The sequence below is a fragment of the Polyodon spathula genome, chromosome 14, assembly GCF_017654505.1.
Source record: "Polyodon spathula isolate WHYD16114869_AA chromosome 14, ASM1765450v1, whole genome shotgun sequence".
NCBI lineage: Eukaryota > Metazoa > Chordata > Actinopteri > Acipenseriformes > Polyodontidae > Polyodon > Polyodon spathula.
The window spans coordinates 2,848,026-2,989,877 of record NC_054547.1 but is presented as its reverse complement, the minus strand read 5'-3'; the positions used below and the strand labels follow the sequence as shown (position 1 = coordinate 2,989,877).

Here is a 141,852-nt window from a genome sequence, read left to right as displayed (position 1 = left end):
GCATGCACACGCTTGTGCTCAGCCCCAGCGTTAATGCATAGTTAAATATTCTGTTTAACACGTTTATTTCTCTCATTATTTGTGAGATGTGCACGGCACGATTATTTAAGTGATAAATGCAGGCTGCAGCGAGTGTATGCCGGACACAGAGTTTCAGTACAGTTATGTCCTCTAGTTATAGTTACTGTATGGCAATAGCTTTGACCTTTCCTTGTTTTAAGGTCTAGTTTTCAATAAAATTAAGCAAGATTAGATTTTTTTTTATGTGTAAGATCATTCAGATAGAGTGTTCTGGTTATAAGGGTTTCTGTTACAGTAAAGTTAAAACAAGGTTTACCATACTGTATATAATGTTAATGCCAAAAACAGACTCAATTTAGACATAGTCCTGATTCAGGGAGGTATGGTTGGTTATATTATCGAAAATACAAAACAAGAATATACATTGCCCATCATATTCTTTAACAGAGTGTAAAGCTGCAGTTTCTTTCTTTAAGTAACCAAGTCCCGAGATTGTTACTGGCAGCTATCGCCCTTTGTTTTTTACATACTAAGAATGGAATTTCATTATTGTTTTTAAGACCGTGTTTTTGTAATTTTACCTGATCATGGAAACAACCCGTCACTTTCTACTCTCATTGAAAGGTGTGTTTTCGCTTCCATCTCCAATCCATGCTTTTGTTTTGACAGGTGTTTGTCTTGAAAAGAGATCATTTGACATGAGGATTAGTTCCTGAGTTGTGGGGCAGAATGCATGGGACTGAAGGAGGTGTGCAATACTGAAAATGACTCACTGGGCACAATGCACAATGTTTTTGTCTAATAAAATTCACCAAAATACACCACACAACAATTAAACATGATTTTTAATTGTCATTGAATTTCTAGTGCATGCTGCAATACGCACTGGCCTTAACACAGATATAACATGAATATTCCCTTAGGTCACGATTTTAATTTTTTTTTTTAATTTTACAGTTTTTGTGAACTTCGAGAAGTTGTTCTGTTAAAACTTTGAAAAAACATCTACGTGTTATAAAATAGATACACAGACACTGTAGGAAGCTTAACATGGTACAATTATGCACAAAGTGACTGAAGGGGTTACATTAAAGACATCTACTGTACAGATATGTCATTCTGATATGACCATTAAAAGCTAAATAATTTAGTCGAATAGTTAATGCAGCACATCAAGTGTGATGATTTGTCTGTTTTTATGAGATTTCTATAATGATTTTCTATAATCATGAAAAAAGGAAAGTAGCTGTAAAATTAATAATAATTATGGAAAATGACCTCTTGTCAGAGATTATTACATGTTCAGTTACAGTTTAAGCCAATACAAAAGGCCTATTCATATACATTCACAGTGCCCAATAAAGGCCGCCCGAAGACTGAATCACGATGAAAGAAATAAAGCTACCTGGAGCCAACTGTTTAATAAAATGGACACGCGATAGCCCCTTATAAAACGCACCACTGAACAGTCCTGGTAGTGTATTCAAAATTAATCATCTGGGTGCATTTCATGAAGATGTGGTCTGGGGGGAAATCTATTTTGGAGCATTTATTTGCTTTTTCTAAGCAGTGCATTTAAAGCGGTGGCTTTCTATCAACAAGGTAGAACCAATTAAATGGCTGTTAAATGTGAAGGGGTTACACAACTATTAATCGTACACATTTCTTTGTTAACCTGGTGCCATTCCAATGGTGCTATTGGGGCTGTGTTCGAGTAAAGCAGGTAACTGGAGAGATTGCCGGTACAGCCGGTATTTGCAGATACTGTAAAACAGGAAATATCGGCGGCAACTTCCTTTTATATTTTGTATATTTTGAAGTTTTAATAAAAGCAAAATTTGTGAATATTTCTTGCCATCAAACATTTCATGTTTAGTGGGCTCCCGAGTGGCGCATCCAGTAAAGGCGCTCTGCACAAGTGCAGGATGCACCCCATAACCTGGATGTCACCAGTTCAAGTCTGGGCTATTCCACAGCTGACCATGGACAGGAGTTCCCAGGAGGTGATGCTCAATTGGCTGTTCTGCAAGGCTTTAACAGAATAGGACATGCAGTCATATCTTGAAGGGGTATAACTCACTGGAAGGGTAATGAAGTGGCAGAATGGTTTGTAAACAAGCAGTGAAATGGATCTATGAAGAAATGAGAATTGGTGTGAAGTACATTGTTAATGCGGGACATTAAAACAGTTTGATTGACAGGGCAACATCTTTGTGAGGATACCAATGTCTTTGTGAGTTAACAAGAAATGCTGTGGTTTTATTCCCTTCCACAGTCATGCTATGATTAATGTAGCTCAACAGAAAAGAGCATCTGGGAAACTGAATAACTAATAAACAGGCTTTTACAGATAGTAAAAACTGCTGAAAATGGGTCCCTTCTCAATATATTTTATGTTCTTTTGGCATTCCAAATAAAGACTGCTGTATCCAATACCATACTTTTATTTCCTGTAAAAACAGCCAAGTACTGCTGCCAAAAGGTGAAACCCTTGTGAAGCGTGGCATTTGAAATTGCTTACAGGCAGTGCTTTCCCAAGGTCAGATGCCTATAGCTGTGCGGTTCCCGTTGGATCGTCCAAGTTTCTACGGATTCCACGTCTTTGCCGAAGTCAACGTAGTGCTTTTAAAAAATATATACATGTCAAAAGCCACCATGGGGGGGCCATAAAAAGACTTTTCAAAGCAATCACCTAAAAAGTATCATAGGAATCGTACATCCAAGCTACAAACCCATTAAGAAATCATTGATCCTTAGCTAAAAGCAAAACTGAATGCAGGTGCAGGGTTGGTGGGACCTCTCAGAGCTGCTAATGCATCAAGCTGCACCTCCTGAACAGAAGGACAGGTTTGGACAAAGCAGGGACAGCTCATTAATCACTTTTACTTCAGACCAGCCCGATGTCAAAGGTCCAGGAGGAAAAGGAAGCGTGTTCCCATATGAAACAGATAACACATTGTAACAGCACCTTGTAATGGAAGGTAAAGCATTCGAGGGGCCCCAAAAACTGGAGGGGAAATAGGACTTGGATGACACTCTGTTTTTAAGGAGTAACTGTGTTGTGTTAACACAGATTTTACAAAGGGAATGTCCTGCACCAAAACCCTTAACCTTACAGTACCATGTTGATACTGCAGCAGCAAGCCCGTGTTATTAGCTTGTTAGGGTACTAATCAATAACATGTCTTTTTGTATAATTTAGTGAATGTATAATTTCATGCACAACTGAGGTACGTTTGTGGGAAAATAATATAGAAATCTGCAGTAATGTAAAACACAACAAGATGTGTAAAACAATTAGTAAACCTGAATGAAATTAGGGTTAAATATAGTTAGCCTCACTTCTTCAAAACAGTCAAATCCAGTCTGAATACAGATGAGCTTCTGCAAACTGTAAAATAATTTCACATTAGAAAAAAAAAAAAAAAACGTGTACTCTATTTTATCCTCAAAGGAAACAGGGGTCACCTGTTCTTAATGATCACCCCAGTCACTCAATGATCTCCATAGCAACAAAACATTTTGTTATGGATCATATATCTTTAAGGAAAGCTTAATACTCCCCCTGAGGGGGCAATTACTAACATATTTTACAGTACTTACTATGTCTTATTACTAAGTATTTGCACTGATATCTAACTGTACTCAGTACCTTTTGGATACAATAGCATTCAATGCACAGATATTTTACACAATTTCATAGTGGATCACCTTCACAAAGCACATTGCAAGATATGAGACTAGGGTGTGTGAGCTATGCATCAGCTGCAGAGTTCCTTACAAGAACATCTCACCCAAAAGATAGAGCACAAGGAGGTTCAGTGACTTGCAGGGTCACACAGCAAGTCAGTAGTTGAGCTGGGATTTGAACCAGGAACCTCCTGGTTATAAATCAATTGCTTTAACCACTGGACCACACAGCCTCCTTCAAACGGTTGCCCAACGAATTAAACATTTTCTTGCAATGCTATAACACTGAATACATTTGCTACACAATTTGCAAAACAGCATGTGAGTAATTTACTAAGTACAATATACAGTCGTGTGGGTTAAGTAACCATCTTTCAAGTTTAATGTTAATTTCCCTGCGCTCTGAAAGACTTGTTTTGTTAAACGCAGCTCCACCAATTTCAAGAACATTGTGATGACAGCTAAGTGTCGAATGACTGAAAAGACTGTATGCAATATTCGGGTTTTTTTTCACTCTTCCTATTAGCATTTCATTTCAACAATATATTGTCAGACCACATATGGTTCATAAGTTCAGTGTTCAATTATCTAGTGCACCAATTTTTAGCAAGGAAAGAAAAATACTATAGTAAGCACAATATAGAAGAAAATATATACAGTATCTCCTGCAAAGGTTACAAATAATAAAAATGTGTGACCCTAAATGTTTTTTTCACCTGTGGGCTTAAGTAATGGTGCCCGATTTGTTGCCTTCATTAGGGAAAAACAATCCACAAGCAGTATTGCATTCACCAAAGTCATTTTTTAGTAGTTTTCCAAATTCAGTTTTATTGTTCTTTTCATATAGCATCGGAAATTGGAACAAAAACTGGCCCCTGAAACTCATGGTAGTGAAACAGGGAAGCTGTAAGCATACCCCCAGTTCCACAGGGAACAGTAAACAAACATACTCTGTACAGTACAGTACATTGTGAAACCGGTGCAATGCTCCCAGCACTGTTCATTCGCTCTTTGAAGCTTAGCTCACTGCAGGCTCGTTCTCCTGACAGGCATGCTATGTAGTAACAATCAATTGGTCAGGCTTATGGGAGCTGTTGACAGAAATCCTGTCTAACAAAGAAACAGCAGCCCTACCGGGCCCCGGGCTGAGCCTTCCTCTGTGCTCACGGAGTCTGCCTGCCCTGGCTGTCACTGGCTGTGTACCTGGCTAGCCTGTTCAATCAGCCCCGCAGACTGCCACATCAGGGATTCCTCAACCCGGCAGCGTCCTTTATCTTGAGATCTAGACCCAGAAGAAAGGCAAAAACTCAAGACATGAAAGGACGCTTCACCTCTGATAATAAACACATGCAGATTCCACCGTCAATGGCATGTTTATCAGCCGGGAGCACGAATGTGTGTTGTGCACAAACTGATAGGCTTTTAAACATCTCAATTATTTATGGGCTGATGGGAATGTGCAAGAAAGACAATCAATTCATCCCCTCCTCCCTCACACCCACACACTTTCATTTAATTTCCGAAGTTTGGCCAGACTATTTTCTGACAAAAACTTGCTGATTGTTTCAGACTTTGCTGTTATTATTCCAATGCAGTTAATACTATGAAGATTGCCAATGTAAGCCAGAACAGCAGGAGAATGATTGACTCATTAAGAATAGAAAATCAGAACTGGGCAAACCTTGTTCTTTTGTTTGTTTTTTTTCTCAGTAGTTCATGTAGAGTTTGCTTAATGTATAGCCGGCTGAAAGAAATACAGACAAGCACACCAGACACAGTTTCTCAGCAAGGAGCCGAGGATGGGCACTGAACGGCTCCCACACCCCACTAAGAGTGAGGCTGTTCCCTCCAGGGCAGTCCGGAGGCACGCTTGTCTTGCTAGCCTGAGAAACTTCTTCAGTCTGAGCCAGTAAAAGCCCAAACTTCAAGTTACTGTGCTACGCTGATAATAAGAAAACAGCAGTCCTTCTAATGCTGTGATTAGCTTGTATGCCTATAATGCCGATCAACCAGATAAAGACATTCCATTTCTAGCCCTGAAACAAGCACTCTCTTCTTACTTTAGAAATGTATTACATTCACCAAACTTGGTTTCAATATACCCACTTGTACTTTTGCTCTGCACAAATTATATTTGAAAAGCAACATGCAAGTTCATAAAAATACCTAGAGCACATTTGGGCTTTTCATTGACCTCTCAGAAAGCATTGCCCAGAGATTGCTCAGATATAAGCACAGGCATGCCTGTTGACTGTTGGCCCTTCCTACGCCTGATCCCAGGAGTTCCAGCTGTTTGTAGCAGGTTCGAACAATTCAGGAGGAACTGAGAGCGCACATAATTGCGTATGATTTACAGCTCAGTGGAAAGGCCTGCGTGGCACACCCATCTCTCCTTAATACCTTCCTGTAAAGGTGATTCTTAGCTTCGATGATTGAGGCATTTAACGATGCATTGCGGTTATACAGGCTCTTTGTGTCCTGCACAAACTGTGATTTATGAATTCTTTAATTGTTAGAAAACAAAAAAATCCAGATCAAGACTAATTATTTTTTCTCCTCTGTGGCAAGAGGAAAGAGTTACCCTTATTAGCTGAGAGACAGCAGACCATAATGTAACTGCACCTTGGGACAAAATCAGCATCAAGCATTAAGCCCACTTTTAGATGGCATTGAGAAATAACATTTACAGTAAGAAGAATGGACAGATCCTGAATTTTCCCACTGTCTGGCTGTGTTGTCTTTGGCAAATCACTTGACCCCCCCTTGTGCCTCAGATGAACGAGCAAGCGAGGCACTTCTGAGTAAAGAAAGAACCCCACTGTGAATGAGGCAGCGAGGCACTTCTGAGTAAATAAAGTTTTTTTTTTCTTATCAGGCTTTGTTCTGGTCAACTAAGTTGTTGTTCTTGTGGCCCTCAGACCCTGACAGACTGTGCTGCTAGAAGCCTGCAGGTCTTTGTCATTCAGTGCTACGCTTCTAAACAACCAAAAGAAAAGTTCAGCAGCCTTTGAAGTGACATGCTTCTTCCTCTCAGAGCAGCAACGATCTGTCAGCTCTGTGTCTGGAGCATGCTGTATCAGCATTCCTCTAGGGAGCAGAGTTTAGGGCTGTTACAATTAGTGTGTCAACTTTTACTGCTCGTTCTCCAAAGAAAATACTGACCAGAGGAAAGGGTCACCCAAGTCTTCAGTAGCTGAAGAGGTGTCTGTTTCTCTGTAATCAAAATGCATAAAGGGTACAAGATAAATCGCTTCCCATGGCTTGATTATCAGAAGTATCGAATGCTACCAGCACATTGTAATGGGTTCCATTTGTCTACAATAACATTTCCCTTGGAGCTTCAACAGGCACTGAGACTAACAACACATCTCTTGGCTCCTCGGGAGATTAAAAAATAATAATAATAATGTTAAGATGAAATTAGTAGCAGTTCCATTAATCACTTTTAATGAGTCATGCATAGTTCACAGTTTCTTACACAGCATCAATACGAGAAAGAGATCTAGAGAAAGCAGATCTCAAGAATAGCCTAGTGGATCTGAAATCCCTATAGAGGTTAGCCCAGAGAAGGTGCACTGGAGTTCAGTAAAAAGCTGTAATGCAATTCCAGATGGCTGTGCTCTTATCAGTGCATCGGACTTCAATGCAGATAACATTTTATTTTCAGCAAAGATTGAAAAATGATTGAAGTTGCTGAACAGGAATCCCCATTATCCTGACACAAATCAAGAAAGCACTTGTTTTTCACTACAATGTGGGTCCAGTGTGTAACTCCAAGTGTGTAAATAGCACAAGTTTGAATGTGTCTCAAGAGTTATTCAGTCACATAACTGTTTAAAAAAAAAAAAAAAAAGCATTGACTTCTAAAAATGAGTTACTCTTGAGTTCCGCGGGGGAACTTAATATTTACCGTCCAGTATTACAAACACTGGTCCAGTATCTGGTATGAAGGACAAACTGTGACTTATTTTTTACTTGAATCTATTATATAGGGCCCCAATGTGTTTAACTGTTTACTTGTTTATTCAGTTGGCAAAATCACCAGCAAATATTAGCAAATTCAAAGTGACTTTATTCTTGCATTTAATTCTAGGAAACTTTTTGAAATGTTACCTGCCATACAAAATAATTCAATCAAAGATTCTAAGGTACCTTATATAAAAAAGTACTTATTTTAAATTGATTTCACCAGAACTTAAACCGATATTGACAAAGTACTGTACATCAATACCCTTAATACAATCCCTTATGAAACAAACATATATATTTTATATATGGTAGAAAAGTATGATCCTTATATTTTTAATTTATAGAAATTGTCCACTTTTTTATATATTTAAAATATATGGGATATTTTTTAAATGTATTTAGGGCTTCAGATTTTTGGTTTTAACCGATAAAGCACCCTTGATACAAAACAAATTTAAATTGGTGGATTGCCATTAAACACCGATAAAAAACAGAAAAACTGTGGAAATGGTTAATCAACTCATATTGACTTTACCCTTTTCACATAAACAAAATAAAACCTACTACAAAAAAAATAATAAATACATTTCCCTGTGCTGCTGAGCAAAAAAAATCAAACGCTCAAGCATTTTGGAAAGTAACCGAAAACACTAATTTCACAGTATATCAAAAACAAAAGCCCTGAAAAAGAAACAATTTGCATAAAACTCTAAAACAGCTAAATATAAGCACAGAAAAATACAATTAATAAAAACCGGAAAAAAACCAGAAGCCCTAAATATATTTTAGTCTGTAATCCATATATTTATTTTATACGGATTACAGACTAATGAAAATATTTGGTACACCATATATTTTCAACATATAAAATAAATATATGGATTACAGACCCAACTATATTTTAACTATATCCCATATATTTTAACTGTATAAAAAGGGGCTAATTTCTATATAGGAGAAATATAAAGATCATACTTTTCTACCATAAATTAAAAATATGGTTTTTTTTTTCCATAAGGGATATTTCAGATGAGCTAACCCATTAGGTCCTTTTGGTTTTCCTTCCATTGCAATCTCTCTGTAAACAGCGATCATGCGATTGTTTGAGGAAGCAGAAAGCAAGTTGCAACATGTTGACATTTTATTACTGAGGGTACATTTTATTTAATTTTGTGTAAATGATAGTGCTGTTCAATGATAGGCGAGCTTATGACTGCATGCATTAAAAAAAAAACAGAAATGTAACTGTCTGAAGTCTTCGTCCAAAGTTTACAGTACCCTGTGTGTTTTCTTCTTCTATTCTTTTCTGTTTCTGCAGAAATGTGTATAGAAATACAACCAGCTGTGCACCTAGATGCCAACAACTGCATTCTCAGAAGATACGCATGCAGAGAAACGAACAAGGGTGAAAAGCGAAGCGAATCAGTTTTATATTTTGATTTACTGGGCATATTTATTTGAATACCCCACAGTGAAGCCCTTACTTTTTATTTCTCGTCTGTATTGAAATCCCCCAGCCCCCTGCAAATCCTCAGATTTTGTGCTCACATGAAGTTTATTATTGTCCTTTATCCAAACAGGCCTGACAGGCTGTTTATTGAGAACTTTGCAGTTGCCTGGCTCTAGAGTGATGATAGAATCACAGGGTGTTGTGCGCCTGTAGTTATAATCCTTTATCGTGTTCTACCTTTCCACCCTGGCTTTAAAAAAACTCCAAGGTGGCTTTGGTAAATATATATATATATATATATATATATATATATATATATATATATATATATATATATATATATATATACAGCTTGATTGATCAATTTCAGTAACAATACATTTTTTTTTTTTTTATAAGAATATATTATATATGAAACTCGTGTTTGTATGTATGTCATAGTTTCAATTTCTCAAAGATTTGCTTCTATAAACATACAAGACTTTGCTTAACACACAAAGCAGAACTCTGGCTGTTCTCAGGTAAAATGCCCTGCAGGTCATTTTATGGTTGTCATCAGTGAGTGTCCCTGCTGTGTCTCAGGTGTGACATGCTGCTTGTTTAATTGAGTCCGTGGGGTTTAATTAGTGTCATTACTTAAAATGCCTAGAAGGAATGCCCCTCTGATGAACTGCATGCCAGCCTGGCTCTTTCCACTGCCAGAACGGCTCCTTAGACTGATGACAACACGCACAAATACATAAGGGTTGACGCTATTAACATTTTTACAGTGAAAAAAGGTGTATTGTATTAGCAAACATCATCACCGCCTTTACAATAAATATTTTAAATTTGCAGCTTTTTTTTTTCTTTCTTTCCTTGCATTTACCCGTAACTGCCCCGGCTACAAGGGTAATTGAATCTAAGCCCTTAAGTGATGTTTAAAATTCCAGAACAATCTCAAATTAGATAAAACTGACAGCTACAAAGACAACTCAATACAGAGGACAATGCTGCAGCCATAAAAACACCATAAACACAGGTTACCTGGAGTATCCTGGTATACCCCCTGAGCTACCCAACTAATTAACCAGACTGGAATAAACTAGCCACAGAACTCAGATCCAGTGCCACTTTCTCATTTGAAGGGCTTGTTAACTGGCCATTTGACCCAGCCTTGTGATGAATATAAATACATAGATTGTAATACTATGCGTGCTTGCTGCATGCTTGTATGAAACTGTAACATGCTCCTGCCTTCCTCCCTGGGTGCCTTTGTATTTCTCTGCAAAGTCCTGCACGTTGGTCATAGCATGCCAATGCATCCATTTAGTTTGATTCAAGATTAAACATTTTTCTTAGTGCTACCAAATGACCCTTTCAGCCATAAATATCCATTAGCAGGCACACAGATGGGAAGTGCACACTGCGTTCTACCAGGTGTTGGTTCAGCCCTTTCTTCAATGCACACACCATAGATATTGCAGCAGGCATCCCTTTGTTAGTGAACCAGTCTGCCTGACAGGAGAATGAGGGGGAATTCATGAGTCACTTCATTAACAAAGCAGGTTAAGTGGTCAGCTCTTTAACTGCCAGATGTTAAGCAAGCCCTGTGACTCTGCACTCATTAGCTAACAATGTCAGTGGCCTGTGTCCCGAATGTTGGATAGACTCATTAAATCACCCGGAGGGGCACTTGACCGCAGTAAACAGGATATGTTCTGATAGTCAACACACCGTTTCAGATCTGCCAGTTTCCCTGGAAATAAATCAGGAGCTCCACACTTGGGATTTAAGAGCTTTCGCCACTCTGTTCAGTCAAGTGTCTCACCAGGAAAACGCTTTTCCCAAATCTGGAAGCAGCAGGTTTCATCTGCCTTAATAATTTGGGAATTCGTTTCCGACTGGGGACTAATGAAATTAAAATGTGTTAATAGTGTACACTTTAAAATAATGGCCGCAAATTCAAAATGAATTCGGACTGAATGCCTCAGGAATAACACCCAAATATCTCCTGCACTTCAAATGAGTTCTGAAGTAATTCATTTTGAATTCAGCTCTGTTAATTCATGTGGATATATTCCTTTGTAACAAACTATGTTGATCAATTCATTAGGAAAAGGGAACTTAAATGTTTTTGAATCCAGTCGGAATTCATTATGAATTTACTGCCATTATTTGACAGCATTACTGTTACTAGTTTTCCTTCAGCTAGGAACCAAAACACTTGTCAGCTCCTTTAGTTTCTATGTGCCGTCAACCACACGTGTTATTACTAAGAATTCTTACAAGCCCTTCCCTTCTAAAAGTGTCCCATAGTAAAAGCATAGCAAAGCGTAATAAAACATAGTGAAGGCATGGTAAAGCATAGGAAAGCAATGTAAAGAACAGTGAGGTATGGTAAAGCATATTAATAAACATGTTAAACCAGAGCAAAGTTAATACATGGTATTACCATGGAAAAAGCCTGGTAGAAGTGCACAAACACTGTGCAGAAATACCATGGTAAACTTGTATAAAGGTTAGGTGGGCAAAGGGAAACGAAAGTGCCCCTTTAATCTGAGTAGGTATGCCCAATGCAGTAAATCTCTTTTCAGTTAAATTATGGTTTTGAATTGCTTCTTGACAGTTTTACAATGTTAAAACTATATGATTTCTTTCTGGTCCTTAATGCTTGGTTAATGAATTGCTATTCCTGAAAAAAAAAGGGTCATGCTTTATTTTAACTATTAACAACCAGCAAATAAACATGTTAATATACATTATTTATTTTTCTGTTCATTGTTAGTTAATATACAGGGTGAGTAGACAGTAAGCTTACCATTGCAACACACCGTATCATTGATGTGGTAAACTTACTGTCTAATCACCCTGTATAATAGGCCAGCTAAGACTTCAAATATCAGAGCCCTATGGATTATCAATTCCCAGTCAATCATATATTTGAAATCAGTTCAAATTGTTACTGTAGTAATGTTTAGCAAACAAAATCAGGTTTTTATTAGCAGGCATCTTAACCGCAATGCAGAAGAGCCGGGCTTGTCTGCAATAGTGGTTATCGAGCTTTTAACCTCACCTCACCGACAGGGAACAGAATCCGTAATGGCAGAGCATCAAACACTCGCCCGGTACATTAGTTTAGAAAGATGTAGAACCCTTAGCTCAAAATGAACAACATTTGTCAACAGTTAATAAACTAAAAAAAGTGCCCCTTAAAATAAATGTTAAGGAATATTTGTAAATTAGTTTTAATTTAGAATTATATTAGGGAAATAAGCCCTTGGCTTGACAAAGGTTAAAAGAAAATGAAAGTCCTGGAGTGTGAAACGCTTGGCAAGTTCACTCCAAATTTGAAAGCTACTAGAAGGCTGCGCCTGCCTGTGCTGCTTCATGATAATGATTTCTCTCTTTGAATCACCAATCCTTTCACCACAGCACTGCTCATGCAGTTAACTAGACGCAGGGCTTGCTATCTGACAGTTGTCATTAATAATTCTAATTCTGGACTTTGCCTTGCTGGGGCCGTCCCCTCCCCAGGCAGCAGCGGACTCAGCACAATGAGAAGTGCTGATTTGAAAGAATCTGCCATAACACGTGAAGGATTAGAAGGAGCAGGGCTGTGGCCAGCGCCACTCTGTGCTGGCTTATTGGAAGCCCCCTGCGGAATTGCCAGCCCCCTGTGGAATTTTTTTCCATCCACAGACTTTTCTGTAGTCATAATTTATTAGCAAATCCTCTCTTGTCAAGATGTTCTTTTCCACCCAAAGCACATGCATTCCTTGCTTGAAAACGACATAGCTGTTGGTGACCCTTGAAACTGTATTTTGGAAATGTTGAAACTATTACAACTTCTACACAGCTGAGTGCTGAACCAAGGATGGAAAAATTACAGGGGACACAATTGAACTCAGGAGTGAAATTACACTAATATATTAGCTTTAATTACACTGGAACAGGGACAAAACTGAGTGCATGAGGCTGATATTGCAGCTAATGTCTTTTTTATTTGTCTGAGCTCTCCATCTAACAATAATAAAGCAAATTGCCAGCAGTTTGAGAAAGCAAAAATACTAAGAGCTGCAGCTAATTCTCACATAACACTAGTTCATACAGCCACCCAGAATCGCTACACTAGTAATTAGTGAAGATAAGAAGCCTCTAGAGCCACTCATACATATTTGTGACAGCTGCTTGTTTTATTTACATCAGCGGCCAAATGTGTTACTGTATAGTTAAGACTGCAATACCAGCTATTATACTCAAATTCCAATGTGTGGCTTGAAAAGAAAAACGGGAATAACTGAACCGTGTGCTTAAAGCAGGTCTTTAATTATTCCTGATTTTATTATAAATCACATTTTAATCACACATATTAGTCTTAATCTAAATGTGTTTCCTTCCTCTGCTTGATCCCTTTCATGGTTCTATTATCATTTTAAGGTCAGGATTTGTTTTAAATACTTCCAGCAGAAGGACATTATTCTGCCAGTGGAAAGCAGTCTGCTAAATGAGCAGCCAGAGTGTTTTTACTGAAAGTGTAAACATTTAGAATTAGCCAGGGCGCTGCTGTGTAATCCTCCAGCTTGAAGACTTGTAAGAAAAGTTTGCTTTGGAAAAGCGGGATAGAAATAACGGAGGCTGTGAGCTGCGTGCGGGGCTGTGAGCTGTGTGAGGGGCTGTGAGCTGTGTGCGGGGCTGTGAGCTGTGTGTGGGGCTGTGAGCTGTGTGCGGGGCTGTGAGCTGTGTGCGGGGCTGTGAGCTGTGTGTGGGGCTGTGAGCTGTGTGGGGGCTGTGAGCTGTGTGCGGGGCTGTGAGCTGTGTGCGGGGCTGTGAGCTGTGTGTGGGGCTGTGTGCGGGGCTGTGAGCTGTGTGCGGGGCTGTGAGCTGTGTGCGGGGCTGTGAGCTGTGTGTGGGGCTGTGAGCTGTGTGAGGGGCTGTGAGCTGTGTGTGGGGCTGTGAGCTGTGTGTGGGGCTGTGAGCTGTGTGAGGGGCTGTGAGCTGTGTGCGGGGCTGTGAGCTGTGTGTGGGGCTGTGAGCTGTGTGCGGGGCTGTGAGCTGTGTGTGGGGCTGTGAGCTCTGTGAGGGGCTGTGAGCTGTATGCGGGGCTGTGAGCTGTGTGATGGGCTGTGAGCTGTGTGCGGGGCTGTGTGCTGTGTGAGGGGCTGTGAGCTGTGTGCGGGGCTGTGAGCTGTGTGTGGGACTGTGAGCTCTGTGAGGGGCTGTGAGCTGAGCTGTGGGGCTGTTTGTTTATCAGTGTTAATGTTTATTTTCTTTTTGAGATTCAAATTCGTTTAGGACTCAAGCTTCAGTGAAAGAGGCTGATGACGGTTTTGTCTAAGCATTTGTTAACCTAAACGTAACATTTCGTTTTTGTGCTTAGCAATGCTTGCAAGCCTTTTTTTAACATGTATTTAATATATAAAATTGTGCTTGCTGCCCTGTACACTATATATATATATATATATATATATATATATATATATATATATATATATATATATATATACACACACACTACTCCCTTCAGCAGGTATTAACACAGTATTAGGAATATACATGCAATTTAACATGGGCCATATAAATACATGGGATACATAGCGGTGGTCACTATAGGCAGGAGGTCCAGCAAAACAGGTGATCTTTAATGCAGAGCTTTTAAGGAAAGCAAAAGTATGGCTCTTAACGTCTATCCCCTTTGTACAAAAATGTATGTAAACCAACATTTTATCATATTTTCATGGAAAGACTGTATGCTCTGTACTGTACGTCCTGTACTGAACCCGGCGCAAATGCTTTCTGCAATAACACTGTTGCCAGCAATTCCTCCCCCTGGTGACTGTTGAAGAAAAACGCAGGTGTTGCCCCTGGCCTTCAGAGAAAGGAAACAGAGCACTGATAAAACGAGTCAAACCACTCTCCTCAGGGCAGGTCTGGAGAGTTTTACTACATCACTGCCACTGGTCTGCATGCGTAACAAGATGACTTTTCTTGAAAAGGACTGTGAGAGAACGCATGGGGTACTAACTGTTTAGTTTACTCGAATGCACTCCTCACACAGTACTGAATCGTTGCTCAGCCTTACTCAAAGGATAGCCAGACAATGCAATTGTCTATGGACAGGACATCAATGAGTTATCTACATCCGTATATTAGTTTTCAGTGCTAGTGTTAATGACATTAAAAAAAAAAACCCATTTGCTTCTACACAAACAGAATTTGTATAACCCGTATATATGTGAACACAACAGCCCTGCTTTCTGTTTTTCTATCACATGCTTCACGTGTGCATGTCTTTTATCACAAGATTCGTTTCAGTTCACTGGCTGCCTTCAGATAGAAGTATATTTTACATCATTAGTCACGGGAAAGAGATACAGTTAGACTGTAACTGTTTACATTGTAAACCAGCTTAAAAAAAAAAAAACAGCTGTTCATTTTTTATTTAATTTTTTAAAGATGCATTTCCAGCAGCACTTTACCCACAGCAGAGCACATTGCGTTTGTGGTATTTAAATCAATACAGCAAAAACAAGCACAGGTTTGGCAACGCTAGATAAAGTGCATGTAAGCGCTGGTCTCAGGGTGAGATTAGGAGCTCAGTGTGCAGTGAAGAAGACTGTCACTGGGGATATCAATTCAAATATACAGGCTGAGACCTATGATACAGCCGTGGCATGTGCTGCAGTGTCAAATTATATGCCAGAGTCTTTCATGACAAGCTTTGATAATCATTATCGAAAAAAGGTCTCCACTCACCATGTTTTCCATGTGCACCAGATGTCTGGTGTTAAAATGAGTCAATGGCTTTATAAATGCAGAGCAGTGATGACTGCCAAAATTACTTCAGTGCTCATTGTCTTCATGGAAAAAATAATGGAGCAGTTGCTGAGATGAAGTTGTTGTTTTTTTTCTGTTATTTAGTTTTTCTATGTACCTTTTTTTATTTGTTTTCAGCTCTTAAACGGTTGCATATTTCAAGTTAGCTGTAACATTTCATAAGTAACTTGAACTGCAACTGTTTAAGAGCTGAAAACAAGTTAGAAAATGGTCTAATTAAGCAAATGATCAGTTAAATTAAGGGTCTAGTTCAGTAATTGAGAGCCCGGTTGGAATGAAAACCAGTATCCACAGGGGGTCCCCAGGATCGAGTTTGAGAAGCACTGATTTAGTGGGTAGCAATATCTAAGGCCAGACAAAATAATTTTCAAATTTTAAATAAATACAAGAAAAGTGAAAAGGCCAGTGCAGGGATGGAAATAAAAGTCCTACTGCACAGCAGTTTCACCCATTCCAGGATTTAATACAAGCTTAATTAGCCCCAGTGTTCAGGGAACAAGCTCAGGTTAGTCTGCATTCACTCATAGTAAAACCAGGAATGGCTCATAATGCTATGGGAGTCTTATTTCGATCATTGCAGTGACCTTTTTATGCTAAAGCCTGTGTGAAGAGTTAGGGAAACATTTTTCTAAAGGCAATCATTAAATCAGATAGACGTGGTGCTGGATTCAGACAGAAGGACCCGACTTCAACAACTTTTGAGATTAAGAGAGGCTGACCCGGCAAGATCTTAGAGATTAATTGCACAGATAGGCCTGAGTAAACCAAAACAATATCCCTCCATCCCTGTCAATTAGGCCCAATCATCCCTATGCACACAATCTCTGCAGGGAAAGACTTCACACAGGATTAGGGTCCTGTTAATCATACCAAGGTTTTGAGCATTCCATTTGCATTTAAATGGTCAAATCTCCTCTTGATGCAGTATTTATTCAAAAAGTGTGACTATGTGACTATGTAGCAAGCGCATGAAGGAAATGTAGACGTCAATTACAATAGTTAGGATTTCCTGCTAGATACATAAAACAGTCTTGAGGCATCATTGAATTGTTTATTGAACTCTCACATGACATTTCTCTTAACAGCACTCTATCAGTGGCATAATGATGTTTTGTGTCTTCAAAAACCAATCACAGGGAATTTAAATTTGACTACCCGCTAACCAAAAGTATCAAGGACACCAATACAGACTTCTCATTGAATCGCTATCAATGTGCTCTCAGTACTCAGTATTAAAGGGACACCCAGTAAGAGAGCAACAGGCTTGTTGTCTAGACTAAAGATTCCACTGTGAGATAAGCCAGAACTGGATTTGAAATGTTCCTGATCACACAACGTAAAACTTTTTGTTTTACTTAGATCCATATTAGATTGACCAGCATGCAATAGATATATAATATTAGTTTGTCAGAAGCAAAGAGGTGGGTACATTTAAACCAATTGAAATGGGTTATTTTAGCATACTTTCTTCTTCTTAATGGTTTCTGTGAAATTTAGCTAGTCAGTGCGTTCACACGGGTTTATTAGTGAACTACAGTAGTCACTGAGGAAATTTAATAAAACAGACTGCGCGCCAGTGGAGGATGTAACTGAGAAGACTGGTGCTGGCTCCCCTTCCTGTCAGAATATAAAGATTGATTCACTCCACTCTCCAAAGACATCCTTTCTGAAGGGCAAGCAAACATCCTGACAGATTCAGTGTCACTGTGAGAATGCGTGGCCCTGGCTGGAGGAGACTGCTGAAACAATCAAACAGAAATCCATCAGTGTTCCTCCGCTAATGCTGAGCACCAAGCACATGTTCCACATGCCAAGGGTTCAGATTCGGGAGAAGATGAACAATTTCAATGGGTCTCCCTGACCATTAGGAGGCTTGAGGATGGAAGATGGTCCTTTTACTTTTTTTTACAATGTCTTTATAGAACTATCAATTTTTGTTGAAGACAAAAAGTCTCTGTTGATAACTCGGATACTGTAAAATGGGAAATATCTGGGGCAACTTCATTTTGGACATATTTATAGCAACAAATGTTCACGCATGTAAACTACATTGTATATAAACTGAATAAAGTAATCATGACAACTTTGCAGCACATATATTTTTCAGATTTTTAATAAAAGCTAAATCAGTGAATATTTTTTGCCGGCATGAGAGCTCCCTTGAGCGTGTGAATACCTCTTTGTTAAGACCGTTTCATTCTATACCCTGAGATTCATCACTGACACCCAATTTTCTTTAGACATGTCCTCCCGATATTAATAATCTTGAGTGGCAGCAGCTTCGTAGGGAACAAGAACCCATCCTAGTATTATTATTGTATATTAGTATTCTAATTCCAAGCTATATGGAGTACTTTCTCATGCTCTGCATGTCTCACACCACATTGAGGCAGTGCGGCCCTGTGTACACTGTCTCCTCCCTCCGCTCTCTCCCTGCAAACACAATGAAGCACAATTTAAGACTCGGGCTGATGAGAGCGTGAGATAAGGCCCTATTCCATATCCCATCGTCTCATCGAAACCCTATCTAGAAGCCTTCATTCCAGTGCCCTTGTTTATCATGAAGGCTTTTGACTGGCACATATTGAATTCTCTGGCCTTGCTGTCAGCATATACCAAAGACTCCGTTGTACTTTTTGAATGAAATGTAAGGCAACCATAGACAAGTGAGAAACGTAAAGAAGGGAAGTACACAGTGAGCTTTGCCTAGAGAGAGTTGTTTTCTCTATCTAAGCAAACGATGTGTTTTCTGATTTATACAAAACAACAACATACCCTACAAAATGGAAAAAATGACACCCAAAAGGTGAAAGGTTTATTGAATTGATATAATTTATATAGTATTTTCACTTTCTTACAGTTCTATATCCTATTATGTGGCCTGTAATCTCTATTGTACTTGTTTATGCTTACATGTAAATCATTATTTAAAACTATTCCCTGAAAAAAAAATCTGAACGGACTCTCCCAAGGCTGGTTTTCTGAAGTGAGGTGGGGAAGTATATCAGTGTTGCACGGGAACAATGCTTCAGCTATGTGCTTCCTGTGCACAGTGCAGCTTTTATTCACTTCCCTCAGCTAATTTCAGAAAAATCAGCCTGGAGGAGACTTTTTAGAAGCATGTTTTGTTGGCATGGCAAAACAACAAGAGAAATCCCTACAAAAACATGCACAGTATCTACCCAGGTAAGAAAAAATGAACCCTTAATGAGAGGCTCTGTGGCTGCCTAAACAATTATATCTTTACACGTGTAAAACACCTCGAGCTGCTTATAATGTGCAGGAATGCTTCGGCTTCATTCTTATTGTGGTTTAAATGACTGCACTGCACAATTTCTAATTAGGGGGAGACACAACAATAACCTAGTTGTTACTTTTCCAATGGCAACAAAAACTTGCTTTCCTTTGACGGCTACTTATCCAGGTGCAGAAAAAACCCGGAAACGTGCCAATAACTGCAAACCATCCCTGTAAACAGCGGCAGAATGAAACAGTTACCATGCAAGAATAATCCAAGGGTATAAAACGCTTCAATGTGTTCTTACTGACATCTTTGCTGGCATTGTCTAATCTTGCAGGCTTGAAAGATGTAAAAACACTACACAGACTCACTGAGATTCAGGCACTGTTTCTGTCACTGTCAGCATATCTAATCAGGTAAAAAGAAAAAGACAGCACTGTACTGGTGTTAGAAACCCAAACAGCTGCTGGCTTTCCCTTTTCCACTATGCGCTTAAATAAAAAGATTCAACCTTAAAGTACATGTTGAGCTCAGGAAAATTATTACCATACCCCTCCATATGAAAAACCGCTAAACTGGCACAAATCCTACACTGCACATAAATCTTTGTACATTTGGGAGTTACTGTTATTAAACAGTATTTTTCATCAGACCAACCCACATAAACCCTTCAAAAGAAAAATCTCCTCTAGATCTGTGTTAGTCACATATTGGACTAAAAGCCACATTGTACTGTAGCCATTCCAAGTAATCATACACACACACATTAAAAAACCAACATTACACTGAAGGGCAATAAGATCCTCTACTGTGCGTAACGTTGTTTAAAATATATAATATGTTGTAACAAGCTGAGTTTAAGAGTTTAATCCTGGTGGGTTAATATAAACCGATAATTGAAACGCAAGGAAGATTGTTCTCTCTCTCTCTCTCTCTCTCTCTCTCTCTCTCTCTCTCTCTGTGCTTTTCAGACAGGGCTGCTCAGGATTGTGCGGGCCACTTTTTTTTTCTCTTTCCAGATTTTAAAATTATTGTTACTTGGATTAGCCCAGCGGGAAGCTAGCATTCTTTCAATGGACCTTTTTGTTTGACATTCAAACAGCTTCCAGCATCTTCCAAGAGAAGTGTTCCAAATCAGATTAGACACCCAAACCAGACGTAATGCAGCTTCTGTCAGATCCACTAAAGCTCAGCTAATTTAACATTACTGCAACGGTGGTAATAAGGGGGGGGTGGGGGCTGGGGTAGCCAGGCATCCCCGGCACTCCAGCACCCAACCACCCCAGCACCCCAGCACCCCAGAACTCCAGCACCCCAGCACCCCAGCACCCCAGCACCCCAGCTCTCCAGCATTCCAACCCAGCACCCCAGTACTCCAGCATCCCAGCACCCCAGCTCTCCAGCACTCCAGCACCCCAGCACCCCGGCACTCTAGCACTCCAGTACACTGTTGTTGACACACTGGTTTTAAAGGAAATGAATGAAGTGAAGGGCTAACCTCCCCGACTTCAGTGCCTGCCCCCACTCCCCCATTCTAGTGGAAGCACACATTCTCTTAAGCCCATGTGGCCTGCTATCAATGCAGTGTAGCCTGAAAAGAAATTGCCTTACAAGGGTAAAAGGCACACATTTTTTTCAGACCTGCCAGCTTGTAAAGCCAGGACTGAATGCAGACTGAGAGCCGTGGGCCAGGGTGGGCTTCCCTGATACTCTCCGGCCCTTTCCCTGCTGCTTTGCATTTCTGCAGGTATCAAAGCTGTACCTGAACATTCTCAGATTATAATGCAAAGTTCAAACGGTTTGAATTCATGAATGGCTGCAGCAATCGTTTACATGCTCTAAATAAGTACATACTTAACCCTTTAAGGTGCAAGGGTACAAAACAGGGTTTAAAATGACAAGCTTGGATCTGGTCACCCAAACGGTCACTTTCCTCCTCGAGACACCTGAGTCACTCTCAAACGTATTTTAGGAAGAACCCGCTCAATTCCATGAGGTAAATCAATGCTTTTTTAAGGTTTTGTCACAATTCAAAGACACTGAAGCGGATTGAAGTATTTTACACCTACAAAACTTCAGTGCAAGTACAAGAACCTGGTGCAAAACGTTCCTATTGTAACTGGAAAGCCACTAAAATGCCGAACTCGCAACGTGATGTGAAACATGCAGGCCGCTGAAGGAGCGCCTTGCAGAAACCAGTCAGAGATGATTAATCTGCTTCAGTAGCAACTGGGGTATCAGCCTCGGAAAAGAAAACAAGCAGACGGAATGTGAAAAAGTTCAACATGTTTTATGTACTGTAAAAGAAAACAATGTAAAATACATGACAAGGGCAGTCTAACAGCTGTGTAACTGTCTGTCAGTGCAGCATAGGTCTAAAAAAAAGCAATTCAGTCTGAAATGCTCCTGTAGCAGCAGATGCAGAGAGGAGATAAGTAAATGATTACGGTCTCCACTGCATTCAAATCTCACTTTTTGAGATATTTAATAGCACCCAAAGCATGTTTCTTTATTGCTGGACTCATTCGTTGTATTGGCTTCTCCCTATAGTCAAGTCAAAAGGTCCATCAGCAGCCCTGCTTAAGATACAAGCTCTATTTTCAGCAGGGCTGTAGTGATAAGGCAAGACTGATTTAACTTAGTAAGATCAAAGACACTTTCAATACTTACACCTTGTTCAAAAGTTCCTTTTTACTGACAAACTTAATTTAAACAGAGAGGCATCTTCAACACAACTTGCAGTAATAAGAGGGAGTGTAAAGTCTACAGCCTTCTGTCCCCAGTAATTCAAACAGTGATTTTAATCAAGTCAGTACAGAGGACCCTAATCTGAGGTCTTTGGGTCAGCATAAACAGCGCATATGGCAGTGAAAGATACCTGGGAAGAAGGAGTTTTTCAATTTGCCTAATCCTTTGAGCTGTTTTGAAATTAGCTGCCTTTTGTGTCCCTGTAATTAGAAATGTACACACAAACTAGGCATGTATGTCCAGCAAGCAATTTAATTTAGGATTGAAGTCACAGTCTGCTGTTGCGGGAAAACTTAGACGCAACCAGTGAGCTTGTCAACTCTTTGTTGGGGGATAATGATTTAATTTGTGCGACAAAAAAAGGCTTTCCTTTTAAGGCAGCCCATTAAGGCTTATTGGACATAAATTGTTTTACAAGAAGTTGCACGTCACAGCTTTTAATTAACTTTGATTTCATTTATTTACCCAAAACAAATGGAATTCTATTAGCCACTGCATATAAAGACAAATCACATCAGGTAGGGTTCCTAATAGCAAGTGCTATAGAAATGATGACTTGTGTCTTTATGTAAGAACAAACACATGCATGTTGCAAAGGAGACTTTATGTGACTGCTTTCTCACAAGCTCCTTTCTCACACTGTTGATATGTTTTCTCTGATATCTGTATGCTCTCTAAAGTAGCATGCCACTGCGCTGAGTAATAAGCTCAAGACTGCTTTTCTCATCTATACTAACACAGAACCCTAAACAGCACTGTCTTCTCCCACAGCTCGTTTATCTTCATCTGTCTGACTAAGACGACCAGGACAGACTTGAACACATACTACATACACACACACACACACACTTGTGACTCACACAGGCATACAGGCATGCACACACACACACACACACGCACATACACACACACACACACACACACACACACATACACACACACACACACACACACACACACACACTCACAGGCATACACACACACACACACACACACACACACACACACACACACACACACACACACACACACACACACACACACACACACACACACACACACACACACACACACACACACACACACACACACACACACACACAGGCATACACACACACACACACACAGGCATACAAAATGCCTGCACATACACACACACACACACACACACACAGGCATACACACACACACACACACAGGCATACAAAATTCCCACACACACACACACACACACACACACACACACAGACACGCATACCACATACACACACACACAGACATTCACATGCACACACACACACAGGCATGCACGCACACACACACAGAAACACTCACACACACACACCACATTTTTAAAAGTCTCTTTTCACTCTAGAAAAACTCCTAGCATTTCTCATTAAAACCCTTTCAGTGGCAGTCTAATTAACAAGGAATGTATCCATTCACATTGTTTATTTCTCCTTCTGCCTTAATGAAGGGAGCTTGATTAAAATCCAAACCACAGCCAGCTTGTGTTCCACTGCAGTGCCTTGCATTGAGTACAGAACAAATACTGACAAGAAGGTCCAAAACAGAGCTGAGGAGTATTTTACTTGAATTCATCCCACAAAACAGAAGAATTAATGGCACATGGATTTCTGCATATTTCCACAGGGAATATTACCTTGAATGAGCTTCTTCCTCTGTGGATTAACTATGCAGGTGGCAAAAAGATATAAATAGTACTACAAATAAACCATTGCAAAGTTTCCCTTCAGCATTACAGCTGTAATTTATGGTTGGGACTGCAATGTTCTGGGTGACAAGATGAATCCAGACAGGCACTACATGGCCTCTACCAATTACACTTACAGATCCCCTACAGTTCACTAATACTCAACAGCACAGGCTCCATGCAGCTTGTAGGTGCTTTGCACATCACCTGTACGGCAGGACTGTAACATTTGGCTTGGGAATGTTGAGAAGTTGAAGTTACTTCACTGGCCTTTTATCATTTCTCTGAAACCCTTTATTAGTCATTCTCCAGCTGAGCTACAAGACCTACTCTTCTATCATCTTTATCATCTTCCATTTCCACTCAGGCAGAAGAACACAGGGCTGCTCTTCAGCCTGTCCTCAGGGACACACTGCAGGTTTTGGAACCCCTTGTGTCTCTTTTAGCTCTAGGAAGTGAGTTTTAACAGGCAGGCCCATGCAGTCCCACATCAACTGTTGCCTCTGCTTGTGTCTTTAGTTCTTCCTAACTGGATAGACAAAACACATGTAAAGCGGGCACTTATTCGGAATACATTCCTGTCATATTTTGTTCAATTATAATGCATGAACGACAAAGCAAAGAGCCCTTTGTCTCTTTCACATTGCGATACACTGCTGGATAAAAAACAAATGGCTTGATGAATTATTTGCATAGGGATAGTTTATGTTTAAAAACATGATTTCCTTTCTCTTTCGGCACCCCACCACAGATTAATTCTGTGTTGTTATTTTTTTTTTACGGTGAGCCAGGGCTTCTGGAGGATGTGTTACTGCGTCTGCTGCTATGCATGTAAGCCTCATCATCTCTCCCTGGGAATGATGGGTGAGGTTGTTTAAAAAGCAGAACATCGTGGTGGAAACTTTAAACAATACAGCAATTAATTAAATATAAAAAAGAAAGTTCCCACACCAAACAAATGCTGATCAGAAGGTATTTCTGCTCCAGGACAGTAAGATAATTGTCAGGGGCCACTTTGTCATTTTTTTTTTCAACAGAAAACAACCCCATTCTGGAATCTCTGTAACATGACTTCTCATCCCTACACTGAACACCTGCCTCCACTGAACCCTGCTGAGGCTTTCTGCTTCAGCTAGCCCTTTGAATTGGGTCAGCGGATCAACAGGGGCCCTGGGCTCTCTGGATACACTGTCTTTCTTCACAATATCTCACCCCACAGCCTGCCAGTCTCCAGCTTCCCCAAAAAGCCTCCAGCTGGGGGTTTAACAGACAGCCAGGACAAGGCCGTTTTGTTTCTGCAAACCAATCCCGGTTTGCGCCGCCCTCCCTCCCCCACCGGTCGTTATGCCAATCAAATGCCTCTGTCAGGTCAAGAGTTATTCACATCGTGCTAAAAGGAACATGGGGTTGTCTATTCAAGACCCACCACAGGTATCACTGACACTTCTCATAAAAGCTTGGCCTTCACTGTGACCCAGGATGCAAAGCAGGCCTAAGGGGGCCCTGTATTCACTGCCTCTGTTTTATTTATGATTTCCTAAAAACAATGTATTACTGCCTCTGTCTTTCTCTTACTAACAGTCTCTCAATACCTTCTTTTTTTCTTTTGTTAACAGTGCCCTCCCGCTTGTCACAGTATGGCGTTGTGTAATTGGCTGTTTCATCCAGCCTTGGTTTGAGCCTTTAGAAAGTTCAAGGTTTTAATTGCTCAGTATGCTGGAGAAATCGCGATTTAAGCATCTTGGATTTTGATTAAGTTACATGAAAGAAGGGAAGAGTGAAATGGGTTATTCTTTACCTACTATGACTTGCTGTATATAAGATAGCAAACATTAAAATATATATTTTGGAACCATTCTGGGAGCTGCCCATCATTGGACACCTGCCTTTTTCTTGAATGCAGGAGCATAGCATTAAAGGGGTCAATCTTAAGGGCAGACCGACCCCATATTACCACACGTTTCCAGTCTAACAAGTCATATAGTACAGGTAGAAGACAGCAAGTGAAAATCTGCTTCCCTAACTCGGAAGCAACGTGGAAAAAAAGAAAGAAGGAAAGCCCCCACATTTTTCCCGTGATCCGCGTTTTGATAGGTCGAGTTCTGTAAATAACTTGGACTAGATTAACTATTTCCTGCGAAAGAGCTCTTGTGTCTGAAACATCACCAGTCATAACATGCCCGGCTAGCGCAGACTATTCAAAGACAAGCAAACGAACAAGCCTGTCATGTTATTTTAGGAACTGGGCGAAAAAAATTTTGTGCTTGTGGAGAGGTTTTGGCTCTTGATCCATTGACACCGAGCTCCAGAGTAATGGAGTACAAAAGAAAACAGAGCTCAGTGGGAAGCTAAGATGCTCGACTACCCTTCTTTGCACAGTGCAGAGGAGTTCTATCAGCTTCCTGCTGTTCCTTCTGGGCTCGAGCCACACCCCCCGCGGCTCTGTGAACTGGCCCTGCTTTGTGGTTCACATGAACCCCCTTTTCACTGACAGGGAACAATGTCTCACCTCGAATGAAAAACTTCACAGTTTACCAGAGCAAAAAACCAAGGTTGCCGTGAGTCTCTCCTCCCGTCTGTCTGTCTGTCCATATTTTGTAACCTATTGCTAACATCATCCCAGTCATTCTAAGTGACTTGCTCTAACCTGGTCTGGTAAAAGGTTCACTTGTAGATTACTACTTCGTTTATTATTGAATTTTTTGCCTCGTTGTATGACACTTTGGAATAAGAGCAAACACTACATTTCTTCTAGAAGTGAAAATAATAATAATCTTAGACGCCTGTGGAGAGGTTTAGATTATCCCTGCCTCAATTCAAATACAGATTGTTGGCTTTGCTCCCTGGCCCTGATTAAACAGTCTTTACCTTCCAAACACAGTCTCCAGTACGAAAAACACTGTAGTCTCATTCCTTCTGGGATTTTTTTTTTCTTCATTTCTCAAACACAAGGGATAAAACAGTCCAAAAGTATATCAATGTATTACATAGGTCCCTGCAGGGATACAGTAGACTTGCAGTCCTCTATCCATTCAGTTAAATCACTAAAACAAACCCAAAAAAATAAATACAAAATAAAACATCACTCAAACATGAGAGCAATCAACAACACAAAGAGAAGCAGTGGGAGAGTAAATAAGTACACAAGTAAATAAATAAACAAACAAACGCATAAATAAATAACAGCCTTTCTAATTCTACATTCCGTCAATTCTGCTTTGCAGCCTGAATCCAAATCAAAATCACCAATCACAGAAATGAACACAACGTTTTGAAAGCCTGCATTTACAGTGCATATCGATGGCTTAGAGCAAGAACGCAATGATGCGAGGGATGAGCACTGGAATGCACACATTGGGTCCGTTTGGGGAACGCTTTATTAACGATGTGCTGGCATTATGTCTGACAGCAAGGAGGCTTCAATAGGGACAGGACAACAACTGTAAAATAAAATAGAAATCTTTTGTAGTATCATGATGCATTGTAATCCACTGTAACTGAATACTGAATGTGGTAATTTATATATATATATATATATATATATATATACACACACACACACACACACACACACACACACACACACACACACATCTTGCTGAATTACAAATAATGTGTACACAGTTTTTCAAACTAACTTTTTTTTTATTCAAGTGGTTAAACTGAAGAGGAGGTTAAATATCAGCAAAACTTGCAAAGAAAATGTACAAAATGAAATTTACTGGTATTCATCCCCTTAAGTCAGTACTTGGTAGCAGCACCTTTTACAGCAATTACTGCTGTGAGTCTTTTTGGATAGGTCTCTACTAGCTTTGCACTGTAAGATGGTAAAATTTGTGCCTGTTGTTCACGGGAAAATTGCTCCAGTTCTGATAAGTTTGTTGGAGATTGTCGATGGGCTGCAAGCTTTGTTTAAGGACTGGCTTATTGTTGATTGTGTGAATACTGACTCCCATCTCAGACACAGAATTTTGCAGATCTCTCAAGTTCATTGTCGGACTCAGTGTGACATCCTGAACCAGTTTCTCGCTTGCCCGGCTGCTCAGTTTGGGAGGGCAACCTGATCTGGGTAGTGTCTGGGTGGTATGATGCATCTTCCACTTCTTAATGATGGACTGCTGAGAGGGATAATCGGCACCTTTGAAATTGTCTTCTACTCTTCTCCTGCTCTGTCCCTCTCTACCGCTTTATCCCTGACTTGTATCGAAAGCTCCTTGGTCTTCATGGTTGCTTTGTTGGATCACTATGTGAGTTGCAGCTTGAAGGTATTTATATATCTGAGAGAAATTACCTACAAGTTAAACCACTTTGAGTATACAGAGGCTGAAACCATTTCACTAATGTTGTAATTTTCAGTAGCAAAGGGGTTGAATACTTATGCAACTGAGATTAATCAGTTTTTCTCTGTAAATCTTATTTATATTCTATATGCATTTTTTAACATTATCAATGTGGAGTAGTTTGTGTAGATTCTACATGTAAAGTCTAATTTGAAAGCGTCGTGGAGTACGCTCAGGTGCCAACAAAATGTGTAAACTTTGCAAGGGGGTTAATACTTCTGCAAACCATTGTATGTACAACTTCAAATAAACACAGAAGCTACAGTATTATTTCACATATCTTCATGTTGAGTAAGAGCACTACTAATTGCTTTCACCTTACACACAATCAAGGCAATACCTGGTTTGGGTCTCTTCCAAGACCACCTACTGTAAGACTGATTTCAGTGTTGAAAGTCATGAAAGCAGATTTATTTTTCACTTTTTTTTTCTGAATCAAATGCTTCTCATGTCAGAAGTCTCTAAAATTGGACAAATAAACACAAATGTGTCAGCAACCCCATAAACATTAAGCGGTAAAATATAGGGCTGTGTGATAATTATCACACGTAGGCTGGCTAACTAAATCACTTCTTGAAAGAAGCTCTTTTTTTATGCAGCGGGCCAGTGAAGTTAATGAAATATCTGTGTCAAGTTCACGGAAGTGCTACAGAACACACCACACTTGTTTCCTTTCATCACAAATATTTGGATATTAAGTTAGGAAAAAAACGATCATCCAATTTCGAAGCTTGTCAGTTGTAGCTCAATCATTCCAGTCATTTTTTTTTACATTTTTTTTATTTAGTGTGCCCAATTATTTTACCCCCAAATTGGATTGTCCAATAAGTTTTTCCCCTCACCGCAGCAATTCCCCACACAGCTCAGGAGAACTGAAGGTTAGGTGGGCGTCCTCCGATCCCACGACCGAGCCAGCTTCATCTTCTACACCCAGGAACTTGAGCGTGGATGGCAGTGAGCTATCAAACTCTGGAGGATAAAGGTTGGGTTTTCTTGAGTGTGATGTGGAGAAACAGTCCCTCCTAGTCTTGCCTCCCTAATCCACGGGAGAGCCAGAGCCAATGTGACACTCCCTTCGAAATCCCTAGTGAAGACTGGCCACTTCGCACAGCCAGGACAGCCTGCGCTTCTACCAGGTGAGCCACATGTAGGGCATTGTGTTTCTCTTTCAAGGGTCGTCTGTCCTTTAGGATGACTCTGAAAAGAACTTTCTCTCTGCTTGCCATATAATACAGGCCAGTTTTTAAGTCCCTGGTTTAAACCATAATGTTTATTTTTGGCAGGTTTCTTAGTTTCACACTTTGGCATGTTCTGCTTCACTTCATTTTTTTTTTTTATATAAATAGTTTAAAATATACAGTTAAACTTATAATTAAAAAAAAATACGTTTGCAGTCTTGAATCTTAAACCACACACAAAAAAAAAAAAAAAATCACACTGGTTTTCCATTTAAGGAAAGCAAAAGAAATGAAAACCCATTACTCTTTTTAAATTGATCAATGTATTTGTTTTTTTAGCAGCCTTATGTTGGTTCCTTGAGAGGAAATGCAAAATATTACATTTCCACAATCCAAGCGGAATTCCTAAACAAAAGTTGGGTGGTCATGTATTGACAAGTGAAAAGCCTCAAACATTACCAACTTTGATCCTCACCTCTGGTAAAGTGCAACACTCCAGCCCCGTTTCGTTTTGCTCTTCACAAACAGACACTCATATTATCGCACATGTTAATGGAAGAGTTTGAATTGCTTTCTAATAAACAAAGATCCTGTGCCAAGCCATTTCTCTGGAAACCCTTTCCAGCGTGAGCCTCTGAAAAGCCCCCTCAGAATAGACAGACTCTCTGGCAAGTGCCATAGCATCATCGTCTTCATCAAACCACGATGCAAATAGCCCGTTCAGCAGTTAATGCACATCGTGTGGCTTCTGCAAACAAAACGAAATCCTGGCGCGTCAATTACAGCGTAACAGTATTCCGCACAGGAAAGAGGAATGAGAGTTTGTAATGACTTTTCAATGGGTGCGAGAAAGGAGATGCTTCGTACAGGAACGGGTTTGGAAGTCTTGTAGCTGCACTGAATGCATTAGGAAGAAGAGCAAGGACTCATTAAACAGGGGTAATTAAAAACAAGTTCCTACTGAGTGTTTAAATATTTGATGGTCCATTTAACACAACCAGATTACCTCTAACTAGATCCTTAATTACTTAATTGAATACCTCCATTTAATTAAGAATTAAAGAACTGTTTGGACCTGGGCTCTGCTCAATTCAATAATTAGGGACTTGGTTTGAACAAAGGTCCTGGCATGGAATGGATTGAAAGAGACACAAATGAGTACCTAATGTTACCTTAAGGTAGATCTGCTGCTAATTGGGGTCTGCCATAAATGTTTACGTGAAATCTGACTTCTTTAAGTGGAACTGTTCAAAACTTTTTTTTTTTTTATTTAAAGAGAAAATATTAATGAAGAACACCAACCTTGATTGGATCCACAGAACCAGACCTTCTTAAAGCCATATCTAATGTCCCTATCTAATGTTAAGACATATCTAATGTTCTTTCTTCCAGACATATCTAATGAGTTAAAGCCCAGTTGTTCTAACAAAAGAATCATTCATGTGCAATGCCTGTGTTACTGTAACCCACTGAAGCGCCGCGGGTGCATTGATTGGCAATGTGATTTTACAATACGAAAGCTAGCTTTTACTTAACTGCTTATGTTAAGTAAGTCTGGTGTCTATCACTAGCCATAAAAATGAAATATGACTGAAGGGGATACAGTACAGTGCCTTTAAAAAAATAAAGTACCTATTCAATTAATCATTATCCAGAACATGTCTGCAACAGCTCCACCGTGTCTGAGTAAATCTGGCCAAAATAAAAAAATTGAATTCAAGGCTGGAAAAAAAAGACGAAGCAGGAAGCAGTGAATGGAGTTATTTATTTATAAGTATAACCATTTCACCCGCAAAGTCTTGATTTCAGAAACACAAGCTTCAAACAGGTTTTGATATATAAAAGAAATAGAACAGATCCACAACCTTACACGCGATACCAGGCAATAAAACAACACTAGAGTGGGTTTGCAACTCCATATGAAATGTACTTGACTTACCAGGACACCTGGTAAGCTGAAGTCACACACCAGTAGACAGTGTAACAGGTACCATCCCCTCACCCAACACAAGTAAGTAACACCTTGAGTAACCCCCCACCTGTCTTTAGCAGACACAACAGTTCAGTCTCACCGGAGACCTGTTCATTCAGTTGAATCAGCTCCTAACCCTTCCCTTTGACTTCAGCCCTGAAGTGCTAATGGCTGAGCTGATGAAGCCGTACCTGAGGCAGTGCCGAAAACTGGTCTTGAGCAACTGCCAGTCCTCAGTCACCCAGAACAATAACGTGTGTTTAGAAAACAAAACGGAAGCAACCAGAAATAACACCTGGGGTAATCATGGGCTGCTGCAGTGTGTTTACAGCCTGGATGTCTGTATTACAGAAAGAATAACACCTGCTGGAAAAGCTCATTCTCTAACCCTGTGGATATAGTATGACCCGGACAAAGACAACTAATGATCTGATTCCAGGTGTGGAATTCCCCTTTTGGGATTAAGGTAAAATACAATGCATGTCACTCGATTCATATTTTGCACCTCTTGTGCGTGTGTGCTTAGGCATGGGTAGTGTAGGCGAGTTTTGTTTTTTCAGCTCACTTGAGTTAAACACTGGCAATGCTCTGTAAATTACTTTTCATTTGATTGCAATGCTAAATATTAAGAAACCAGAACAAGCAAGGGATGGAGAATACATGAACTTGCCAGAAGGACACTGTTTGTTGAAATCATACTGTTTTAGAAACTTTAGCACTGACGGCATGCTGATGGAGTTTAATTTCCTGATGCTTAAACTGCACACTCAGAAGGTACCAATACTTAACTTGCTTTTGATTCCCAGCCAGGTGTAATATGGCGCTGCCAGCCAATAAATACATCCAAGGGGAAATTAAATAGCTGTCAAATGGAAATATAAAAAGCGCTTTCAATGCAACCAAAGATTTCAACAAGGAAATAAAAAAGTGAAACAGTTTTATTTGAAATACTAAGACATATACTGCATGTAGCCATTGAGAACAGGGACGCAGTTACAAATACGAGTAGAACTGCACACACTGATTATTCCATTGCTCAGACCGAGCTCTCCACATTGGTGTTGATGGGGCTAATTTACCATTCCAAGCAAAACAACGAAAGAAACAGCTGCTTGGGTTTGTGTGGATCGCTGCTCTCCAGAGTCTAAGAAAAGCAGCAAGCATCACAAACCCAAGTAGCTGTTTCTCTCCCTTGGAATGGTAAATGATATGGAATGGTAACTCCAATGCCCCTCACCTGAATTCTTTGCAGTGCTCAATCCGAATGATGGAATAATGGGTTCGTGCAACACTGATTTGAGGTGGGTTATTTTCAGACTGTGTGCTGTCCGCTTTCACAATCGGCTTACAGGTTGCACATTCCTCATCAGGTGTACTCCCAGATTCTCAAGTCAAGATAACCAGTAATGACCCTTGATCACACAGAATCTCCTCTTGCACAGATGCACCCGTGCTGCAACAAAACCACCAAAGAGTCTGACACCGTCCGTCTGGAACGATTCTCTCCTCTGCTTTTTAAGAAATGGAATTCATCATGGCTGTTTGCACTTGGCTAATAATCACAAAGAAAGACAGAAAGCAAGCTATTTATTTGTGAATTCCATGGTCACTGTGGTGCTAGATTCATTTATTCTGAGCACAGGATTAGACAGAGAAGCGATGGTCTTTGTACTGCTTGCTTGAATGTCTGACCCCTCCCCCCAAAAACAGGATCCCTTCCAAAACGTATGGCTGTGCTGCGGCTTGCTGTCTTTTCCTTTCATGAACAGGCTGCTGCCACACTGCCGAGGTCAAAATGCCAACAAGCTTTGTGCACTGAAAACAGTAGTTGTATTGCTTGCTTTTTATCCGGAATGGAGTGGTAAAGCAAACAGAACGGAGTTTAATTGTAAGCCCCTGATGGTAACAATTGGACAAAGGATCAGCCTAAACAAACACTCATTTCTCCCTACAGCTGAAAGCAACATGCAGACCAGGACTTGTGAAGTAGGAGGACCTCTGGCTATCACAATACCTCCACACGCAGCCTTTAAAATAGGTTAGGTGGTCATCTGAGAAGAAGGAAAGGGCTGTGTTACTTCGAGAAGGCAAAACAAGGGATCCATTTAGTTATCCAATAAATAAAAGACTTTGAAGTGTTTTAGTTTTGTAACTGTCATTATTTGATGCATGGTATGGGTGTTCTGAAACATCTTGAGCAGGGGGCAGTAATACCTTTTTGAAAGTCATTAGTAAAAGATGTTAACTGGGCTTGATTGATTCCCCCAACTTTTTGTGGTATCTTCATTGTTAAACATGGCTGTTTTTTTTTCTTATCCTCTAAAACAAACCATTGTTTTGAAAGGATTTTACTTAAACTCAATCTATTTACAATATCTCAATGCACAATCTTAGATAAATACAGTACTTATGCCAGGGTTGCAGGGCACTCAGTCAACAGTCTGATTTTCTATGACTTGAAATTAATTGCTCTTTGACATACAGTAGCCACTGAAACAGCACACCACTAGACTGTGTTAGGAAACAGTTAATGAGGTGACCAGCCCGAGTCACAGCACTAATTTAATTCCACATGTCTGTCTGCTCAGCAGCAAGAGCCTGTGTTCGTTAAATGGCTGAGCTTCAACTAAACCTCTTTAGAGGAACTAATCTTCAATGACCAAGAAATTCCTGGACTGCAAACTACAACAGGATTAAAGTTTCTATGGATACTGACAGTAATTGCCAACTATAAGAATGATAAGGCAAACATGCAAAACTTGTGTCTATCTAATTAATGTTAAGTGATGAGGTAAATAACTGACTTATTGCATACTGCGAAATCGCTTGATAAGCTTTATTGGTATATATTTTATTTAATGATTGTCTGAAGCGATCTAGCCTTTCGTATCATACTATTGGTCCAAGCTCCACTTGGTCCCCGGCCGTGACCAAGAACCCTTCTGGAACCTCTACGGCTTTCATCCACTCGGGATCTCTTTACAGACATGGACCAAAAATAACTTCTTTCACATTAATTGTCATCGGACCAGGTCCAAGAGGAAGCTTCTAGTGCTTTCAATGTGTCACTAAGGAGATTAAAAGACACGAAATGAATAATATTTCCATGAGCATGGCGGTACAACTATACATCTTGTCTTAAGTTATGGAAAGACAAGCATACACTCGTAAGACAAATAATCAATAATACATTAACTCTGAAAGTGCCAACAGATTACAAATCATTAAGCACCTGGCCTTTTTTTTTGGGAGGGGGGTCTGACATCTGATCGTCTTTTTTTAAGAGACAATTAATGCCAAGGTTAACCTGCTGGTTTTAATATGAGAAAATAAACTTTAAATAGTTAAGTAACTGATATATTGCCTGTCGCTATTATTGTCTCAAGGGACATAAATTAACAGGACAAAAGCTCTAAGTGTGTTTCAATTGCTGTCTCAGTATAAGTGCACAGAGTGCTCCTGACTGACAGGGCTATTTCCATTTTAACACACATATGAATCTCTCACTGAAGTTGGACATGTAAGAGTTCTCCTGATGCATGCCCTAGTACAAAGACACAACTGTGAATGATGTTCCAATTTAAAAGCAAATTCCTTAAAGAAACATTAAAAATTTGCCATGTCACATTTATTATAGACTTATAGAAATGCAACAAAAAAATAAAAAGTACAATGCAATAAAGTTCCTGTTAAGATCTAAGCGTGCCAAAAGTAAATACAAGGCTAGCATTTAAAGTTTATAAATTCCCCAGGCATTTGTTAAGCTAAAAAACTGAATCCGTTGTTAGGAAACGGTTTACAGTTGTTTGCACAAGTTATTATTGATGCCCTGTGGGTTCAAGTCAATTATAAAACAACGCCTTAAACCTCCAAGAATGAGCCTTTGAAACTAAAATAGCTGCTAACTCATTTGTAGGCTGAAGGCATTATAAATAGTGATGTGCCTGTACCTATGACCACTGGAAAGTGAAGTAAAGCTTTGTGTGGACTATAAATACACGGTGGACAGAAATAAAACAGACCTCTCATTACAGCGTCCCGATCGAAAGGCCTTTTCTTCTCTGCATGACGCTGTCTTGTGAAAATCTTGCCTTCTCGTATTTGCAGTCTGGTTAAACTATTTTATTATGTTATTATCTGGGTATATTAGTAGATTTTGGCAAATTGTTGCACTGCGATATTAAAATCAGGGGGGCAGGGTAATTATTTTGGTCCTATGAATTTTAGTTGATTTATTTTCCTTATTATAACTATGAATTTGTTTGAAGGGAATGATTGTATTATGTTTGAGGGGATCACTTAAAGTTACTTAAAGTGTTAATTGCAAATTGCTCCCTTCTGTAAATGTTACTTTATTTGTATTATTTTCTTTTTCCATTTCTGTGTTTGTTAATTAATTTTATTCCTTTCTCTACACCTGCCCAGGGACTGCCAATGAAAATGAGCTCATAGCTAAATCTGGGTGCAATACATCTTATGTCATAAACATTATCAAATGTATGTTGTCCCTGTCAAATAAATAATAATAATAATAATAATAATAATAATAATAATAATAATAATAATAATAATAATAATAATAATAATAATAATAATATAATAATAATAATAATAAATAAATAATAATAATAATAATAATAATAATAATAATATCGCTGTCATTACAGGCAGGGTCTCCATGCTTGGATTGGAATGTATTTATCAAATCTTTCCCCACTAATGCTTAACAAGGATGGGAATGGCACTGAGCTTTGCTTGACAGTATAAACTAAAAGCAATCTACCGTATGAGGGGAAGAAAGGGTGGAATACAACTGTGTTATTTGAATGTATGATGGAACGGAATCTCATTCCAGAATCAGACGATGGGTTCCTAAGATATAGCTTTTATTAATCCAGCCATTTAGATGATGGTGCTCTGTAAATGGAATTACACTTTGTAATAAATGCTGATATAAAGTTCCATCTGTTTTAAGGGCTGTCCATGTATATACATGCACCAGCACTGAACCCCAGGAATGTGGGGCTCAACAATTCTCATGTGTTAGGAGGATAATACTGTACTAATATTGAAATGTTCCAGTACGGGCTGGCCCGGCTGCTGAACAGTGCTGCAGCCTTCACTTTTTGTTTAATCAGTACAGTACATCTCGTAAGCCCCAGGTCTTCTCAACAGCCCACCAGCAAGCTTTGCTACACAAGAACTAAGCTTTTATTGACATAACAGTTTGTACCCCAGGATGACCACAGGCACGCTGGACACACAAACCCCCGTTCCACCCCGCCCTCAGAAAAGCCTTATCTGTGATTTCTTTGAACCCAGATCCAGACACTTCCACCGCAAAGGAATCTCTCTGGTTCCTTCCATTAACTTTTACAATAATGATAAGATTGGCGTCTATAAATGCAGCTGTATGAACAGAGGATATCCCAGTTACAAAATGCACAGGGTTGCTACGGTTCCAATCATTAAAGATGCAAAGTTAACAACCCTGTAACCTACATTTTACATTTCAATATCTTGAAGCATATTACACATGGAAATGTTTGTTGCTGTTAAAAAAATAAATAAAATAGAACTGACATTGTTTCCTACAATATTACCAGACATGCGGGAGAGTTCAAAGGGCAGCCTGCTGTTTTTCAGAAGATGCATTTGATACATGACTAGTGGGTGCTGTAATGCATATTCCATTAGAATTAATACTCATAAATCTTCTAATATTAACTGTCCACATGATAAAAGTCAGTGATTGTTTTTATAAGGCTAATTCAATGATTTGTCTAAATTAAGGCTTCCTTGTGTCAAAGAACAAATAACAGAGGTCAGTTCCATCCCTTCCAGATACACTGAGCATTCCAGCTTGTCTGTAAAGGCTTTTAAAGAGCCTATTATTAACGCTTCAGTAACTGTAACTAACATTGTAATGTGCATGAGTTTAGTTTGGCTGTTGAAATGACAGACTGCAATAACAAGCCTCAGGGGGATTTCTTTTCAATTTAAACTAAAGCGCTTTTAGCAGCAACATTCTGTCATCGTGTAGTCTGGTTCTATCTGTATGACTGATGCAAAGTAAATTACAGCGGAGAATAATCATACATATATATGAATTGTGACAGAGACATTTTAGTCAAAACATTTCTCCCTGAATTTACTAAGCTTCTTGTAAGATTTTAAGACTAATTATTGTGTTTCATTCGCTTCGTTTTAATGTAATACAACTACCCCAGCTGCCCAATTAATAGTACAAAAATGGGGTATGGGTTAAGTGAAAAGGAAAAAGTGACTACCAGTAATTCAGCTTGTGCTTTTCAACCAACAAAGAACACTGTTAATTGGATACATAAGAATCTGCCTTTGTTGTTGCACTGCAAAGGAGAGCTTTAAGGCAAGCGTCCATCAGATGAGAGGACTAATTCATTTCAGAATATACCTAATACCCTCTCAGATGGGAATCTTTCAGGGAGTGCTTAAATCTGCTTGCACATCCAATGGCTGAACCCAGACCCCCCAAAACAACCCTCAAAAACACTTTCCCCGAGGGGATACATTGGATACTAGTCTTTAGAATCTGGCAAAAAATGTCCTTTTGAGTCCCTAGAAATGCATACGTGAACCCAACACACGCTGTAGACCCTGGAAGAAAATGCAGTCTGTGATCTTTACAGAAAAGCTTATTCATTCAAATTATGTTACATTTTACTTAGACTTGCCAGGGACTCTAGTGTCTTTGGGTGACAGCATGGAAGACAAACTAAGCTAGATTTTTTTTTTAAATGCAATGCTTTAATGTAACTGCAATGCCGTGTACATTTTGTGCTAAAAAAGCAGCATAATCTATAAATAAATAATCAAATGATACAAATTAAATGTGCATCACATTATTATTATTATTATTATTATTATTATTATTATTATTATTATTATTATTATTATTATTATTAAAAACGGTAGAGGAGCTTTATTTAAATGTGCAGTCTGCTATACAATTCTAGGGAGAAGCAGGTACATACATTATATACATTTAACGGAAAAGCTAATGCTTATTATAAAGGCATGGAAATCTACACCCACACACCTCCACATCTCATGAAATGAAACAATAGCAATCAAAACAATAACTTGTAACATAGTTGCATAGTTACTAAATGATCGTGTATATGAGTTACCCTGCGCACATGACAAATGTGCAGATCTCTCAGTATGTGTGTTGTAGGAAAACACAGCTTGTGTTAAATTGTAACAGAGACTGGTGTTCTGAATCCAGAGTGTGTTATTGAATCAAGCCCCCTCAGTTTAACACGTGCATGTTTAAGTGTACTGTTCATCTGAATAACCAGGAGTGTTTCACATTGCAATGTGGATAATAATCATTTTAAACGTCATATAAATAGAGAAAAAATAGAAAGTAAAGTACGGAACTATTTTTTTATCCATTCACTTCACGTATTGCAATTAGGACATTTTGGTTTTTGTTTTTTAAGAAAAAACAGAGCGTAATTTATGAGAAACTCACGCTTCTTAGTTCTTACAGAATGTATTCAAAGTGGTTATCCACACAGCAGCCCCGCGTCATAACGGATAGGCAGCCTGTAATAGAAAGAGTGCTGTGGAGAGACTTCCAGCAGAGGGGTGCGATGCTGAGCGCTTTCCAAGACCCTTTTTATTAGAGCCCCGTTGTCTTTATGAATAAAGTAACACACGCATTCTGCACTTCATTTTGGGCTCGGGGGAATAGAAGCGTTCGCGCAGAATACGACTGACACACTGGCAGCGCCATTCCAATGTCGCTTTCTTCAAAAATTGTTAATTTATTGTGTGCACTAAAATAATTGTTCTTTTATCTATTTATTTATTTATTTATTTATTTTTAAATAAAATGCAAACTGTGTCTGCAGCTTTGTCGTAGTTTAGGGTATGTGCTTTCTTGGTTGTAAAACTTTTTAGTAAAACGTTTGAGAAAGTTAAACCAGTCTGTACATCACTCAACCAGATGATAAGCTCTCCACTGCGCACAACTTTTTCACCTTTTTTTATTTTAAATGAGGAATAACTCATTTAAATTCGCGTCTAAAGATAAAACACTGCAGAATAGCCCACGCTTCTTAAAGCGCTCGACAATGACCTTAACAAAAACCACATTACACGATTAAACATCCAATTGGACACTTTTTTATCTGACCCGAAAAAAAAAAAAAAAAGTTCCGACAGCATCATCAAATATTGTACGTTGTCAACAATAGTATTAGTAGAGGAGAATAAAACTTTAAATTGCAAACTTGTTTAATGACTTTACAACTCGGAATATCTAAAATGCACATTGTTGAAGATTTCTATCTATAGTGTTATAAACGCCGATCAAGCATAAATATAAAAACTACACAACGGTTTCACCCTTACCAGATCCCATGTGCGTTCCAAGCACAACGCCTAATAACAAGAAAACCCGCAGAACGTGGAACTGACATCCCCGCTGAAGTTTTCCTGTTGCCCGGGTATGGTACATTCCTCTAAATTTCTTGTGCCTGTGGGAGGCTGGTGTTCTTCACATCCACTATAAATAACCGAATACTGATCTCCCAACTTTGCAAAGGAATCAATTCAAATAAAGCGTGCCCAGGTTCTTCTCAAATACGTGTATTTAGGCAGGTCGCTGCTAAATCTGGCGTCTGGGGTTCGGAGCCAAAGCCTTTCCTTGCTGCTGCTGCTGCTGCTTTGAGTTGGTGCTGTTCTGCTTTCCTCCTTCCCTTTGCTCCACTTCCAAAAACCCCAAATCCACCAGCTTTAGGCAAACCAGATGGCTCTGATTAGCGCCTGCAATGCGTCGCCCCCTGCTGTCCAAATGCAAAACTGCGTGCGTGCAATTCATCGTGGTGAGGTTGCAGCCGCTGCCAACGCGTGAAAGGAAGGGCGAGACCGTCTTTTAATTACTTTCACGAAAGGGATTCTTGACTTCACTTACAAATAATAAGTCTGGTCTGACAAACGATTTCCTGAATAGTCATTTAGTTTTCCCATTAAAACCAGTTTGTCATCTGCGGTGTCTGCCTTTTCTATGATAGGTTATAATTGGAAATGATTACGATTGTGCAGTATCTAGGACCTCTGATCACGAGTGAGATGCATTATTAAAACGCACGAACGTGCTTGTTTAGCTCTAACACTGCAACACACACTCCTGTCAGTTCAACGTAATTGACATTGCTCTGCAAAATAAATCACAGATTGTGTGTCTGTGACACAAGAGAGAATGGTTGTGTTGTTTTCTCGCCATTAACACCAGTAAGCTGCAGATGCTTGATTGACAGGTCAGCTATGTTCAGAGCTTTGTATGCAGCTCTGTAAAGTGGAATTCGAGAAGAAAACAACACAGGACATAAATATTACTGCTAATATTTTCCGTTCAAACTGCTCATTAAACGCATGACACTAGTATGTAAATATTTATGTCTGTGAATGTAGGGTACCACCGTACTTGTGAGATGGATTGCTTACAATTTATATATTTATTTGATAAAGGAAGACACTTGAAAACATACCCATATTATTTACAAAAGCAGTGTGTGATTTTGAAAATATTCCTTAAAATATTGTGCGCTGAAGAAAGGTTGAGGGATTTACTTTAATTACATTCAACTACAAATGTGAAGTGTTTATTTGCTCTGTGTGGAAAGGCAGCGCGCCGTGATCTCCAAGGTGCGCAAACGCAGACGGACACTTGGAACGAGTGATAACATTTGACTGGTGTTTAAACAAACTGAAATGATTGCCACTCTACCCGATACAATCCACTCTGCCGTATGGTGCTAACTTACTTTTGTTCATATGCTATACATTCATTAAGCGTTTTTTTGTTTTTGTTTTGTTTTTTATTTTTATTTTATGTTTTTCCCTAATGATAAAGCAGTCTGGCAATTGGCTATCCATCAACTGAAGACAGAAGTAACTTCTCGGTAACTTTATTTTTAAAAAAAATTCTTTATAATTGTATACTGTGCTTCACATATTAAGCACATATGCATACATATTAAAGTACCATAACTATTCCTGTTTTGATTTTACTAATTCTTTACAAAAACTCAGGATGTACCCAAAGGTATTTTGATGTAAAGGTTATGCCCATACACACACACACCGACACACGCACGCACGCACGCACGCACGCACACATACACACACATGCACTCTCTGTCTCTCTCTCTCACACACACACACACATTCTCTCTCTCTCTCTCTCTCTCTCTCAAATTTTGTCCTCACATTGATAGTAATACCTGCCCCCCCCACACACACACAAATTGATCATTCAGTTTAGTTTATTACTTTTGAAAATGTATTAATACGCTTGTTTCCTCTTGTTTTCCCAAGATTACCTGAACACAACCTGGCAGGGGTATGATTCCTGTACAAACGAAAGCGTTCAGGACATCCCAAGGGTTAGGGCTGTGTAAGAGTACAGTTACATGCAAGCCTTTTTCATTCAACACTGCAGGAGTATCAGCAAGCATTTCCCATCATACTGTGGCAGTGATGTCCAGTAAAGTGAGTTCTGAATCAGGGGGAAAAGGTATTCATTAGCTTAAACAATAATAATACAAATAAGTACTGAAATGACAACAGCTGTTTATTTGCAGCTTGGAAGTGTGGCAGCAGCTTTGTAAATGGGGTCCCCTGTCTGTCTACAAACCCTCTCTCCCGCTAACAAATCACCCTAAACGCACGTCACGACATACCACTGTAAAAAGGGCTAGCTCCTGTTCGCCATATCAGCACCACGGTCCCTGTAGAAAACGGAAAACTGTTTGAGAGTTGCTTACAAGGGTTTAAACAGCTCGGGCTGGGTTTCCCTGTCAAATTGTCAAAGGGGTCGTTATCAACAATTAAGGTTTTACAGGAAAACAGTGAGGACTGCAATGCCTTACCACCGCTTAGCCTAGTGTAACGATAATTAACATGTGACAGCCAAGCAAGCTATTCAGCTGTATGTATGTCTGTGTATGTATCTATGTATAATCATGCTAATTAAAAAGTGCACAGCGCTGTTCGTTATCTGTCTCCATACACAGGTTTGAATCATGGGCTAATATAATAATTTAAAAGAGAATATAAATGCAGGATGTGCTGTAGTGTTTTTTGCATGATTGTTTGGAAATGATCCTGACATTAACAGATACGAAGGCAGCAGTAAGTTGTAGAATAGCCCTTGTGCTAGGCCTGGTTCCAGAGAAATATCTGAATACGCTCAACTGCACAACAAACACATTTATCTTGTTTATTATTCCTTCAAGCTGTCCGCCAGCAAAGCCATGGATTAGCCTCGCCCATATGCATGGTGGGCCATTTGTTGCAGTGCAAACGTAATTAAGCCTGATTATTGTTACAAACTGCAACAGATGTTAAAAGCACTCAAGAGTAAAAATTCAGTACTCTGCCTCTTTTTTACATTGTCGGCAAGAGCTTGCTTTTTGAGTGATTGCGACTTCTCAATGAGGAAAACGTTCAGATTTTAAAATGCATAAAACTGGAAGAGCAAAATAAATGGTGCCTTACAAAATACATACATACATGCATACATACATACATACATACAGTGCCTATAGAAAGTTAAAAATGTTCACCTTTTGTTGCCTTATAGCCTGTAATTAAAATGCTTTTTGTTTTCATTTACATATCCTACCCCACAACTTCCAAGTGAAAAAAAAAAAAATCTAGAAATTTTGTATAAAATTTATTAAAAATAAAAACTGAAACAGCTAGGTTGGATAAGTGTCCACCCCCCTCGTAACAGCAATCCTAAATTAGCTCAGGTGTAACCAATCACCTTCAAAATCACACACCAAGTTAAGTGGCCTCCACCTGTGTTAAATTGTAGTGATTCACATGATTTCAGGATAAATTCAGCAGTTCCTGTAGGTTCCCTCTGCTGGGTAGTGCATTTCAAAGCAAAGACTCAACCATGAGCACCAAGGCGCTTTCAAAAGAACTCCGGAACAAAGTTGTTGAAAGGCACAAATCAGGGGATGGGTATAAAAAAAAAGCCTTGAATATCCCTTGGAGCACGGTCAAGACAATTATTAAGAAGTGGAAGGTGTATGGCACCACCAAGACCCTGCCTACATCAGGCCGTCCCTCCAAACTGGATGACCGAGCAAGAAGGAGACTGATTAGAGAGGCTACCAAGAGGCCAATGGCAACTTTGCAAGAGCTACAGGCTTTTATGGCCAAGACTAGTTAAAGTGTGCATGTGACAACAATAGCCCAAGCACTCCACAAATCTGGCCTGTATGGTAGGGTGGCAAGAAGGAAATCATTACTCAAGAAAGCCCACCTTGAATCCAGTTTGAAGTATGCAAAAAAACACTCAGAAGATTATGTAGCCACGTGGCAAAAAGTTTTATGGTCTGACAAAACTAAAATGGAACTTTTTGGCCTAAATGCAAAGCTTTATGTTTGGCGCAAAACTCAACACAGCGCATCACCCAAAGAACACCATTCGTACTGTGAAGCATGGTGGTGGCAGCATCATGTTATGGGGATGTTTCTCATCGGCAGGGACTGGAGCACTTGGCAGGATAAAAGGGAAAATGAATGTAGCAAAGTACAGAGAAGTCCTTGAGGAAGTTTACCTTTCAGCATGACAACGACCCAAAGCACACAGCCAAAGTTACACTGGAGTGGCTAAGGAACAAAAAGGTAGATGTCCTTGAGTGGCCCAGTCAGAGCCCCGACAGATACACCCACACATACACACGAACACACACATACATGCATACATACACAAATACATGAATACATACCTACATCTATTGACAAGTCACAGAATCATACGGGTCCAGACACAAGCTGAACCTTAATCTGTAGTTGCAAGGGCACTAGCGTTCTACAATGGGACCTGACACTTTGTTTTTAATATAATAGTTTTGGTCTTTTCATATGGTAAGCATAAAAAATCCTCCTGATGCTCAGAATCAATCTTCATACACTGACTAGCATATAGTGCTCTGGTCTACGTCTTGGAAATTTGCATTACTAACATTCCCAGGGCATGTTTATTGCACAGTGCTGAAATCCCCCATGCATTTCTTTCATTTGAGGCTTGGGTAACAACTAATTGTAAGCACATGTCAAGGCTGAAAAAAGCAACAGTGTTTTAGAGGGAACAGACAGAAGACTGGATTTGTTGGTGTTGCCTAAAGGTAACCGGCATTCCTTTACTTCAGCGATAGACAGAGCGAGTGTCGCTTGCCTGTGTTCTATCTTCTGAATATCTGCACATTCTCTGTTCCCTGCAGGTTTCTGAAACCCCTGGGACTTTATTGGTCTCATAAAACAGCACCCTCACAGGGAAGGTAGAAGTCAAACGGTCTGGATTTCATTACTACAGTCTCACAGCCAGGCAAAGGGAAAAAGTGCAAAGTAGCTGGGTCACAGTTTGATATGTGAGATCAGCCAGCTTGTTTTTTTCTGGGGTTTATGGCTTTGCATTGAAATATGAGACTCCACAACAGCCTTTTTCTTTAAGAGGCTAATGCTAGACGATGCACTCAGCAGCTATCCCAGTGCAGTTCAATTTGTTTTGCTTTTTCATTATGATTGTGGAGGAGGCTGATGTTTCGTTACCTCGTGAATGTGAATCGCCTTTGTTAGTCATCAGTGGAGCGCTATGCTTTAACACAGCAGTGCCGTGATGCCTTATAGAAGGATCCAGCAGAATCAGAGCTGATCACTGTGGGTCAGAACTGCTTTTCCTCTGGCGCTATGAGTTAAAAAGCACGTTTAAGGGAGATTTTGACTTATCAGTTAATTGGCTACATGAGATATATGTTGCATTGATGCCCCCTTTAAGGTGGTTTTGTGCGACTTTGGTTTTAAGGGGATTTATTATACCACCCCCTGGTGGTTGAAACTTGAAATTTTCAGCTTGCTTGTTAGCCTTTGCTGCTGCTCTCATTTGCCTTCATTATATACCGGGTAAATTAAAGACAATCAAGCATAAAAATATATGTAGGAAAGCTAAGCATATCAAAATAAGCCAAATCACTCCTGATTAGTCTCATCACAGGTGCGTAGGAGACCAGATAACAAAATAAAAAAATCTAAAACACTCTTGCACACTGCATTTTGCTAAATATCACCTTTTCTATTCTTTAAAAGAAAATAGAAACTACCATTTTGGTCGCAAGACCTTTGTCAGAGCATGAAATGAAGAGAGGTATTAAAGTCATGAGCTTTAGACATCAGTAGTGCAATGTCTCTAATTGAATTACTGCAGAATGCATCCTATTAAGTATCCTTTTAATGTAGCAGATGCTTTGGGGAAAGAGAAGCAACCACACAATGATATAATAACCAGCCTCGGTCATAGTCCGTCAGTCAAAACAGATCTATTGATGTTGGGGTTGTGCCTAAGTATTCCTGAAGATGAGCTGAAAGAAGGCACGTCATGATTCTATTGAGCAGAAATGTTTTTGTTTAAAATTCATTATTAAGCTGTATCACTTCTCGGTAGTGAGGCGCCCGTTCCTCTGCCTTGTCTTAAGTCCCTTTATCTTTTTGTGATGTTTGCAATCATTTTGTGGGTTTTGAAAAACTTTTTTTTTTTACTTTTCTGTGTCTGCCTTCTTGTACACAGCTGGCTATGGTCCTCAAAACAAAAACAAACTTGATCTTCAATCCTTGTTCAGTCGATGGCGATGAGTTATAACACAGGACAGTAACATTTCAATAATTAAAAAGTGAAGCCCCCACCCCCCCTGTTTGTTTGGGCAGGCTGTAGCTATAACAGTCATTGTAGCTCCTGGGGATTCTTCAGTCATTACAATGGAAGCACAATGGGGATCTCAAACAAGGGCCCTGAACCCAAACATGACAAACATCTCTCTTAACATTTCACTCCCTTATTAGTGTTGAAATAAACCCTTTAAATAAATTGTGATATGAAGTAAAAGGTCAATAAAGAAATTATTACAGAGATTTACCTAAATAAAATAAGATTTGTAGGGAGTATAGTACTGTACTACCATGACACACTCTTTACCAACTTAAAAAATTAAGCAATGTCATTAGTATGATTCGTGAAAAATATGGTTCAAAAACCTCAAAACCTCTAGTAGCTCAGCATGTTAATGTAAGAGTTCGACCTTCGCTTTTCTTTCCAAGTTGTGCACCATACCAGTGTGTTCCTCCTTTTAAAAGACACTCTCGATTTCACAGCAGACCAGTCTTCACACCCCAGTCCAGAATGATTAACTGGATCTTGTAGAATTTCACGCTGACTCCTGCACTCTGCACTCACACTTGAGATCAATGCAAGGTAATCTAAGAATGGAGTTTGTCACAGTATGGATAGAGAGGTTCACTGCCTGCTATGTAGATCAGTAACCCAAGTCTCCCCATCTGAAGAAAAACATTTAAAAATGCTTATCCAGCGCCTAGTGTATGCAATTGGACAGCTTTAATCTCCTGGATTTGTTCGCGTTTTCTCTGTTTTCATTTTGTGAGAAACAGTACACTGTAGGTCTTATCTATATTACTACCTATATACAATGTATTACATTTTAATTGAGGTACATCGACTCACACATACTGTAAATCCTTTATTAATGATCAAACCAGACCTTTTTTAAATCATTACAATAGGGCCTTTTTTTAGCATTTTGGCAATGCAGTCAAAAAGGGGTGGCTTTCAGACCACACTAAATGATCTGGGCTGGTGTTCATATTTTTCAGCAGGCAAGTATGTGGATGTTTCTGCCAGCTGAATTTGACAGATGGCCTTGCTGTGTGGGCTTGTAAACTTGGGTCATAAACGAAAAACAAGAGCAAGCTTAAACACGTCACTGATCAGATATCTTGAGTTATTATGAGGGATGCAATATGTACACACACACACACACACACACACACGCAAAAAGATCTGTGGTGTTTGCTGTATTTTGAGACATGATTGAGAGCTACTTATACAGGGAAAAAACCCTCTACCACCTATACATACCCAGTGAAGATCAGAAAACGATTTCAACTTGATTTCAAAGAACCCGAACCCAAACCCAGCTCAAAGAAAAATCAAAAAGCCTCTGCCTAACCCAGCACCCTCATATTTCGAAGGTTTTGAAGATGTAATTAGGTCCTAAATCATGCTTCGGATACTGGGATAGCCGCCAGCTTGTTAAGCCATTGTGGGAAGAGTTCATATTTCATAGCTTCAGAGATGCTCAGAGGCAAACAGAGGTTAACAGTGCAGCTTATGCTTACTAATAATGTTTGCTCTGTATTTTCTTTTAATGTTCATAATGTCTGCCTGCAATGATAGTCAATTAAGAAATAAACAGCAAGTCCAAAAAAGTAAACAGCAAGGGGAACATGCTAGACTGAACAGTATGCCTCATACCTAAACTGATTTGCTTTTATTACTGTTGCTTTGAGTTTTTTAGGATATGTTTTGATTGGGGGAGATTTCCGAGACTGCGACTGCACACTGTCATTACACACAGCACACAGAGCAGTGGTCCAATAGGTAGGCAAGCAGGGCTGTATTGCTGTATAAGATAAAACCGAACAGAACTGCAGAATAATTGGACATTCGAGAAGAAAAACTGAAGGAGAGGCATTGCAGACTGTATATCTGGCATGTTAAAATGAAGTGGTCAGTTAATTATTTAATTAACTCCTATTTTTTGAAAGGAGAAAGAAAATCATGTTAATGTTACACAATGTAAAACCAAACACCCTGAGAGTGCTTAAGAGAGCTTGAAATACAGAGCTTAGTTGTTTGGTTCTTATTATGCAAAATAAACAGGTGTTTTACCTCTTTCAAAAAAAAAACAGCCATTAATTAAAGACTGAAGCAAACCCTTTGGGAATGAACCCCTTAGGTACTTAAAAGAAGATTTCAATGGATTGCAGATGAGTGCTCATCATTAGTGATATTGTCCTGCCAGTGCTCACATTATTTAAATAATGTTTACAGCCACTGCTTCGGGGCACCTGTGACCTCTTCCATTATTATGGACATCTGGACCAAGCAATTAACACTGGAGGTATAAACTTGCAGAGACAGCATGCACAACATGAAATGAACTACAGAACTACAGTGCAATGATCCACTGCAGTGGACTTATGCTCTTGGGTGTGTTCCTAACAAGTCGCTGTGATTTATACCACTGTGATTGAGGACTCATAGACGGTAATGTGCTCTTAGGGAAGTATTGCACGCACAGTACAATCAGAATGTATAAGTGTTGAGAGATCTAGCAGCAAATGACTTGTTCCTATTCAACACTGCAGAGTGAATGTTATCCTTGCATTCGTTAAAATCCAACCACAGACTGACCGGGGAAATCGTGCTCTTCCAAATTAGGCTGCGCTGTTGTGCACCTGATGCTGCTCAATCGTCTGCTTGGTTTAGGTTTAAACGTCCTTTCATTTCTCTACATTGTACATGTTATAGAAACAAAACACTCCATAAGCATTCAGAGTGCGCAGTGGTTTATTCCACTCCTACCAATGGCCCGTGGATAAAGCTACAATAGCCCTTTGTGGAACAGCTACAATACTCCATGAACTTTCATTGATGAACTGTACCACAAGGTGCCTTTCAGAGACTGGTATGGAGGTGCTGTGGGTAGGGTTGCCACCTGTAGCTGTTTTCCATGGATCCATGCAATAGATGTACAATATTAATTGGTTGTCCATAATATCAATGTTTCCTATTGGATGCATATAGAATTTCTAAAGAGAGTTTAAACTTTTAACACATCTGCCCATCCCTCCACCCCCTGCCCTTCAGAGGTGGTAACCCTAGCTGTGGGGGAAATCTCCAGCGTTATTATTATTATTATTATTATTATTATTATTATTATTATTATTATTATTGCAAGGACACTCTGTGATCCCGGAGTTCCTATTTCATCAGTTCTACAGCAATTTCAACCTCAGCTTAATAACCACCAGAACCTTGCAGCACATGGTCCAAGTGGAATGCTATTCAAACTGTCCCTTAATCACAGAAACACTAAAAAAGAAAACAAAATGATAAAAATAACCCCCATCACTGTGATTTATGAAGGTTTGCTTGTATAAAGTATCCCTTTTTGCCAATTTCAACTCTTTTTTCATTTAAATGCAAGTCAATTGGCAAGGCCAGATTACATCTGATATTAAACATTTGGAAGCAATTACAAGTAAATGAGTTAACAAGCTTAAAGTACTCATAACATGTGCTTTATTTTTTGATGGATATCTTTTTTATTTTCCCAGTTCATAAAAAATCACCAATTAAAACTCTGAAGGTAAAGACTTACAAAGCTTGTATTTCAGTACAGCTGCTTCAGCCAACAATTCAAGCATTCCTAGATGAGGCACTGCAATTATTTCAAAGGAGTTTTGTACTAATCATTTCATAGAGACATAATTGAAGGACAGAGCACAAAGAGGTGAAGTGACTTGCTCAGAGTCAGTAGATTTCTGAGCCAATTTGAACCATGAACCTCATGGTATCAAGCCCTTTTCTTTAACCACTGGATCACTACGCTCTAATGTGCAGAGAATACAAAGCTTTGAGCAGTAATTCATTTTACACCCGCCCATTGAAGCCTGGGCATTCCTAAACACGCCTGTTTTAAAGAGTATTTTTGTAAGCGTATTTTGCCATGTAGATTTATCACAATAAGGCTGCTTTAATGATTCTGTCAAGCACAAAGGGAGGGTTCACTTGAAAAGTTCAAGAACAACCATGAAAACATATATCGCTTAGTGGAACATGATACCTTTATACAGCGAACTGAGACCCTCACCATTCCATTAGCAAGTGATAACCCATAATACATAGGAGAGGAATTGTTATTACCTGATGGAGCAATCCGTGTGGTCTCGAAGATTTCCTACAGATTTGTCAGTCAACACTACAAAGTAATCAAGATGACTTTTTTCGACCAAGCACTGATACATTTCACTGTGAGTGATAATAGCTGCTAGTGTGCTATGTTTCAAGAGCAGAATACCACTGACACACTGTTTTTTTTTTTTTAAACAGCTTTGATGGTGTTAATCAAGGTAACAGTGATAGATTTGAAGGTCTGATACTGTTTGTAAGATAAACTATGATTTAAAACCACAGGCTTTCAAGACCTCAAAAGTGTCTTCTTTAGGTGTAAGTGGACATTTAAATCAACAATACAATAAAAAGCAAAACATTTATCAAAATATAGACCACTACCCCTTGCAGTATAATCTGTGAGAGGAGAGCTCGGAGCATTCTCAGTGTAAAATAAGTGACAGTAAAAACAACCAAAAAGTATGATTATTATGATATTATGCTGACATGAAAGATGAATATAACATGGTTTTCATAACAGTAAAGATGGTAAATGGGAAATGGCAAATCAATCATATTTTAATGTACCGTAATTTGTTTTGCTAGCAAACCAGTCCAACATCTTGTTTGGTTTATTTTGTTTTGAGATTAGCTCTGAGGCTTAGCCAGGCCAATTTAGCATGAAAAAACAAACTTGGCAAGTTAAATTCAATTCTTTAACAACACCACGTGATCTCAAGGGTTTGTTTGTCATTCCTTCCATGTTTATATATACTTATATTTGATTTCATGTTTTATATCAGCTTGTTAATCTTAATAATATATTACATTGTTTTATATTTAGTATGTACTGTATTGCAAAACAAGGGTAGGCCTGTGATTTACTAAACTTTAGCCCCAAAGCAAAACTTGCACCATGTTTTAAAAAATATATACTGATGCACAATGAAAACGCAACAGTCTAAGTTTTACATCAATAGTTCATTGGGTACATACATAATGAGAAATTAATTTTAGATATTCTTTAGTTATAAAAAGCAAATTATGTTGGTAATGTAAAAAAAAAGAAAAAAAAAGTCAAAACTTTTTTGACTCAAAAAGCATTCATTGGAGATTAATTCATTTTTTTTGTAATCCTGCTGGATTGACTTAAAAAAAAAAAAAAAAAAAAAAAAAACAGCTAACTAGCCAAAAGTGAAGCATTTATAATACCAAGGGCTCATCGACTTTGGATTAGGGGGGAAAAAATGATGAAAAAGAACTTTCTTTTCAACTTGATTCAAACGAAAACAAAGAGCACACTATGACTACAAACACAGGATTCATATTCATAGCAGGTGTGGTGAGTATTATTATCAGGAGGTCATTGCAGATTCAACATTCCCCACTTGTAAAATGTTGTGCCTAATATTGAGGTGCAACAGACCTGGTATTGAGTCCCGGACAGATCAAGTCCTTTGTGTTCTTTCCAGCTAAGCAAAGCATGCAAACACGCTGCCCCTTTGGGGTGTAGTGTGTCTTCCATTGCTGTGCCAAGCTGGTACTTCTATGTACTCTGTCTGTGATTATCTTCAATTACACCCATGTGCAGGAAATGCATATCTTCAATCAAGAGAAAGCTTGTGTGTGGCTTCTGCCTGTATTACATTGCACTTATCTGTAAGGAAAGCAAACTGTGATTATGCAACTTTGATGTTTCTGTCCACGTCGTTGTTTTTCCATCCATGCCATGTGCACCCAAGTGGAAGTGTAGTCATTGAATGGACCAGTGTGTCAGTATAGGGTAGCAGACACACACCTGATATTAGAAGATCAGTGTGTCAGTATGGGGTAGAAGACATACACTTGATATTAGAAGATGGTCTGCAATGATTGATCTACCACAAATGATGGAATGCATCATGTTATCATTTTTAGAGTTAAATGAGCAAATTATATCATTTAAGTAATGACAGAAAAAAGAATACCAGTCAATAATTAAACATTTCTGATCAAAGAAGACTTCTAGCTAATCAAAGTAAAAATAAAAATTGAAATATTGAAAAAATGTGCATTAACAAAATCTGTTTTTCTTGCAGTGGTAATTTGTATTTCTGCAGGAACCTCAGGCATTATTAAAACCAATCTGTTGTTACATTATATATCCAACTCAATTAATTTGCAAACCTTCTACAGGTACTGTATACCATCCATTGTATGAAGGGTGTTTGCTATGTGGTCGAAGTGCACAGTCTAGTTTTAACATGTGCTCTTACTGCGAGACAATGCTTCTTTGGAGAGTATTAATAAAGAAACTACACATCTGTATGTTGTTTGATTCAATGTAGAATGGATCTTTTTTTTCAGGAAGCCAAAGTGAACTAGTTATTTTGTATTTTCAATGATGTCTTCTGCATTTGTATTAGTCTGATACTGTAGATGCAACATATTCAATAATTCATTTTGTGTCTTAAAACAATCTTTTTGGAATCCAGCTTGATTGCAAAAATAAAGTTAATACTGAATGAATATTGAATCTACAGTAAATAATAATGTGAATGTTTTTTATCCACCCCATCCAAAGCCATGGATGAAGCCTCGGTTATCACAAGGTACATTTCTGTCAGAGAATTGTAAAGTTTTCTCGTGAATGCTGCGCTGTCATAGAACAGTGGTTCCAAACTCAGCATCCATTACAGGAACTTGTTTCAGTCAATCCTAAATTAGTTAATTGGTTCAATTCTGTATCCTGAAGGCAGAGTTGGAAACCACTGTCTTACTAGGTTTCATAACTCCCAGTTCTACGCTAGCAAAGTCAATGCGCTAAATGAACATTTCACTGTGATTGCTTGACACAGTGACAGCCAATGAAAATAAAGCCTGCAAGCCATTACAGGCAATACAGAAGCATGCTTTTATAAATGTTCTCAGTTTCGAGAAGCTGAGCAACAGCGAGACGTCCTGCTGCTGCATTTCATCTTGGAGCATGAAGGAACAATTTCAAGAATCAGCCCTAACTGCCAGATACCCCTCTTTGAAGTGTCAATGCAGGTTTGTCACCCCCTTCCCTGCAGTATTTCCACTAGACAAAAGAGGATTTATACGGCAGACCAATCAACAAGTGGGGCATTCCCGAACAGAAGGTACAAAATGAACCGGTGGAGTTCCAGTGAATTAGAACAGCAATACAAAGGGTCTGGTCTTCTCCAGGCAGGGAGAGATAATGGCACATGACTAGGGCCTGTCAATATTTAACTAGGATTCTTCCTACTAGCTTAAGGTTGTTGACATGTCCAGTAACGCTAAGCTGTAGATTCCAAAGAACCCTCTGCGGATTCCTACAGTAGGCTGACTCGGACATATATTCCAATATACGATACTGTATAAAAGGAATTAACAGTAAACAATTAATTTATTATAAAAAGCCTGCTATGTACCAAAGGGCTCTTTACTCCAATTTGTAGGGTGCAAACGCCATCGTTTATTGTAAAAGTAAAGAAATGGTTCAAGTGAGACCAGGGTTAATAGCTTTTACACTGTATGGAGAGGCTGGTGCACACTTTGCTGTGAAAAAAAGGGGACTAACCTATTGAACCAGAATCTTTCCATAGGATTTCATCATCCATGTGGTCTGTTCAATGTAAAGAGTGAGTATAACGTCATCTTTTGGCAACTTCTTGTCAGAGTTGTTCTTCAGCAACTGTCCCTTTTGGACGTGGTTCTCAGGGAAACCTTCGAGACAAGTCTGCTGAAGGGATTAGTCTAGACCCTGAAGCTGTACATCATTTATGTTTAAAAAAGAAAGACGTCCAATTATGTCTGCCTTCTCTATACAACCCCCATCATTCAGCCTAGCAGAGATCAGTCAAGTTACTTTACAGATTAACTATTTGACTGGATGACTACAGAAGGATACTGCTGTTCTAATCCAAGATGCCTCGGGTTCGGTGTCTGCATATTTCTTAAAGAACAAATAAAACCAGACTGTGAAGTAGTAGAACCTACTGAGATATCACCAAAAGTGCTTGCTTCTTAAAATTAATTTATAGCATCATGGCTAGTGTAATAAAACTAGCAGAAGTACTTTTCAAATGCAGTGTGCTGAGGGGGGTGTCTGGCTGGTACATTTTAGCGCTGTTAATCAGACACAATTCAAATTTCTTCAAGTGTTTTAAGGCTTTACTTGATGGAGGAGTTAAGCTTTCAAACAGCAGATAACAATGATCAAAGCAGCAGGCTTGTTTAAGCACCTTCTTATTTATTTTTGTATTGGAAGATTTAAGATCGCTTCACTTAGCCTGCACTGTCTCGGTGCGGATGTATTGCTCTAGTGTAGCAACCTGAAAAGTTAAGACCTAAACAAACCCGTTATATAAAAAAAACGTAAAAGCACCATACATGTCAATAACGTAAAACAACTGGGAAAACGTGAATTGTTTTTCAAAAACATTTTTATTCAATTTTTTTTTTTTTTTTTACTTTAACATTTCAAGCAATCTGACGGTACAAGTTGGTCAAAACCCACATGAACAAGTGGAAGACTACAGTCATAACTGAATTAGTGTCATTTCTGTTCTATTGTTTTTTGTTATTTTTCACATTTTCCCCAATATGCACATATACATCTCTTGACTTTGTTTAGGGTACTTTGAGTTTATGTGATGACAGTGGGGCCGGATCGACCAGTTCTTTCATGAAGCTCCGAAATCTTCAGGGCAATGGTGACAAGGGGAGCCAGTATAACCTGGAAAAGAGGCAGGAATAAGATCGTTCTCTCGTCATTTGGAAACAACACTTACATAACTGACGCTCCTTTTGAAAAAAAGGCAAATTATAACATGCAGTTTTAATTGTAGCCACATGAATTAGCTTTTTCTTTTCAAAAAAAAAAAAAAAAAAAAACTAATGTTAAAATAAATAACATTAAACTATTTGAGATCTTAAAATGACATGCTATATACTAGTCTCTCATATCAATCCATATGTCCTATTATCATATTTCAACAGAGCTGTGTGTTTTATGCTGCATGTTCCAAACTCGCCTGTGGATCCTGGTATATTTTCTGCAGGTCCTTCTCATAGCTGTCAACGTACAGCCTGATCGTCGCTCCAGCACTGCCGGTCCCACTGAGTCGGAAGATGACTCGGGAGCCATCGGAGAAAACGATTCTCAGACCCTGCCAACACCCAATTGGAGAAGATCACCACTGATCTTACATTTAAGCAAAGGGAACGACAAACCCGTAGACACAGGATATTATATTAAAACTTTTCAAATAAAAAAAATGATCTGTATTAGAACACAGCACCCCAGGCTTCCCTTACCTGATTTCTAGAGATGCTGCCATCCACAGGATCGCTGTATTGAAAGTCGTCAGATTTCTCCACAGTGTATGTCTTGTCCCCCACTGAGACCTTCTGCCCAATGAAGGCCCGGTCCAGAATCACTGCCTCCAGGTCCTTCATCATCTTACCGGCAGCGTCAGAGTCCACTTCTTCATAGTCGTACCTGGAAGATGGGAAGACATGTGGGAAGCCTTAAATGCAAACACAAGGATTAACAGGCAGAGGCTGGGACCGAAGAAGCGTATACACATGCACGCTGTACTACAGGGATTGTTTCTAGGGTGGGCATCAATTTAGGATTCACGTTGACCACTCCAAATACTTATCTGTGCCATTTAAAACATTTAAATTGAAATAATAAAAAAAAAAAAAAATAACAGGTAAAACTTTAAGGACCCAAATCAATTAGTCAAAAGTTTCAGGCTGAGTTGGTAATTATGTTACTTTACACTGACGAAGGACTATCCCAAACACTTGTCTACTTGTTTAAAGAAAAGGGCCTACAGTGGTCTAGAAATAGAAGGGATGTCATTACAGCACTTTCCAGATTGGCCACCAGTGGGCGCTGTACTTGGGCACTATATTAAATATAGTGGATATAAAAGCAGATACAAATTAACTCTTAACCTATAAAAACATTTTTGATTTGGTCATACTCAACATCCCAAAAGGTGACAGCTTGTCCACCCTGAAAATGTGCTTGCTTCCTCTTTCTTATAGCAGGCAACACAGCTCCATCTCGGAATGACCTGCACAGTGAGTCACTATGTAAACTGCAGTGGCTGTTCGGCAGTTTTCTTCTCTTACCTGGTGAAGAAATTGCGACCGAACTTCTGCCAGTGTTCCTTCATGATGTCCTCCACGCTCTGCTTGCGCGTGGCAAGGATGGAGAGCCACGCCAGCACAGCCCACAGGCCATCCTTCTCGCGGATGTGATCAGAACCTAACAGACCAGATAGAACAAACAAAAAGGTCTGTGCATTCTGCCAGTATTAGAGCTGTGATAGGCTGATAAAACTCTCAGCATGGACGCCAGTTTGAAAGCCACAGTGTGAAGAACTGAGCTGTGCATTGGAGGAGGAACTGTAAGAAATATAGGAGCTGGGCGACAGATGGGGTGAAATAGGAGATGCTTGTCACTGAAGGAATACAGAAGATAAAGTAATATATCCCCTTTAGTCATGAATTTTGGATGTCATTTTTAAAATAGTTTGTGGGAAATTTATGGAGTTTGAGAAGTTGCCCTGCCATAACTTTGAAAAAAAGCATACGTGCATTACAAAATAGATAAAGATAGGAAACTTACCATGGGAATATAAGATAAATATTAAATAGTATTGTGCAATTGTATCCCCAACCTCATATTTAATAATAATCAAAATAATAACACAAAATGATTTGTGGGGTTAATTTTTATAAACACAAAAATTCTGTTGTTTTTTTTTTGGTATTTAATTATATTAATATGCCTCTGTGTTCTTGTTCAATGTTCACTTGTACTAATAATGAACAGACTCTCCTCACCTGTGCCAAAGCTTTCTTCTCCACACAGGGACAGTTTGTTGGCATCCATTAAATTCCCAAAGAACTTCCAACCGGTTGGAGTCTCATACATAGAGATTTTTGTCGCTTTTGCAACGCTGCAAAGAAATTGAGCAACATGTTAAGAGACCATTGCATATTTCTATGGCGAAAATATTGGTATGATAAGGCAAAATATGTTTAAGTAAAATGGTGAGGACTATTAGCTCCTCCCTGCCTTTGCAGCAAACTCTTACACCTGTCAGTGGTACAGGCCCAGTCCCAGGTGTGTAAGTACCGTCACTGAGGGTCCTGATGTAGTTGTATTTAACCCCAGTCCCAGGTGTGTAAGTACCGTCACTGAGGGTCCTGATGTAGTTGTATTTAACCCCAGTCCCAGGTGTGTAAGTACTGTCACTGAGGGTCCTGATGTAGTTGTATTTAACCCCAGTCCCAGGTGTGTAAGTACTGTCACTGAGGGTCCTGATGTAGTTGTATTTAACCCCAGTCCCAGGTGTGTAAGTACCGTCACTGAGGGTCCTGATGTAGTTGTATTTAACCCCAGTCCCAGGTGTGTAAGTACCGTCACTGAGGGTCCTGATGTAGTTGTATTTAACCCCAGTCCCAGGTGTGTAAGTACCGTCACTGAGGGTCCTGATGTAGTTGTATTTAACCCCAGTCCCAGGTGTGTAAGTACCGTCACTGAGGGTCCTGATGTAGTTGTATTTAACCCCAGTCCCAGGTGTGTAAGTACCGTCACTGAGGGTCCTGATGTAGTTGTATTTAACCCCAGTCCCAGGTGTGTAAGTACCGTCACTGAGGGTCCTGATGTAGTTGTATTTAACCCCAGTCCCAGGTGTGTAAGTACCGTCACTGAGGGTCCTGATGTAGTTGTATTTAACCCCAGTCCCAGGTGTGTAAGTACCGTCACTGAGGGTCCTGATGTAGTTGTATTTAACCCCAGTCCCAGGTGTGTAAGTACCGTCACTGAGGGTCCTGATGTAGTTGTATTTAACCCCAGTCCCAGGTGTGTAAGTACCGTCACTGAGGGTCCTGATGTAGTTGTATTTAACCCCAGTCCCAGGTGTGTAAGTACCGTCACTGAGGGTCCTGATGTAGTTGTATTTAACCCCAGTCCCAGGTGTGTAAGTACCGTCACTGAGGGTCCTGATGTAGTTGTATTTAACCCCAGTCCCAGGTGTGTAAGTACCGTCACTGAGGGTCCTGATGTAGTTGTATTTAACCCCAGTCCCAGGTGTGTAAGTACCGTCACTGAGGGTCCTGATGTAGTTGTATTTAACCCCAGTCCCAGGTGTGTAAGTACCGTCACTGAGGGTCCTGATGTAGTTGTATTTAACCCCAGTCCCAGGTGTGTAAGTACCGTCACTGAGGGTCCTGATGTAGTTGTATTTAACCCCAGTCCCAGGTGTGTAAGTACCGTCACTGAGGGTCCTGATGTAGTTGTATTTAACCCCAGTCCCAGGTGTGTAAGTACCGTCACTGAGGGTCCTGATGTAGTTGTATTTAACCCCAGTCCCAGGTGTGTAAGTACCGTCACTGAGGGTCCTGATGTAGTTGTATTTAACCCCAGTCCCAGGTGTGTAAGTACCGTCACTGAGGGTCCTGATGTAGTTGTATTTAACCCCAGTCCCAGGTGTGTAAGTACCGTCACTGAGGGTCCTGATGTAGTTGTATTTAACCCCAGTCCCAGGTGTGTAAGTACCGTCACTGAGGGTCCTGATGTAGTTGTATTTAACCCCAGTCCCAGGTGTGTAAGTACCGTCACTGAGGGTCCTGATGTAGTTGTATTTAACCCCAGTCCCAGGTGTGTAAGTACCGTCACTGAGGGTCCTGATGTAGTTGTATTTAACCCCAGTCCCAGGTGTGTAAGTACCGTCACTGAGGGTCCTGATGTAGTTGTATTTAACCCCAGTCCCAGGTGTGTAAGTACCGTCACTGAGGGTCCTGATGTAGTTGTATTTAACCCCAGTCCCAGGTGTGTAAGTACCGTCACTGAGGGTCCTGATGTAGTTGTATTTAACCCCAGTCCCAGGTGTGTAAGTACCGTCACTGAGGGTCCTGATGTAGTTGTATTTAACCCCAGTCCCAGGTGTGTAAGTACCGTCACTGAGGGTCCTGATGTAGTTGTATTTAACCCCAGTCCCAGGTGTGTAAGTACCGTCACTGAGGGTCCTGATGTAGTTGTATTTAACCCCAGTCCCAGGTGTGTAAGTACCGTCACTGAGGGTCCTGATGTAGTTGTATTTAACCCCAGTCCCAGGTGTGTAAGTACCGTCACTGAGGGTCCTGATGTAGTTGTATTTAACCCCAGTCCCAGGTGTGTAAGTACCGTCACTGAGGGTCCTGATGTAGTTGTATTTAACCCCAGTCCCAGGTGTGTAAGTACTGTCACTGAGGGTCCTGATGTAGTTGTATTTAACCCCAGTCCCAGGTGTGTAAGTACTGTCACTGAGGGTCCTGATGTAGTTGTATTTAACCCCAGTCCCAGGTGTGTAAGTACCGTCACTGAGGGTCCTGATGTAGTTGTATTTAACCCCAGTCCCAGGTGTGTAAGTACTGTCACTGAGGGTCCTGATGTAGTTGTATTTAACCCCAGTCCCAGGTGTGTAAGTACCGTCACTGAGGGTCCTGATGTAGTTGTATTTAACCCCAGTCCCAGGTGTGTAAGTACTGTCACTGAGGGTCCTGATGTAGTTGTGATGTCTCTGCAGTGACCTGCTGCTCTGACTTAATGACCTGTGTCACAGGACACCAGCCCTTAAACCTTGAATAGAAAGAATCAGTAATCTCTCATCTACATTCTCATGCTCATATGCAACTGAGCAGACAGGGTACTCCTAGAGAGGGTTCAGTCTATGATTAGACTTGCTGGAAGGGGTTTTCCGTATTGAAGGAAGTGTGATCGTGTTTCGGATTTATAAAACTATCACCTACTCTGATGGCTCAGAGACGCAGTTTGTCAGGGACCAGGAAAACTCAACCTGGTCAGAGTTTCGTGATCATCACTGAAGAAAAGAGAGGTCTGTATTCTCTGTAAACTCAAACGTGACTTTATGTACCTTTAAAATAGCTGTACCTACTAATCTACTTTTTCAATACAGCGTTACATGTGTTCTTTTGTCACACTTACTTATCCAAGGCACCACTGGTTGGCATGCTCCGTGCAAACCCTCGCACCCCTGTATGCTGGAAGTATGGAATACTGAAGATATTAGCGGCAATGACAGCCACGGAATCAGAGGGGTTCACAAAGAATCCATGCTTTCCCAGAACCATATTACGATCCTGGTGGAGAAGAGAGAAATGAAATAAATCTCAGGTCACAACAAGCCACACGATGGCTTATCTATTGTACTGCTGAGCTTGGTAACCACCTGCAACTTGCATGGAGCCTGTTATTTCAAACAATCATCACCTGTGGAGCATAAATGCCATAATACAGAAATGAGACAGTTGTTGGAGAGATGAATTATTACAACTGGGCAGTGACTGATGACCTTTCGTCCTCGAGAGGTTATTTACTGTATATTTCAAGTCAAGGGGGTTTGTTAAACGGAAGTTAATATTTAACTTAAACGTACACCTCTTAAGAATGCAACCTTCTTCCTTCCCTGATATTAAGAAATGGGAGTGGATGCTGTTACTGTATTACCAATACCGTTGCAGTTGTAAATGATACAGTTAAATCATGCTTTTCTTACACCGTCCCCATCAAAAGCAGCTCCGAAGTCGTACTCTCCTCCCTTCATGGTCTCCACTAGATCAGCAGCGTAGGTCAGGTTGGGGTCAGGGTGGTGACCCCCGAAGTCCTCCAGGGGTACACAGTTCACCGCAGAGTTTGCTGGGGCCCCCAGCTCCTCGCACAGAATCTTCTTCACGTAAGGACCCATGACTGGGTAAAGAGAAGCAGAACAGGTAAGCATAGGAAGGAGGACAGGGATGGAATAAAACCCAACAGACTGATAAGAAAGTTGAAAATAGGAAGGTGACTCAATAGTGCAAAGTGCAGCAATTTAAAAATGTTCCCAAAATACACAAAGCCCAAGCTGTCCTCTGCACATGCCCTCTGCACTGAAGCTGATCAAAGCCATGCAATGTCTTCCTGGTTTCAGAGTCAAAAGGTGAAGGCTTCACAAAGGAATGCCTGACCTTTGCAACTATAGCACCAGTATAACTTTCACTCTCACAAAGCTTGTTAGGTCTCCTATGTTAGTAGTGCTAACAGCCTAGAACAGTAAATGTGCTTCAATAATGACTTGAGCCATTTCAATTCCATTTTTGACAACTATGGAATTAAGAAACATTACTGCTGCTGACTGGCTCTCCAATTGCATGAAAACTGGTTCATGTCTCCTCCTTCACACTGCAGGGATTCAGATATGCTCCTGGAATGTGTGAAGCAAAGCAATAGTAATTGTTAGTCAATTTAGACATCTGATATTAAAGGGGGTATACACTAGCATATACTCAATGAAGCACAGGGTATAACATCCAGCAAACAAGTTCCTTACCTCCATGCATGGCATCTAACCGGATCTTCAGTTGTTTTTGGCCTGAGAGCAGCTCTTTCAAGGCAGCAAAGTCAAAGATGTTCCTCAGCATGTTTGCGTAAGACTCTACTGAGTCCACGATCTCAACTGAAAACAAGAACAAAGCCACAACGCAGCATGTGAACATCAGCTAGACCACCATTCAGATTCTTCCTACGAAAAGCCCCTGGCATTGCGGTCTACACAGCGCGCTTTATGCTCTATCCCAGACGCTGAACAAAAGTTGTACAAATATGTTTTCAATTAACAGCCTCCTCGAAATGTTAGCACAAGGATGGAGCAGTTTTGCGATTGCACGGTTGTTCCTGGGAACTTGATTGAAAAGCCTGTCCAAAAGGGAAACAAACTCAGGGCAAAGTGAGAAGCTCATTCAAAATCTTCTTGAGGTGCATGCATGCCATATGTACAGAAAAATATGACAATATCAAATTAGACTGGATATAATTTAAAAACTTAAACAATACTGAACCAACACCAACTTAAGCTTTGCCAAGTCAAATGGATTCAATTAAGCCAGTCGTTTCCAATATAAATTTGACCCTGACAGGAAAAAGGGTACCTGGATCAAAGAGACCTAACTGGGAACACAATTCCAGCCAAATACTGTAGTTTCTTTCATGTGTGCACATCAGAAACGGTACTGAAAACATATTTCATGCCAAACATTCCCTTAATTGCCTTTTAGTCATGTCAATTTAAATTAGCACAAGTGCTTCAAGATGTGCCGCATGGTAGCATCTCTATTTGACCTCATTGTTGCAGGTCTTTATTCAAAATACGAAAAATACATCATTTTATACCAAAGGAACCTGCTGTTTAAAGCAAACAGATTTAGCAACATTAAAACAGTGAAAAAAAAAAAAAAACATCTATGCATTATAAAGTAGATACAATTAGGAAACTTAACATGGTACAATTCTACACGCAGTGACTGAATGGGAGATTTTATATATATATATATATATATATATACACATATATATGCACATACATATGCACAGAAATTAACCTCATTGGTCATGCAGACAGATTGTCATTAATTCAGGTTTGACAAGATAGGAGGACTTCAGCCTATTAATAGCACTGAGGTATCAAAAATGAAAAGCTGTATAAATGTCATCCCTCACTTACCTGTGAATGGCTTAAATTTGTTTTCTAGGTCAAACTGCTGCTTCCCAATGGTGGTCAGGTCTACTTTCAGGTCGGGACAGATGACATACTCCTCAAGAGTTTTGCTGATTTGAAATATCTTGTCTGTAACAGCCTCGGGAGCTGGCCCTAAAGGGATTAAATACAGTGTCATTACTCTGAGAAAGATTAAATAAGCATATCAACGCCTCAATCCTACATTGCATGCATGCAAGCATACATGCATGCACACATGCATTAATATGTCCTTTAAAAATACTGGAGTCATTTTCCACATCCTTGCAGTACCAAATACACGTACTGTATAAGTGTAATTATATTGATGGAATGGCTTTTCTGATTTAAAAATAATCAGGTCTGGGTTGCTGACATGAACCTAGTGTGAATAGTCGTGCTGCTCGCTGGAACGTGTTTCAGTCACTTGAATAAGTACATGAACATTGACACCTCCGTTGGCAGTATTGAATTTGATGCCGAAGTCTCCGTTGGGTCCACCGGGGTTGTGGCTGGCTGTTAGGATGATGCCCCCGATGGCTTTGATTTTCCTGATGATGCAGGACACAGCCGGGGTGGATAGGATCCCATTTTGTCCGATTACCAAGCGACCGATCTAAAAATGAGATCAAGCTACCGTCAAGACAATGTCTCACATATGCACGTCTGAAACAACAAAACTGAGAGCTATGGTCAACTGTCAATGAGGACAGAAGGGAAACACACACTTTTATATACAGAAAATGGATGTGGGTACACTATATACAAAACATTATATCTGAACCTGTACAATACTGACTTAGTATAAATGTCTAAACCATTTTTTTCTTAAAGAATATACACACGACAGTAAAATACAGTTTGTAAGATGCCGTTTGTGATCCTGACATGTATCATTAGTTCTAGGTTTAGGTATTAGGCATTTAGTTAAGTGGCATTCTTCACAGTGGTTAGGCCCGTAAATGAATCAGGAGATCGGAGTGTTGCTACTGAACTTGTCAATCTTCTCAAATAATTGCTTAGTGCCTCTGCTTTCAGCATTGCTGGAAATCCAACACTGTGTCACGGGGATCGAAACACACAAATGATTTGTTATTTACAGCGCTCAGCGAACCACCACATTCTTCACACGTCACTCCTTACTGTTCTCACCGGATTGAGAAAGCCTGGCTCCATATATTCATGCAGATTCACTTTATTTCATTACTGAATAACGAAGTGGTGACTTGTAGAGATTTGAATTTAACAGTATACCCATTTGACTAACAGAGAGAGTTTTAATACAATCTAATTTGATTTTAAAAAAATTAAAAAGTCTGGTTCAGATCTTTCAAAAACAGAATCATCAATGTTTTAGAGATATGCAGATTCTATTAGCTATTTCCTTAAATATCCTTTAGTTTGTCATTACAATAAAAAGTTAATTGTTAAAAATGTATTTGGTATCCAGGGATAGCGAAACTGAAACAAATCCCTTCACACTTAAACGGTCAAGGGAATAGATTTGTCTTTCTTCTGCTGGTCGATCTGGATCTCTTTTAGCACTGAAGTAAAGCTTTTTGCATTTACATCCAAAAGGTCAATAAAAAGTACATTGTGCATGTTTTTAAAAGAATGCAACTCTCTAGTAATTCAAAAATATATAACGTACAGTAGGTTATACTGACCCCATTCGCTCCTGCCATTTGCACTATAATTTCTACAGCAGTCTTATTAAAATAACGGCCATCGCCTCCAACAACCACGGTGGATCCTTGCCGATCTCTCAGATCAATGGAATAAAATATACTCTGAACAAAATTCTGCAGGTAGTTTGTCTTGGTCTCATAAACGTAGGTCTTCTTCCTTAATCCACTAGTTCCTGGCTTCTGGTCGTTGTACGGAACAGTTGGTATAGTCAGGACTGGCAAGGGGCTATCATCCATTGTTGGCCAAACCATAAGAAAATGAAATTTTTATTGAAATTTTGGTTTATAAAGATAGAGTGCATGAAGACTGATGACTGGTCCGGTATTCCAAAGTTCAGACGAAGTAGTTAAGCGCCCAAAAATAACTCCTTGGACTTTGGGTTGGAGGCAGATTTTGTAACTGAAGAAGCTTCCCTGCACTTGTCCACAGAGATCACTGTCAAAGGCTGTGAATACTGTGCGTCGTTCAGGAAAGAGCCACTCGCTCTCCCACAGAACCCTTCAGAATGGAGGAAAACATACATTTTCCTTGTTTGGTGTGAAAACACAGTGGGGAACCAAGTTATCTGTGAGCAGCTATTCCAGGGCACAGTGAGCCAGGCTTGAACGATGCACTGATTTACACTGCCGGATCGGGGCCATCTGAAACATTTCAGACACTGGGGGCAGACTCTCATTCTACAAGCATGGGTATATGTGAAATCGGTTTTCAGTGACAACTCATAGATTAAACAGGACTGTCCTTATTGCTCTGCTTATGAAAACAAAAGGGGGAAAAAAACAAAGCTGCAATGGGGATTATTTGAGGAATGTTAAATAAGTTTAAAGTATAGATTAGTAGGGTGAGTGTTATTAATGTTTAGCACTAATAATATTACACCAAGACAGTATGTGTTACTTTATATTGCACCAATTATCAATAATGCATCAGATATATTTAGCTTTGTAGCCAGCAAAGAGAAACATGACTCCAAGCTGTATCTGTGTGTCATGGAAGAGTCAAGAATATTATGAAAACAACCCACATTGTTTCACTCCATATCCATGCATTGTTCAGTGAGTATAACATAACATCTATATGAACTGTTTCTTCTTTTTTTTTTTCTGTTTTACTTTTTCTAACTTCAAAAAAAGCTTTTGCAGATTGTTAGGGTTGAAGGTATAATGAAAACAAAAATTACTGTGACATCCTTCATATTTTTTTGCATTATGTCCCACAGATCATAAATTGCACTTGAAACATTATTTTTGGAGCTACTGAAGGCATGATCAAGGGTGCCCTCTAGAGGAAGAACCAAGTACTGCAAAGGAAACACTAACTGAGGGTTTTACATACATCTCCAGATAGAAAATCTGTAAGAAATCAATCACAGCCTTTCCTCTCTCTCGTCATACAGGCACTTGATTTTCAGACTGAAAATCATACTTCATGTCATTTTATTAACCAGAGCCTAAATTTCACCTTGATTAGAGCCTAAACCACACTCTTAACTTAGTAGGGTTATATTACAATTATTATATTCTCAGTAACTTGTGCTGAAGAATGTCCTAACCAGGCTTCCCTATAACTGATAAGCACATGGCTTGCAATATTGGCTCACAAGGGTCACTCTTAAACAATCCCATGTTCATGAAACAGTTCATGAAAACTGTATGTAAAGCTCTACATATATACAATACAAGTACATATATACTATTGACATATATATCGAGATATATTATATATATATATATATAGTATATATATATATTTAAATTATACTAACATATATATATATATATATATATATATATATATATATATATATATATATATATATATATATATATATATATATATAGAAGCGTTAAAAAAAAAAAAATAAGAAAGTGCTGGTTATCCATAGATCTCATTTACAGGGGTGGCAGGACAAGTCTGCCTCACTGTTTCATGAACATGGGATTGTTTAAGAGTGACCCTTGTGAGCCAATATTGCAAGCCATGTGCTTATCAGTTATAGGTAAAAGTATATATATATATATATATATATATATATATATATATATATATGGGCAATTGTAGTACAATATGTATTGGGGAATGATTTGACTGTGTTGGTGAATCCTTTCTGGACCTTTTCTATGCAGAGGACCTGAAGCACATTATTGTGTTTTTTTTTTTTAAAAAGCAGGTTTGTTACACTTTTACTCTGAAAATGACTCATAACTTTGTGATTTCTTGGCTTGGTTGGTTGTGGCCGGATATCGTTAAAAATTTAAAAAAAAAAAAAACAGTTTCTAAGATGAGAACTATATGTATTACAATGATCCTTAATTCCATTAATAACTATATCCTCAGAATGAATGGGCTGCAAAGTTGTCCAGTGACCCCACAGTGAAAAATGGTATTATATTATGGTCGGGCTTATCTTTGTGCTGGTGTTACAGGGTTACCCTCACCCGATACTCTGTCCAGAGAGGGTGAACATTAGCCCAGGCCAATTCTCACTTAGTCAAAAGCAGGCTTTTGGGATCATGGTATGCTTACAAAGACAATAAGCAGGTGAAAACAGACTCACTCTCTGAAGCGCTGCAGAAAAAACTCCAAAAAGCTTTCAATGCAAAAACATAAAGTTATTTTTATTTATACATCAGATGAGACATTTCGGTTCATGCTGATCCTTGTGCAACTGTCATACAATAACCAGGCAAGTCTGGATGGCGTTCCTGGCTTTTCCCTTGCAACTGTGGCTTGCACATTAAAACCCATACCTTCATGAGGCCTTGTTACTAAAAAACAGTGTAAGATTAAACAATCTATTACTTGCTCTTTGAATAATCTTACAGATCTTATCTCAAGTCCTTGCAAATTATAATATATAGGTAAAACTAATCGTCAGCTTCAGAGACGCATCAGTGAACATAATAAAAGCTCTATCGAAGATGTGACTCAAATTCTCTCATAGTGAGACATTTCCAAGCTGCTAATCAAACAGCTGTGAGTTTTTGTGCAATCGAAATAATATCATAGGTCTGTAGGGGTGGTAATCTTGAGCAAAGACTTCTACAATGTCAATGTAAATGGATTTAATATCTTAAAACAATGCCGCCTGATGGTTTAAATGAAGAATTAGGATTGTGTTGTTTCCTGTGAGCACGCGTGTATTTAGAGGTAGGTTGGGGGTGAGAATAGACGGCTTGAATTCAATTGCCAGCAGACTGAGCACAACTCCTGGGACTCTAAGCAATGCCAAGCCTGTTTCAGCGGCTCCGCTGTTGACCTTCACAGACAGGGGCTCTTTCTGCACTGTCTACAGAGACACGCCCCCTTTTCATTTGGTAACTAAGGAAACGAGACCGGGCAGTGCTCTGTAAGCCTCGCCGGACAATTACAGTATTTACCTGCAGTTTTAAGTATCATACACTATTTTCTTCTGGTGATTTAAACGACATATAAATAAGGCATATATAAATAATACCAGCTAAATATATTTTCACAAACCCTGGTTTGCACCAATCTTGGACTACCTTACTAAAAATAACAATTACAAGGCTTTCCAAGACTAGTGCTATCGGAATCTGTGAAACTAGCTGTTTAAGTAATTGCATGCAGTGGAATAGTTTCTTAAAACGTGTCACTTCTTAGTACCGACTTGTACCAGTAAAATATAGTACTGTGTATTCATGTATACCCAATAACAATCAATAGGCTTTCCCTGCCATAGGCTTGGAAGCCTAATTAACCCTTACCCCGTTTGCTGCAGAGATCTGGATGATGAGTTGAATCGCCTCTTTCATAAAAAATCTTCCATCGCCTCCCACAACGAGAGTGCCTTCCTGTCTCTCTGCAGGGTCGGTAGCAGAAACTATACTCTGGATGAAATTTTCAGCATAATGTTGATTTTGTTGGAAAACAGTAACTCTTTTCCTCAAACCGCTGGTTCCTGGTTTCTGGTCGGTGTAAGCCTTAGTTTTGACAGTAACTATTTTCGGCATTTTCTCCCCTAAAGCTTGCCCTACGTGTTCCGTGTATCGGTTGATGGGATTAGTGATGAGGAATTACTCCGCACACACTCTCTACTGCTCTGACGGCAACTCCTACTTGCAGATTTAAAGCGACAGGACAAGGTTCTGAAAGAGCATTGCTGCACTGTGTGCATAGGCGTGCTACTGTAGCTTATAACCGTGTATTCATAATAAACCATAATGTAGTGATTAGATCGCAGCTGCTTTCAGGTTTACATTGACCTTATCCTTTCCACACCACATATCTATTCCCATGCAACATCTGAAAAAAATATATAATAATGAAATGCATGTAAAGAAATAGATCTAAAGACTTAGACTTTTCAAGCAGTGTACAGATAGATAGATAGATAGATAGATAGATAGATAGATAGATAGATAGATAGATAGATAGATAGACACCTTACAGTAATATATAAACTGTAAAATGGCACACTTTTGTGACCATTGCTGTCACACTCCAAATCAGCCCTACAGAAGTCGTGGGTAAATATTTACACTATTGTCGCTTACCAAATCCAAAGAAATGTCCAAGCGTTTATTTTTTAATTTGTATTATGTATGAAACATGCTGATCACTAATTCATTATATTGAAGGGCCAGGAAACCGTGACCACTAAATGTTCAGTGTCATTTTTACTAGAGCCACATGGACTGAAGTCAGTAGCAACTGATTTTAAAAGATATATGAATGCTCTGGAGGTTTGCCTTGCTGTATTACGGTTCTTTCATTTGCACTTTTGGGTGGCATTAGGTAAAGAAGTGGGTCTTGGTTCATAAGAAGTTTGGATACAGTTTAAAAAAAATGACAAGACAGGAGAATAATGCAAAAGTTAGTTTAGAACACACTTTTTGCATGATTGTATGTAAATCGATTACAGCAGTAAGCAAGTCTAGCATGTTGAAGTGAATTCCAGTCAGCTTGCACTGTACAACTGAAGCTTGCCAGCTGATAGATTGCACTTCTCTTGTAAAAGTTTACCATGGGTATTTTATTGCAGTTTTCCCATGGTTATACTATGCATTTACCACAGTTTGCCATGTTTCCTAATATTCTTTACCATGCTTTATTACACTTTGCTATGCTTTTACTATAGCAAACTGTCAAAAATGGCCAGGAAAGGAGTTCTAACGTTTTTGTCTAAACTTGATTTGCCTGTTGCATCATATACTGCTGTAACAGTGTTCAGCGCTGAGCAAAGGCAAAGTTAATCGTTACAGGAATATTTGCTTTATCTTATTGTTTTTAAGTTTTACTGAAGTCCAGATGACATGCGTTGTATCTTTAAAGGAGGTCAGGAATACTGAATAGCAAAAAGACTATGACAATAAATGCAAATATGCCACTTAAAGCATAGAAAAAATATGATAAATCTTGCATCAATCATTCTTGCTTGAAGCCTGTCCTGAAAGGCCTTCTAGGTCCCAGTACCAAAACAAATGATAATTTATGATGAAAATGATAATATAAGAAACTGCAAATGCCATTAATTCTTTTGCAGTTTATAAATGCTGAATACTTTACAAAAATACATTAGTCAAAGTAGTTTAATACATATATTTTACATATCTTTTCAAAAACATATTTAAATTTATATATATATATATATATATATAATATATATATATATATTTTTTTTTTTTTTTTTTTTTTTTTTTTTTTTAATAAATCTACATTGAAGGTTAAATACAAATATATTTGTACATTGTTTCATTGGCGAAGAGCAAATTCTAGACTGTAAAACACCGGGCACAAAAGCTGTCAATGTTGTCTCTTTCAGTTGCAAAAGAATTGCTTGAAGGGTATAAATAGCAGGGCAAGGCTACTTTCTGCAGTCACAGCCAAGGTTCAATCATTATGAGACCTGTCTGCAATGCATACAAATGCAGCTAGCTGCCAAGCAGCACACAGGCAGTGGTAGGGCTCTTTTAATAACAGCCGGTAGAGATGTACTGGTGGTGAAATACCTAGATAGGACAACTGCTGTACCTGCATATAATCGTAATTCTTTTTCCTACGATCCACCTTTAAATCTGCACGTTTCAGCTGCAATGTGTTATTGCACAGCATGTCAACTCCAAGTCCTATATTTTTCATTCTGTATTGTACAGTATACTGTATCAAGGGCTTGAACAATATAAATATCAAGGTGAGTGCTGGGATCATATAAGAATTTAGATAATCACCTACAGTACTTGCGGGCTCCAGTGTGAAAATCAAAACAAAAAACATTCATTGTAATTTCAGGAATTAAAAATACGCCTTCAATACGTTTTTCTACAGATTTTAACACAAACATTTTTAAAAACACAGGATATGCACATTTTACACGATGCACTTATTTTACGTAATGGCTAAAAAAATTAAATAAACAAAAACACAGCAATACTACTGTAACCCCACCAGAAGAAGCTATTGGTGACAAAAAACCAATACAGGTGATTATATATTAAAACGCATGGCAGGTCAGCAAACAGTAGTGTGAAAATATTCATGGCAGGACAGTGCAATTTGGTTTGAAGTATCAGGGCAGCATATGAAGTGTAGATCTGGTGTTCCAGGTATAAAGGGCGTCACAGATGCACCTCTCCTAGCCATGTGTTGTATTAGTGGTTCCCTTATACCCACTTGTAGTAACATGTCATATTTGCTGTATATGGTGTCTTAGTGCTACTCCTAATTTCACCATCTGTCCACGAACACTTTTGCACTTGAGCAGTATAAAAAAGTTTACACACAGCACAATTAATAGCAAATTAAAAATAAAAAAAATACACACACACACACATACACATCAAAAATACATCTTTTTCACTTAGGTTTTCATCATTTCAAATCACCTGATCATCCAGTTCCTTATTTGAAGCTTTACATCATAACTAACAAAAGGCAGTCAAGCAACACTGTGAAAAGTATATATAACGTTACCTCCGAACAATCATCCTACAGCTCCTCAGACGGTATTTATCACAACTTTATTCCAGTGTGCAAAAAAAACAAACATTACACAAAATGTTAAAGAAACACGGCGGGTGGAAACGAACCATTCTGCTAGATTGCTGGCAGTGAGAGTTTAGGAGTATGCTGGAATGAAAAGCAGCTTTGTGAATGACACAGTTAATGCAATAAGCAAAGAACTGTACGAATACTTTTTGCTGATGCTGAATTTTGGTCCCTGGACGGTAATATACAATGTGATATACCAGTAGTACATACACTTATAATTCTAATGTAACTATTGTTTAGTGATTCCACTATGTCATGTTAAAACTCTCTACTCAATGTCAGAAATAAATTGCATCCTTTTGCTTAGTCAAAGAGATGTTCTCTATATAGTATATATATATATATATATATATATATATATATATATATATATATATATATATATATATATATACACACACATACAGTTTGACATTAATGTATTAGTAGAAATGCTGGAGTAGTTTAAGGCATAAGGCTTTCCACACAGTTGTAAGTCCATTCCTGCCTTTCATTAACAGGCATGACATGTTGACAGACCTGAAAAAGGGAAAAGAAATATCATTGTTAAAAAAAAAAAAAGACAAGACCACAGCCACACCATCTACGTATAAATGATTTACTGTACATTTCATAGGAGTGGAGTGTCGGTATACATGCCTCGTGTCTGAAATACATGAGGCAAGCCATTGGGGGAAGGTGGGACACTGGGGTAAATGTGATTGTTCAATTAAATGCGTAAACCTGAAATTCAGAGTTCTGTAAAAACGTTTGTCACATTTGACGTATGTTTGCTATTTTTAGCTCAACAGGCCTCAGAATGCTTCACTTCTCAAACAGTAGGAGGTCCTTTGCGCTGACCTTTAACAAACGTCAAGTAGGGCTGATATGCAGCGTTAGAAAATGTTGCGCTGTAGTAACCAGCTCAATACCTAAACTCAGAGACCCTACCATGTTAATGGCACTTCTACAGCAAAAACAGTGATCCCTCTGCTGCTGATGCAGTTCTTACTCTGCTCATTGTTTACATGGACAGTCACTTTGTTACTGGACTGGAAAAGAAAAAAACAACAAACAAATCAGTGAAACACACTACACTGCCAGGGCTACAAAATCAGACATCAGGATCATGAAAAGCAAACTACCATAGAGCACCTTCACCTACTATATAAAACACATGCACATGTAAAAATATAATTTAACAGCTTTATATACGCTCACAGATTTTGATGTGCTCAATTACTTGTGTTAAACAGAAACCTGTTGTATAGTAAACTCAAATACATATTTTTATATCCCCCACAAAAGTTATTTGCACATCAGCTCTTGTGCTAATATTAGCACAACTGGTTTCACGGACCCAGATTAGCACTGATCTTGGACTACCGGAACTAAATTAAGACTATACCGTACAAGATAAGTGCTAATCAGGGTCTCTGAAACCAGCCGGAAGTGTGTGGCAGGAACACATGTTTTGCATTAAATGTAATACTTTTTTTAATGCTGTATTACTAAACAGAATAGTCATAAAGTAATCGCAGCAGGAAAAAAAAAAGGTTGTTTTCATTTGTAGTTAGGCTTATGAAGATGTTGTTGTTTTGCAATTTTTCATTTAAATGAATTATTATATGATTAGTTAGTTCCTATGTTCTTATAAAAAAAGAAATCTCTGAGCCCAAGTGCTCTCTTGATGAAATCTTGATAGACACAGTTATAGACATTGCTAAGCTGACAAGTGTACACTTTGCCATGGGTATATATTTCTTCAGATGAAGCACTGACCTGGACATTTACCAAGAATGTTACTTCATCTCCTGTCTTTTTAACCTCACAGGCTACCCTAGTACTATCATCTAACGGTGGCTGTTACATCTTCCTTGGTTTCAATCTGAAAGTCTCGGGTTCTAATAGCTTGATTAAATTGACAAAGGCATTTCATAGCCATAAAACCCGGCAAGTGAATCAGCCTGGGGCTCTGAACTGGTTAAGACTGCAAGCCTCAGAATGTGCTTTGTTAGAAGAAACTTCATAAAGTATAACTTTATACAAATTGTATTTGGCTCCTTGAGCTTCAGTGCCAGGTACTTTAAAACTACAATTATACAAACTAACCACATCATTTTTGACAGTAACGCATGTAATGGATTATCTCCTTTATGGGACTGAAAATAATAGAGAGTTGGTCCCAGTAGAGGGAGACCTTCAGATTGTCCTCAGACTGCAAGGGATGGTCACAGAGTGGTCTGAATAGTGAGCTGGTCTTTATAAGGAAGTGGTCACCAGAGAGAGTCTATTGCACTTTGTTTTGGGGGGAAGGAAAGAGATAGAGGTTTTCCAGTGCCATACCTTATTTGCAATGACTGCTGTGATCCTCGCCTCACTCATGTAAGTGTAGATGACCATGTTGTCGTTCCCCTTCATCACCTTGGCCTCCCCCTTGTTGATCACTGATTTGTACACGGCTGTGCTGAGGATCTTGCTGCCTGACTCAAGACTAACAGCTTTCATCTTGGGCTTGCATTCCTCACAGTAGATATTGACCACAAAAGGGCAAGCCTGTGTCGATAAACGTAATTATTATTATTTTTTAATTAAAAGATACAAGGGTTACTTGATGGGCATTTCAGTTAAACAAGCAAGTAAGTAGATTCTTTAAAGGGGGACCACTGTCTCACCGAGTGCACAAGATGCGGCCTGTAGACATTGCTTCTTTCTGGTCTTTCCTTTTAAGGCCCTGGATTTTAAGTCATTCCTCTAAGAATGAGTTAGTCACACTGTGCAACCTTTTTGTTCATCCAAACTGTACTGTGTCACATACGGATTTGAAATCCTAATGAAAGTGAATGGCAGAGTCATTCTGAGCGTCACATTAAAGACATACAGCTATTTACAAATAATGTTCTCTTTCACATTTAACGTTCCTGCTTTAAGGCGTATCTGTTTCCCCACCCATTTAACCCTATAATTTTGCTCTTACTTCTTGCATACCTCCACCATTTCCAGAGCCCTGTTGTACCCCATTGACTCCAGAGGTCTCGAGGATCCCCTTCCCGGTCGTTTGCTTCCATCAAGTTGAGCTCCATGAACCCCTGTCTTGTCAGTTCATTCTTCTTTGTACCAAAATTTTCTGTATGAAATAAACCTAATGTCTCATTAACTGTGAAGCACCACAGACTCATGTGATGCAGACATCTGGAACCAATCTATGGAAAAAATAAACCTGAACATAACAGTAATGAGACGCACCTGAACTCCTGAGTAAGCGCCAGTTCTCCATTGTCAGCCCTATACACCAGCTGGGCATGCACTGATGGAAAACAGCTGGTTGAGAATTAAACAGTACATGTATGGATAAAAAAAGAATATAAATTTAAAAAAATGAAATAGCATATGGATTTATTTTTATTTTTAACAGAACTGCACAGCATCCCGAGGTTCAAAGAGATCTACCTTTCCTCTGTGTTGTCTCCAGATCAGTTTTCTGGGGTGTTCTTGCTGCTGCAATAGCATCTTTGGTGCTCTCTCTGACTCGCTGCCAAACTGCTGACATCTCATTGTGGTGTCAGCCTCCAGCTTCTCCAGGGCAGCTTTCTGACACTGATCAGCAGTTAGAGAACAATTTACAAAACTAAAAAAAAAAAGAAAACAAAAGAAGACAACGAAAAAGAAGAAGAAGAAGAAGAAGAAGAAGAAGAAGAAGAAGAAGAAGAAGAAGAAGAAGAAGAATTGGACAATGAAATACATCTGCTTTTACAGAGAGGTCATCTAAAGAAAATTCTGAAAAACTTTTTTTTATTCTAATTTCTGTCTGCCGTAAGAGTCTCACTTTACACACATTTTTTTTACACACACAGTAATTAAAATGAACAAAATCCACAAATGTAAATTAAAAAAATGTCTCACTTTGGTAAGCACTTTGTAAAGTTCATTGTGTGTTATATAGCCATCACCATTTAGGTCCATTTTTCAGAACGCTTTGATCAGCTCTGTTTTCTCAATGGGTTTTTCCTCCTTCAGTAATTCACAAAAAAAAAATCTAAGCTAAGCTTGCAGGTCCTTGGAGTGCAGTACTTACTGAGTCTCTTCTGAGAAGGACTTCTTCCAGCTTGCTGCAGCACTGGAAATGAACAGGAAAGTGATATATTTTTCAACCTCCTGAATACTTACTCAGGATTTTTTAACTGCTTCTTGTCTTTGTTAAATTTTAGTTTTCAGCCTCAGCACAAGCTGTGTAAGCATAGATGCTAACCTTTTAAAATGCCTTTCTTTCATATGAACTGTTAGAGTACCTGAAGTCTTTATAATGCTGGTGTAGTGACCTACAGTGCTGGTAAGTCATCCTGAGATCAAACTCACAGTCTCTGTAAGCAAGGCTGGGTTACAAACAGAAGATGATTCCAGTTTGTTTTTTTTTTGTAAGTGGGGGTTCAGTGTTACTTTCTTCAGCAATATAGATAATTAACCCCCTGTTTAAGAGGTAAGAGCAGAAATTACCCTGGTTGAGTATCAATCAGATCAGCATATCGTTTGCAGTCATTTACAAATGTGGCAGCTATTGTAGTTAGTGAAAAGAATGGGAATTTCAATGGCGTTTCATGGGATGGGCCAGTCTGTGACCTTTTGTATATTACGTGAATCAGGTTGTAGTCCTTCTTTAGAGACAATATTCCATTCACCAGACCCATTGGCATTACTTAGAATTGGTACAGTGCACGGCCAGTGGTAAAAGCTGTTTTAGCCTGATTTTGCTCGTCTAACTGTACTTGCCAGTAGCCTGATGATAGATCCATGGTACTAAAAATTGATGAGCCCCCCAGCGCATCTAAGGTGTAGTCTGTTCTCGGAAGAGGGTGAGCATCTTTAATTGTTACAAAGTTTAACCCTCTGTAATCGACACAAAAACACCATGTGCCATCCTTTTTCTTCACCGTGACAGCTGGTGCCGCCCATGGGCTGTGACTTTCTTCTACAATTCCCTTTTCGAGCATATTTTCAACTTGTGACTGGATTTCAGCTTGCTTTCTAGGTGATGCGCAATAGGCTCTTTTCCTAATTGATGCAGCATAACCAGTTGGTATCTTGTGCTTCATAATGTTCGTCCTTCCAAAATCAGTTGGATCTTTATTGAAGAGATCAGTATAGGTCATCAGTAGTGTTTTTAACTGGGGCATCTGTTGTGTTGTGAGATCACTGTGTTGGAAATCAAAAAGCAATTGTTTTTGTTGTGTAGCAGTCAGCAAAGTTAGAAACAGTTGGCTGATCCTGACTGGGTAGAACTGACCAATCTGTAAACCAGGCTGTAGTTCAATTGCACAGCTTGTAGGATTCATTATATGTATATTTGTGAGACCATTCTCAGCTGCAGTGAGAGTCTGTGCAACAGCTATTACTTCTGCTTCTGGGTGATACGGTTCCATAACAACAGTGCTCTCAGCAGGTGGTACTAAGGTGGCAATACAATGAATTTCACTTTGAGGAGGAACTGTGTTTTATACAAATACATGAGCAGCACAACGTACTGGGATGAGCTGGCTAGAATGCAATAGCGGCAAGTCTTGAGTGTATAGTTCACAAAGTCCATTTGCTGTGTCAATTACAGCATGATGCTGACAAAGGAAATCCCAGCCAAGTAAACCAGTTTGTCCCCAGGTGAATGGTAAGGTTGATTGTACCATGCGTGTCCAAACACTGACCAGTAACTGATTTAGCCAGTATAAAATTCTTCTTAAGAGGCGGTCTGTATAATGCAGGAATTGATATGCGCAGTGATTCACTGATAATAGAAATAGTGGAGCCAGTGTCCAATAATATGCTAATTTCACGTCACTCAGCAATAGCAGTAATATAAGGAGTGAAAGTCTCTTTACGCACCAATCTGGAAGGTGACCTGACCTGAAATGTATTTCGGTTTCTTATGGTAGCGCCTGGGCTTATCGGTGTGAGAGACCCGGGTTGGGGATGCCGGATACCCGACTCCAGTAAGGGGATGTCTGAGGATGTCCGAAAATGGGCACAGTACCACGGCTACGTAACACTCTGACGTGCTGGACGTGTCACTGACGCCTCAAGGCTGGGGGCTGTTGTACTTCCGGGTTGCTCGACCTTGTTTACTCACACAAACTGTGGTTTTAAACCTGCAAGCCCGGCCGCCTGTGAATACGCACAACTCCGCACTGCTTTTAAAAGCTGGGGTTGACATTTTATTAATACAGCACTGGTACATTTTCTACGAGCTATACCATGGTGAGTACTCATTGTATTAACAGCTTTACCCACGGTGAATGGTTCTTATTTTAATTCAGTGTTGCCTTGAATTTCTTTATGTATTACAGTGATATATTTGTTTCAGTTTTTTTTTTCTTGTAGCAAGCTAGTACCGCTTAAAAATACTCGAGTCGTAGCCATGTTTGCACGTTTTCATAGTCAGTTACATTATTGCAGTTTTTGTTTCGTTATTAAAAAGGTACCGATAATGTAAAGTGTGTTTGTGGGTGGGGGTATTGATTAGCATGTATTAGAATGTGTTCATAGATGTTTCTGGGTAAATTATAATCACAATGACATGGGAAGATCATAACATCATTCCACGCATAAATAGTAATACAAAGAACAATTTTTTTTTTTTTGTTTGTTTTTTTTAAATGTGTTAGTATTATCATTTGTACCTTTACTGTATCTCTGTTAAATGTAATGAACCAAGTCACTCTGGCGAGTAAACCGGGTGATCCTGTAGGAGTCCAGGCAAGTAGTGAAATTTATTATGTAGCGCATGATGTTAATGATATTCAAATGGGAGATAAACAGAATCGGGGTGCCTGGAAATATATTGCAGCAGTGAATCAGCGTTATTAAATTAACTGAGTAGGTAGTCTGGACTGTGTCACTGGTGGATATGTGCTTGTGAGCACTGAAAGGATGTAGATCGGCTTGATGATTATTTTACATTTTACTCATCCAAAACTATAAACACCCAATAGTGCTGAATAAAGTATCGGTAAAATAAACAGAAATACTAGGTCGAATGTGTCAACTTCATGTCTTTTTCAGCGTCTTCTGGTCTAAGGTTTGTTATTTCATTGTAGTTTCTTTTAGTGTTACATAATCGCAGCCATGTACACATCAAAGTTTTTGTTTCACTATCTTCATGGAATTTAATTTTACGATTTTTTGTAAAGTGTAGATTAAGATGTTTGTCATTGAATTTTGTGTTTCCAGTTTCTTTTAGTATTTCAAAATTTAGCACTATTGATTGTTTTAGTTATGGATAAAATGGGTAAGTATAAAAACAAAACACATTTTCCTTGTCCTGTGTCACCCCCTGCAGGAGGAGGCCTCCCCTGCGTCCCTCACTGACCTCTGCCTGAGCTTCCTGAGCTCCAATCTGGACCAGTTCTGCTGGGAGCGGCCCGATGGCTCGCTGAGCCTCCGAGAGACCGTCGTCTTCCCACAGGAGCTTGCCGACCAGCTGCTGCGCAAGATGGCCACGGAGGGTAAGGGGCTTCCAGAAAGAGTGTCCACAAAACATAGCCCTTTCTATCAGAAATCAACATAGACTGCAGGCTGATAATGCATGCTGATGTGTAGCCATCAGCCAGGTACTCCACTGTCTACAGCAAGTTGGAGATGATCGTGCAGCATAGCAGCAATCTCAGGATGTTAGATACCGTTTAATTTCCTAAATTTCCTATATATTCAGGATTTTACACATTTTAAATGTTTAAGTCTTTAACACGGTAACATTTCAATTAAAGCCATCACAAGAAGCCCTCCAAAATATTAATGTATTTAGAAAGGATAGGTATCCGTTCCTGCAAGCGTGTGTGTAAGTAAACCCTGTGCTTCATCCTGTGTTTGCCTACATCCCTACAGCATTCTCACAGTAAACTAACAGTAGTCTCACAGCACTTCCAGCAGCCTCCCACTCTTATCTCCTCTCCTCTTGTCTCTAGGGGTGCTGAACGACAGCACGGCGGGGATATTCCGCAGCTGCCAGTACCTGCGGCTGCGGCGTGCGTGTATCTGCAAGGCGCGCATCTCCGCAGAGGCCTTCAACAAGGCATTCTGCCAGCACCGGCTGCTGGAGTTGGACGCCTCAGGGGTGAATGCGGACGTGGCCATCACAGACATCATCCAGGGGCTGTCCTCCAACAAATGGAACCAGGAGTCCCTGCAGCGGCTGGTGCTGAACGGGCTCACTCTGTCCCTGGAGGATCCCTACGAGCGCTGCTTTAGCCGTCTGGCTGGCCTTCGCGCCCTTGCTATCGCCAACGTGGACTTCTACACAGAGGACCTATCAGAGGTGTGCTCCCTACCACGGCTCGAGAGCCTGGACATCTCCAACACCTGCGTGACCGACCTGGCCCCCCTGCTGTCCTGCCGAGAGCGGCTGCGCTCGCTCACTATGCACCACCTGAAATGCCTAAAGATGAGCACCTCGCAGCTGCTGGATGTGTTGAGCCAGCTGGCTGGGCTGCAGCACCTGGACATCTCGGACGACAAGCAGTTCACCTCGGACATCGCCAGGCACCTGTTGGAACAGCCCGGTATCCTGCCCCAGCTGTGCTCACTGGATGTCTCCGGCCGCAAGCAGGTCACCGACAAGGCGGTCAAGGCCTTCGTCCAGCAGAGACCCGGCATGCACTTCATAGGGCTGCTGGCCACCGGCGCTGGGTTCTGTGATTTCCTCTCTGGGGAGGGGAGCCTGAAGGTGTGTTGTGGGTTGGGGGTGTGATCTTGGAGCAGAGATAGGCAGAAGTGTTCTCTTTAGGAGGATAAATGGCTGGTTTCACAGACTGATTAAAACCAATACCTTACTTAAGATAACAGAATGTGGTCCAAAATTCTGTGAAACAAGCTTTTAAACTTAAGAGTTTCTTAAGTTTTAATAAGTTACAAGTTTCTTACGTTTACAGAAGAATGCGTGTGCATGTATAAACTGGGTTGTGTGGACACATCTGTCCTTAGAGGGATGATAATTAGCTATTTATTTATAGCAGATTATAATCCAAAAAGGTGGTGGTTTTAGGTTAGCCCACACTTTGGAATCAGAGGGGCATCCTTTTGAACAAGATGTTCCATCTCAAGGATCTATCCATAACTGACATGAAAACTACCCTTAGTGGGAGTGAATACATATGTTTCACAATGATAGGTTTCTGTTTGTGCGTGTGTGTGTGTGTGTGTGTGTGTGTGTGAGGATCTCTGTGTAAAGCAGACCTGATCCTTTGTTTGCTCACAGGTGTCGGGGGAGGCGAACAAAGCACAGATCTGTGAGGCTCTCCGGCGCTACAGCGAGCGAGCATTCTTCGTCAGGGAGGCCCTCTTCCATCTCTTCAGCCTCACACATGTCATGGAGAAAGTTCCACCAGACATCCTGAAGGTGCGGGGAGAGCTCCAGAGTGGGGGAGATACAGACTGTACTGGGGTCTCTCTGTAGTGACTGTGATGGGAGCTGTCTGTGTCTTTCAGTTAGTCATTTGCTGAAAACTAACTGCCGGGTTATAAACTCACACTAGCTCTGCACCCCGTCCTGGTTGTAGGAACTACCCTCAATTAAGTGTTATTTACATTATCTGGAGCCAGGAGTTTGAGCAAATCAGACCCCTTTTTAAATAATTGTTTCTCCCCAGTAGCTGCATGAACAACACCTACAACTTGGTTCAGAGCCGATCAGGGCCTGTTAGGACACATTTCTAATTTCAGTAACACCAGAAAAATACCAGTACTGGATACAGGACAAGTGTGAGTTTCTAACCCTGAATATGCAGCACCCTGGCTGTGTCTTTGTGTGTTGATAATGTGATGAGAGTTCACTGTGTCTCTGTCTATATGTAGTGACGATGTGTCTCTGTGTTTCAGCTGGTTGTCACTGGGATGAAGACCCACCCCCTGAACCTGCATGTGCAGTTGGCTGCTAGTGCCTGTGTGTTCAACCTGACTAAGCAGGACCTGGCTGTGGGGATGCCAGTGCGACTGCTGGGCCAAGTCACCCATCTGCTACTTGAGGCCATGAAGAACTTTCCCAACCACCAGCAGGTACCTCCTCCTCTGCAGAGCTCCCCACACTCCCAGTCCCCACTCTCACCAGCAGGTACCTCCTCTGCAGAGCACCCCACACTCCCAGTCCCCACTCTCACCAGCAGGTACCTCCTCTGCAGAGCACCCCACACTCCCAGTCCCCACTCTCACCAGCAGGTACCTCCTCCTCTGCAGAGCTCCCCACACTCCCAGTCCACTCAATCACCAGCAGGTACCTCCTCCTCTGTAGAGCACCCCACACTCCCAGTCCACTCAATCATCAGCAGGTACCTCCTCCTCTGCAGAGCACCCCACACTCCCAGTCCCCACTCTCACCAGCAGGTACCTCCTCTGCAGAGCACCCCACACTCCCAGTCCACTCAATCACCAGCAGGTACCTCCTCTGCAGAGCACCCCACACTCCCAGTCCCCACTCTCACCAGCAGGTACTTCCTCCTCTGCAGAGCACCCCACACTCCCAGTCCCCACTCTCACCAGCAGGTACCTCCTCCTCTGCAGAGCACCCCACACTCCCAGTCCCCACTCTCACCAGCAGGTACCTCCTCTGCAGAGCTCCCCACACTCCCAGTCCCCTCTCTCACCAGCAGGTACCTCCTCTGCAGAGCTCCCCACACTCCCAGTCCCCTCTCTCACCAGCAGGTACCTCCTCCTCTTAAGAGCTCCCCACACTCCCAGTCCCCACTCTCACCAGCAGGTACCTCCTCTGCAGAGCACCCCACACTCCCAGTCCCCACTCTCACCAGCAGGTACCTCCTCCTCTGCAGAGCTCCCCACACTCCCAGTCCCCACTCCCCTTTCAGCTGTGCTACAGGTGCACGATAATTTGTCGCCGACAATGGGAATGAATTGTCGTGGACGAATTGTCATGGACCCCTGTGCTATAGCAGGATCTCCAACACCGGCCACAGGCTCCCTCAGTCCCATCAGAATGCCATTCGTTATCTTCCTTGTTTAAATAAACAATTTGCAGTCCTCTTAACATGTTAACAGGAGGGAAAGTAATTCTGAAAAGCACATAGATATGAGAACAGCTGCCAGCTTCTGGTTTTACATTCTTGCATGAAATATCAGTGTTTTTTATGTACTGTATAATCTTGCAAATAACTGCATGAGCTTATACTTGGGTAGTCACGTTTTCTGTGATATGTATAAGCCCATGAACCTATGTCCGAGTGCAAATGCGTGTTGTCGGAAAAATACAGGAATCTGCACAACTTTGCAACGACATTGTAAAATTGCTTATCTTTCTGTTTCATTTCCAGCTCCAGAAGAACTGCCTCCTCTCACTCTGCAGCGACAGGATTCTACAGGAGGTTCCCTTCAATAGGTTAGTGGCTGGCCAAGGGGATGCAGCGTTGCAGCCTGATCTTTCCACACAGTGGTTGTGTACCGGGGAAGCTACTGCAATAGCCCAGATCCTGTGCTTGAAGCCCAAACCTCCTGTCATTTGCACAATACTCCCAGGTGCATCTGGTATGGCACCAGCCAAAGATAACACCAGTTAGGTTTAACAAGAAAAAAGGTTATATGGTGCAAACACAGCCTGATGGTAAATGCCTTATGTGTATGGCTCAGGCCTCTACATTCCGGGTTGATGACCCCTGTGCCCGGGGAGACTGTGCCTGTTTTGAACACATTTGGAGCCTGCAGCTGCTCTAGTTACACCTCCCTACGAGCGGGTACCTCAGAATAGGCTTGAGATTTTAATGACAGTCTGTTGTTCTTTACACAAGTAAAAGTTTCCAACCCAAGATACATGATCCATAACTATTAAACACTCAATAGTGCTACATTTAGAAATACTAAAAGAAACTTAACAAGTTCAGTGATAAACATTTCGACTTGGAAGTTTTTAGTGGCTTCAACAAGACTAGATAACGGTACAAGTTTCCACCCCTGCTGACCTGTCCCTGGCTGTTGGCTGCAGGTTCGAGGCTGCCAAGCTGGTGATGCAGTGGCTGTGTAACTACGAGGACCAGAACATGCAGAGAATGGCCGTGGCAATCATCTCCATCCTGGCAGCTAAGGTGAGTGGTGGAGAAATTGCTCATCAAGGCTGGTGCCAGGGTTATAGAGAAACCCAGGGATACGGCTCCATTCATGGTTAAGGTGACATTGACTTTTGTTTGTGTAATTCCTGGATTCATTCGGCAATTCCTCTCCAAGGGCTCAGTGGAAAGGTATTGCGCTCTGCTTGTAAGTTTCAGGTTTGAGCTAGTCTCAACTACGTTGATCCCAGATATAACAGAAACTAAAGCCTTATAAAAGTTTACAACAGTAAAAACATACATGTGACAAAGCATAATAAAGCATGGGTGAGCATTGTAAAGAGGTATGGTAAAGCTTATTGACAAACCATAGTAAACTATGATAAATGCATAGAAAACTGCAAAAATGACCATGGTAAACCTAAACGGAAGCTGCTGTCCTGTCCCATATATAAAGAGTATCCTGAACCCCTACCCCGTTGTGTTTCCTCAGCTCTCCACAGAGCAGACTGCGCAGCTGGGAGCAGAGCTCTTTATTGTCCGGGTGAGTGCTTTCGCTTTTATTTAAACACATGCTTTTGTGACGCATTTCCAGAGATGTGAGGAATACAAGTAGCAGTAGTTTAAACTTTGTCTACTTGACTTAGTTTCTTCTAGTTTTAGCTTGGTGCAAAGTTTACCCTCTGTGGTGCTTTGTTTGAACATACCTATATCAGGTGCTGTTTGGTTGAAAGGGCTACTTCACTTGTTAAATATCGGTGTGCATGGGGGAGGAGTTGTGCAAACTCTAGGGGTGTTCGATTCTGTTTTAAACGACTAAAGCTTGTATTAAATACATTTAAACATATCTGTAAAAAAGATGAAGCAGCACGCCAATAGAGTTTAAAACAAATGCCTGAAATATGAATGTTTAACTGTGCATGTGTACAATGCTAATGTGTGCATGGAATAAATACTGAATATTAAATCATCAATACATATATTTCACACACATCATTCTGAAAACATTTAAACTATTAGATAACTCTGCCCCCTTTCCTTTTATCCCCCTTCCCCTCCCCAGCAACTCCTGCACATTGTGAAGCAGAAGACGAGCCAGAGCCTGGTGGACACCACGCTGAAGTTTACACTGAGCGCGCTGTGGAACCTGACAGATGAGTCACCCACCACCTGCCGCCACTTCATTGAGAACCAGGGGCTAGAGCTCTTCATGAAGGTGCTGGAGGTGAGGCGTCCCAGACACACAGACACACTGCCTGCCGAACTGAGCAACTTCAGACCCTGGAGCTAACCCAGGGCATGAGTGCACAGCACGACTCAGAAAAAATAAATGTTGTCAGTAGCTTTCCAGCCCAACATTCACTGTGCCACTAAAGTACTTTTTTTTCTTCTTTCTTTTATCAAGAAATAAAGTAGATGCTTGCTTAAAGGCCAGACCGCATTTAAGGACATCTGTTGTGAAGATGTATTGTAATCCTTTTTTTTTTTTTTTTTCTCAACAGTCTTTCCCTTCCGAATCCTCCATACAGCAGAAGGTGCTGGGTCTGTTGGTGAGTGTCTGTCTGTACTTATATTTTTTATATTAAACTGAAAGGAAGTAGAAGCAAGTGTGTACCCACCTGCTCTGAATTAAAGCCAGCAGTCCAAGCGCATGTCGTCTCAAGTGGTCTAGTCTTGCAATGGCTTTAACTGTGGATATAGAGCTGCAGATTCATTTGTAAAGGTATCAGTCAAAGCTCTATGATTGGTACAGAGTGAGTTCCAGAACCTATTATTCCTTTTACAATGTCATCCATATATCTATGAAACACTCAATAGTGATAAATACTAAAAGAAACTGCAAGTTCAGATACTTTTTGTCGAATCATTTCTCATTTCTTTTATAATGGCAGAATCATCAAACTCATTTTGTTTTTTTCTTTTTCTCCAAACTCATGAATATGAGGGGAAAAAACTAAAAATACAAAATAAGAAAGCAAGTAAGAAACAACTACTTGCAAGCCCCAAAAGGAAAATTCTTTTTCAGTTGCTTATGTCTGGATTGGTGATTTTTATCTGGTAGTTTCATAGTTGTGAAGTGTTTTGTGCTGGCTGCGACAGCTCCCCCTTGTGTCCCCAGAACAACATTGCAGAGGTGAAGGAGCTCCATGCGGAGCTGATGTGGAAGAGCTTTGTGGAGCACATCAGCGTGCTTCTCCACAGCAGCGAGGTGGAGGTGAGCTACTTCGCCGCAGGGATCATCGCGCACCTCATGTCCCGCGGAGAGGAGGCCTGGACCCTGAGCACCAGCCTGCGCACGTCCCTGCTGCAGCAGCTGGTACGTCACGCTTCTTTCATTCCTGAGGGTCTCTATAACGCAAGGCTGTTCTGTTGGGGATGTTTGTAAGCTTCCAGAAAGTCAGCCATCATAACTTTAAAAGCTATAAATGACTGCAACATGTATTTGTGTAGAAGCCTGTGTTTGTGTACAGTATTGAGTTGCGAGTGAAGAGATATTGAATACGAAATACCTAGTTAAGCTTAGTTCTTCGAAGTAACGCAGTTCGAACTCTGCTGTGATTGCTTTGCAGCACTCTACGATACTCCAGTGGCCCACACCTGAGTGTGAGATGGTGGCATACAGGTAAGACAGAGGCACTGTGGCCCTGGTCTGTGAACACACAGAGAGGGGCAGACACACACACACACACACAGGGAGGGGCAGACACCTTGCGATACACACACAGGGAAGGGCAGACACCCTCCGATACAGACACACATGCCTGATAAAAATGCACACGACGGATGGGTTTTTCATCCCACTGATTCACTGTTCTGTTTCACTGTTTCTCTAGGTCGTTTAACCCTTTCTTCCCCCTGCTCAAGTGCTTCAGCACCCCGGGAGTGCAGCTCTGGGCTGCCTGGGCTGTGCAGCACGTATGCAGTAAAAATGGTAAAGTATTAATATTACATCAATTCACTTCTTTTTCTGGGGAAAGTAACCCTTTAGTTTATAACAGCAGAGTCGCATTATACATTTATAGTCAATTGTGGCACACCCCTGTGGCTCTAATCACAACTTTCTCAATATTAGCTAACATATGTGTACTGCTTATTCTTTAAACAAAGTAGCAGATGCAGGCTACCGTGTGTGTGTGTGTGGGAATCCCCTGTGTGTTCTGACCCTCCCTCTCCCCGCAGCATCCCGGTACTGCAGCATGCTGATCGAGGAGGGGGGGATGCAGCACCTGTACCAGGTGAAGGAGAACCCCCAGACTCACCCTGACGTGCAGCGCGTGTCGTCTAGCATCCTGGAGAGCTTGGAGATACACCTGGCACGCACCGGGCAGACAGTGCCTCCCTACAGACCAGGCTGTGCATGACAGACATGGTGAGTCACAGGGGGAGAAGGGGCTAGCGCACAGAGGCTTCTATAGAAAAGGGTTAGGTACAACACAGTGACATCCACATAAAAGTGAAGCACAAGAGAAGCAGGTGTAAAGTATTGTGTCCTTGAGAGCCACTGGGGTACAGCATTGCAACTGGGTCATTCTCTGCTAGTGTAACTTACAAATACAGTCCTCATTTTCTCTGCAAATGAATGATTTTTTCAAGATCAGTGACAACAGATTTAGAGAAAATGTTTTGAAAATTCTCTCTCTTTCTAACCCTCATCTCCCAGATGAAAACTTGCACTTAGCCAGGCTGAATGCCAGAACAATCCCTGACCTCGATTCACTGAATTGTGCTGGATATTCGATGTGTGTTACCAAGAGAAGCTCCATTCCTGTGTGCGTAGGCAGGATCAGCGCCAGTCCTGTCCTCTCAAGCCCAGGAGTGGGGAAAGAGCAGCATCACTGGAGGAAACTCTAACCACTCTCACTCATCCATGCACCCATGCAGGCAAGCAGGGAGGCAGGCGGACGTTTATACTGTGCATATAAACACTACCTCTTTCTCTTATTGTATGGATTGGTAGAAAAAGCAAAGAGTTTTAAGTGCCAAGTTTTTTTTTTTTATTATTCTTTTTTGCATTTGAATTTGCAGTTTGAAAGTATTTTCTTTGGATTGTTTCCTTGTTCTTGCTAGAAATTAACTGCAAAACAAAAAAAATCTGTCTTAGTTTAAAGGTTTTGTAGTATTTTTCCTGGTTTTGAGCAGTGCCATCCATCTGTGTGTGTTCAGTGCTGGGCTGCGTCTTCTATTATGACCTTCATTTTTGTCCCTGCGTGGAAACATCTCTTTTCCAAGGAGGTGGTTCTTTTTATGATATTGATTGCACAGTTATCATGTGGAAGAGGCAGGAGAGAGCACACAGAGTCAGTGGCTGGGCTGGGAGCAACTAGGACCTATACTGTGTTGCCACTGCTGTTCTCAGATGCATGCTGAAATCTGAGCTAGGTTGATAATTGCCTTTGTTAAACCCACTGTTAATAAAACAATCAGTCCTAGTCTCCGACACAGTACTGTACGTAGCTGTTATAAACGATGCAGTAGAGTGCGTGTGAGTATAGGATGTTGCTGGGCAGCCAGCACACAGGTGCTGAGCTCCAAGTGTTACCATTCAAGTGTTTGGGTGGAGCGCATATAATTAATTTCACATTATTGTTGTGCATGGAAATTGCTGATTATTTTTAATATATATAGAAGTATGGTTCTGCTAACCTTTGGGACAACGAGGTTAAGTCCTTTTGTGGACTATTCCCCTGCAGCCTGCTGTGGGAAAGAGGGGCGAATTCAGCAGTGTTCCTAATGAGAGTAATTTCCAGAACAGCACCTGTATTAAAGATTGTTGTTAATGCTTTAGGAGTGTTTTTGTTAAACCTTTTTAAAAAAGCTGTGCGTCTTCACTGGTGTTAATTCCACTCTGACTGCTTCCCTCATGACTGTGTAGTGGAACTTTTATATTCTGGACACTGCTTTGAAATGTCTGCTTTCATTCGGGGTGAATTACCCTCTGTCTGCACATTGGACTCTTGTTCCAGTGGTATTGGAGCCCCCAAAGCTCTGTGCAGGAGAGTTTTCTCTTACTGGTATGCACTAGCATTATTAATATTGTGTTCACAACAATTGTGTACATATTTATTATTATTATTATTATTATTATTATTATTATTTATATTGTGTAGGTATAAGCTAAAGCAGAGTCAAGCACAGACAGTCTCATATTATGACTACAAAGTATTTAAAATAAGGTGTGGGGATAGAGGAGCAGTTCAAGGACTGGCACGAACACTAACCAAGGGAGGTACATTGGTATTAAAGGCAACAAATAAACTACTGGATTAAGAGTGATGATAAGTTCAGTGTTTACTTTTGAGTCATTATTTTTTAAATAAAATAACAAGACTTCAAAACGCCTGTCCTGTTTTATTTTTACCAAAACCAATTATTTACAAGAAAAAAACAAAACACTACATTCTGTTAACACTGGAATAATATTGGTTAATAATCCACATAGAAATAAATACTTATATTTTTATGGAAATTATTTTAATTTTATATTTTTATACAGGCGGGGAAATCCACACATGAAAGAGAAACTGTCTTAATCAAATCCATAAGAAAATAAAGGAACAACACAGAGCGGCAGTAGTGTAGTATCTGAGGCTGATCCTAGAAAACCGAGCAGCACAGAGTGTAGGTTTCCTAGGAATTACTGGTTTAAAAGCTTTGTAACAGTGGAAGTTCCAGTGCTGCAATTCTGCCTGTCAACTCTCCACAGCACAGCAGTCCCTACTCCCCAATGTAGCGTGGTGCCCTCTTCTGGATGAAGGCTGCCATGCCCTCCTGCCTGTCCCGCGTGGGGATGACCTGGAGAAAAGAGAGTTGTTTAGAAGCTGCAGTCACAGAGCTTCATCTCATTTATAATTTGAAAATGCAGAAAGGTATAGCTTATCGTACCCGGGCATAGCACATTCCTTCGATGGCCATTCCAGTGGCTACATCCACCTGCAGATCAGAAAGAAACCAGGCTCACATGACTGCATTTCCACTGGCGAAGACCAATGACAGTACAAACACAAGTCTCTTATTCCACTAGTCTGAGACCTATTACAATACTATGGCTTGAAAGTCACATCAGCCTCTTTGTTAAACCCTTTCTTACCTCAGCGCCTCTGTTTATGGCCTCTTTAGCCATCCGCACAGCCACTGGTCCCTGTGGGGGCAACAAACCAGGGCAGGTTACAGCACACACTCTGTAGGACACTCCAGCACGTTACAGTACACACTCTGCAGGACACTCCAGCAGGTTACAGCACACACTCTGCAGGACCCTCCAGCAGGTTACAGCACACACTGCAGGTCACTCCAGCACGTTACGGCACACACTCTGTAGGACACTCCAGCAGGTTACAGTACACACTCTGCAGGACCCTCCAGCAGGTTACAGCACACACTGCAGGTCACTCCAGCACATTACGGCACACACTCTGCAGGACACTGCAGCAGGTTACAGCACACACTTTACAGGACACTCCAGGATTTTGAGCAGGAGGGTGGAGTGTCTGGTTGTCGACTCACCTGCGGGATGATCTCTCGAGCCAGCGACAGGGCCTCTCTGTACCCGGCGTCCCCTGCCTGGTTCTGTGGCACTGCCCGGTTCACCAGCCCCAGTGCCAGCGCCTGCTCACCATCCACCTGCCTGCCTGTGAAGATCAGCTCCTTGGCGACGCCCATCCCCACCGTGCGTGGCAGCCTCTGACTGCCCCCTGCAGGCCAGAACCAGAACCAGAACAGCACAGCGTTACAGACCAGGACAAAAACAGCACTCAATTGTCACTGTCTCCATTTTGATTTTTTTTATTAATCACACTTTTTTCATCACAACTTTAACTTGAAACAAACACTCAAATTGTAAGATATGTACAGCAATGCTAAAGAGTTGCCTTTTGTATGGTCCAAACGCTTGTGAGAATAACTCCTAATCCTTCCTCATGCTGGAGTACTGTAAAGCTCCATTGTACCCTACCTGCACCTGGGAGGAGCCCTCTTGTGGTCTCAATCAAACCCATCTTTGCAGAAGCAGCTGGGAAAGGATGGGGAAGAAAAGGAGAAAATAAAAACAGTGCCAGAAAAAAAAATTTAACAAAATAATAAAAGTAAAAAAAATATTCCTGCTTTTGCTCTGTTATCAATTGCATTATAATAAATAAAACACTCCAGAACTTAAATAGAAGTCTGCAATTCTACTTCTTGTGGTTCACCATGGCAGCAGAACCCCTTGATAGGATTGCACTGTTATTCTGCACAGGATGCCTTTACTAGGATCTGCCTCCTTGTATCTGGAGGTGCTGGAGGTGCCGCAGGCTCGTCTTACCTGCGGTGCGAAGGTCACAGGCCAGGGCCAGCTCAAGCCCCCCACCGAGAGCAAAGCCGTCTATCGCTGCGATGGTGGGCATTGGCAACGCCGCTGGGGGAGCGAGAAAAGGGGGGGATCGTTTATCTTGCCCTGAAGTTTCAGTTACAATGTTACCCTAAAGAGCTGTAGACTTTGTATGAGGTTTGCAATCGTTAGCGATTTGTATTACAAATGCACAAATAATGTTTACTAAGGTCCCGTGCCATAGATACAACTAGAAGTGCCAACAACAAAACAAACAATATTTGAGTCATTTCAGTAAGAGAGCTACTCAGGTCGATAGCAAAGACAAAACAAAACCCCTGATTTTTCTCAAGTCCTCAGATGAGCCCGCTTGCCTCCGGCTCCCTGACTGCACTCACCGATCTCACTCATGAGGCTGCGCAGCCGGTGGACGAAGTGCTCTGCCTCAGTGTTGCTCATCTGAGCACGCTCCTTCAGGTCAGCGCCTGGGGGCCAATTCAGACAAGGAAAAGCATTCAGGAACCTCAGTAACAGAACCCACCTGGCCCCTCCCCACACACACACTCACCTGCACAGAACACTCCCCTGACTTCACTGTGAAACACCACCGCCCTCACCTGGCTGTCCTGACGCAGAGTATCTACCACCTCAAACATCTGAAACAGAGAGAGTACAAAATATAGAGAATGCTCTTAAACTGGCAGTAAGAGCAGGAGGTTTCATGATGCAAGAGATGGGTGAGGAGAAATTGCAGTTCAGGTCAGTTTCCTCATTCCAGGTTTTAATGCGAGCCACATTAGCCACAGTGTACAGATAACAAGCTCTTATAAAACTCTTAGCAAAAGCAGGAACAGATCAAACTGCTATGCAATGGGAGCCTTATTTCCATCCCTGAACTGCACATGTTTTTGGGAAAAGAAAGCATACACCTCTGCATTATATTGCAGCCTGCTAATTCAAAGTGCAGAGGAGTCTGTATAGCTATTTCTGCCATGCTATCTGAAGGCAGCTGATCACCTGAGTGATGAACACCTTTCCCAGGGCGTTGCGTGCTCGCTGCCGGCTCATGCGCACTTCCGCGATCCCTGAGGGGCAAGACAGAGCAGAAAGAGAAATTAAACCGCCGGGGCAGAGGACCAGAGCAAGAGAAGCAAAATTGCAGCTGTTAAATATTAACGTTGTGTCGTCGTGTACAGGGCGTCTGCAAAGAAATAAATAATAATAAATAATAACGGGTTGTAAAACATATCATTCGCTGTGTAATCTGATTTGAACGGTTTTAAATTGCTAGCCCTCCCCCCCACGTGACTTGAAAACACAAATAAATGACACAGTAAAACTCTTAAATAAACTCCGATCCATACCGCTATCATCCCCTTCCAGCTTCTTTATTCTGACCTCTCGCTGCAGTGGTGGCAGATCCTCCGAGTAATGCCTGGCAGCACAGGCCACAAGAGGATCCGGGGAACCGAGGAAAATCCGACGTCTGGTCGGACAGGCACTGCAGCCCGCTGGGGGACCACGGACCTTGGCTACCGATGAACTCGCAGACAATTGCCTGAGAGCCGATAAAGTTAAAACTGCCTTTCTCGACCAAGGTGCTAGTTTATGCAACAAACTCATTGTGTACTAAATGCTGTGGCTCTTTAATTATTAGAAGGAAGTGAAAATGAGAAAGTCAAGTTTAGGCAGAGGATAACCCGCCCGCTAGGCAGCTCTAGAGGCGGATCGCTGGATTTCTTGGCAGGCACGCCTCTAGGCACTACCGATCTACAGCGTACTGACAGGTGTGTGTTAACGCTGGGTTCTGAAGTCTAATTACTATGCATATACTTAAAAACTCACTATCGAGATATGCATCGATTGTTAAAGATAAGCAAATCGTTTGTAGGGTACACCAGTTCCTGTAAAATCCTTGTTTTGTCCACAGCAATGATTAACCAATCGTCACTGCTACGTATGACGCAGCTGTGTTGCTTATGGTATAGCAGGTGAGTAGGCTGGGCTAATTTAACTGACCAGCATGGATACAGTCTACCACAATCTTATGAACTGTCACGTTTCCAGTGATTCATTGTAATAAAACACAGTTAAAACACAGGTAAGCACTGTAAATCACAGGTAAGCTTTGTAAAGCACAGGTAAGCTTTGTAAAGCACAGGTAAGCGCTGTAAAGCACAGGTAAGCTTTGTAAAGCACAGGTAAGCACTGTAAAGCACAGGTAAGCACTGTAAAGCACAGGTAAGCTTTGTAAAGCACAGGTAAGCATTGTAAAGCACAGGTAAGCTTTGTAAAGCACAGGTAAGCTTTGTAAAGCACAGGTAAGCTTTGTAAAGCACAGGTAAGCTTTGTAAAGCACAGGTAAGCTTTGTAAAGCACAGGTAAGCTTTGTAAAGCACAGGTAAGCTTTGTAAAGCACAGGTAAGCACAGGTAAAGCACAGGTAAGCTTTGTAAAGCACAGGTAAGCTTTGTAAAGCACAGGTAAGCTTTGTAAAGCACAGGTAAGCACTGTAAAGCACAGGTAAGCACTGTAAAGCACAGGTAAGCACTGTAAAGCACAGGTAAGCACGGTAAAGCACAGGTAAGCACTGTAAAGCACAGGTAAGCTTTGTAAAGCACAGGTAAGCACTGTAAAGCACAGGTAAGCTTTGTAAAGCACAGGTAAGCACGGTAAAGCACAGGTAAGCACTGTAAAGCACAGGTAAGCACTGTAAAGCACAGGTAAGCTTTGTAAAGCACAGGTAAGCACGGTAAAGCACAGAGAGGTATGGTAAAGTATATTAAGTAAAAGTAAGCTATGGTACGTGCATAGTATAACATAAACATGAACAAGCGGAGAAATACTGTGGTAAATCAATAGTAAAGCAAGGGGAAACTGCATAATAATTACCATGCAGATTTCCAGTGCTGAGCTTTTGTAAGGAAACTCTGGCAATTCCAGATGGATCAGGAGAGGTGGCTGACTGACAGACCTCTCCTGCCCATAGAGATGTCCTGCTGTAAACAGAACAAGTCCAGACACGCTAAAGGAGAGCAGAGGCAGCAAACACCCAGCATGCACTGCTTTCCCCAGGGTTGGCTTGTTATCAGCATCAGCAAACTGCAGTGGCAGCCTGGAGGGTTCTGAGGAAAGGAATTAACCCCTTGAAACCCACAGCCTTTCCCAGCCTCCAGAATGAAAGAGTGAACCAGACTTGAACCGCAACAGAAAGAGTAACTGTTTCCATAACATTCAAATACAAAGAGACAAATTGCTGTACATGAATTCAATGCTGTGTTATGAGCACTGAAGTAAATTAAAGTCATTTCCTCTGACAAATCCTGAAAGCTCCTTTAACAGGTCAGACGCGGATTTTTTTGTTATACAGAACTTAAAAACACAGAACCAAGTTTAGTTTCTTTAATTATTGAGAAATTACACCTATGAGTATGACATGTTTTATACTATTTTTATAGTGTTTACAACTGTTTCACACGTAGTTTTGTGCTGCATTTGTGTTTGAGGTGTCAACACTAAAAAGCTCTTTAAAGTCAAAATGTGCTGCTGTGGACAAGAGCCTCCATAGAGACCTGCCTCAGCTCTGCTCCGGCTGCTGTGGAGTCTCCTTGGGAGCCCTGCTGAATATGTCCTGGATGGAGAGCTCCCTCTCGCTGTCGGGGATGCCTCGGTGCCGGATGTAGCGAGCCTTGCCTGCCTCGGCCAGCGCCTCGCTGAAGCTGGGCAGGGTGTACAGCGTCCGGAGGGAGCCATCGGGAGCCAGGGCGTCCAGGTCCAAGCGAGAGGGGTCCAGCAGGGGGGACACGGGGGGGAGGGAGATGCTGCGCCGCGGAGCAGGACTGCGGTTAACCCCCCCGCCGGAATCCTCGGACCACCACCCCTCCACTCCCGTCGCCATGGAGACCGGCTCCGGACCCCCCTTCCCTCGCCCCATGCCGATGAACTTGTTGATTCGTGCCTGGAGAGTGTGAGAGAGGCCTGCTGGGATAGCCTGTCCTCCACCCCGCAAGGGCGTGAGTTTCTGAGACCTAGGAGAGAAGGCACACAGCAGTGTGTTAGACAGTCCCAGAGTAAGCTGATCCAGCCCCTGGTGTTCAGTGCCAGCCCGGAGGGGAAGGTCAAGCTCCTTTTAGTTAAGAGGCACCCAGTGGAAAAGAGAGTGCAGTGCCAGCTCTCTAACTTCAAGCTGCGTTAATATTTAACTGACACCAGAGAGGGAGAGAGAGGGATAGGGAGTGGGGGCAGATGAAGAAGAAGGACAGAGGGGGTAGGGAGATAGAGAAGGAGAGAGGGGGTAGGGAGAGAGAGGGGGAGATAGGAAGAGTGAGGAGAGAAAGGTAGGGAGAGGGAGGGGGAGAAGGGTCTATTGGACCGATATCGAACTGGAAAGTTGAGTGAAATGACCCATCTCAGCCTCCCACCAGGGTTTCAGTCTGCACTGGATGCTGCCTGTCAGAACAAGCATAGCAGCCCAAAGAGCATTACAGACCTACACATTACATGGTCAGTTAAAACTCTGTCAGTCACCCGCTCGCTCCAGGTTACCTTCCATAGGGTCCCATGTTTACAGCACACCAAACATCAAGCTGAATGAGAGTTTTTAGAAAGTTCCATTTTAGCAACACAGTGCCCGACCCAATGAGCCGGAAAAGCACTGAAACACAAACCTGAGATTGGCTTTCTTCCCAGAGCTTTGTATCCAAACCCCTGCTACATGCACACGCACAGACACTCACACCAGTGAATAATTCAGTTGACTAAAGGAGCTGCTCAAGGTGGCACAAGCCCATATGGAACATCATTTTTGTGACTGTTAAAGCTCAGCTCTGAACCTGCCTGGTGCTGTCCACTCCAGCATCACGGCAAAACTCCCTTTAACTGTGGGCTGACTGGGTGTCTGACTCGGCAAGAAAGGGTTTCAGCAAACATAATGGGGCGATGTAGTGAGAGTGCTTTACAGAGCTCTAGGAAAGGGGTTACGCTGGAAAAGAGGTATAGGACACACACAGAAGAGCCCAGGTGTTGTGTGTTTCCCTCCTGCACACATGCACCCTCCTCACCTGAGTCCATCGGGCTTGCTGCTAGCCCCACCAGGGATGGTGGGTAGGAAGGCCCTCTTGGGTGCCCCTGGGGGACGGTGTGCTCTCTCGTAGTCGGAGCAGATTGCCCCAGAGCTGCGGCAAGAGTTCCCTGAGGAGACAAACCCAGAGCGACCATCATGACATCATCCCTGAATCCACAACCACACTGCTGGACAATGCATTTCCAGAAGCTCAAGTCATGCTTACCATGCAGTAAGCCCAGAGGCCACTGAAAGCTGTTCAGTCCAGCTCACAGTACCTATGCTTTATTACTCTTTGCTATGCTTTTACGATGCTAAACCTTTATAAAGGAATCAGGATCAGCTTGCATCAATGACTTGTGCAGTACTGTGTGTGTGTGAGTGCAGCCTCCTCACCCTGCCTCATGCCGCTTAGGTCCCTCTGAATGCGCCTCTGCTCGCGTGCCATGGTGTTGACGTGGTAGAGCCTCACCCCGTCCAGCCGGTGCAGTCTGCTGAGGAGCCTAGCCTCCACCCGCTTCGCTTCCCTGTCCTCCGCCTCGGAGCGCCGTGACATCTCTGCCTCCGAGAACAGCACTCGGGAACGCTGCATCCTGGGAAACAGCAGAGGCACCCCAACACACAAGAGACTGGGAGGCAGTGTGGTCTAGAGGTTAGAGCTGAGGGACTGGGAGGCAGGGAGTGTGTTTTAAGGGTTAGAGCTGAGAGAGTGGGGGAGACAGTGTGATCCAGAGGTTAGAGCTGTGTTACTGGGAGGCAGGGAGCGTGGTTTAGGGGTTAGAGCTGAGAGATTGGGGGAGACAGTGTGGTTCAGGGGTTAGAGCTGAGAGAGTGGGGGAGACCGTGTGGTTCATGGGTTAGAGCTGAGGGACCGGGAGTCAGGGAGTGTGTTTTAGGGGTTAGTGCTGAGAGAGTGGGTATTGATTAGTCATGTGACATGGTTGCTAGGATCAGCTCTATTATTGTGGATTAGACAATGTAATCAAATGATTAAGCGCTAACCCTTATCAACAGGCCCTTGTTTGCACAGTAAGCTGATTTTACAAATTGATACTGTAATGAAAGCGTGCAAATGCCGATATTTACACAACGTTGTTGTTTTAGTAACTTAAAATGAAGTCTAACTGCACAGGATAATTATACCACATAGCTGAAGCACAGAGTCTCCTATAATCATGTTCCAGGCTTTTCATTTCAAAGTATTTTTTAACTGCTCCCAAGAATATTTTTCCTAAATATTAAACCAAGGTTATACAAACTATGACTAGAAAGAGACAAGTGTAGGGGTGGCTACTGCAGTAGGTTTAAAACTCTCTAAATCTGCTTCGACTGTCAAATACCAAATACCAAACACACACAAGAGCAGTTGTACCTTACAGCGGAACATATTTTGTTACCAAGGTTATAAAATACTATCTCCAGCAGTCGTGTAAAAATAAAAATAATAATACAATTAAAATAAACTGGAAAGAGGACTGTAACATGGCAGACGAATAGTATTAAGCTACTGTTCATATTATTAAAATAGACCTAACAAATCTCCCCCCTTCCCCTATATAATCCTCTTTTTCATATGCACGTTTGCAACACGTAGGTGATCAGTTACCTCATAGTTATTGCAGTAGAACTGAAGTCTGAATTCTAATATTAATTACATGCATACAAATCACCTACCGCTTGTGAAATATGAGGGAAAGTCGAATTCAAATCAAATGTGAGCCTGCTTTCCTCATGAAATCACAGTCTCCGCTCGAATAGAGCTAAACTTTGAGAAGCCCACGCAGCAGCCACGTAGAACTGAATACAACAAAACAAAAACAAAACGTAACCAAAACTGACCTTTTTATGAATCTGTTTCAGGACAGAACTCTTCACGGCGGTGTAGTCGTGTGCAGGTGGGCATATGATAATAACGCGGTCTGAACCGCTGGAATTTCTCGCGGTAGCCGAACACGTCCCTCTGCGCTGCACAGCTATACTTGTTTAAAAGATGTGTTAACGCCCCCAGATAGCACCACTGTTCCAAAATCCAGCGCCTTATTTCCATAAGTCCGATGCGCTAAACTGCAGGTTTATTACACATGAAAGGGGGGTTTAAAGGGAAAGAGTCATAAAAAAAAAGTTACCACGCTTTATAATACAGCAACGGCAAAGTTCATGCCTTCAGTCTCAGACTGTTAGAGACGTTTTTGCAAGTCTGTAGCCACCAGTAGCAACGGTGTCTCCGTGTGGGGGCTGAATCGCTGTGATTCTGTGTGACGCGCCAGCTCTTTCTTTCTCTCTGGCAAAGTGTGGGTCGGTTCTTCATACAGGCTAGTCATAGGAGTGGCTGCAGCTCTTAAATCGTCAAGATTTTATTTAGACAATGACATATATTATTATCGGTTAAGCTGCAGATTCAAACCCGTTTCTCCTGGTAACAGTACACTACTGTACTGCAGCAATAAATGGCAGATCAGTTATATATTTTGGTCACAATTTTTTATACAGTAAAATGCTATTTGCAGGGGTAATTTTACTTGTCTGTTCCAATGACTGAATGTGCGCTGTTCTGGCCAGTGTTGTCTTCACTCCCTAAGGCTTTGTATAGTTGATGTAATGTAGTTTTCCCAATTACTCAGCTATAATCACTAGAGGACAATGACTCCCTCCCAGTCCCTCAGCTCTAACCACTAGAGCACTCTGCCTCCCAGTCTCTGAGCTCTAACCACTAGAGCACACTGCCTCCCTGTCTCTCAGCTCTAACCACTAGAGCACACTGCCTCCCTGTCTCTCAGCTCTAACCACTAGAGCACACTGCCTCCCAGTCACTCAGCTCTAACCACTAGAGCACTCTGCCTCCCAGTCCCTCAGCTCTGACCACAGGAAGAATTCTGAACTAGTCCTTCCCCTTGTGGTAGAGCTGGCATGAGCCCAGTTCAGACTCAGCCCCGGGCTGCGCGTCTCACGTTCACTGGGCCCTGTTGCTAGGTGAGAAAAGGGACAAAGAAATGTGATCCGCCTGCTTAAAGGGTTGCCATGGAGACCAAACTTTTGTTCCCCGAAATGCTGAATGCTCCAGACAATGGTTGAGCGGTCATGTGATTACTTGCAATTCCCAGACTAAGGGGCCTCACCACGAAGGATGGTCTTAAGATACAAGTTTCCCAGTTTTAGTTTTTTCTTTTATTTGAATGCAGGGCTTGTGTGAAGTCTACCAGCTGGGAGCAGGCCAGATCATGGAGGGCCAGAATCATTTTACATTAGATCTGCAACAGGCATGGAGCTGCCCCTATATACAGGATGCACCAAACAATCTGCACGGCATTCACCTTCCAAAACACACATTACATTGTGCTTTTTGTTCCAAAGGTAATCTGAAAAGACACTACAGTCCCTGCTTTATCACTCCGTCTTTAACAGCAGTGTATCGGCTAACAAGGTAGACCTGCTACATTGACAGCAGCCCTGTTAGATGGTATTTTCTGACTTGTTTTGTTTTTCCAAATCAAGCACTCTTACTACTGTATACACACTCTGCCTCTTTCTTTAAGAAACTCATCTCGTTCTCCACTGGCCTCTGCTCCTCTCCGGTAACTTGCTCCATGACTTTGCTACCCTTTAGACCCAAGACTAGCGCGTCACTGGAGATGACACCTGCTCTGCACAATGCCGTGGGGCTGCATGTGCAGTACTGTGGAAGTGAAACACACTCTCGCTTTGCCTGCATTTTTTGTTCCTTCGTTTTCAAAGTGAGCACTTCAAGGTCTCAGTGAACAAGCCTAGCCACACACTCACACTTACACACACATACACATACTCACACACACACACACACACACACACTCACACTTACACACTCACACACACACACACATACTCACACACACACACACACACACGTATACTCACTTACAAACTCACACACACACTCATACACATACACATACTTACACACTCACATACTCACAGTTACACGCTCATACACACATAACATACTCACACGCACTCACTCACTCACACACATACTCACACACTCACATGTGTACTCACACACACACACAAGCACACACACACATTTCTTTATCAATCAATCAATTTTTATTTTATATAGTGCTTTTCATAGTTGACCACCATCAAAAAGTACTTTACAAGATGCAGTAACAGCAAGAAAATCCATAATACTTTAAATACAGAGAAATGCACAATACATGATATACATTAGAAAGTGCAGAATACATGATAGTAGCATAAAGCATGAAACAGTACATTAAATATGCCTTTGCATTGACTCCCATACTGTGTAGATTTCCTATTTTGAACTCATAGAGGGAGATGGAGATTGCCACAAAAAATGAAAGTTGTTGGTATGTACCCTTAGGCAGGTTTTCCTATCTTGTGGGAAATTTTTGACCCCGGGGTCGTAAGCACTATAAACGAGGCCCCAACACACACACACAGTCTGTGAGGAAGCCTGCAGTCACAGCCGCTTCACTTAGCAAGTGTTTCATTCTATCCATACTAATTGCCCCAATTTGCCAGCCTGTGACAAGTATCAGCAGTGTGAGAATTAATACCAGCACAAAAATAGATTGTATTCAGTGACAGAGATTGGGCTGCAGCTCATTCCTCATCCAAACAAAGCCAGTGTCCTTGGAGTCTCAGAGCAGCTGTCAATCTCTGGATCCCCATAAAGCCAGAGCAGACCCAGTCAAGGAGATAACATTTATACATGAAAACTAAAAGCCATCGGAACCTCTGGATAGAGGCATCACCATAGTTACAGAAAGCAAACAGGAGTTGGCACGGCGCCCATGTCTGTAACCCGCCCCTGCTACTGTAGGCTGCGGGGAGCACGATAGGCTGGTAATCAGTCTTGTCTGCACCATGATGCAGACTGCAGGGCCACCTGAGGCTCTGGTTACTCTAACCTACATAGAGCCGCTTCTGTGCTTCGGGCCGCTCTGCGCACAGACAGAGATCAGTAGGACTCAGAGTAACTGCGTGTGTGTCTGCCTGCTTGTATCAGAGATGTCATGCCAGAGGTTGTAGCGGTCAGTGTTGTGTGATGCAACCCTGCTGTGGATTCTGTCCCCTTTAGGTGAGATGAGGAGATGAGCAGCTCTCTAACCACATGCAAAGGAGTCTGGCTCTTTTGCACTGTTCTTAATCAATTAGAGGGTTTAATGGGATTCAAGTGCACACAAGTTCAGAAACACTGATTCCTCTGAATCAGGTAAACAGATCTTTTCAGATTCAGTACAATCAGTTGCAAAAGGACTGATTCCTTGTGCACTCAGACTCGGGTGTAGATGATGGGGGTGTTCTCATCTGGGGCACCCTGTATTGTCTCCTAAAGACTCAGTCACAACATTCTGATCTGTCCTTGCTGCTGGAGTGGCTATTTCAGTTTGAATTCTGATATCACTGTGCCCTCTGGTGGCAAATCCCGCTCAATGCTCACTGTTCTAAACTGTCCTAGTTTTCAAGTTGGAACCTCCTAACAGAGCAGAGTTCGCTGTCCTCTGTGCCAGAGCCTCTCCTGGACACACGGCACCTTGATCAGAAAGACAGCCGGGCACCGGCAGGGGGAGCCAGAGACACTACAGCCTCTGGAGGAGGTGGAAGAGGAGGGAGGGACACTGTCCTCAGACCCCAGCCAGCAGAACTCCAGCCCTGGAGAGATCCCAAACGCGCTCCCCCTGGTTTCAGCTCCAAGCCTCGCTATGGGGCTCCAGAACTCTAGACCTGCGCTGCCCCCTCTGCTGCCAACACCTCCACCGCACCCCCGGCTGGCCGCGCACACTGGACTGCACTGGCACGCTCTGCGAGGGCTGCCTGACTCGCCTCCTCTCCTCTTCCCCCGGCCGCTGGGTCCGCTTCCTCTACTGCCCCTTTGTAGCGGACAATCAGTTGTGTTCTTGCAGACCCGCGCCCCGTCACCACCCCAGGCGTCTGGGATCACATCCCGCGCCACTGCTCTCCAGAACTGGACCCCGCACGCATCGACGCCCCCGGGAACAGTACCAGACCAGAGCCGTGAGCACGGGGAGATTCCCAGGACACGGCGGAGAGCCTGTGCTGCAGGTCCACAGCTCCCTGTGTGCTGCTATAGTGGAACCGCTCTTCATACCCCGCTAGGGACGCACATTATCCTGCCAGGGGCTATAGTGAAGGCAAGACTGTGTACTTGCCTAGGACCCCAGCAAAAACATTCTTTAAGTTCACTTGTGCATTTCACAGTGTAGCTCATCAAGCGTGCTAAACACATAATTGAACTAATTCAGGTTTATCATTATTTATTACTATGGAGCTTATCCACTGACTGGCTGGCGCCGCTATTAACCCGCTCAGTTGACTGCACACTCGATTAATTATTGAATCGATTAAATAAAATGGATTCATTCCATCACCCGTGCAAACCGGTAACCGCAAAAAATATATATTGCAATGCTCCGCCAAATCAAACTGACCATCCATAAACATCCAAAGTACGTGAACAACTGTGTAAAATGACTTTACATACTAATTCCAAAACGAAATGAATACGCAATTCTTAGAGGCATAACCTCGATTCAATCTGGGCAAAGTCTGCACTTACACACCAAGACTGTGTGCTCGTATTACTGATGTGAAATATAAACCCCTGCGCATTTCCTAAAGCACGACTCTTACAACCATATCTATGGGACGGGACAGGATCGGCTTTGTCTATAGCACATACCCGGGCTACAGCCAATAACATACGGGTGTCAGAAATCAGCCATCGACTCTCGAAAGTAAAAGTGAGTCAACCAATGCTAACATTTTCCCTATGATGCCTATACGGGACTCCCTTTAAAATAAATCGTTGTTTTACTCTTTGCAGTATTAGTAAGTACCTGTATTACATGTGTTAAATTGCGGGTTCTGTTTGGTTCGCGTTGTGCATAAGCAGGGACCCTGGATACCGTATTAAACAGCTGTCACAGTACACCAAGCAGCAATTCAATAATCCACCAAATGAAGTAGTTTAGCGCACAGTGAAACTGGACTGCTTAATAAGACACTTGATATGCATCCAGGATGGAAAGATACACCTAAGGGCAGTCATTCTGCATCGTCATTTAGAAGCTTACTGTGCGTAAAAGAAACATAGCAATATAGTATGTGATTGTATACTGTTTCCTTTTATTATTATTATTATTATTATTATTATTATATTATTATTATTATTATTATTATTATTATTATTAACACACGTTTTGAATGCGGTAATTTGGACATGCTAACTTTTACAGTAAAAGTGCATTACTATGTCGATACTCTGCAGAATGGTTTCTTCGTCCAAACTACTACAGCAAAAAACCGTCACAACCCTGACACTTACTCTTGCGTGCAGTGTTTGAAACTAAAAACGTCATCGACAAGTGTATACGCTTTAAATAAATGAGCTGGGCACTGTTAGAGTTGAACACCCTATACCCTGGGTCAAAACTGATACAGTAGCTATTTTACCAAGGTGCCATAAATGCATCTCTCTCTCTCTCTCTCTCTCTCTCTCTCTCTCTCTCTCTCTCTCTCTCTCTCTCTCTCTCTCTCTCTCTCTCTCTCTCTCTCTCTCTCTCTCCGGCTGCAGCGACTGCAGACTCCAGGCCAGAGGACGACAATGACAATAGCCTTCAAACTGCAATTGCAGATATGAAAAGAACAGCAAACCGGGAAGCCACGTAAAAGAAGAGACGCGAGTATCTGATCGGAGTCAAGACCATTTTGTTTGAACTTGGCATCATCATACTATCGTATTTTTCGATACTGAACTCCTGCGTTGAAGTTCAATGAAGAACAAGTATCTTCCTATTCCAGTCCCCTGCGCGAACACCTTGTTGCAGAATTGCCTTGTCATTTTTACTGTGCTGGTGGCGTTGGCTGCGGCTATGACTGGCTGGTGCCCGGTCAGCTGCCTCTGTAACGACCAGCTAGTGGTCCACTGCTCCGGACAAGGGCTGTCCGAGGTGCCCCTGAACTTACCCCTGGCCACAAGGCAGCTGCTTCTCTCGGACAACAAGATCACGGAGCTGCCGACGGTGCAGCTCAATTACCTTTCCGACTTAGTGTACCTGGACTGCAGTAATAACTCGCTGTACCACCTCTGCGAAACGACTTTCATCAACCTGAAGAAGCTTGCATATTTGGACCTCTCTTTTAACAAGCTGGTTCAAGTGGACGACCGGATGTTCGTCGCCCTGGCTAGCCTGGTGGTCCTCCGGCTGACGGATAACCCCGGGCTGCGCCAGATGCACGTTGACGCCTTCGCGGAGAACTCGGCTCTGCAGGTGCTGGACATAAGCAGGAATAACCTGACCCTGCTGAACATCTCGACCCTGATCACCCTGCCCGCCCTCAGGTCGATCGGGGTCAGCGGGAACCCCTGGGAGTGCGGGTGCTCCAACGAGGACCTGTGCCTCTGGATGCAGGTGGAAGACTACAAATTCCAAGGTGAGCGCGGGAACGCATTATTACATTGATTCAATGCGTTGACCTCTGCAACACGCAAGAGAAAAACTCTAAAGGGTAATTCTACACGTCTATGAGGGAAATGCCAAAATGCATATTTTTGAATAATAAATGTTGCACAGAAGGGTGTGGATAACCAGGCGAATTTTGGACATGTTCGTGGTTTTATATATTGGTTGTAAATAAATACTACTGTGTCAAATGAGATAAATACATCATGCAACAGCAAACCATAGCACCAAAACATCAGATGCTTTGATCACTGAAGTTTAATCACTGAAGCATTGCTCAATAAAACACCCATTAGCAAGTAATGCTGTCAAACACAAAATAATTAAAATCAAAACAGTGTAAAAGTGTTATTTGCTCGTATTCAAATGATCAACATTACAATAAGCAAAACCCAAACTACTGATCAAAATCCTATATACATTGCAAAATGAATGCAGTGGAGTCATCCATGCAGCAATAAAGACACCAAAAGCAAATAGTGTGTCCAAAACATCAGAAACTTTGTTTGAACATTTTCTTTTTAATCTTTGAAACACAATAACATAAATGAGTCTTTCATAACAATCACGAATACTGCTGTTGGAAAAAAAAAACTACAGTAATAGAAAGCTCTGAGCTTTATGTAGTGATGAACTAATTATCAGTTAAGCTGTCTTGCATTCTCACAAAGAGAAAGCGATTTGCAATTATGACCCCCAATTGTTACCAGGTGATCAAATAGTTAAGAACTCTACCAGTTAAGAGTTAGCTTTTGACATAAGTCTTAATGGTTGACAGGGCAACTTTATGATTGGAAGAGGTGATTTACAGTTATGCATGTTGTATGTTAGCAGGGAAAAATGTGTCTAAATGGTTGCATTTTACCACTCAGTTTATCATTATCTGTTAAGAGTTGTGAACATTGAGTCGCTGTATCGAAAAATTAGTCAAAGCAATTGTAAAAAAACTGTAACTGCAGAAAACCTCCTTAATGATTGTGGAGTTGAACTTTTCACTTAGTTCTTAAAGGCGTTCCGTTTCAATTCGAAGATGACCGCCAAATCAATACTATTGGGATATGCCTGCTTGTCAGGTATTTGCTGAGCCTCTACCCCAGCCCCAGCAGCCCCAGCATGGACCCTGAAGGCTGCAATACTGGCACAACTGCACCTCAGCCTCCTGGGTGCTCGCCACCGTACGCACCGGCTATGCACAGCAATTCCACTCGGCACCTCCTCCCTTTCGAGGAAACACGGTTACATCTGTCAACAACCCTCTCCAGATCTTGGCCCTCAAACAAAAGGTAGTAACACTACTTCAAAAACAAGCCACCCGTCTTGTATAATACACCCCTCAAAGTGGCCATGATCCCGTTTATTGCTCTATAATGATTATTTTGCAGTTTCTGCAAGATCTGTTAGAGGCGGGTACATCTGCCATCAGAAGGTTTTCTTTCATTTCTAAAAATGGATGGAATGTTGACAGATGGGAATACAATATGCAATTGAATGAAAGCAAAACTACACCTACAAATATACTTTTTCTCGAGCGCTTACAGTACAATACACTACAGATAGTACAGAGGTGTACACTTTCCAAAGGTCACTTCCTTAGTCTCATTCCTGAAGATATGAATGATTGAAGCAATCGTTGATCTGATAAGATTGGGTTGCACCCTCTGCCCAGCTTCTCTCATGGTCAGTCCATGATTGAATACATAATCAACGATGGTTGCACGTATCTCATTTGATAGATTATGTGTTTGTGTTCTTCCTCTTCCTCTTCCTCTTCCTCTTCGAGCTCCAGCTTGTCTTTCCACTCGTACCTGCTCCATTTCTCTCTCACAACTGAGAGTTCACCTGTGGCCCCTTTTATTCACGATTAAGGTCTGATAGATGATTGAAAAATTGAGCAATTTGCATTTGCACATGTGAAGTATAAATTAATGCAATTGGAATTGATTGCTTTCAGTTGCAAACATATGTATTCGATGAGAAAACAAGAAACTAAATGTAGAGATTTGTGTTAAGTGTTTTGTAAAAGTGTGTTTTAGTTTTGCAGTCTTTCTGAAAACAAGTATAAAAACACTAATGGTTTTGCAAAGGAGGCTATTGTTTCGGTTGTGCAGTTATTGGTTTTGGTGTCTTTGACCACAGTTTCATTCACATTGATTTAGCAATCAAGAAAAGCTGTAATATGTAGATCCCCCTATGCCTTCAATAGGCACCAGAGTCCTTGAGGTTGCATGTTCACATCACCTACAGTAGATGGCGATAGCGAGATGTCCACCATGTGCTGTCTGCTCATTATCTCTTGCAACGGCTTTGGCATACTTTCCCAACTGATTGGGCGGTCATCTTTGAATTGAAAGGGAACGATAGATTACAGATGTAAACCCGGTTCCCTGAAAGAGAAGATGATCGGGCAACTTTGCAATGTCGCATCATTCGCATTTGCGGGTTCAATGCAAAAGAGACTGAGTTCTCCGTGCAGTGATTTTTTATTACCTTGGGAGGCGGGACTGAGGATGTCATTCCACTAAGGGGCCTATCGGCAGATTTGACATAAAATGCTCAGAAATGAACACTCTCTCCAGTGCAGAGAACATCTGGGGAACTCTGACACCTGCAGGCAAACATTGAATTGAGGGATGCTCTCGATTGTGTTGAATATTCAAAGGTGTTTATCATTGAAGGTTGAGAGAACTCATTAGGAATGAACTACAACACAGCCAGGGACAATAATAAGGGGCACTGGAGCTAATTGAGGGTGGGGCTGGAATTAAATAGAGACTTTGGTTATTGCACAGTTTATACTTGTGAAAGTGATTCCAAAGTCTGCTTTCATTTCATTGCTTTAATTGAGTCCACCCGTGCAAGATTACAGCACTGCTATTGGGTTTAAAACAGTAAGTCAGCCTTTAAAAAAAATAGCAGTCCTCTGATAAGAACTATGGCATCATGCATGCAGGGCTGTACACTCTGAGCGCCAGCTAGGATAAGATACAGACAGTCCTTGAGGTCTGTATTGGCATCACACTGAGGGGCTGCAGGCTGGTCCAGAGAGCAGGACTCCTCTATACTCTCCCTGGAAAGCCGATGGCTTCAGTGCCTAGAGAAAGCATTATGTAGAGGAATGTGGTGATGGAACAATTTGAGACGCCAGGAGTTAAAAATTCATGGAGTTGGTAATTGCAGCCCTTGAAAGGCTGAATCACATACTGAGAAAACACTGAGAGAGCCATGTGTCAAGAGATGAGCCCACTGGACACCTTGACCATCCCTGACCAGACACCCAGTCCACAGAGAAGGGGGGAGGACTAGGTGGGGGCTAGCCTGCTCAGTGGAACTGGATAGAGTTAAGGAACTTGGACCTAAAAGGTTCTCGAACTAGTCAGATCTCTGAAAATGCAGTAGGGTCCGGTCAGTACAGAGCCCCCTGTCTTTATGTCACACCTCAGTTGTTTCACTTGGTAAAACTCTTGTCTGAGTCAGTGTCAAGAGTTGTATGGAGTTCTCTCTGCATGTTTGTCTTCCCTCTTGTCCTGTTGTTTCTGGTGTGTTCCAGACGACGAGAGCACGCTGTGCCGCGGGCCGGCTCCGCTGAGCGGGATGCGTCTCTCAGAGCTGGGGTTGAAGCTGCGGGTCGATTGCCACCAGGGCCTGGACAGCTGGGACTACCTATTCCTGCTCACTGTGGGCTTCCTCATCTTCTCCGGGGGCACGGTGTCAGCCTGGGTGATGGGTGTGGTCATGTTGCTGTACGAGCGCTGGGAGAACAAGCAGGAGAACGAGGAGGGGGATGAAGAGGAGGGGTCCGGCGGGGAGAAGCAGGTTAACGGAGACCTCAACAAACCCATCCAGCAGGTCTGAGTGGGGCTCCCCCACACCCTCCCGAGGACTGTCAGAACGTGCAATAACATTCATTTATTGAATCAGGAGGGGCTCTTGAGACACAAGGACAGTCTCTTCACACATTCGTCATTATTTGCACTAGGCAGGGGAAGTGGGTACCCTGTATAGGAGCTGCTATGCTGCTGTGACTGATGCACGTATACCTCGATGTGCAGAGAGGAGGGGTGATGTATACTCTCCCTGTTCATTTCCCATAGGGCACTGAGATACGCAGGACAAATAATGGGTTGGCCCACTCCATCTCACATAGAGGGTGTGGGAGGTACCATCAAAGGGGTAAGAGTGTGCATAAAGTACAGAACTAGTGGCACAGAGCTCACCCCAATAGGATTTGCAGGGTTCTCCCAGACAGCTCCACTTCCTACTTCCCATACAATCGGTGGGGTACAAAATCTGATCAGGCTGACTATAGTGAATGAGGGAACCTTTGACAATGGCATGGGGCTGTGAGACAACAGCAGGTGGAGCGCTTTTCTTCCCTAAGATAGTCTGAAGGGAACCCTGGTCTGTCTGTGAAGTATTCCACTATGCACAGCTAGCTAAGGCAAGGCTTCAGACTGGCACTAGCCCTGCATCCAGCCCTTTCAGTCATGATAGGTAAGACAGTTGATCTGACAGACTTGTTTCTGGCCCAGCTGCAGTCTGCACCTTGCTCTGCACTCTCGGGTGCTTCCCTTCATTAAAAGCCCAGTGCAAAAAATGCAGTTGTTTAATTAATTGGTGTATAACATTACTACATGCCAACTTTGTACATTTCCTAATAAATGTGAGCAGAATTAGTCTGAGGTGCTGTTGCTCATTGCTCTTTCTTGGGTTTGGTTTCCCTCAGGATCAGGGCTGATGGAACCCTTATTGTGTATTGGGCTTGGGATCCTTTCAATCATTTACCATCAATAACTATGCTATTGTCACCTGTTACCGTCACTTTTCATGTTTTATTTCACTAATCCTTTCTTACCGACAGCTCTGATGTGTGTTGTTAATTTGTGCCCTTATAAAAGTTTACCGCAGTAAATTTGCAGTGTTTTTGCAGTTTTCTCATGCTTTTCCCATGGCTATACGATGCATTTACAATGGTTTACTGTGGTTTGTCGTGTTTCTTCATATTCTTTAACATCTGGGCTTTACAATGCTAACCTACAGTATGCTTTATCATGCTTTTACTATTCTTTAGTACACTGCTATGCTTTTACTACAGTAACATTTCACACTGGTGAATGCAGGCAGGCATGCTATTCTTCAAGCGGTTCAGGTAGAGGCCTTGCGGTCTCGCGGGACTGAAACCTGATCACCGGCCTTGCTTAGCCACCATGTGGCCCTCGCAGCCACCACAACCCCACGGTGCAGACCATTAATATTAACAGAGGGGAGAAACTCTATGAGGGTTGTTAATACTGCAGCAGGCCTTGTGTGGGGTGACTGGGAGGAGTGTTGTTTTTTTAATGTTGGGGCTGTCAGGATTATCGTTTCACTGTGGCGTTGGAGAGCACCAGGGCAGAGACTCGCCCTCCATTAGCAGAATAAGGATCCTGATTGGGTTTCTCTGTGAAACTCAAAACAGCAGCAGAGCAGCGAAACCTTGCAGAATTCTTACTCTGGCTGACATGCACAGAGTTTATTTGGCAGGTTTACCAAGAATTGCCTTTTATTGCCATGGAACATACAACTTTAACGTGCCTGTACAACTTTATTTTATAACATAAGAGACTTCATTAACTCCTTAATCTCCAGAACCAACCAGACAGTGTCAATTTGTTCTTGTCTTATTTAGAACAGATTTTTGATGGGGTGCAGCAGCTAGTTTCATCCAGGCGAACATGCCAGTGCACATACGCTGGGGGGCGTACACTGCTGGAGACGTGGGAAAGGGGGTTCGAATGTGAAATGGAGTTAAACTGGAGGACACTATCATTATTTCCAGGGTTGTGGCTTCAAAGTTAAAGCTGTGGCTGTGATGGGATGGGGGGCTTTTACCTTTTGCTTTTTAAACACAATCTTTGGAAGTTATGAGAGATGTCACAAGACAGGACAAGCTGTGTGTGTTTTGTTTTTCTAGCAGGATGTCTGTCTTTAATTTCTCCTTGTTAATGCACTGCTTGATATCACAGCAGGTCTATGCCAGATATAAGCCTTTGCCTGCTGTCATTAAAACAAAAGAGATAAGCTTAATTACAGGGAAAACAACATTATGAAAGAAAGTGAAAGCTGTTGCGATGCTGGTGTTTCGATTAGCCCCAGTGTGAATAACCAAGGTATCTGACCCAGACCCAGACTCAGACTGCCCCTCCCTCCTCCACAGCCCTGAGAGGAGCAGGGGGGAGCCCACCCCAGCGACAGCCCAGATGCTGCAGAGAACCTGAGGGAAGCACACACTAACCGGGCTTATGAAAGACAAAAGTGCAACCTGAGCTGGGATCAGCCTCTCCATGCACTGTGCAGAGAGACCTCCTACATGCAAACACAGGGATCCTGCTTAAAACAAGGGCACATGCATTATAGAGAAGGGCATCTAATTCATCAAGGCTACTCAAGCACAGCACAGGAGGCTTCCCTTCGTGCACCTTTCACAGCTTTGATAACAAGACCGAGCTACAGATGCACCGCTGGTATTATGCTCAGCCTCACAGTGTCAGTGCTGGTTGTGTGCCCAGTAGAAGGCTGCTTGAGTCGAGAAATCAGAAATTCAGCTTTTAGATGCAGACCCCCCCCCCCCCCCCCCCCCCCCCCCCCCCCCAGTGGTCGAGAAAGGAACAGTTTTGCTGGTATGGTAGGTATAGGTAAGCACTGCAAGGTCAAGGTCAAGGTCAAGGTCAATCCTAATCCAAGTGGAGAAACAGCAGTAGAGGCTGACAGAGATAGCACATGCTGTTGATAGTAGTTTGCTAAGCCAGCTTGCTGGGCAAACAAATCTGAAATCTGCCCCACAGATTTATGGATGTAAAATTAATTAATTATATTTATATTTCTAAATCTTATGTCTGAAATTACCACTTTTGACACTAACTGTATGATAAAGGCATTAAAAAAGGGGGTGGGGAATATTTATTAAAAGCATGTTGGGAACATCAATAAACATTTAGCAAACAATTCAAGGGCCCTATTAACCAAACTTTAAGGTCTATTTTAAGGAATATAGTTTTTAAAATATTGAACTATAACCTTTTTGAACTATTTTAGAGAGGTTTTTATCGGTTTACTTTTATTTTCCCCAGCACTGTTTAACAGAACAGAATATTTACAAAAACAGTCCCCTTTTTCATTCCAAAAACCTGTCCTTAATGTTTTGTGAACAGAACCCATGGTATGTACTGAAGGACTGTTTCAATTGAGTTTAGAGGCATTCTCTTAGGTTAAAAAGAGTTATGAAATATGTAAAACAAATGGAGAAACCCTTGATAAGAAAAGAAATCTGCAAATTAAATTAACAGACCTTTAAAAACACAACGCTCTTAAACAGATTTGCAGGGGCCCCCCATGTCTTAGAAGATAGCACATTATCATGAAGGAGTAAAACACACATTAAAGACGTTATTTAAAACAGTTTTGCTTTGTATTGTTAAGTCACATCATTTGTTTTAAAACAAATAGGCGGTTACTTTCCAGCCCATTTGCAACAGCCACACACCACTCTGCCAGATTAAACGCACTGGAGCAAAGTTCACGATCCACTCACACCCAGGGAAGGGCATTCATGAATTCAGTACCAACTCGCCTAAGTCTTGAGCATGGCTTAGGATCTGCTGTTTCCGTTGAGACATGACTGGATTGGATCTAGGGTTGACACCTGTCCCTGTTTTCCCTGAATCGTTCCGGTTTTGAGGAACATATCCCGGGAATTCAATATGCCTTACCAGGACACTAACTAGCAGTACCTTTAATTGAGCTTGATAAATCAAAGTACAACATTGTTGTCATAAACCCACAATATGAATTGGTTGTAAGCACTATAATGCAGTGATATAGTAATATTGTCAAAGTTTCCTATTAGATAAATATAGGATTTCTAAAGTTTTGAAACCCTAACACCCCCCTTCCATTCGGAGATCATGTTTTTTTGTACCTCAGAGGTGCAACCCTAATTAGATCTAGGGGGTTGGGGGGCGCTGGTGGTCCGTGAGATGGTTTCAGGGGTGCTATAGACCAAACAACAACATGTCTCCTGAAATGACCCAGTCTTCAAAGATCAGTTCATTCACATGAAAGCTGCTTGGGGTTAGTGCTTGGGGTTATTTTCAATGCAGCGTCTATCCCTACCCTAACAGTATGTACCACGAAAGCGGGTGCTTGTAAAGAGAAAAAATAACAGGGCCTAATATGAATTCACTTTATAATTAGAACATCATATTTAAACTAAATAAATGCATGTAGAACGCCTATCCCTGGTTACCCCGGGATTACACCTCGACTGGTTGATGCAATCCAGATAGATTGGCTGATTATGTAAATGCTTTAAAAATCCAGCCGTGGTTTGCACCATTGTTCCCCTTTGTTTGAAGATTGAGTAACTAGATTAATGTTCACTGCACTTACTTGATATACTGCTTGCAATGATGCCCGCTCCTGCAATACAGTAACACCCCTCGCGTCTTTGTGACGTGAGACACGCCCCGGTTAGGCTTTTACAGACGTCACTATAAAAATCCCTACTAAGGCTCCTCCCCCAACTCGAATCGTTGCTGTTGTTCAGAAGATACAAAGTTACAACAGGTGAGTGCAGAAATGCAAGGTATTTTTCTATAAATAAATAAGCATTTAAATGAATAACGCTAAAAGTTATTGCTGTTTAGTGGGGGCGCGGACTTGTCTGTTGTTGGTAGTTTTTTTTTTTTAAAGCGTCACCACTAATGCCATTGTGTTATGTGGTATTGGCCTTGGTATAGCACTGTTATTAGACAGGCTATAAACCTTACTGCAAAAAATATAATTTGAGGACAAAGTTTAGAATTCGTCATCGGATGTTTTCCGGTGATTGCATTTACTAGACCTGCTAAAATGTAACAAATATCTGTATCTTGAAAAAAAAAAAAAAGTGTAGTGTGTGTGTGTGTGTAGTGTGTTTTTATTGATATTGTTTGTATGTATAATTGTTTTATTGAGTGGTCGGCTTGGGTCTCTCGATGCTGTACTGTATTGAGATATGCCTGTACTGGCCCCGTGGAGACCAAGTGAATGAACGAACAAATGTTTTTTTTTTTTTCACTACCTTTTCACAATGTTTGGTTTAGCGAAGTAAGTACAACACTGTCTTTTCATTTGCGTTTTGTATTGTTTTGCTATTAATGCTATTTACAGCTTGTTTTTCATACCGCTGTGGTGTATTTGTTTTTACCTGGGTGAATATAACTTTGTAATAATTATCCAGTGCGGTGCACTCTTGATCACTCAGTCCGGAAGGTTGCTCCCATGTATGTGCAAAGTTCAATGTGAAATTAAATAAGTGTTCATTGATAGACGGGCCAGCTGAGAATTCAGACAGAGCTCAAGATTCAAATCAGCCAAGCACAAACCCCTAATGAGAGAGTGCTGAAAAGCTGCTCAGCCATCATTGACCAGTGCATTCCACCTCCTCGTTTTTTCTCACAAACTTGAAGTATCTTAACAACAAATTAAGAATAAAAAGGTCTGGTGTACATTGGATAGAATGACAAAACTATAAATCTTCATCTAAGCCAGTGCAAGTATATTAGGGGGGTGGAGTGTCCTCACCCGCCCTTTAAAAAAAAAAAAAAAAAAAAGCCTGCCCACACAGTGGAACAGCCCCACCCCACATCAGCATACATGCATGTGTACAGGTATCAAGATAAGACTATCATTGTTTAGCGGTTTGATCAGGCCACTGTGCATGCAGGGCTGGATCAGGCTGCTGCTTATAGGAATGTTTTTTTTTCACCCTGTGATTTGCAGTTTTGTATGCAACTTTATCTGGCTATTTTGGTGTTTTACATTTTTCAAAGTGGAGGCACTGTCTACAGCAGCCTGACCCAGAAATACTGTTTGAAGAATATTTTTAAACATTTACCTATTTTAGCATCAGAACCTAAGAAGTTAGGCCATGCTTGGCTAGTACCTGTTCGATAATAGAGCCCACAGTATTGTTAGCCCTGAAGGATCCCAGTGACTAACATGGCTCAATAGCCCGTTCCATACAAACTGCCACGCTCCTACTTTGCCTGCGTCTTTACCCACATCAGAACTGTCATCTGGTCCTGTCTCTTGCACTGATGCAGCCCGCAGGTGTGTGTTGAGGACATTCCATTTTACCAAAATAAGTGAATTCAAATGACTGCAATGATGGGCTTCATTGCATTAGTCTAGTGACTTGAATGCGTAGCTGGCTGGTTTGAAACCTGACACTTCATGCAAGTTGTTGCTCAACGGAGACATTATCTACGGTAGGCGTAGACCCAGCTTAACCTTGCATTTTGACAAGCCCAAAGTAAACGCTCTGTAACAAAAGAGCCAACGATAACACCTTTTATTCTCCTTTTGTGTGTGTGGTTGATTTTTTTTTGTTTTTATATATATATATATATATATATATATATATATATATATATATATATATATATATATATATATGGGGTCATGTTTTTAAGTCTTTAAATTATGGGGTAGGTTTTTAAGTCTTTAAATTAAAATAGGAGTGAAATGAACTAATGCAACAATTGGTAATGTAAGCTTAGTAAATGTTCTGCACAGATTTGACCTAACCAACCATGACCAGTGTGCTCACTCAGGGTTGTTTCTTTCTCCCTCTCCCCAGGTTACCCGGTTGCTGTAACGATGGTGGTTCTCTCCAAAGAGTATGGCTACGTGGTGCTGACTGGCACGGCCAGCTTCGTCATGGTGATGCACCTCGCTGTGAACGTGGGCAGAGCGCGCAAGAAGTACAACGTGCCGGTGAGCAGGGGGTGGGGAGGGGTTAATCCTCATGAACCTCAGATCTAAAGAGCAGTGACTAGTGTGGCTCCTTCTGCTGTCCAGGGGTAGGTAAACCACTAGTGTCAGCCAAGGTTTTAATGTTTTTCATTTTCTTACTCAAGTACCCCAAGATGTACCTTGAGGACGGTGAGAACAGTAACCTCTTCAACTGCATTCAGCGAGCGCACCAGAACACGTATGTACCCTGCACAGCCCATTGCTTTACCATGCACTGCAAGGTTTCAGTGTCTCATGAATCTGTGTGTGTGACTGTGCTTTTTCCCCAGACTGGAGAGCTATGCTCCTTTCCTGTTCTTCCTGGCGATCGGAGGAATCCAGCATCCTGTAAGTAGCTATATAATACAATGGGTTTTTATGTAGCGCCTTTCATAAGTGATCACAAGGCTGTACAGTAAAGAATAAGCCTTATTGAAAAAGGAACGTTTTTAACCTACATAATTAGAAAAAGCTCTTCCACACATAGACAAGGTTGAAGGAAGAAATGGAGAGCAGACCTGACCTGGTGGAACGCAGAGCGCGACCCACAGTGTATGGCGTCACCAACTCACAAATATAATCTGGACTAAGTTCCCTGCCTCCCTAATATGTCAGAAGTAGGACCTTAAAATAAATCTCTGCTTTACAGGGAGCCAATGTAAGGAAGCCAAGACAGGGCTAATGTGCCGTCTTAGTTTGGTACTAGTTAGCAGGCGCGCAGCAGAGTTCTGGAGTAGCTGAAGTCGTGACATGGTAGAGTCGGGGAAGGCCAATAGAGAGAGATTACAATAATCAATCCTGGAAGAGATTAAAAGCGTGAATCGAGAGCTCTGCATCCTATCAAGACCGCATGGGCCATGTTCTAGAAATATTCCTAAACTGAAACATTTTTGTAGTTGCGTTGATATGAGAATCAAAAGAGAGCTCATTCATGTTGCAGATTTTAAGTTCAAGTTGATTGTCGTCAAAGAACGTCGAATGAGAGGAGGATTTATTTCAATCGATTCCTGGAGCCAATCCGCTTCACTTCACCTGAATACAAGCTGGAGAGTAGTTGTTGCTCATCCAGGACTTCTCACTGAGACGGAGGGAAACAGCAGGAGAAGCAAGCTTATCAGAAGGATTAAAAGAGAAATAAATGTATTTGGCATAGAAATGAAAGCCTGTACACTGAAAAGTGGAGCCAGGACCGAACCTGGAGGAATAAACCTCCCATTGAAACAAACTGACACCTAGAGGAAAGGGCAGATTTAAACCAGTCAAGCTTGGATTGGAGGCGGTCGACCAGTCTCCCATGTGAACGGTATCAAAGGCAGCAGTGAGATCAAGCAAAACCAGCAGAGTCCATTTACCAGCTACAGTCCTACCACGAAACACATTTGCTTGCTTTTTATTGTGTATAGGTATAGTTAAATCAAATACACACGCCAGTAAAAGCACAGAGTTGACGAATTGAGGTTTTTAAAGTTGACTTCACAACATATGTTAATCTTATTCAGGATGGTCTGAAGATTCTGAAATGACCATTTTCAATAGACACCACATAATTTGGCACACTGACTGTTCTACATTAGACAGAATTTGCTTCTGCAGTTGGTGCATGCTTGGGAGATTTTGAATATGTGTTTTCCATTTTAAACAATGTTCTGATTTACACTCCCAATTGAGAAACCAGATTATAAACTGTGACTGTCTGGGCTGTTTCACTTGTTTCTGAGTTGATGAGAAGATAAAGCAAATAACTGAGTAGTAAACAGACTGGTTTTACAGTATCAGTATGTTCTTGCAAGGCTTGTGTTCCCCTTGGTTGATCTGTCCCTGCTTCCTTAACCCTTGCACTTCTTGTTTGTTTAGCGAGTGGCTAGTTCTCTGGGGATGGCCTGGGTGATCGGCAGAGAGCTGTATGCCTACGGGTACTACACTGGAGGTGAGTGATCCCTGTTCAAAGTGACTTTTATAATGAACTAAAATGCAGTGCTATTCTGCATTCTCTGGATGCGGCTCAGCAACCTCATAAGCGACTCCTGTAATGTGTCAGTTTACCAGAGACAGTGCGAGGTATCTATTTGCACAAGGTGCTGGCATATGCCAACAGGTCTTGCTCTGTTCAATTCCTGCAGATCCCCAGAAGAGGGTGAGAGGTGCTGTCTCGTCGCTGGCTATTGTGGGGCTCGTGGGGACGGCTCTGAGCTTTGCGAAGAATCTCCTTGGCTGGCCGCCGTGTTGCCATCACTGAGCAGCAAGCCTGTAGGCAGCAGAGCCCTGTGTGCATGGAGGGGTGATGGCTAAACTCCCCGGCCTCCCATTCTCTCTCGACCCTGGCTTGCTGACTAGGCTTTTTGATTACAGGAGATCTCCATGGCAGTTATATCTCTTCCCTTGCCAAACTTGTCACAGAGCTGTCTGGTGTGGACGGATTTGTAACGATGTGTATGTTTAGTGCCTGGCTCTAGCAAACTCTGTCTGGTTCATCTGCCTGCTGTTTTGTCTCACTGTTTGGCACATCTGCAGTGGATTACCCTGATGTAGTTGAGATGGCTAGTACAGCTTTTACTACACCTCTCTAACCCTGTACTGCACATATACACAGCGATGCCAGTCAGACAAATGAACCTGATTAAAACAGAAACGCAACAGACTATGCAAAAGTCAAGCACCAAGTCCTCCAAGATTTACACACTATAAATAGAATCCCTGATCTCAATTATCTCACCCTTGACCACCACAGGTGTGTTTGAATTCTTAAGAACCCGAATTGGGAACGTTAGAGTGTCCCAATGTGAATGGGAATGTGGTGGGAGGGGGTTGAGTGACAATGCAGGTGAGGTTGGGGCTGGTTTTCCTGCTGGAGTTTTGTATTAAAATATAATTTTATAAACTGAAACCTGTGCCTGTTTAATAAAAGTGGCATCCTTACTGTTTTTTGCTTCTCGTGTTTTTCTGTGTTCTGTTGGTGGCTATGCATGTCTAACTGACTGGAGAGACTAGGAAAAAAGCTGCTTCTCCACACAGCCTCTTGTGGTTTGAGAAGTGTGCTGTACTCTCCTCCAGTGATTACACACATCTCACTTCACCCATCAGACCAATCGCTGGAATGTAAAACTGTTTCAGTACAGCTATAGCAGAGTTTCTTGCCTGTGCACTAGTGTGGTTTTCAATGGTACTGGCAGCAGCACACAACTTTCTGGCATTACATTTGTTGAATGGTTAGAAAGGACTAGAATTCAAATCCATACTCAAAGTGCACTTTACTATTTTTATTTCTTTCAGAGATGTAGAAGTCTGAATACTCCAATATAGATTTTTTTATTTTTTTTTATTCCCAATGCATGTGCTACTGTTGCATTGGCTTAATTTTCAGTTTAGCTCAGTAACTTAAATATAACATCAAGCTTCTATTGCAGCTGGTAGCAGTGGGTTGTACACACTATCCAAACTTTAAAAAGTAATTACAGAAAACATCAGCACCTGTTTTATTTGTTTTATTGTCTATATTTTGAAATACGTACCATTCCGTTATGCACCATGAAACCCCTCGGCCACTGTATATACTTAATCATTTTCTACAGCCATACCTAAAGCCTCTTTATAACAAAGTGCTGAACTGACCCATCTCAAATAAACCCACAAATGCATATTTGTAGAGTTCTGTCAGGGTTTTAAACAGCAAAAAATATTACGGCGGTAGCAGCATATTAATATCGTCTGTTATTTCCTTGGGGGCCCCAAGCTGAACATTAAACAGAAAGATTGACAACCTCTGCCCTAAAGTCTACATTGACAAGTCTTCCACTGTGTCTTCAGAAAGTTATGTATAAATCAGTGAATCAAACTGGCAATCTGAACTGCACTGATGCATCTGGAAACACCAATCGAGTAGCTGTGCATGATACCAGACAGCACACAGTGGCAATAGATGCAGAGCAGATTCAACGCAGCATTCTATATTCTACACTCTCAAAAATTAATCCTACAAGGGCAGGAAAAAAAAAAAGGTATTAATCAGCTTGGTCCCACTGACCCAGTTAGAGTGGCAACACAATGCCCCCTTACATGACCGATTCATTAAGTCAGCGTACACCGCAAAGCCCTGTACCAGAAGAGCCTACGGACTACAATGTATGAAGGCTTTACTGGAGAGATGGGACCCTTACTGTGTCATAGTGGAGAGTGCATACAGCATGTCACACTGCAAGATGTGGCAGTGGGAGGCCAGTGAGACAGGCTAAGGTATCTAAATGCCTGTCTCAATATGAGGGGAAAATCTGGAGGTCTCCACTCTCATGCAGCAGTTTGAGCCTGTCAGCCGGAGGGGTGCTGAAATACGTCTTCTGTTCCTCTGAGTAGCGCACCTCCACTGGCACAATGTCCCGGTAGCTCCAGTCCTGCCAGCGCAGGTTGAATCTCTCCAGCAGCTCGATCCTCAGCTCCTGTGAGGGGACGCAGTCCGGGGGGTCCCTCTGCACCAGCCCCTCGGCCACCACCCCAGGGAAAACCAGCAAAGCGCGGATCGCAAACCAGCCTCCGTAACGAGGGTGCATGCACACACCGTACATCTTCTGCAATGCAAAACCACAGCACTGCACAAGGCTGAAACTCTTGCTAGCCCCGCTAGTACCTTGTTTAGGTATTGTATATTATTGGAATAACCAGGTGCCAGGATTTGAACAATCGGGCACCTGATAAATCTGCTCTGAACTGATCCCACTTCTCATCACAGCATCACCTGAGACTCTAGGTTTACTAACAGTTGTTCATGCAGCTATAAGGGAGAAACAATGCATTTAATATCAAATGCCTGTATCTTGATCCTTACATAATATAATAAACTGAAACCCAGGACTGGGTGCATCCCAGCTTTATTTTGCACACCTTGTCTCCCCACGGGTCTTCAGTGACATCTTTCCTCTGGTAATAATACGCTGCTCCTGCCACGTGAGCTGCCGTCTGGGCCAGGAAGCGGGGCCGGCGGCTGGGTAGCATCTCATAGTCGTAGCTCACCTCCACCTCCTGTGCAGGGAAACTCTGAGCGAAGGAGAGAGAATGGGTCAGGGCGGTGGGGCTGGCTACTCTAATGCCTTGTCCGTTTAATATGTACATAAAACAAAGAGCTCACTGACAACCTCTGAAGCTTTACTCTGTGTGCTTCAGAAGAACGACTACAAAAATACAAAGTAAAATGAATAAATACTGTTTTAAATTTGCGGAGCTGTCACTGAGGACTGGAGAACCACTGTCCTAGTGCGCTCGTCAAACACAGGTTTAAACTCCCGCGATATGGAAATGCCCTTGCCACCCAAACTACAGAGTTCCTTGTTTATTTCGCTATCTGCCTTGCACATGAAATGAAATGCTGAAAACGGTGAATTAGGGAAGGGTCCTCCTTATTCTATCAGCCCGGGGACTAGTACAGCACATGTACAGTTTACTGTCAACACGGATTGCAATCAAGGGGACACTGAACTGCGCTCCTATCCCATGCTTACAGGTATGAGACTGAGTCACCTGGGACACGGCCCTGTTCACATAGTGCGCCACACACTCGTCGATGGGGTCCCGGATGTTTTTGAACTCCTGGTTCTTCAGGAAGGGTTTGAAAGCCTTCTCGAACATCTGCGGAGCGCTGAGGACCAGCATGGCCAGCGTGTTCTCGGGGTGAGACAGGTGGAGGGAGGGCTGGAGGACAGCATTGTACCAGCCGACCTGCAAGCGAGCAAACACCAAGACTTCAGAGGCGTTATACTAATGCTTCTTCTGTCATATATACACATACATACACACTTATTTGTATATTTAATTCAAGGAATAGCTGGTCTCACTAAAAGCCTTCTTTATACTGTATACGCTATATTGACAGTGCCATACCCACGTGGAACACTGTTTACGTTAGGAAGAAATCTGGGCATTTGGGGGAGGGGAAACAAAAAGTGTACGGTTTCTTTCAGCAAATTTGCACACTAAACGCCTATTCTAAAATGGAAGGCTGAGCTAACTCTACACACCGTCCACACAATTCTACCTGAAAGGGTTGAACTTCGAAACCAAACGGAGACAGACACTCTCGCAATCTCCTCTCAAACTCTTCCACAATGCTAACAGGCGCCTCCATGACATTGTCTACCCAGCACCGCGTGGGACTCTGGGGGCTGTAGGACTTCATTTACTTTACACTACAACTCCCAGAACACCGCTGATCTAGCGGGAGCGTGCAGACGTTGAGAAGACGTAACCAGGCTGCGCTTCTTGGTATTTTTATTTTTTTTTAAAGCGGTACGTTTTTTTTCTTTCGTGTAAGTAAAGCTATTCCACTACGTTGGAATATGGGAAGTCAGTAATTCGGAGGGGTTCCTATTTAAATTGTCGGATGGAATGTAAAATATTGTAGATTAAGTAAGTCCTCCGTCGTGTTATTGAGCTCAGCATCGGTTCAGTTGGGTAGATAGGAGTAATGCTAGTTTATAAACATGTCTTGTGTTTTGGTTTTGCTGAATCTGCTTCCCATACGTCCTTTTATAACGATTGTTTGTTCATTACTACATGCATTGTACATGCAAACGAATGCAGTTCCTCAAAAAAAGAAGAACGTTTTTACTTCAGTTTTGTGCATATCGCGGTTACCCGTGTTATCTATGTATTGCCCATAGTTTATTTTGGGTTGTGTTTTATTCTACCACTGTGGGCTTGACAATGCCTCCACTATGCTTAATGACAATGCTTTTGTGCTTTTAACTTGTATCCTGGCTGTAACAGTACTTATTATTAGAAGTTAGAATATATTACAGGGCCGGTGGAATCCGTTTTAGCACCGTAGGGCTTGATGCATTGCAGATTTATATCTGTTCCTGCTGTATTAATTAATAACGTGAATCGCATTTCACTGTTCCCTGTGGTTTTGAGCTAGTGAAATGAACACATACATACTGCACATCAACATACAAATCCAATAGCATACTGTACAATTAAACAACAGTGTTATAACCCCAACACACTGGTTAGTTTACACACACTTCAATTTATTGCAGACAACATGTATTTGCCCTGTGCTGCTGTGTGTGTAATAAGTGTCTGTCTCTAGGGGGAGTGACTCTGTTGGCTTGGTATCTATGGAGAACAATTATGGATACTTCCATCACGTGACAAATCCTATCACCACCCCACCCCCCTTTTTAAGCATGCAATGCTTAGAAAGATGCAAGTCATTAGTGCTTTATGTTCATACATAAGTTGCCTTCTGTTCTTGCTGCTTTTAGAAGTTCCCTTTGCCCACCTGGTTGCAGTACACAATACAGGGTTATCTAATGTTGCAGTGCAAACAGTCAGGCTTGACCTGCAAGACAGCGATCTGGTTGAAGAGTCTCACCTTGTTGAGCTTGCAGCACATGGGTCAGTGCTGGATGCAATTTACAACACGCTGACTCTCTTCTCATTAGCATGGATTGGTACAGCTCAGGCAGCCCTTTAAGGCCATGCCTCTCTGGAGTTCAGAATAGTAACTCCGTGTGGGGGTCAGTGCAAAGTCATCATTCATACTATAAACAAACGTGTGTGCTATCTTATTCAATGTCTCATGCAGGCTTAGTGTAGTATTAACCAGTCTGCTGTTTCTATTGACATTGGCAGTGTTTGCAGCCCTGCCTGCCTCCCTCCCTCACAACCACCGATGAACTGGGACACACAGCTGAGGTCCATCCTCTCCACCACTGACGGCAATCTGGCTCAAATCCGGGTGAGTAGCAGGCAGTAATAGCCAGGCTGGCACACATCCTCCTCATCTTCAACCGTTGTGCTTTTTCCCCCCCGAAACTTTATAGCTGCACAATTTACAGAGTTTAACTGCAGCACAGTGAGTGCATAGAGGTGTGCTGAGATGGGAACAGAGAGGCTTTTGTTGAGAGTGTGCGTTCCTGGAGTGTCTTAGAAGGAAATCTAGCTGCCTAAACCCAGTACAGTAAGTGCAAGGGACTGTAGGAATAGCTCCTGGACATCTTTAAACGAGAAAGATATGTGCTGTCTGATATGGGTCAGTAAGGCAGTTGGTTTCAATTTCAATGTGTCAAATTTAGTTTCAACTCTGTTCAGTGATTTCAATTGTTTTGCAGTAAATTCTACAGTACAGTAGCTCTATGTTGTGATTGCTGTGTATCAGCAGCAGTGGGCACTGTCTGGCACAGCATTGACCTGCCCAGCTGAGTAATACAGTAAGATTTTGCTGCTGGAGAAATCATATATTCACTCTATATGTATTAACCCTGTATTGACTTGTGTTGCTTTCAGATGCCATGTTAGTGTAATCATCTTCTCTTTTTGCAGGAGAGATTGAATACGGCAGGAAGCTTCTTGAGAGGTTATTTATTTGGATACTTGCCCCACGCTCTTCACATGCTAGTACTGGGTATTAGGTTACCATATTCTCATATTATTTACTACACCTTCTGATGCTTTTACCAGGCTAAGCTTTTGTAATGAAAACAAAACCTTTACATTCAGCTTTAATATGTTGAAGCACCAGATTATTGACTAGAGGGCATTATCGTCTTGTAGTTGACTGAAGGTAAGACTGTACTGTACAGACCATGAGAACTTACAAGGTAATGCCCTTTAATCAGGGTTTTAGAAACTGTTAACCACTGCCTGTATTGCTGTTTTAAACATGTACATCTTTAAATTACAGATTTATTTACCTTTTCAAAGTTTTGCTTTCCCTTTGTTTTTTACGCAAGACGTTCTGTCTGAATGTTCCATGACTGTATACCCTGAGTTAGTCCCTGCTAATGAAGCTTCCTGATTGGTTTTTAAATGAGCAGTCCTTGTCCCCTGGGCTCTCTGCGTCTCATTTCTGTCTGATTGTGTTGCACTCAGATGAGTTGGGTGACTCGCTGGACCTGAAGAGCTTACTGTATCAGGAGCCCTCCCCCTCCCGCTCGTACCTGGAGCCCCTGCCCCCCAGGATGGACAGGGGGGATCTCGCAGGGGTACACACGAAGCTGGAGTCCCAGTCACGGGTGAGGGCGACATGCTGTACAGTACCACTGGCTGCATGTCTAACTCTTTATATTTCACATTGGAAAATGTTTTCCTGTATAAAGGTCCTTCACTAATTCCATGTTTTCAGTATTGCACTGTTTTATGATGTGTGAGTCAGATAGCGAAAATAAAGAGTGAGCACAAAATAGAATGCAATACAGAACCATACCTATACAGTAGAAAGAGGTAGTAGGTTTCAGGTTTTAGGGCGCTAGTGGTATACTCTCCGACATGGACTGCTTTTAAACTACAGTCAAACCTGCTTCAACATCAGCGCAAGGAATTATTGCACTGGATCGAGACACCTCTCTAAGCAGAGCGCAGCTGCTGCTCACACAGGCTCTAACAGGACATGACTTGCAGTACCCTTCACTGATCATGCACTGCACTGCACGGTGTGCTTGTGTCTGCTTGCCTCTCAGTGAAGACGGCTTGGTTCATTTGAAGCCTGGCAGCACCAGGTGCAGCAGAGGAGTGAGAGCCCCACCTGCACTGCCTGTAGTCACCCCAGCCTTTGAAAACAGGTGCTCATTATGGCTGCCTGCCCTTGGGCTCTGAGCATGCCACTGTCAGGGTGGGGTGGGGGTGTAGTATATAACAAGGCTTTATTAAAGCATCTTCTTTTTCAAGGCTGTCCCAAATGCCTCAGACTCTGCTCCTAAAGGGAACTTCAGTTCCTATACCAATAATCAAAATAACAGACTAAAAAAAATCGCTCCGCGCAGCACGGCAGGCTGGTTTACAGAGACCCAGGCTTGGGTTTGCATGACTTATTTACATCTGGTTTCACAGACCCTAGTTCGTGCTCGTTACGTAGTCCCAAATTAGTACTGTTCAGGGTCTGTGGAACCATCTGTGAAACAATTTCATGAGTTTTAGGAGGGTTGTATTAGTTCTGAAATTTTTTGTTCAGGGACACATTGGCAGCATGTGAAAGGTAGCTCTGATCCACGAAGCCTGTTCATCGTGTTGTCTCTCCTCTCTTCATCTCCTCTCCTCTCCCTCCAGGTGATAGAGTCCCTCACTCGGGCGGTTCTGAGGCTGGAGAAGGACCGGGAGCTGCAGCAACACCGCATACAGACACTAGAGGGTCAGGCCCCACGACTTCTATTGATCTCTTTCATTGTGTTTGTTTAGCTCAATTTAGATATACTCAAAAAAACTTAATAAGTTCAACGACTGCTAGTCTTTCTCCATGTCTTCAATATTGAAATTAAATGGAAATAAGACTCCTGTTGCATAGCATTTTTACCCATTCCAGGTTTTAATACAAACTTGATTAGCCCTGGTGTATAGGTAACAAGCTCAGGTGTGTCTTGTTAAACTCATAATGAAATGGAATGGATCAAACTGTTGTGCAAAAGGTATTAGATCAAACTGCTATGCAATGGAATTCTTGTTTGCATCCCTGATGGTAAAGCATGGCAGATCTCCTAATGGTGTCGGGGCTGATGTTGCAATTCATCAGTTAACCTTGCAGGATGTGTGAGTGGCGCTAGTCACAGCGGTTCACGTGGGCACAGAAGAAGCCAAAGTCAAAACTGAAGGTAAGACCATTGCACACGCTCAGCTTCACTGTGCTCTCCGGGGGTTGCAGAGGAGGTGCGCAGGTTGCGGTCCCATGGGGAGGAGGAGAGGCGGAGGAGCCCAGAGCGGGGGCTGGAGGGGAGAGTGGAGGAGTGGAAGAGGGAGGTGACCACTGAGCTGTACAGCCTGAGAGGTCAGCTACAGAGAGAGGCAGAGAGAGCCGGCAGCCAGGGGCAGCAAAAGATACAGGACAGGTAAACCAAATAGAGTTCAAAGCTGGGATGTTCAACGGTGGGCTCCAGAGCCAGCGACGGCTCATTGAGCTCCATGTTATCTACTGATAGGTTTGAAAAGACTACAATGGCAATCTGTAGCCTTGGGTAGAGTCACAGTGCAGCAACATTGATGTTAAACTCTGGAACACCCTCCTCGTGTGCAGCTGAACTGCAGATCTTTATAGTCGTAACTGAGGTACTAACTGGCTAACACAATTATATTGTTATCCCTCGGTCACATTTTGCATGGGTTAAATAAGGATGCGTGACTGTCAGCTAATTAAATACTCAGTAACTGGTCAGTCACGCATTCCCATGAGGTAATTGTAACATTAAACAATACAGCACACTAACATGACAGACGACACCTTGCTCGTCCTGCAATACAATAATAAAATACCAATACTGGCTTCTCTCCGTTATATACCATAAATCATAATAATAATACTATAATAAAACAAACAAAGTAGCGCACCAATATCCACAGGAGCATGGCTCCCCATCATACATCTACCATTTAATGCACACAAAACTACTGAAGCTGTGTCAAGAGTGTCATGCTGTGTTGTGATATTTTATTTATTTGATATGGTTCTATAGGAACTCCAGGTCATCAGTATGGCTCTTTTAGCCCAAATGGTTGGACAACTCTGATTTAGACCAAGGGGACATTTAGCAAGGACAGATACAGGAGCTGTGTATTGCACAAAAAAAATAAAAATAAATAGTCTTTCAAAACTCTGCCTAAGCTACCAGCTGCTGTGCCCATGCCAACCAGACCCAGAAACATCTCGATAAGAATTAACTTGTGTGCCGAAGAGCGCACCCTGGATAACTGCAACTCACAAGCTTTTCTTTCTTTCTAGCAAGAAGCTGCTGCGTGAGGAGTGCGAGATGCTGAGGAGAGAGGTTGATCACATTAAACTGCAGCTGAGTAGGTGACCCTCCACCTGTATCCGCTCACATCCACCCACAGAGGACAGCGTCATTAGAATGCTGCTTTCAGAGTGCGCAGCTTAGTGTCTCCTGTACCTGTCGAGAACACTTTACAGAGCTGTTTAATTAGCAGCGTGGGGGGCACTGATGGAAGGGGTCATGCATTGTGGACGGGTTTTATATCACTTTAGGAGCTGTGCTTCCAACACGCACACGCACACGCACACACACACACAGTGCAGCACCCTGATCCAGAATAGATGCTCGCTTGTGATATGGAGGCGAAGGTTTGATTGAGAAAACATCGAACAAGGCAACCGAAAAGAGGCTTCTTCCAGGTGTCAGACACTACATCGATGCTTATTTCAACAAGACCGTTTTCTTTTGATGCTTAGTTTGGTTTGTCAATGTCGCTCATGTATTAATGCAGGATTCGACAGCTGTTCATACTTTAACTGTTCTTTGAAGATTTTGCTGCCGTTACCCTCAAGCTACTTTTCTTTATTCATATTTGTATAGCCACAGGAGGTCCAATATACCGAAGAGAGTGGGCTGGCAACTTGCACCCACGTTGCAGTCAAATTATTCATTTTCAGAATAATGAGTAAACAGCAGTGTGATTGCCTGGGGTGTGTAATCTCAGCTGTGTTCCAGGTGCAGTTGTCTGTGAACCGCCTGCACTGTTCACTGCAGGACCAGATCATTCCTGAGCATAGCTGTGTGCTGCATGTTAGTGTCCACGCTGCTTTTTAGATTGCTGTTAACAGTGAAAGTCTGCTGCTGTCCTATAGTTCTGTGCACCAGAGCCCAGTTGGTCCATTTTGATAATATAAACAGCATTGAATGAATACCTCCACTCTCCAGCTCTATAGTAATCCTACTGTTGTTTACTTACTGCAGGTCTGCGATACAGCAGGGTTCCAAGCTTAAGGTTCAGCACTACTAAGATCCACGATCCATCAAAAATGTGCTGCAGTTCTAACAAACATTTTGACGAGGAGTCTTGATCAGTGTATTTCTGTATCTTCATGTGTGCTGTTTAGATCATACATTGCTATATTCTGTATAGACCACATGCTATTATATAAGTTCAGGAGATGCATCAAAGCCTTTTCCTCTCAGTTGTACTCTCAGTCCGGTGAAAGGTGTTTCAAAGCGCTTTGAATGTTCTGACCCTCAATTCGCTTTCCCAAGGGAGGCAGGAGGATGAGCTTTTGAACAAGGGTTCTGAAACCAGGGAGATGAAACGATCGCTGGAGAGGAACAGCAAGGTAGGGATGACTCGCGTCCAGCTGACCATCGCTGCCTCTCTGGGACAGTGGGGTGGGGGGGAAATGGTTTTTAATAGCAAGGGGTGCTTCAAATAAATCAATGCAATAAACTGTGAACAAAACTGGGCTATAAAAGCATCACCCGTAGCTGTTGTACACCGCTATAAATGGATAACATGTTGGCGTACCACAGCACTTGTGAGATGGCTTGATCTTTAAAATCTTATGCATATATTTAAAGAGGGGATGATTAGCAATTCAGGGATACCAAGACATTTAATAAGTAAGGTGTCTGAGTGGGGTAACAGAGGTCCCTCTGTAGCCACAGGGGGGCGCTGGTGGGTTAGACCTTAAGACCTGTTGTAAACTTGCAGCTCCAGTAAGTATCTTCAATATTGGAGCAGCACTATATATATATATATATATATATATATATATATATATATATATATATATATATATATATATATATATATATATATATATATATATATATATAAATCCTACCAGGACAGGGCAATAGCAGCAGTGGGGCAGGGGGGTGTCCAACCCTAACCGCTTTTCGACCAGCCTGCTTTCTCTCTTTTCTCTCAGACCCTGGAAGGGCTGACAGACGGGCACCGGTCTCACTCTGTAGACCTGAGTAAAGTGCTCTCTAATCACCACTACACTGAGCAGGAGTTCAAACACATCAGGTACAGCAGGGGAGGGACAGCACTCAAAATCTTATCCCCAACATTTTTTACTACAGCTGTGTTCTAATTAAACATTTGTTAAAGAACTGTCTGTGCCACTCGTGTGTGCGTGTGTGAGTGCATCTGATTGCTTCTTTCAGGTTTAAATTTAGTTCACAGTTCTTTGCCTCTCTAATGCAATTACTGTTATTATGAATGGCAACTTTTTCCTGGTAAGCAGTTCAGTCTTTTTATTACTTTTAGCCAGCTTCTTGTCTAGCCCTCTCTGTTCTCGGATTTTCAGAAAGGCAGCACTGCCGTCTTCTCAATCTTCAGGTTAAAACAAGAGTCTGTGCTCATCTAAAACACGAGAGCCTCTGTTCAACTATGAATTAAAACACTACACCACACAGCCTCCCAGTCCCTCAGTTCAGACCGCTAGACCACACTGCCTCCCAGTCCCTCAGCTCGGACCGCTAGACCACACTGCCTCTCAGTCTCAGCTCAGACCACTAGAGCACACTGCCTCCCAGTCCCTCAGCTCAGACCACTAGAGCACACTGCCTCCCAGTCCCTCAGCTCAGACCACTAGAGCACACTGCCTCCCAGTCCCTCAGCTCAGACCACTAGAGCACACTGCCTCCCAGTCCCTCAGCTCAGACCGCTAGAGCACACTGCCTCCCAGTCCCTCAGCTCAGACCGCTAGACCACACTGCCTCCCAGTCCCTCAGCTCAGACCACTAGGGCACACTGCCTCCCAGTCCCTCAGCTCAGACCACTAGAGCACACTGCCTCCCAGTCCCTCAGCTCAGACCACTAGAGCACACTGCCTCCCAGTCCCTCAGCTCAGACCACTAGAGCACACTGCCTCCCAGTCCCTCAGCTCAGACCACTAGAGCACACTGCCTCCCAGTCCCTCAGCTCAGACCACTAGAGCACACTGCCTCTCAGTCTCAGCTCAGACCACTAGAGCACACTGCCTCCCAGTCCCTCAGCTCAGACCACTAGAGCACACTGCCTCCCAGTCCCTCAGCTCAGACCACTAGCGCACACTGCCTCCCAGTCCCTCAGCTCAGACCACTAGAGCACACTGCCTCCCAGTCCCTCAGCTCAGACCACTAGAGCACACTGCCTCCCAGTCCCTCAGCTCAGACCACTAGAGCACACTGCCTCCTATGCACTTACCCAGCTCTCCCCTCTGAAGCTCCAGTGTGCTTCCTTGTGTTCACAGATCGTCAGTCATGGATCTGAAGGAAGAAGTGAGAAGCCTGAAGCGGAGTGTTGGCAGACTGGATCAGAGCAGCACGCTGACAGCGAGGACGGGTAAGACAAAGAGCCGAGCGCTTCTCTGGAACAGCATGTGTGTGCTGCGTATCCAATGCATGTTGCACTTTCATTTTCACATGTGCACATGGTGTGGGTGTGAAGGCCGTGGTGATTTACTTGTTGATGACACTGATTGCTCTAATTTGGTAGTCACAGCTGTGGTGAGAGGAATGTAACTGGTCAGACGGGCTTGTTTTAATGTGTCTGAGTAAGCACTGTATAGTGCTGGTCTGCACATTGTAGATGAAGCACTCCTATTTACTGTGCCTCTGGTCCCAAGTTTCTTACTCTTGAGGAAAGGTTCAGGACACTATTCTGATTGAATGCATAGATCACGTATGAATAGTTCACTTGGAAGCTGTTCCTACATGGTAGCTTATGAAATCAGTTATATCTATACAAGTGCACTGGATAATAAATGGAAACAAATAACTTTTTGACTGTATTGTAATTCATTGACCAAATCGACCTATAATAAATGATGGATGTTATTTTTAGCCTGCTGCTCCTCTGCTCAGCGTCTCTCCATCCCGCAGGACTCTGTAGCAGCCGTGTTCAGGGCAGCCACAGGACCAGACGAGCAGGGGAGCCCCATCCTGAGCCGCTAGACCAGGACTCTGACCTGGAGCTCAGCCCCAGCCCCAGCCTGGGGGACATCAGCTCTGACGACCTGTCCTCCCTCCCGGACCTGCACAGCCGAACACGCTGCACAGCAGGTACAGCACCACACGGCTGCAGCTTTTTCATTAAGCCCACGTTGGTTATATCAAATTCTGCCTCCCACTCCCTCTGTTCTAACCACCAGACTCATGGAGATGAGGGATTTTCAGTTTTTTTAATTCCATGATGTAAATTACCCCTGCGCAAGTTACAAAACTAGAAAGGTGAATAGGTGGTTTTTTTTAAGCTTAAACAGGTTTCTTTTAAAGTTATTTAACTGGCTTATGAATGGATAGCTCAATATTAAAACAGAAATATGTTTTCCTGTATTTAGTTGCGCCAGGGCTGGGGAGGCTGCAAGGCTTGAGCAGGGGATTAGAGCGCTGTGTGCAGATCAGCTCCGTGCATGGGGAGGGGTGGGCAGCACTGCGGGCGTCAGTGGGGAAGGCAGCTGCTTCACTTTTCATCTGATTCCAGGTTCAGTGCAATCGAAGTTCTGGTGTACACTGAACAGCAGCCTGATTCACAAGGGAGGAATAACCCTAGAAAAAACGAAAAGAAACATTTCAACTGGGTGTCTTTCTCAACACCTTCAATGAAAGACTGCCACTGACTGTTGAATAGTTTAGGGGTGAGATATTAACCCTGATCATTTGAACAGAGGCGTGCCCTTCTCTCCAGTTTGTCCTGCAATGAGAGAGAGAGAGCAGAATCACTTCTGACGAGAAAGTATTTTTAAATTCCAGACCTTGACCAACACTGAACCGATAAGTCTACTTTTTTTTAATTAATTTTTTTAGCAGTTTGAAAAGGCCAGTTCGTGAGGGTTTGCAGTGTTCTCCCCAGTCTTGCAGGAATGTAAAGGTCAATGCAGCGCTCCTTGTGGATCATAAACTTGCTGTGAGCGGGATTGAAACCATGCTGGCATGACTCCCTCAGTGTTCCAAGCGCTGGTGTTTTTACCAGATGCGCCCCCGAAAACCTTTAAAATGATGTCTTTCGTCTTTCGTCAAAACGTATACCGGCATATATTTGTTGATAATTATCTTGGATTTTCAATTTGATTAGGGCTGCAATACTGTTAACATTAAACTTATTTTTTGGCTCTGACTCAAAACTCACCTTTGATGTGTGTCCAAACGGTCTCTGTGTATGAACAGCTAGGTAGTGTGGGTGAGAGCTTGCCTTCATTCCCCCCAGGGGCCTTCTTAAAGCTTACTCAGCTCTGCAATTAGAGCAATCACTAAATGACTGCCTGTGCTAACTAGTGGCAGTAAATGGGTTATGGCTTCCCTTCTTTTTTTTTAATGAAACCTTGACAGTGAATCACTTTGTGTTGGTCCTTTTAAACGATGGCTCCATCATTTTCTGTACTGGTTGTCTGTAACCTTTGCAGCCCCTGAATATATTGAAATTATTGTTGGGTTTTTATTAGAAGTCCTACATGGTATTGTATTTTATTTTATTTTTATTTTTTACATTAGCACAGTAGGGAGATTAAATTGTCATTTTGCTTGTGAAGACTGTTGTTATTAGAACATGTTTTGTTATCCTTTAGTGAAGCCGGACACACATACACAGACACAGACACACATATACAAGGAAGGTTTTCTTGAGTTTTAAGAACACAAAATTATAAAAATGAATGTTTTATTGGCTCTTGGTGGAGATTTACTGCCAACCCCAGTGCTGCTCCAGGCTTGTTAAGCCTGCGTTTCCTGCCAGTAAAACTCTGTGCCAATGCAAACAGACAGCTTTCTTTATTCTCTTCTCTGAGAAATTCAGACTGGTGATGCAACAGCTGCTCTAAAATGCTGACATCGCCTGACGAGTCTTTGACAAATATTAGAAAAATTGAACCAGCACTGCTTGAAATGTAGCATTAAATGTTTAATAAAGTACACTACAGGTATAGTTTGTGAAATGCAGTTGTGTGTGTGTATAATGTTATTTATTTATTTATTTATTTTTAAATAGTTGCCTAAAATTCTTGTTTGAATTTATTCCAGAGTCCAAGTATGCCACCGGACTAAGCTCTGAGCTGGAAGGAAGTGACAGCAGTGAAACGGGAAGTGACCTGAGAGATGACGGTGATGTTGCCAGCTTTGCTGCTAATCTGGACGAGTTATCAGACAGCCCCTGTGAACTTAACCTCAGTGACCTTTAGCCTCTCATTGACATGACTTGAGTCTCAGAGGACAATGTGGAGTGGCTTCACGACCGTGCAGCAGGACTGTTCCAGCTGGAAGGATCTGTTTATTCTGACTGGGGGTGTGTGTGTAAATGCTTGTGGGGGAGGAGGTCCAGCCACCGGGCCTCATGACTGCTCCTGCGTCCTGTTGCTGTGCTCACAGAGAGCCGAGGGTTGGGGGTGGCACAGCCTTATTTTGGGGTATTTTCACAGCAAAACACACACACTGAGTCACTTCAGAAACAGTCCCTGGAATAGATAGTCTGTTGTGTTCGTTGTCATGTGGCTTTTTATTTGACCTGCTGGCATGTTCTGTTCTGTTTTGGTTTTCTTCCTGCAAGCGGGGACCCATTGAAAAACTAAAATAAAAACAGAAGCACATCCCTGTGGTGTTTGCTTGTGTATTTTTTGTGCTTCACCCCCCTCCCTTTCCCCTCGATTCTGCAGTTTTGAAACTCTGCGATTGTAAATGAAGTGAATTGCAATCGCATGGTTCATTGGGGACTATTTATTTAGTGTAGATAGTGTCTAGCGTCTAACTTATACAGCTAGTTTTACAAACCCCAATTAACACTAAACTTCAGCTCAGGTAGTTCAATATTAATTAATGTGAAACCACTGGAGAATTTTCTGGCACATCTGCTAATGTAGCCTGGGTAGTGTTCTCTGGTAAATAATGCTTGCATTTAAAATGCTAAGAGCGAATTGTCTCTTAAACTCTGCACAGCTGAGCAAGAGCGCTACTCTCTCTCGTGGTTTATATCATTAGAAACGTTCCCTCTGCAGTTTGCAGCTGAGTCCTCGGGACACTCAACCCAGCCATTGTCTCGGACTGCTGTTTCCTCCACACCTTGGGTGCAGATCTACATATAAAACAACCAGGGTTCTCCTGCCCAAGCGTTCCCAAAAAAATCAGTTTTTTGGCACAGAGTTCAGATCATTGTCCAGGCATGAGTGACATTTGGTTGCGGTTTCTTTTATAACACTGTAATTAAAATAACAAAGTAACTTTATGTTACTTGCCAGTATGCCCCAGAACATTTCTATATATTTTTTTCACCATAAAAAAAGTCAAATCACCTTAGTGGTGGACGGGACATTTGGGCCAATGGCATACGCGCCAGTCTCTTCTATAGGGGTCCAGAAAAGTGTCTAATGTAATATACAAACATAGCCTTTATTCTCTGGCAAAAGGAAACTATTTTTAATTGAAGTTAGGAGAAGTATGATCAAATACTGTACAACAAACAGATTCAGAAAAACATGTTAAAACCAGATATTTCTGAAATTGTGAAACAGGCATTTCAACTTTGGTCAAATAATCCTTGACGTTCATATCATCTACAATGGAGGAATCTGTTTTCTTACTCAGAATGTGGTTGGTAATGAAAGTCACTTTGGAAAGACATTTGATCTCTTTCTTGATACCTGAATAGCAGAGAATGCCACACGGCAGGGTTGTACAGATAAAACCGGACTGTACTGCACAGTGAACCCAGTCCGCTGATGTCCTCATGCACAGTGCAGTAGCATCTCTAATGCAATGCTGTGCATTTAAGGGCCCCCCTGGAAAGTGAGCTGTGAGGGTTTTCACATTTGAATCTCAACACATTATTCAAGGAGACAACAAACCAACAGTCGTCCATTAACTGTGCAGACGGTCTCTATTAGACCTGGCAGCAAATCCAATAAGCAATACTTAACCGCATTCAAATGGCTGTAAATGAATAAAGAGCAGTGTATACGGTTTCTGCTACTGACTATTGTCAGTCCCATCTGTAGCACAGTGTGTGCTAGCTCTCATCATTGCTCACCACCATGATACAGACCGTATATTCATGCAAATAGACAGATGGGCTCATACTTGGGTCACGCTGTCTTCGAAGAAAATGCAGTTAATCCTTTGCTCTCACAACATACAAGCCTATGAGTCTGTTGAGTACAGCCCCCCCTACAGCCGAAGGGAAGTGTATATGCAAGGCTATAGATGCTTCTAAACTTGCTTTGCTGTAAACCGTTATAGTAAGTTGAGACAGTAACACTGATAAAGTATTGCGAATGTTTTACTGTTTGTTTTTCTTTTGTTGTTATTGCTGTTCATGCATTCTCTTATTAATATTTTTATTCAAGCACTTTGCAGCAACTTTTATTGCGAAAGGCACTATTTTAAAAAACATTATTTCAGGTAGAATTGTGTTGTGTTTAACTGCACTTCTATTACATAATTGCATTTGCGAGAACATAGAGTACTGGTATATAAATAACAAAAGAGATATATATCTGCCTGTATATAAGAGTTTGAATAGAGGGCTATAGGACTGTCCCTGTTAAATATTTAATAAGTATTTTCTGACAGCCCTTGTGAAATAACTTACAAAAAATAGATGGTGAGTAAGTAGATTCAAGAAAATGAACAGTGTCCTTTTCTTCAATCAGTTGCCAGGTTTATTGAAATATGCAGGGAGTCTGGTCCCAGGTACAGGACAAACACAATACTCAACATTACAATGTTTGCATGACATTAAATACCCTTCTGTATAGATGGTCCACCTCCCCTTTCTCTGACACTTAACCAATGGTCAAGGTAATTTAATTTATTGTGTGAGTGTTAATATGTGTGTGTCTGTGTGTGTGGTCTAGTGTGACAACCTCTGAACTCAGTGCATTCTTCACACTCCTGGAGACAAAAGGTCCATACATCTGCCTTTTGTTATCTCCTTGCGACCCCCTTTGATGCCAGTGGGATTATCTCTTTTGATCTCTCTGAAGTCTTTAGAGCCTGTTCCCTTCTAGTCCACAGCATCGTTATCTCGTTAGCTTGCAGTCATTGTTGGGCAGTTTGTAGACACATCGTCTCTATCAGTGGTTAGCAGTACATGCAATTTGAACCAAACAGTCTGCTATCTGCAATATTAGTCTCTTTTCAGAAAAGAACACCAGTATAGCTCTGCCAGTCCACATGCGTAGCAAACCCCTAATCAATTCTCGATCCATGTTTTCCAACACCTTGGATTATTCATCATATGTACTCATCAGTTGCATTAGTGTGTGTGTGTGTAGACTGTAATCATGCCTTTGACTGGCAGCTCCACAGAACTGCACATTCCAGGCACATAGCAAGTGGCTCTGGCAGAGAAAGAAACAACATTGTGAATGCAGAAATGATTACTGACAGCGTCCGTCTTGCTTAATCATGGCCTCTAGCGCCTGTACTGTACTGCATGGGAACAAATAATACATTAATAAACCATTAAAAACACAGGCACTGCTGAGACGGGGAGGGGCGGGGGGGCTTTATTTGAACAAGCATCATCAAGCAAATTATTCAAAAGGCCTCTCGGCAAATACAGAAGAGTTTGAAAAGAAGCAATTGCAAACACAGCAAAACAGGATCTTATTTCATAATGCATGACAAACAAAGCACTTTGGAACTTTAGTGCACAATAGTCTCTCACACAGTCTAGTTTTAATGGCAACAATTAATTTCTTTAACCCTTTCATGCATGGAGACCGATAAAAAAGAAAATAAATCCTCTGCTGGTCTTTAATTTGGGGTATATGGGAGGTGCAAATGCATGCTAGCCTCACCCCCCCCCCCCCCCCCCCCCCCAAAAAAAAAATACTGTATTTATGTATTATTTACTCATTCACAACTGCTTCTCTAAATAAGTGTGCGAGGAGGTCACAAAGCGAGCATCGTGGATTGGGGTTGTGTGTCCTGCCAGCTTATTCTGGACAGACAGGTCTTGTTAGCTGCACTGAGCCGGGAGAGTGTTAGGCGAGAGAAGTGACAAGGAAGAGAGACAGACAGACACTGAACCAGGGCACTTACACCCTCCATTTGGCTTGGTGTATGTGTGCGCGCGGTAAAAGATGGGATTGTTCTTTAATTGCGATCTCTAAAATTGTTTAGATGCTTCTGTTTAGCCCCTGTTGACGTGCTGCCTGGCTAGTATGCACAGGAACACAGCCTGAAAACAAGCAGTACAGAACTCCAGGGATCACTCTGCTGAGTCACTCTGAGAGCATCTGCACACTGGCAAGAACAGGCAGCAGGCTGGGCTTACTGGGAGCCAGAGAGAGGTCAACTCAGAAAATAAAACGCTTGAATAGTGAAGAGTCCTGGCCTCACGGACCATGGAGTAATGACAGACCTGGACAAGCTGCATTGACAGCACTGGATGTTCTCCTGCCCCACCCCTCTCTCCCTGCTCGGGGCATTGCTTACAGAATTAAACCATGCATTCTAAATGTGAGAATTTAGACGCTGATGTGCAGGCGAGTTAAAGCAGTAGAATAAACCAAAAAACCCTGGTAGAAATAATAAAAAAGAAACTCTAGAAACTCAGAGAAGAATTCAGTTTGATCTTCATTCAATAATACAGTTGTGATTCCTGTGGCACAGCATTGAGAGTGATCTGGTATAGTTAATATGGAGTTATAATAGAACCTCAAATTGGACAGTCATTAAAGTGGGGGAAAAAAAAAAAAAACTAAAACAGAATTGTTTGCCACTTTTAATTTGATTTAATCCTGTAACCCATTCTTAATGGTTTCTTTGGGCGTACAGTACAAGGCAGGAAACTACAAATTCAAAGTGCATTATTTTTACATTACAGAAACAAACAAAAAAGAAACTATAAAGTGTAGTCCCCCCCAAATCTTGGAGCAAGAGCAGGCACAGTTCACAGCAAAAGACCAACCTTTCTTAAATGCAAAAGCAGAGCGAAGCAAAAATACAACTCCAGGAGGGAAGGAGGCCAGCTTCGAGACTCCATCATGAGAACAGAAAACCAAAGAGATTGTTTCAATGATCTAAACACAAATCGAGCAGAGCTCAGGACCTCCCCCATCTCTTCAATAAGAAAGAAAAACTTTTGAAAAAGTAAAGCACACAATCATCTAGAGAACAGAATCCCACGCCAGCCCCAAACTGCATGGCAAATCAACTCAAATAGTGGCTCAACTTCAATGGGAGTTTGCTTGCCTCCACACCCTCTGCTTCAGCACAGCAAACAGGCCTTTGATTCTTTCTTCCATTCTCTTTATTAAACCCCTTCCTAATCTCCGATCCTGTCTGATCATGTGTCTCTGCATCTAAGGCTACAAATGTCCCGATTGAAGTAGGGGGGGGGGGTGAACTCTGTTCTCTCTGCACGCAGGAGTGAGAATGACAATCTTGGGCCTGAGCTCAAAGCGCAAACTAACCACCACCACACAACCTGGTCTTGAATCGCCTGCAGGGGTCAGCATTGCCAGTAACAGAAGAGCAATCACCCAAACACAATAGCCATGTCAACTGACAGGGTGTTCGATATTTGCGTGTCCTTTTTGCAATCTATTATTAAAACAGGAAACAAAAACTATCCTCTATTCATTCCAGCAGAACTACAATTTTGCATTAATGTGAAAAAATAAAGATATATACACACAAAGTGCATCAACTACAAACAGCCAATCCAAAATAACCGCACACAACCCTTTCCCAGGCCTGCTCCAGCGCCCAACAGCTTTTTAAAAGCACTAAGCTGTCAAAACACCTGCACAAGCTTTACCTTGAAAAAACAAAAATGGCACGTTTGTTGGCAATATCTCACATGGTCAGTCTGGAATACTGTCAGTTGCTTCTAGCAACACTAAACAATGTGCCTCAACATTGCCCTGCCCTGGAGGGAGCTCTTCCAAAGGGGTCCTCCAGTCCAGGTCCCCCCACACCACCCCCACCCCACCCTCCCACCTGTGCTTGGTTCAAGTTGTAACAATCATTAAGTATTAATTTTGTGTGATTTAACAAGCAGCTCTTTTCTGTGGCGCTTCACCAAAACAGAGCGATGCAAGAGAGGGCAGATACAAGGAGGTTCTTGAGAGCCGGGTAGCAGTGGCAGTGTTGTGAGGGGTGCACTTTGGCAGAAGGTCCAGGGCAGCTCCTAGGGTCCTGGTCAGGACAGGCAGGTCTTTTAAAATCCCTGCAGGCAGTGTCTACGATGCGTACACAGTCAGCTGTGCGATAAGAAAACAAGCATGTTCATCGTCACACGGAGCACTTCTTTTTCTACATGACTAATCGTGTGCAATCTGGAACGGGCGGCGTGTCGCGGTGGCGGTAGGGACGGGTCAGTAGCTGTACAGGGACAGGGGGGTGTCCTCCATCATGTCATCCTGCAAGGCAAACACAGGGATTAGGAGCTGCTGCACTGCACTCTGTTCTGTGCTGCTATTAAGTCAAACACAAGCCCCATTGTTCTACCACTTCGTAAGTAGAAAAGTTTTACTGAACATTTAGTTAAAAACTTAACTGTTTTCCATTATATTAATCTTTGATAGAAACGTAAATATGTAAAACATGACTACACTTTCTTGCTCTCTCTCACCACACTGGTAAACCATGCCATATATGTCCCCTGGTGAGGATTCTGCTCTATAAAATCACAACGGAATGTGGTTTGGGTTTCTGCCCTGCCTAGGAAACTGTGGCACATTCCTCCAGAATTCATCAGGGCTGCAGTAACATCTGTTACTGAAACTCCAGCTAGCCCCTGGAGTGCTGTAGCTTTGAGATTTTGAATGGCTGGTTGCTTGGAATAGCATAGGAGAGACAGTGGATGAGTATTGCTTCAAAAGGGAGCTGGGAGTTTCCCCAGGGACTCCACCTCACAGCAGCTGTGTGAGATCCCAATCGCTGTGTCTCCAACATGATCGGATTCCAAACAACCAACCCACAGCTTGGGCTCTCACCATGGGCAAGTCTTGGAGACGTCGGAACTCCGGGCGGACGCGGCGCTGTTGGAACTTGAGGTAGAGGAGGGTGGAGACCAGGCCGAGCGCGATGATGAAGAGGGAGATGAGACCAGCCACTAGGGGCTCCATGGATGTGCTGGCAGGGCTCTGAGCGGACACCACTGGGGAAGGGGGGGGAGAGAGAGAGAGAGAGAGAGAGAGAGCGTTTAGGACAGCACATCTCGGTTTCTTATAAACCAGTCAATTATTTTCTTCCTAAAATAAATCAAAACAGATCACTAAGTTAAAACTGCAGCTCATCGATCACACATGAGGAAATACGCATCATTTATACTCCCAAAAGCATCCCCCATATTTATCTGGTTTTCCTATTAGAGTGTCTAAAACACAGTACATCTCAATTCATTTTATTGTTGTTTTACAAACAGCGTAACAATTTTTAATTCTGAATGAAAGAAACTCAAACTAGAAAATATTCGTTTCTGAAAAAAGGTGTCTCACCGCTCTGGTCGTCTCCAATATCGAAGACCGGGGGCGAGACCTGGTTGAGTTTGGCAGGGGCTGCGGGGGTGTGGGGGCGGCTGGAGAGACCAGGCGAGCAGCTGGGGGGGATGTGGGAGGCAGGGTGGGGAGGGTGGGGGAAGCTGGGATCTCCTCTGGGCTCTCTGAAGTCTTTGGGGACTCTGCTCCCAGCTTCACGTTAGCGGGGGTTGCTGACTGAGGAGGATATTCTGGGCTGCCTGTGGAAGCTGGAAACAAACATTCATGAAATCAGTCTGCTTGTATTACATGCTGTCCACAGGTCTCCAGGTTTTAATTAATTATTCCAAAGCAGCAAACTAAACATATTACCAGAACAGACCATGACATTAAACTTTAATCCCAACTTCAAAATCATTCAATCTAAATTACTAAGGTGAAATGTACTTTAGCACTGATACACTATTAGAAATTATTGAATTTTTACCTTATAAAACACTGTTTTAACAGACCAAACTATTCAGTTAACTGCATGCGGAAACCTTGACAGACAGAGACAGAACATGACTCTCACACATGACTTCCTGTTGCTATTTCAGGTCAGTGGAACTGCCTGTCCAATGAGATAAATGAGTCAGATTCCCGAGGGGGCTGCTCCTCTGTGTGTCGCCGCACTGAAATACCTAAATCTGCTCAGACCGCAACCAAGTCCCTGACCTGTGACAGAGATTGTGCCCTTGGTGAGGAGAGAGGGGGCTGTGACTGTAGCCTCTGATCTGGGCTGGCTTTGGGAGGGACTGGTCACCAGTGCTTCACACAGCTCATTCCTACAGTAGCCTGCATCCAGTCTGCAGTGTGCAGAATTCAAGAGCATCTCAACTCAGAGTACAGAGTAGCAGGCACAGCTTGCACTGTAGTGTGGGTCTGAGAGCTGGACCTAGGAAGGTGAAGTAGACCATTTTATGCTTCAGCACCACCATTGCTGTAATCACTACTCTCCCACCCCCTACACCCTCAACACCGTTGTATCCCTTGCCTCCTATCCCTGTTATGACACTGAACAGTTGTAATACCTTCTGATTCCTGGGAGGGTGTTAATGTTGTGGCCGGCTCTTGTGTTGCTGCACTCTCCATGCTGGTGTTCCCCTCTGTCCAGTTAGTCTTGAGCGCGGGGAGGGTCTCGTTGGTTCCGAGCTCAGGCAGCGCGGGGAGGGTCTCGTTGGCTCTGGCAGGGGGTATAGTGCTGCTGTTCAGCGATGTTCTGGTGCTGGCCTGTCTCTCTATGTCGCTGGCTGGGCTGGCCAGTGTGTCTGTACTCTGTACGGTGGTTGATGGTCTCTCTGCTGGGAGGGTCATGTGTGTTGAAGTTGGAGGCAGCGGGGGACTCATAGAGATCAGTCCCTTCGCGACTGTGCTCTCCACTGACGGGCTGGTCGTCAGGGCCGGCGTGACATCTGGTGAGATTGAAGTGAATTTAAAAAAAAAAACAAACAAAAAAAAACATCCCCCCCAACACACACAAGGGAAGCCTGCTTTAATTACTCAGACATTAGTGTTAATGGTGACTTTTCAGTTTATCAATTAGGTTTCTTCTTCAATAGTATTTCTAGTGATTGCCGAGTATCCTGTTGGATCCTGATTGTCCTTGGATAGAGAGCAGTTTGCTGTTTTTAGATTAGATGAGATAGATATAGATATAGATATAGATATACACACACACACACAAAGTGTTTGCCCCCTCGTGATGTTTCAAAACCACCAGGAAAGACGTGACTGCTTTGTATCACTGTGGCCAAGAAGTGACAGAATCTGGAGTTGAGTTATGGATAAATGAAGCCTCTCTCACTAAGAGACAGAGTGTGCCGGT

At 41.9% G+C, this 141,852-nt stretch overlaps 9 protein-coding genes and 2 long non-coding RNA genes across 22 annotated transcripts in view; 4 read left to right on the top strand and 7 right to left on the bottom strand.

Annotated features, from left to right (window-relative positions):
- The window catches only part of LOC121326446 (inactive tyrosine-protein kinase transmembrane receptor ROR1-like), an 82,135-nt gene extending 42,262 nt beyond the window's left edge, over nt 1–39,873 (bottom strand). The window contains exon 1 of the mRNA XM_041269711.1: nt 39,540–39,873. Coding sequence (XP_041125645.1) covers nt 39,540–39,645 — 106 coding nt within the window. The 5' untranslated portion in view covers nt 39,646–39,873. The remainder of the gene's footprint in view (nt 1–39,539) is intronic.
- Nucleotides 39,874–54,365: 14,492 nt separating this feature from the next.
- Nucleotides 54,366–68,244, bottom strand: LOC121326356 (phosphoglucomutase-1-like). 2 transcript variants are annotated; one of them, XM_041269603.1, is made up of 11 exons: nt 67,931–68,244; nt 62,967–63,129; nt 62,502–62,648; nt 61,332–61,457; nt 60,522–60,712; nt 59,951–60,105; nt 56,803–56,918; nt 56,086–56,221; nt 55,258–55,441; nt 54,975–55,109; nt 54,366–54,676 (listed from the first exon to the last, which is right to left on the bottom strand). In XM_041269603.1, exons 1-11 carry the CDS (start codon nt 68,174–68,176, stop codon nt 54,587–54,589), a joined length of 1,689 nt encoding a protein of 562 aa, XP_041125537.1. In that variant the 5' UTR covers nt 68,177–68,244; the 3' UTR covers nt 54,366–54,586. The 2 variants fall into 2 exon arrangements, with proteins under 2 accessions (XP_041125537.1, XP_041125536.1); XM_041269602.1 differs by lacking the exon at nt 67,931–68,244 and adding an exon at nt 64,181–64,537.
- A 5,300-nt stretch (nt 68,245–73,544) lies between these two features.
- LOC121326560 lies at nt 73,545–74,685 on the bottom strand. Its single transcript, XR_005951488.1, has 3 exons — nt 74,439–74,685; nt 74,181–74,319; nt 73,545–73,748 (listed from the first exon to the last, which is right to left on the bottom strand). It is a non-coding gene; the product is annotated as an uncharacterized LOC121326560 (long non-coding RNA).
- Nucleotides 74,686–77,277: 2,592 nt separating this feature from the next.
- On the top strand, nt 77,278–88,438 carry zyg11 (zyg-11 homolog (C. elegans)). Of its 2 annotated transcripts, XM_041270593.1 has the most exons (15): nt 77,278–77,435; nt 78,517–78,682; nt 79,142–79,899; nt 80,431–80,571; nt 81,051–81,227; nt 82,493–82,557; nt 83,158–83,257; nt 83,712–83,762; nt 84,282–84,443; nt 84,721–84,768; nt 85,338–85,535; nt 85,789–85,841; nt 86,053–86,150; nt 86,399–86,588; nt 86,880–88,438. In XM_041270593.1, exons 1-14 carry the CDS (start codon nt 77,433–77,435, stop codon nt 86,578–86,580), a joined length of 2,202 nt encoding a protein of 733 aa, XP_041126527.1. In that variant the 5' UTR covers nt 77,278–77,432; the 3' UTR covers nt 86,581–86,588; nt 86,880–88,438. The 2 variants fall into 2 exon arrangements, with proteins under 2 accessions (XP_041126527.1, XP_041126528.1); XM_041270594.1 differs by lacking the exons at nt 86,399–86,588; nt 86,880–88,438 and having other exon boundaries at nt 85,319–85,535; nt 86,053–86,143.
- A 254-nt stretch (nt 88,439–88,692) lies between these two features.
- On the bottom strand, nt 88,693–92,453 carry echdc2 (enoyl CoA hydratase domain containing 2). The gene is made up of 10 exons (XM_041270596.1): nt 91,889–92,453; nt 91,542–91,609; nt 91,093–91,180; nt 90,923–91,009; nt 90,519–90,611; nt 90,171–90,227; nt 89,723–89,910; nt 89,307–89,357; nt 89,102–89,149; nt 88,693–89,011 (listed from the first exon to the last, which is right to left on the bottom strand). The coding sequence occupies exons 1-10, from the start codon at nt 92,145–92,147 to the stop codon at nt 88,934–88,936; spliced, it is 1,017 nt and encodes a 338-aa protein (XP_041126530.1). The 5' UTR covers nt 92,148–92,453; the 3' UTR covers nt 88,693–88,933.
- Nucleotides 92,454–93,947: 1,494 nt separating this feature from the next.
- LOC121326624 (coiled-coil domain-containing protein 190-like) lies at nt 93,948–98,227 on the bottom strand. 5 transcript variants are annotated; one of them, XM_041269955.1, is made up of 4 exons: nt 97,425–98,227; nt 95,982–96,490; nt 95,584–95,713; nt 93,948–94,551 (listed from the first exon to the last, which is right to left on the bottom strand). In XM_041269955.1, exons 2-4 carry the CDS (start codon nt 96,175–96,177, stop codon nt 94,101–94,103), a joined length of 777 nt encoding a protein of 258 aa, XP_041125889.1. In that variant the 5' UTR covers nt 96,178–96,490; nt 97,425–98,227; the 3' UTR covers nt 93,948–94,100. The 5 variants fall into 5 exon arrangements, with proteins under 5 accessions (XP_041125889.1, XP_041125891.1, XP_041125890.1 ...); XM_041269957.1 differs by having other exon boundaries at nt 95,982–96,408; XM_041269956.1 differs by having other exon boundaries at nt 95,982–96,214.
- A 4,964-nt stretch (nt 98,228–103,191) lies between these two features.
- On the top strand, nt 103,192–109,083 carry LOC121326655 (leucine-rich repeat-containing protein 52-like). Its single transcript, XM_041269994.1, has 2 exons — nt 103,192–104,042; nt 107,619–109,083. Exons 1-2 carry the CDS (start codon nt 103,382–103,384, stop codon nt 107,921–107,923), a joined length of 966 nt encoding a protein of 321 aa, XP_041125928.1. The 5' UTR covers nt 103,192–103,381; the 3' UTR covers nt 107,924–109,083.
- Nucleotides 109,084–112,574: 3,491 nt separating this feature from the next.
- LOC121326790 (microsomal glutathione S-transferase 3-like) lies at nt 112,575–117,804 on the top strand. Of its 2 annotated transcripts, XR_005951504.1 has the most exons (7): nt 112,575–112,672; nt 114,729–114,865; nt 115,009–115,082; nt 115,174–115,231; nt 116,738–116,810; nt 117,004–117,180; nt 117,218–117,804. XR_005951504.1 is itself a non-coding variant. In XM_041270296.1 (6 exons), the coding sequence occupies exons 2-6, from the start codon at nt 114,749–114,751 to the stop codon at nt 117,117–117,119; spliced, it is 438 nt and encodes a 145-aa protein (XP_041126230.1). In that variant the 5' UTR covers nt 112,575–112,672; nt 114,729–114,748; the 3' UTR covers nt 117,120–117,804. The 2 variants fall into 2 exon arrangements, 1 of the variants encoding a protein (XP_041126230.1); XM_041270296.1 differs by having other exon boundaries at nt 117,004–117,804.
- Nucleotides 117,805–118,350: 546 nt separating this feature from the next.
- On the bottom strand, nt 118,351–121,024 carry mmachc (metabolism of cobalamin associated C). Its single transcript, XM_041270295.1, has 4 exons — nt 120,903–121,024; nt 120,389–120,586; nt 119,756–119,908; nt 118,351–119,442 (listed from the first exon to the last, which is right to left on the bottom strand). The coding sequence occupies exons 1-4, from the start codon at nt 120,990–120,992 to the stop codon at nt 119,131–119,133; spliced, it is 753 nt and encodes a 250-aa protein (XP_041126229.1). The 5' UTR covers nt 120,993–121,024; the 3' UTR covers nt 118,351–119,130.
- Nucleotides 121,025–121,065: 41 nt separating this feature from the next.
- On the top strand, nt 121,066–133,148 carry LOC121326788 (sarcolemmal membrane-associated protein-like). Of its 5 annotated transcripts, none has more exons than XM_041270291.1 (12): nt 121,066–121,153; nt 122,504–122,609; nt 123,194–123,275; nt 123,743–123,885; nt 124,916–124,997; nt 125,505–125,688; nt 126,576–126,643; nt 127,840–127,916; nt 128,511–128,611; nt 129,822–129,913; nt 130,453–130,632; nt 132,586–133,148. In XM_041270291.1, exons 2-12 carry the CDS (start codon nt 122,544–122,546, stop codon nt 132,741–132,743), a joined length of 1,233 nt encoding a protein of 410 aa, XP_041126225.1. In that variant the 5' UTR covers nt 121,066–121,153; nt 122,504–122,543; the 3' UTR covers nt 132,744–133,148. The 5 variants fall into 5 exon arrangements, with proteins under 5 accessions (XP_041126225.1, XP_041126226.1, XP_041126227.1 ...); XM_041270292.1 differs by having other exon boundaries at nt 121,085–121,173; XM_041270293.1 differs by lacking the exon at nt 121,066–121,153 and adding an exon at nt 121,182–121,273 and having other exon boundaries at nt 123,194–123,227.
- A 5,410-nt stretch (nt 133,149–138,558) lies between these two features.
- LOC121326346 lies at nt 138,559–140,090 on the bottom strand. Its single transcript, XR_005951468.1, has 3 exons — nt 140,007–140,090; nt 139,503–139,666; nt 138,559–138,926 (listed from the first exon to the last, which is right to left on the bottom strand). It is a non-coding gene; the product is annotated as an uncharacterized LOC121326346 (long non-coding RNA).
- Between the last annotated feature and the right edge of the window lie 1,762 nt (nt 140,091–141,852).

Coding starts and splice junctions, on each gene's coding strand:
- LOC121326655 (XM_041269994.1), top strand. CDS start 103,382: ATGAAGAACAAGTATCTTCCTATTCCAGTCCCCTGCGCGAACACCTTG. Junction 104,043..107,618: donor GGAAGACTACAAATTCCAAG/GTGAGCGCGGGA, acceptor GGTGTGTTCCAG/ACGACGAGAGCACGCTGTGC.
- LOC121326788 (XM_041270291.1), top strand. CDS start 122,544: ATGAACTGGGACACACAGCTGAGGTCCATCCTCTCCACCACTGACGGC. Junction 122,610..123,193: donor GCAATCTGGCTCAAATCCGG/GTGAGTAGCAGG, acceptor CTCTTTTTGCAG/GAGAGATTGAATACGGCAGG. Junction 129,914..130,452: donor CACGCTGACAGCGAGGACGG/GTAAGACAAAGA, acceptor TCCATCCCGCAG/GACTCTGTAGCAGCCGTGTT.
- LOC121326624 (XM_041269955.1), bottom strand. CDS start 96,177: ATGCAGCGTTCCCGAGTGCTGTTCTCGGAGGCAGAGATGTCACGGCGC. Junction 95,714..95,981: donor CCTAAGCGGCATGAGGCAGG/GTGAGGAGGCTG, acceptor TTGTCTCCTCAG/GGAACTCTTGCCGCAGCTCT. Junction 94,552..95,583: donor AGCAAGCCCGATGGACTCAG/GTGAGGAGGGTG, acceptor CTTCTCTCCTAG/GTCTCAGAAACTCACGCCCT.
- echdc2 (XM_041270596.1), bottom strand. CDS start 92,147: ATGAGTTTGTTGCATAAACTAGCACCTTGGTCGAGAAAGGCAGTTTTA. Junction 91,610..91,888: donor GCTGGAAGGGGATGATAGCG/GTATGGATCGGA, acceptor CTTGCCCCTCAG/GGATCGCGGAAGTGCGCATG. Junction 90,612..90,922: donor CAGCCTCATGAGTGAGATCG/GTGAGTGCAGTC, acceptor TCGCTCCCCCAG/CGGCGTTGCCAATGCCCACC.
- LOC121326790 (XM_041270296.1), top strand. CDS start 114,749: ATGGTGGTTCTCTCCAAAGAGTATGGCTACGTGGTGCTGACTGGCACG. Junction 114,866..115,008: donor GCAAGAAGTACAACGTGCCG/GTGAGCAGGGGG, acceptor TTCTTACTCAAG/TACCCCAAGATGTACCTTGA. Junction 115,232..116,737: donor TCGGAGGAATCCAGCATCCT/GTAAGTAGCTAT, acceptor TTGTTTGTTTAG/CGAGTGGCTAGTTCTCTGGG.
- LOC121326356 (XM_041269602.1), bottom strand. CDS start 64,453: ATGGTTTGGCCAACAATGGATGATAGCCCCTTGCCAGTCCTGACTATA. Junction 60,713..61,331: donor GTTAGATGCCATGCATGGAG/GTAAGGAACTTG, acceptor CTCTTTACCCAG/TCATGGGTCCTTACGTGAAG. Junction 56,919..59,950: donor ACCAGTGGTGCCTTGGATAA/GTAAGTGTGACA, acceptor ATTTCTTTGCAG/CGTTGCAAAAGCGACAAAAA.
- mmachc (XM_041270295.1), bottom strand. CDS start 120,992: ATGGAGGCGCCTGTTAGCATTGTGGAAGAGTTTGAGAGGAGATTGCGA. Junction 119,909..120,388: donor TGAACAGGGCCGTGTCCCAG/GTGACTCAGTCT, acceptor TCCTTCGCTCAG/AGTTTCCCTGCACAGGAGGT. Junction 119,443..119,755: donor AAGACCCGTGGGGAGACAAG/GTGTGCAAAATA, acceptor TTTGCATTGCAG/AAGATGTACGGTGTGTGCAT.
- zyg11 (XM_041270593.1), top strand. Junction 83,763..84,281: donor CAGAGCTCTTTATTGTCCGG/GTGAGTGCTTTC, acceptor TCCCCTCCCCAG/CAACTCCTGCACATTGTGAA. Junction 86,151..86,398: donor GCACGTATGCAGTAAAAATG/GTAAAGTATTAA, acceptor CTCTCCCCGCAG/CATCCCGGTACTGCAGCATG.